The 140,655-nt window shown below is 58.1% G+C and overlaps 2 protein-coding genes, 1 long non-coding RNA gene and 1 pseudogene across 3 annotated transcripts; 2 read left to right on the top strand and 2 right to left on the bottom strand.

The window, feature by feature from the left end:
* The first annotated feature begins 22,138 nt into the window (after positions 1-22,138).
* LOC129133545 (Fc receptor-like protein 6) lies at positions 22,139-23,893 on the top strand. Its single transcript, XM_077191937.1, has 4 exons — positions 22,139-22,385; positions 22,475-22,753; positions 23,433-23,717; positions 23,799-23,893. The coding sequence occupies exons 1-4, from the start codon at positions 22,142-22,144 to the stop codon at positions 23,891-23,893; spliced, it is 903 nt and encodes a 300-aa protein (XP_077048052.1). The 5' UTR covers positions 22,139-22,141.
* A 12,896-nt stretch (positions 23,894-36,789) lies between these two features.
* Positions 36,790-39,465, top strand: LOC143696259 (uncharacterized). The gene is made up of 3 exons (XR_013185697.1): positions 36,790-37,036; positions 38,518-38,753; positions 39,195-39,465. It is a non-coding gene; the product is annotated as an uncharacterized LOC143696259 (long non-coding RNA).
* Positions 39,466-39,875: 410 nt separating this feature from the next.
* Positions 39,876-59,875, bottom strand: LOC129133544 (Fc receptor-like protein 3). The gene is made up of 10 exons (XM_077191936.1): positions 59,845-59,875; positions 59,138-59,158; positions 58,819-59,049; positions 58,348-58,602; positions 41,276-41,545; positions 40,884-41,186; positions 40,723-40,803; positions 40,146-40,167; positions 39,987-40,100; positions 39,876-39,888 (listed from the first exon to the last, which is right to left on the bottom strand). The coding sequence occupies exons 1-10, from the start codon at positions 59,873-59,875 to the stop codon at positions 39,876-39,878; spliced, it is 1,341 nt and encodes a 446-aa protein (XP_077048051.1).
* Positions 59,876-63,094: 3,219 nt separating this feature from the next.
* On the bottom strand, positions 63,095-84,190 carry LOC129133541 (Fc receptor-like protein 4; annotated as a pseudogene).
* Positions 84,191-140,655: the final 56,465 nt, after the last annotated feature.

Genomic DNA, 140,655 nt, shown 5'->3' with positions numbered 1-140,655 from the left:
GCGGCTGTGGTGGATGCGGGGCATCCGGGCACTGTCCATGCATGGCAAGGCAGGGAGGAGGAGGAGGGTCCAGGTCAGGTTGTTGAGCAGCTTGGTGTGGGATTGGCAGTAGAGTTCTGGGGCTCTCTCAATCCCTTGGGAAAAGGGACAAAATGATCAGTTGCTGCATTTCCAGGCTGGTTCCCCCTCTCAGCTGCCCCTGAAGGGGGAGTTTCCAGCCAACCCTGCTCTGAAAACCATCAAAGGCCCTCCCAGAGCCCGTACTTGGGCTCCCTTTGGGCTTTGTGCTTCTTGCAGGGCTGAGCAAACCACAGGCAGGGCCTTTTTCCACCCACAGAATTCTCACCTTTGCAGCAGCTCAAAAGCTGCCAGAATCAAAGCCAAGGGGGCAGGGGGGACCCACCTGGGGCTGGGCAGAGCAGGGCTGGGCAATGGCCATCCCTGTGCAGTGGGGCTGGGCCATGGCTGGGCCCCAGCCTTGCATTGACAGGGGTCCCCAGGATGTGCCACCCCTGGGACAGGCACCCGGCCAGGAATGTGCAGGGACATTTCCGGAACTGCCACCCCCTGGGACAGGACCCCCATGCCAGGATGTGTCACCCCCTGGGACAGGATCCCCCCCAGGACAGGATGTGCCACCCCAGGACAGAACCCCCCCTTTCGCATCTGAAACTGAGCGCAAACGGCCTCTTCCTTCTTGTCCAGGAAAAGGAAAGTGAAAGTGTTGAGGGTGCACAGCCCAACACCTCCATCTCCCACAACCTCCCAACCCTTTCCTGCACCCCCATACCCCCTATTTCCCCTGCCCTGTGAGCCCCCAGCGCATTCCCTGCTCAGGTACACAATTGGATTGCTGAGTCAGGAACTGGGGGTGAGGGGAGAGGGCACAAAAGTGAGGAAAATAAGGAAATAAATAAAGAGAGGAAAAAGTCAAGGGCAGGGGATGGCACAGAGGCAGAGCTACCAAGGACCCCCATGTGAAACCTGCCCAGGAAATGAGCACCCCAGGGGGGAAGTGCTGGGCCCTGGGTCACACCAAATCTGAAGCACCCAGGGAAGCAGCTTTGACCCCTGTGCCCACCCAGCCATTGCCCATCCCTGGCACCCCCATTCCCCTGGAAACCCAACCATGGGACCCCCATTGCCTTGGTCTCTCCTCCCTGGGGACCCCCATCCCAGAACTGCCATTGCCCAGCACCACCACTGCCATGGGCTGCTTCTTCCCCCAGAACCCCTATTCCCAAGGGTCCCCTTCTCCCCGCTGCACTCCCAATGCTGGCACCCTCTGCCGTGACCCCAAATCCCTGGGGACCATGATCCCACAGCACCCCCATCCCTGAATCCCCCCAGGCATGGAGACCCCACTTCCCCTGGACATCCATCCTTGGTTCCCCACACCCCTGAGCCTCCCACTCCTGGCAACGCCATCCCCCACCATGTCCCCAGACTATCCCATCATGTCCACAGCCTGTGCCCAGCTTGTGGCCACCATGCCCCCACCAAGGGCCACCTACACGTGGGGACAGATGTGACCTCGCTTCCTTCCCCTTCATCCAAAGAGCCGCCAGCCAGGGGAGCGGTGGCCACAGCAGCGAGTGACAGCCAGTGCACACGGCTGGGGACACCAGGATGGCCGGGAAGGTGGCGCTGCTCCTGTGGGGTGAGTGCCCCAGGCACCAGCCTGACACCCCAGGGATGGGGAGGAGAGGGGTCATGGGGGGGGCTGCGGGGTCCCCTGAGGTCCCAATGCCAGCAGTGCCAGTCCATGTTACCCACAGTGGACCTTGGTGTGACTGGGGATGTAGGGTGGCTTTGGGGAAAGGAACAGCAGACAGGAATTTGGGGATGGGGGGACAGGAATGTGGGGACTGGCACCTTTGGGCTCAGGTAGCTCTGGGGATAGGGACAAGGGAACTGGGATGCAGGGACAGATAGGGACAAGAATGGTGAGGACGTGGCCATGGGGATGGGATCATGAGCTGGTGGGGGTGAGCTGGGCCAGCATGGGCTGTGTCTGTGGTGTCCTCATGCCAAGGTGTCCATGGTGTCCCCATGTTCTGCCTCAGCCCAGGGTGGCCTCGGTGTCCCTGTTCCCTGATGTTGTTCTATTTCTAGAGTCCCATACTGTTGTTATCAGATTTCTAAAGTCCCATACCTCCTCAGTGCGTTCTTATGGCTGCAGATCTTTACAGCACAGACTCCTTCTTCTGCATGTTGATCTTTCTCAGTTCTGGGCTCCTTCAAGGCTCTCCCTGAATGGCTAACCCGCCCCCTTTTATCCCAGTTATCTTCATTAGTCACAGCTGCAGCCCATCAAGGACAACTGGGACCTCCCGGGGCAAAGCCTATATACAGATATTCAAGTACAATACTTCTATTTTGCTAGGACTCAAAGGCTACCTCTACTATAGTTCCCAAGGTGTCTGTGCCACATGGATATGGTGCACGGGTGGCTGTGACACAGACATGTTCTCCTGCCTAGCCAAAACTTTTGGGGACCACCATCACACACGTTTTCACAAGAACTGCTGTCCCCACAGGGACCGTTTGGGGACAGCCCCCACACTGCCTGTAGTCCAGGTGTTGCTGTCCCTGCAGTGCCACCCCCACCCAGCCCTGTCCCTTCTCCCTTCCAGCCCAGACCCTTGGCCTCGCTGGTGAGTCCTTGGGGGATGCCATGGCCCCACCCCACTGTCCCCAGCCCTGCAGTGTCCCTGGCAGGCTGGTGTCCCATGGCACCTACATGTGTGACGGACCCGGCACGGGGCTCAGCCTCCCCATGAGAGTCTTAAATGGTGAGGGAGGTTTGGGTGTCTCCAGCCTGGTACTGTGGGGACCCCAAGGGCTCTTGGTGCACTCTGCTCCATGGGTCACCTCCTCTGTGACCAGAGCCTGTCCCCTGCTCTGGGGATATCCCAGAGCATCCCAGAGTGGGATAAACCATGCTGGAATTGGGGATCCCTGGTGCGCTGTGTGTGACCCAATGGGGGAATCTCCATCATATGGGGATATTATGGTTTGACAGGACCCTTCTCTCCTGCAGCCTGGTTGGTGCTGGAGGTGCCGGCGTGGGCACTGCTGGATGGGGACATGGTGACACTGCGCTGCCAGCGCTGGTGGGACATGTCAGTCACCAAGGTGCAATTCTACCATGGGGACAAGGAGGTGGGGAGGTCCCTCAGTGGGACCGAGCCATCCCTGTCCCCTCTGCCGCTGCACCACAGCAGCTGCTACTGCTGTGAGGGCTGGGGGGGCTCTGAAGTGTCATCGTGGGTGCTCTCGGCACCAGTGACAGTGCAGGGTGAGCACCCCCACAGCTGGAACTCCAATCTCCTGACACCCCCAAAGCCACTTCCCAGAGGAATCAGAGTCACAGTCCTCACCTCCCCTCTCCTTCCCTGAGCTCTTCTCGGTGCCAATGCTGGAGGGTCCCCCCGAACCCACCCTGGGGTCCCCCCTGACTCTCAGCTGCCTCAGCACCCCCAGCCCCCTGTGGCCCCAAGCCCCCCTCCTGCACATGTTCTACCGGGATGGGCAGATGGTGAGGGACATGCAGGGGTCCCCGCAGGTGGGGGGGGTGTGTGGGGGTCTCCCGCTTGGAGAATTACAGCTGTCGGGTGCGCTCTGAGGTGGGGGGGGCTGTGCAGACGAGCAGCACCCGGTTCTGCGTCATGGTGTGCAGTGAGTGCGGGGATGGGCATGGGGAGCCCCTACAGCCTCCTCGGGTGCCCTGCCTGGGAACCTCCATGTCCTCCTGAAACCTTTTTTGTGTCCCTTTGCCTCTCGCCTGTGTCCCCTCACTCCTCCGTGGTGTGACCCCATCCCCAAAATCCCCCATCACATCCATCCACCTCATCCTTGTCCCCCCACACCGGCTGCCAGCCCCTCCCTGTGGCCTCAGTCCTGTCTGTGTCCCCACAGTGCCCGTGGCCAATGCCACCATCACCCTCAGACCCCTGTCACACCAGGTCTGTGCAGGTGACCCCGTGACCCTGCGCTGCTCCGTGCAAGTGGGCTTAGCCCCTGTCACCTTCACCTGGCTGCACAATGGGCAGGAGGTGGCCCGGGGTCCCCTCCTGGAGCTTGGGAACATCAATATGGGACATTCGAGCACCTACCAGTGCGTGGCCACCAACCAACTTTGGACAGGACGGGCACCGTGTGTTCCGGGCACTCAGCCCTGAGGTGGTCCTGGTAGTGACACCTTGGTCACCCTGGGTCACAGGTGGAGTCACAGGGGGCCACCGGGCTGTTCAGGACCCCCAGGGTTCAGGGTGACCTCAGTGTGTCCCCTCTGTCCCCAGAAGTGGTTGTGAATGTCGGCAGGACCCTCCTGTTCCTGCTCCTGCTCCTGGCTGTCATTGGGGGCTGTCACTGGTGGCACCGCCGGGGTGGGTGACAATGGGGGTGGATGAGGTCCTACAGGAACGGGGGCCAAGCCCCACAGACTGGGGAGCCATTAGGACATCACCCAAAGCTCCATATGGGGGGGGAACCTGAGCCCCCCTTGACCTTTGCTTTGGGTGCTCACAGGTTTGGGGACATTTTGGAGGGTCCTGGGCTGTCCCAGGAAGGGCCTTGAGGAATATTGGGGTGACACTGGGATTTCCTGGGGGCTTTTAGGGAGGTGTTGGAGAGTTGTGCAGGGATGTTTAGAGCTCTTCAGGGATCCTGAAGCAGTTTGGAGGCTTCCCTGCATTCCATTCTTGTGGTTCTTTGTGGTGTTTTGACAGGAAATGTGTTTTCTGGGATGCTCTGGTCAGGCCAATGGATGTTCAGATTTTAATATTGGCATCTAATCTGGCCATTAGGACATTGGATCCGCCTCTGAGAACACGGAGTTGAAAGTAGAGCTCTCGCCTGGGAGGCTCTCTTGGGTTCCGGTGAGGAAAGAGTTTGGGTCTCTCCCCTGTCCAGCTGCTCCTACTGGGCAGGGAACGGGAAGCCATGTGGCCGGGTGAGGTAGGCCGAGGCTTGGACCAAGAGGGGAGGTGAAGAGGCCCTGAGGATGGAAGGGTGGGAGAAGCACCAGGAGGCATCGGGAAACAACCCCCAGGGGAGAGAGAGAGTACAGCCTGTGCTTGGGACTGTGCTACCTTGAAACTTGATAACATGTGCCGGCAGCACGGCTGAGAAGGAGAAGCGGAGCGGGGGGGAGGATGCAGCAAGAAGGTGTCCGGCCGCTGTGGGAGTTCCTGAGAAGGCAGAGCCCGAGTTTTTGAGTTTTTAACCCTTTTCGGACAATGAAAACTTTACAGAACATTGACCTTTCCTAGAAGAGAGATAGAGTGGAAGATGAGGAAGGAAATGGGCAAGTGTGAGAGAGGTCTGGGCGAGTGAGAGATAGTGGAAGAATAGAGAAGAATCTTAGTGGGAAGAGATGATGGAGTGGCTTTTGCTGGACTCTTTTTGTACAGCCATGGACAGAACCATGTTCCTTGTGATACAGAGACTGCATCTAGGGGGAGGCAATGCCTCAGAACCAAGAGGGTTCAGTGTTGGTACCCCTTGGCCCCAGGGGGTGAAAATATATGAGGGGGACAGGTGTCCCAAAGGAGAGACTGTGCTCTTTTTGGAACGGGACAAAGCATCCTTAAAAGGACGACCCTAGAAGCAGCCCTGGTCCATGTTCAGTGGTGAGAGCACTGGACATGAAAGGAAGAGATCACGATGGCAGATGTACTCTGGGCGGTGCTGCGAGTGACACGGAAACACACGAGGCTTCGACTGTGTTTCCAGGGGAAGCCCATGGTACAAGAAGGACTCCTCTCCTCTTCATGAACTGAGGATTGATTGTCTGAAGGGTGGTTCTGGACCAAGAGTTGGTGATTTGGGGAATAGATGTATTGTATTGGAAATTTGGTGGGGGGAGGAGGAAATGTATTTGTAAGGTTTTCATTTTTCCTGTGTGTGTTCCTTTTTATATATAGTTGTAGTGTAGTTAATAAAGTTTTGTTCTCCTTATTTCTAAGTAGGAGCCTGCTTTGCTTATTCCTGGTCACATCTCACAGCAGAAACCAGGGAGAAGGTATCCTCATGGGGGCACTGGAGGCTTAAGGGGTGCTCAGGGACTGTGTGAAGAATCAGGGTCCCAAGGCAGTTCAGGGGTCCTGGGAAGGGGGTCAGAATATCTGGATGGCTCAGGTGTTCTGGGGCTCCTCAGGGGTGATTTTCGGTGCAGGGGCATGGGAGTCCAGTAGAAATCAGTATCTGGTGGGGGCTCAGGGGTCCAGTGGGCATTTAAAGGTCCCAGGTGGGGTTGGGGCCCAGGGGACCCCATGATCACCCCATCCTCTTTTTCTTGCAGCTGCCAGGAAATCCCAGGACAGGTCGGTGGGGAGCTCCAGCCATGGCTCTCCTTGACCCCCTCCCCAGACCCCTCAGACCCCCCCCTTATCCCCACAGGGCCCCCCCAGAACCCCCTTATCTCCTGGAGGAGGGGGAGGGGCTGGACACCAAGGGGGCAGGGGGTGAGTATGGAGGATGGGTGGGGACACAGACATGTCACCCATGGGTGTCACCCCCAGCCAGGTGTCCCTTACTATCCCCCCCAAGGACCCCCAGGTGATCCACGCAGAGCTGCCAGGACCACATGGGCAACTGCAGGACACCAGTGACATCCATGGGAACGTGCTGTGACACTGGGGGACACTGGGAGTCCCCATCCCATGGCTCCTGTGGTGGCCCATCCTGCCTGGGGTGATGATCACGAGTCAGGGGGGGCTGCACAGGGCCCCAGGTGCTCCCCTTCCCCCTCCCAGTGCTCCCAGTCCACCCATGGCTCCGCAGGCTCCTCCCAGTGCCAGGGGGCACAGGAGCCATTTCCTTCTTATTTGGTCCAAAATGCAGCTTTTTGCTTAAACTGGCAGAGATGGTGTTTGTTCCGCTTTGTCAGGCTTTAGGAATGGGATTCTCCAGTTCTGGGCTGTCACTAAAAACCAGGGGCTGCTGCCCTTCACCCTCTCGGGTGGAGGCACAAAGATCCCAAAGAGCTGAGAGAAAAACAATTTCCTGAAACAGCAATGAGAGCATAAAACCAACAGCAACAGCAACACGGTTCAAAGTCCAAACTGTCACACAAGGAACGATTTCCAGGGAAAGCCCCCAGTAAGGAATGAACCCCAGACATTTCCCCCAGCACGTGTCCTTCACCAGAGGAACCTGGCAGGGCCCTGGACCTTCCTTGCTCTGATGGCCAAAGCAGCCTTCAGGAGGCTCTGGATTCTCTTGTCCCCTGTCCCAAACCCCTCCTCTGCTGTGTTCCTTACACGAGGATGTCACAAAGGCCCTGTGGGGGTTCCAGAGCCTCCCCATTTTCAGGGCAGTCAGGATCAGGTCATGGCACAGGGTGGGGTAATCCCGACTCCCTGCTGGGCTAATTTGCCCCCGAGCAGGCAGCACACGCCAGATAGCTCAATCCTTCCCGGGGACAGAGTGCCTGAGTACCCAGGCCACTCTCAGCCATTGGCTACTTTAGCAAGCTTATTGGATATCAGCTTTTTAGTGATTATCAGCTCTTTTGTGATTCCAGCTCTTTGCTTGCTAAGGTGCCTTGCAGGCTAGTCAGGAAGCTGACACTTTTGAGAGAGGGGAAGAAAACATCCTGGGGTTCCAAAGCGATGGTTTTATTGCGGGGTCTGTGAAGGGTTCCAGAGACGGCTCTTCTAACCAGAATGGGCAAAACCAGCCCCTTTCATAGGGTATAAGGGGATCCAAACTTGTCCAATAGTAGGGGTTAGGGGAAAGTGACCTATGGGGGTACAGAGATAAGCTGGGGTCCGAAAGGCGGAAGACAGGAGCTTCTTTTGCTATTTCATCATGACTTAGCACTGCTTATGGTTGAGCCTCGGCCCTCCATGGGGCCCTAGCCAGACAGGAAAAGTTTGATGTCTGGAGACATTTTGGAAGACCTGTGTGTGGCAGGGGTAGGTCAGGCCTTGCTTTTGGTGAGACAGGCCCCATCTGTCCGTCATTGTGTCAGCCATGGTACATTGGGGACCGTGTGTCACTCTGCCAAAGCAGCTCCTGAATGGATGGTGACAAGAAGTGCCACCTGGGAAGAAGGACCCTTGGTGGTCGAACTGGCTTAAAAGGCAGAGTATGAGGTGGCCAAGTCCCTGACCCTGTCTTCTGTTGGGGTGTCTGTCCCATCCACACTGGAACCCAAGGAGTTGGTGTCTCATCTAAATGAGAAATATCTGCCAAGGAAAGTTGGAACATTCCTGGAATGGAAAGTAGACCTATGCCAAAAACGTTTTTTTAATTTCAAAAATGATGGGGCTTCCAGGCAGAAGTGTAGGAAAAGGAATAACAGCTTTTTAGTGGGAAATTTTTAAACCAGAACAGAAGAAACAACACAAACCCAGAGCTTTCCCTCCCGCTCAGCGCTGTTGGTTTTTGTGGCAGTTATAACCGCGGCCAGCAGGGGCCGCTGCAGGGAGCACTCCCGGCCAGCAGGGGCGCCCCGCTCCAGCTCCATCCCCTCAGGGGCCATGGCGGCCTCGGGCGGGAGGCAGGAGGGCAAATCGCTCCTTTTGCAAACTCACGGCCCCCAGTGGGTCCCGGCACCACCGCCGGCAGCGGGCAGAAGCCGCCAAGGCAGCAGGTTGGATCCCAGCGCCCACTGGCAGCGTAGCAGTGTCCCGGGGCCAGGCACACGCCCTGCACAACACCCGTGATCACTCTCCATGATCCCAAATTGAAGGAAGGCAGCGCCTGACCCCAGGCAGATCTTGGGTCCACAGCAGCACCTCTGGTGGCTTTACACCACAATTCCTGCAAACCCTCAGCCTTTCACTCAGGTGAGGAGGGCAGGGATGGAGCAGCTTTGGGGACACCTGGAATCCAGACAGGGTCACTCCCCACAGCCCCACCACAGCTGTGGGCAGAGCCACTGCTCGGTATTTCCATACTTTTCTCTCTTATCTACCTGGTGGCCACAGCCTGAACCCAAACATTCTTTCCCTGAGGTTCCAGAAGGCTGTAGGTTTTATTCAAGAAGGAGCATCCCAGGCAGGTTGTTGAGCAGAGTGTTGTTGTCTTGGCAGTAGTTCTGGGGCTCTCTCAGTCCCTTACCAATAGGAACAAATGATCAATTGCTGCATTTCTGGACTGGCTCCCTCGCAGCTGCCCCTGCAAGGGTGGCTTCCAGCCAGCCCTGCCCTGAAAACCACCAAAGGCCCTCCCAGAGCCACTGCTTGGGCTCTCATCAGGGTTTGTGCTTCTTGCAGGGCTGAGCAAACCACAGGCAGGCCTATTCCCCCCACAGAATTCTCACCTCTGCAGCAGCTCCACAAACCCAGAGCCCCTCAGAATCTTTCTGGGTTGACACCGAGGCTGCCAGCACCTTGTGGGGGCTGTGCTGGCTCTGGGTCACCCCAAAATCTGAGGCACCCAGGGAAGGAGCTGAGCCCCACTGGCCCACCCAGTCACTGCCCCTCCCTGAGATCTCCATTCTCCTGGAAATCAAATCATGGGACCCCCATTCCTTATGTCCCCTGCTCTGTGGTACTCCTATCCCAACACTGACATTCCCCAGGATCTCCATGGCCTAGGACCCCATTCCCAAGGAACCCTGTCTTGTTCATTTCATTCCCTGCAATCCGCCTTCCCCAGGACCTTGATTCTCCCAGGACCCACATTCCCATGGGAGCCCCCATTCCCCCAGCATCCCCATCCCATGACCCCAAATCCCTGGAGCCCACATTCCCCCAGAACTTCCATCCTTGAGTCTCCTCAGCCCTGGGCACCCACATTCCCATGGCACACCCATACCCAGTGACATCCCCTCTTCAGGACCCCCATTCCCAAGGGACCCCCATTCCCCTGAACCCCCCTCCCTGTGTCCCCAAACCCCCTGAGCCCCCACTACTCCTGGGAACCCCATGTCCCACTGTGTCCCACCCAGGCTTGTCCCCATCCTGTCCCCACCCTGCCCACAGCCTGTCCCCAGCTTGTGGCCACCCTGCCCCACCAGGTGCCACCTACACATGAGGGAGAGACCTGACCTTGCTTCCTTCCCCTTTGGCCAAAGAGCCACCACCTAGGGGAGAGCCACCCCCGTCAGCGAGTGACAGCCAGCGCACATGGCTGGGGACATTGGGATGGCCAGGAAGGTGGCGCTGCTCCTGTGGGGTGAGTGCTCCAGGAATGGGCCTGACACCCCTGGGATGGGGAGGGGAAGGGGCACAGGGGGGGTGTGGGGTCCCCTGAGGTCCCCAGTTCAAGGAGAGCCACTCCATGTTATCCACAGTGGACACTGGTGGGACTGGGGATGTAGGGTGGCTTTGGGGAAAGGAACAGGGGGCAGGAATGGGGGGCAGGAATTTGGGGATGGGGATGTGGGGACAGGAATGTGGGGACTGGCACCTTTGGGCTCAGGTAGCTCCGGGGACAGGGACAAGGGAACTGGGATGCAGGGACAAGAATGGTGAGAATGTGGCCATGGGAACTGGGATCAGAGAGATGGGATCATGAGCTGGTGGAGGTGAGCTGGGCCAGCATGGGCTGTGTCTGTGGTGTTCTTGTGCCTGGGGTGTCCATGGTGTCCCCATGTTCTGCCTCAGCCCGGGGTGGCCTTGGTGTCCCTCTTCCCAAGGTGTCTGTGCCACACGAATGTGGTGAACAGGTGGCTGTGACACAGACATATTCCTCTGCCTCACCAAATCTTTTGGGGACCACTCGCACACACTTTCCCACAAGAACTGCTGTCCCCATAGGGACAGTTTTTGGGGACAGCCACAACACCCTGTACTGTGGTGGCGCCATCCCTGCAATGCCACGCCCACCCAGCCCTGTCCCTTCTCCCTTCCAGCCCAGACCCTCGGCCTCGCTGGTGACTCCTCAGGGGATGCCATGGCCCCAGCCCTACACTGGCCCTGGCAGGCTGGTGTCCCCTGTCACCCGCAGGTGCCCAGCCCACCCAGCTCCTGGTAGAGCGCCCCTGGAGGCCGGCGGTCCTGTGGGACCGGGTGACACTGACCTGCCAGGGCTCGGGGACTGTCGGTGCCACCACCTGGTACAAGGACGGGCAGCGCTGGGGGCAGGAGGGACACCACTGCCTCCCTGTCACCGAGAGAGGCTCCTACACGTGTGACAGACCCGGAACCGGGCGCAGCCCCCTGTGACAGTCTTAGATGGTGAGGGGGGATCTTAAATAATCAGGGTGGCCCCTGAGAAATCAGGCATCCACTCCATGGGTGGCCTCACCCCTCGTGTGGCAAGATCCTATGCCCTGCACACAGGGACGTCCCAGTGCGTCCCAGTGCACCCCAGTGCTATGGGCACCCACCTCAGAATGGTCTCATCAGTGAAAATCTCCTGTCCCACAGACCCACTGGTGCTGCAGGTGCCAGCATGGGCACTGCTGGAGGGGGACACAGTGACACTGTGCTGCCGGTGCCGGCAGGAAAACCATCTCAGCAGGGTGCGATTTTACGGGAGGAGAAGGATCTTGGGGGGGTCCCTCAGGGGAACTGATCTGTCCCTGTCCCCCCTGCAGCTGCACCACAGCGGCCGCTACTGATATGAGGGCTTGGTGGGTTCCTGGCAGTCACGGTCAGCACCAGTGACAGTGACAGTGCACAGTGAGCAACCCCATGGCTGGAACTCCAATATCTTGACAACCCCAAAGCCACTTTTTAGTGCAGTCAGAGCGACAGTCCTCACTTCCTCTCTACTTCCTTGAGCTCTTCTCAGTGCCGGTGCTGGAGGGTCCCCCACGCCCACCAAGGTGTCCCCCCTGACTCTCAGCTGCCTCAGCACCCCCAGCCCCCTGCAGCCCCGATCCCCTCTCCTGCACGTGTTCTACCGGGAGGGGCAGGTGGGGGGGGGCCCACAGGTGTTCCCACAGCTGCTGGTGCCTGCCGTGGGGGTCTCCCACTCGGGGAATTTTGGCTGTGAGGTGCAATTCGAGGGGGGGGCCGTGCGGAAGAGCAGCGCCCGGCTCCGCGTCACGGTGCACAGTGAGTGCGGGGATGGGCACGGGGAGCCCCCACAGCCTCCTTGGGTACCCCACACTGCCTGGCATCGCCCAGCCCTCCTTGACGCCTGCTTTGGGGTACCCAACCTTTCCCAGATCCCTCCCTGGCTCCCACCATCCTTTCTTGAGTCCCTCTACGGGACCCCCATCCCTTCATGGATACCCCCATCCTTCCCTGACACCTTTTCCATGTCCTGCCATCGCTGCCCCTTGTCCCTCCCAAGGTCCCCTATTCCTGGCTTGTGTTTCCCTCCATCCCACATCGGGTCCCCTCACCCATCCCTGGGTCCCTTCACCCCTCTCTGAGGTCTGCACACATTGCCCAGGTCACAGGATTCCCTCCTTGGGTCTCCATACCCTTCCTGGTATTGCCCACCTCCTACTCAAGGTGTTCCCTCCCTGTTCCCCCCATCATCCCTCGAGGTTCATTTTCAAGCCCCCCCACCCCAATCTCTGCGACCCCTCTCCCTCACTGGAGTTCCCCTGCCCCTCCCTGAACCCCATGGGTACCTCACTCTTCCCTGGTGTCCCTGTCTCCCGCAGGGGTCCAACCCTTGGGAGTGTCCCTGTCAGTGCAGCCTCCTGGGGCAAAGGTGGCACTCGGGGACCGTCTGGTGCTGAGCTGCGAAGTGGCCATGGGGACAGGTCCCCTGTCCTTCTCCTGGCACCGGGACGGCTCGGGGGCACCGCTGGGCACCGGCCCCCGCCTGGAGTTGCGCCACGTTGGGGACAATTACAGCGGCCAGTACCAGTGCCGGGTCAGAGATGGGGACAGCGTGGCCGAGAGTGACCCCATGAATGTCACCGTCCTGGGTGAGCGGGACCCTCAGGCTGGGGGTGACCCCAACCACAGCACCCCCATCCCACCTCGCCCAGTGCCAGCCCCATCTCTGTCTCCGCAGTGCCCGTTGCCAATGCCACCACCACCCCCGGTTCCCTGTCACACCAGGTGCACCCAGGTTACAACGTGAACTTGCGCTGCTCAGTGCAGGTGGGCTCAGCCCCTGTCACCTTCACCTGGCTGCACAACAGGCAGGAAGTGGGTCAGGGTCCCCTCCTGGACCTTGGGGATGTTGAAGTGGAACATTTGGGAACATACAAGTGTGTGGCCACCAACCATCTTGATAGGCACCGCATGTTCCGGGCACCCAGCCCAGAGCTGGCACTTGAGGTGACACCTGGCTCACCCTGGGTCACAGGTGGGGTCACACAGGTGGGGTCACCAGGGAGTGCAGGACCCCTGGGGTGATGGGTGACCCTGATGTGTCCCCCTCTCTTTTTTGCAGTGGCCGCAGGGGTTGGTGGGGCCCTTTCCTTCCTGGTCCTCCTCATGGCTGTCATTGTGACCTGGCACTGGTGGCACCGTGTGTGTGGGTGATAGTGGGGGCATGGGTAGTCCCAGGGAACTCTAGAGGCACCCAGAATTGGAGAAACCATAGGGAACAACCCACAGCCCTGGGGGTCCTGTAGGGTTTGGGCAGTTGCTGGAGGGTCCTGCAGGGATGTTGGGAGTTCTTTATGGGGCCCTTGGGGTGTTTGGGGGATCTCTGTCCCTGCTGGGCTTTGGGTTCTTGAGGGTGAGTTGGTTGGGGCCACTGGAGAGGTTCATTGATTCTGGGGGGCATCAGGGATACTTGGAGGTCCTGAGTAGGTTCAGGAATCCTGAGAGGGTTCAGCGCCCTGGGACCCCACAGTCATCCCTCCCATCTTTCCTTTGCAGCTGCTGGGAAGAACCAGGAAAGGTGAGTGGGAGGCTCAAACCACACTCTCCCATTTTACCCCAACCCCCAAGACCTCCCATTCCCTCCCCCACATCCCCTTTATTCCCTCAGGCCCCCCCCGGATCCCCCGGCCCCCCCAGAGGAGGGGGAGGTGCTGTACACCCACGTCGTGGTCACCAAGAGGGCAGGGGGTGAGTACGGGGGGGACACACGCAGAGGGACACGTCACCCACGAGTCTCACCCCACCCACATCCCAAAGCCCATGTCTCTCGCAGCATCCTCCCGAGCCACCACCCTCCAGGATCCCCAGGTGACCTACGCGGAGCTGCGGGGACCCCAGGGGTGACCGCGGGAACCCGGTGACATCTACGGGAATGTGCTGTGACACTGGGGGGAACTGGGGGCACTGGGGGTCCCCACCCATGGGCACCCACTCGTGTCTGTGCTGCCACTAAAAACTGCCCAAATCCCTCCCTGTGGGGGCACAAAGATCCCAAAGGGCTGAGAGAAGAACAATTTCCTGAAACAGCAATGAGAGAGAATAAAAACCAAGAGCAACAGCAACAAGGTTCAGAGTCCAAATTGCCACAAAAGGAATGATTTCAAGGGAAAACCACCGAAAAGGAACAAACACCAGACACTGTCCCCAGAACATTTCTTCCACCAGAGGAATTTGGCAGGGCCCTGGAGCTTCCTTGCTCTGATGGCCAAAGCGGCCTTTAGGAGGCTGTGGATTCTCTTGTCCCTTGTCCTACACCCATCCTCTGCCATATTCCCCACACAAGGATATCACAAAGGCCCTGTGGGAGCCTCCTCCTCTTCCAGGGCATTTGGGATCATGCCATGGCACAGGGCAGGGTGTCAGAGACAGGAAAAGTTTGATGTCTGGAGACATTTTGGAACAGCTGTGTGTGGTAGGGGTGGGTCAGGCCATGCTTTTGGTAAGACAGTCTGTCAGCCATGGCACACTGGGGCAATGTGATGCTCTGCCAAAGCCAGTTCCTGAGTGGCCGGTTGACCAGAAGTGCCACCTGGGGAGAGGGCCCTTGGTGGCTCATCCAGCTTCGAAGGCAGGGCATGCGGTCACCAAGTCCCTGACTGTGTCTCCTCTTGGCATGTATGTCCAATCCACACTGGAACCCAGGATTGGGACACTCATTTAAATGAGAAATATCTACGAAGTGGAACGTTCCTGGAATAGAAAGAAGACACATGTCTAAAACGTTTTTTAATTTCAAAAATTATGGGGCTTCCAGGCCAAATTGATGAACAGGAGTAATAGCTCTTTACTGGGAAATTTATAAAGCAGAACAGAAGAAACAACACAAACCCAGAGCTTTCCCTCCCGCTCAGCGCTGTTGGTTTTTGTGGCAGTTATAACCGCGGCCAGCAGGGGCCGCTGCAGGGAGCACTCCCGGCCAGCAGGGGGCGCCCCGCTCCAGCTCCATCCCCTCAGGGGCCATGGCGGCCTCGGGCGGGAGGGAGGAGGGGAAATCGCTCCTTTTGCAAACTCACGGCCGCCAATCGGTCCCGGCACCACCACCGGCAGCGGACAGAAGCCGCCAAGGCAGCAGGTTGGATCCCAGTGCCCACTGGCAGCGTAGCAGTGTCCCGGGGCCAGGCACATGCCCTGCGCAACACCTGCAATCGCTCTGCATGATCCCGAATGGAAGGAAGGCAGCGCCTGGCCCCAGGCAGGTCTCAGGTCCACAGCAGAACCTCTGGTGGCTTTACACCACAATTCTTGCAAAGCCTCAGGCTTCCACTCCCTTTTCCTCTTTCTTTCAGCCCCGGCACATCAGCTGTGGTGTAATAATCTGTGTGTCTCGGGCTGCTGTTTGAGTCCATTCCAGCTAGCTATGGACCCTGGCCCACACGGACTTACATGGACAAAGCAAAAGACGAGAAACGCTCTTCCCCATGTGGGGATGTGTGGCATTGTGTGTTTTACATGGGTTTTGTTGTAAAGTTGGTTATTTTTTATAAGTTAAAATTTTGGTTTGACCCTCGGTTCCCCCCATGTTCTCCCTCTTAATGGTTTGTTCCTCCCACCTGTTACCTGTCAATCATTGTAACCGTCCCCTCTCATGTCGAGACTCTTTTATGTCAATCATCCCTCACCTAGCATATGATTTGTCCCCTGAGCCTTTTCCCTCCCCTGGGCCCTTCCTATTGGTTCAGTTGTGTCCTTTACTCCTCCCCTGGGTTTTGTTCATTGGTCCCTTGTGTCTCCTCTTGTCGCGCCCTTCCCCTTTATAAGTGCCTCCCTAACGGTTTTTCCCTGACACCGTCACTGGTCCTGCCTGGGTAAAATAAAGCACCTTGGCATCCACACGTGTGTCTACTCCTTCATTCCTTTACCTCAGTTCTTTGCAGTCCTGCTCTCGTCTGCGTCATCATGCCGCAGATGGAGCCACTACTCAGAGTTCTCGTAGAGAACCTGGAAGCGGCGGGACCCGTAGTCTCCACCAGTCACTCCGAGAGCAGCTAGCCGGCCTGTCAGCTCCAGTGGCCACAGAAGCAAAACTGCAGGGATGAGTGTTCTGTTTATTGGCTTGGGAAGAGACACTTCAGGCTCTGGAGACCTCCCAGGTGGAAAATGAGCACGTGACATTCTTGCAGGGGACCTTTATAGCCGAGGGGGATGGGGGTGGGGGAAGATAACATTAGCCAATAGGATACCATTGAGGAGGGGCGAGGGGAGGGGTAACTAGGGGCCACACCACCAGGGGTGATAGCAGAGGGGTGCATGAGGGAAAAACCATATGATGGGAGAAGAGAAATAGCAATCTACGTGACATAACATACTCAGTACAAATTTCCAATCACCCAGTGCAAAACAACTAAATAAACTATTTAGTGCAATACAACACTCTGGAAATGTTGAATTGCCCTGGGATTTTGAGGAAAGCTGGTGCTCGGTGCTGACTCTGCCTGGGCTCCTCAGGGGGCTCCAGAGCATGTTTGGAGTTCCTGCTCTTCCAGGGCCACTGCTGGTCCTGACACAGCAGCCGCAGTGGGGGGAGGAGGAGGAGGAGAGCAGAGCCACAGCTCCGAGGGCTCTGCAGCTGCAGCTGGAGCACAGGGACAGCCCGGACCGGGAGCAGTGCCTTGGGAGGGCAAAATAAGCCAAAACTGGAGTTGGTTGGGCCAATGCCCCTGTTCTGCTCTGGGAGCTGCAGACACTTAAGGAGGTGTTGTATTTAGGGTCGGGGTTCCTCAAGTTCAGTCGTGCTCCTAAAGCATCCCTGTGCACAAACACATGACACCACTGCCTCTCCCAGGGATTTTGGGCTACACAAGGCAGCATTGGATACCACTTGGGGGTCAGATGCCCTCACCTCTGCCCACAAGGAGCTTTCTTTACTGCGAGGAAGGTTTTTGCTGGTGCTGGGGATGATTCAGTGCCTGTGCCTCGTGGCTGCTGCTTCCCGCTGACCAGCCAGGAAGGCCAAGCTGGGGCAGCGGCTGAGGTGGGAGCAGCTGGAGCAGGGGGCCCACGGGAACAGCACCTGGCCATGCAGGTGGAGCAGGAGCACTGGGAATTCCACAGGGTTCTCAGGTGAGGCCCTTGTGGCCGGGCCATGGTGGGGCACTGCCTGCCATTCCTGCTTCCCCCAGATTTTGGGACAGAGCAGTGACACCCATCGGGCTCCCAAACCCCTCAGGCCTCAGGCACAGCCTCACAGGAGGTCCCAGGGATGATTCGGGTGCTCCCGGGCTCGTTCCCGACAAAGGGCAGCACTCCGGGAGAGGTCGGCACATCCCGAAGGAGCAGCCCGGGGCTGCTGGAGCCCGAGTGCTGCGGGCAAGGATGGCGTGAGGGAGCCGGGCCTCGCTCAGCCAGCGCTGCCCCAGGGACGTCTCATCCTGCAGGAGCTCGGCAGCCTCTGCCGGTGCCGGCCCCGGGGCTGTCGGGGGGCGCGGCCGGAGGGGCCGGGGGGCAGCGGGTGGGAGGGGCCGGGATGGAGGGACCGGGACCACCCTGGGGAGCCCCGAGCGTGGAGGGAGCGAAACGGCGGAGGGGAGACCCCGGGACAGGGGGGAGCAGAGACCCTGCGGTGGGGTCTGAGGAAAGGAGGGACCGCAATGGTGGTCCCGGAGCACCGGGAAGGGGCCCAGCTGCCATCGCGCTGCGAGTGCCGGGACGGTCACGGGGTGTCCGAACCGACTGTGGCAGCGTGTCCGAAGCCACTGTCGCGATGTGTCGGGACCGAGCGTTGCCAGGGTAAGGCCCCCACAGCTCCGGGAAGTGGAGGGGGACCCTGGAAGGGGCGGGGCAGGGGCGGGGCAGAGCCCTGTCTATTCCCTGTGCCCTGTGCAGGTGAGGAGGGCAGGGATGGAGCAGCTCTGGGAACACCTGGAATCCAGACAGGGTCACTCCCCACAGCCCCACCATGGCAGCAGGGCACAGCCACTGCTTGATATTTCCATCCTTTTCTCTCTTGTCTCACAAGTGAGCCTGAACCCAAAAATACTTTCTGGGATGTTCTAAATGGCTGCAGGTTTGAGACAGGAAAACGGAGGAGGGTCCTGGTCAGATTTTTTGAGCAGATTGTTTTTGTCTTTGCAGGATTTTTGGGTCTCTCCCAGTCTCTTGCCTAGAAGGACAAAATGCTCAATTGCTGCATTTCTGGACTGGTTTTCCCAAAGCTGCCCTTGTAGGGGGAGTTTTTCAGTCAGCCCTGCTGTGAAAACCATCAAAGGCCCTCTCAGTGCCACTACTTGGGCTCCCTTTCAGTTTTGTGCTTCTTGCAGGGCTGAGAAAACCACAGCCAGGCCTTTTTCCCCTACAGAATTCTCATCTTTGCAGCATGTGAAAAACACATTCACTCTCCTGTGAAAATTTTAAAAGTTTAATAAAGGACAATAGGAGACAAGGACCATAGAGCAGAGGTTGTTATGGGTGGGAGCATCTTGGCACTCAGCCAAGAGCACACTTCTCTTCGGGGATACCTCTTAGATACCTTTTCCCTTACATCAGCCTGTTGCATATTCATAGACTCTTATGCATAGTAAACTTTTTCCCCAAATTAATTTGCGTTCCAAGAATTGTTTAGCATGGCTCCTCCTTAGATCTGCCTTTTTAAAGCATTATTCCTTGGTTGTGCTTTTAGTCCTTTCTTATCATCATCTTCATTTCTGGGCCTTGGTCCACACTGTCTTCAGAGGATGGGTGCTGATAGTTGGCATATCTGTAGCAGGTGTCCTCGTCCTGTGTTATCAGATGTTATCCTATCCAAGCAGGCATTTTAACACAAGCATACTTATATCAGCTATTTCACGAGGCTTAATTAACAACAGAAATAAAAACTATATCTTTGTAACAAAGTTACTTTAACATTACATATAAAAATTCCATTTTAATATATGTGAAAATCCAGTAATATAATATGTATCTATAACACGTGGTGAGAGGGACAAAGTGATCAATTGCTGCATTTCTGGACTGGTTCCATCTCAACTGCCTCTGCAGGGGCGGTTTCCAGCCAGCCCTGCTCTGAAAACCATCAAAGGCCCTCCCAGAGCCACTGCTTGGGGTTTTGTGCTTCTTGCAGGGCTGAGCAAACCACAGCCAGGCCTTTTCCCACGCACAGAATTCTCACCTCTGCAGCAGCTCTAAAGCTGCCAGAATCAAAGCCAAGGGGGCAGGGGAGACCAACCTGCGGCTGGGCCGAGCAGGGCTGGGCAATGGCCATCCCTGTGCAGTGGGGCTGGGCCATGGCTGGGCCCCACCCTTGGATGGCCACTGGATTCAAGGAGGAGTTTGGGAGTTCCTTCCTGCCCTGGGCTCCATTCCCCAGCTGCTCTTGCTGGCTCAGATCCTGTAGGGGACAAGCAAGAATGGAGAAGTCTGGACCCCCTCCAGGAGCTGCCATGCTCCAGGACAGGAGCCCCTTGTCCAGTATGTGTCCTCCCTGGGACAGGATCCCCCCAGGACAGAAGCCCCCTGGATGTGCCCCCCCAGGACAGAACCCACCCCCCGTGTGTGACACAGCACAAACGGCCTCTTCCTTCTGCTACAGGAGAGAGAAAGTTAAAGTGTTGGGGGGCACTGTCAGACACCCCCATCCCTCACAGCCTCCCCAGCCCTCCCTGCAGTCCCCTCACCCCTGCTGCCCCCACTCTGGGCTTCCCCCAAGCTGTTCCCTGCTCAGGAGCTCCCCAGGATCATCAAGGCATGAACTGGGAGGTTGGGAATTTGAGGTATCAAAGGGAGGAAATGGAAATGAAGAACGGAAAATGCCCCTGGGGGTTGGAGGGCACAGATTCAGAGCACATCTGAATCCCCTCTTGCTGCCCCCCAAATCACAGGCAACCCAGCAGGCAGGGCTAACCCTTGGGTCACACCAAAATCTGAGGCACCCAGGGAAGGAGCTGTGACCCACATGCACATCCCATCACTGTCCATCCCTGGCAAACTCATTCCCCTGGGTAGCTGACCATGGGACCCCTATTCCTTCTGTCTCCCCTTCCCTGGGACCCCGATCCCAGGGCCGCCATTGCCCAGGATCTCCATGGCCCACGACCCCATTCCCAATGAACCCTCTCCCATTCATTCCATCCCCTGAAATTCCCCTTTCCCCCGGGACCTTAATTCTTCCAGGTCCCCCCATTCCCCCTGCACCCCATCCCTGGCACACCCATCCTCTGATGAGGGATTTATTACTATTACAATTTATTACAATTAATAAATTTTTCAATATACCCTTTTAAAGTTTTACATCTACTTTACCTTTCTCCTAGTCTCATGTCAAAACAAAAAAGAAATAAATACATTCTGATAAATCCACTAATAATTAACCAACACTAAACCCACTACACTATTTAATGCATTAACTGAAATATCTCAAATTAGCAAACCAAAACCATAATACCAAATCCCTGGAGCCCACATTGTTCAGAGACTCCCATCCCTGAGTCCCCCCAGCCCTGGGGACCCCCATTCACATGGCACCTCCATCCCCTGTGACTCCCCCTCCTCATGACCCCCATTCCCCAGGGACCCCATTCCTGGAACCCCCCATTCCCCTGGACACCCTTCCCTGGCTCCCCAAACCCCCTGAGCCCCCCTGATCCTGGGAAGCCCATATCCCACTGACCCAGAGACAGCCTTGTCCCCAGCATGTTCCCACCCTGCCCACAGCCTGCCCCCTGCTTGTGGCCACCCTGCCCCCACCAGGTGCCACCAACACATGGGGACGAGACGTGACCTCGCTTCCTTCCCTTTCATCCAAAGAGCTGCCAGCCAGGGGAGCGGTGGACACAGCAGCGAGTTACAGCCAGTGCACATGGCTGGGGACACCGGGATGGCCGGGAAGGTGGCGCTGCTCCTGTGGGGTGAGTGTCCCGGGCACGGGCCTGACACCCCAGCAGTGGGGAGGGGGCACAGGGGGGCTGTGGGGACCCTGAGGTCCCCAATGCGAGCAGTGCCAGAGCATGAGGTGATCGGGGCCAGGGGGTGGCCGTGGGGATAGGAGAGGGCGCTTGGGGCTGGAGGGATAGGAATGTGCGGAGAGGCATCCTGGGGCTGGGGCAGCTGTGGGGACAGGGACACAGGGATGCAGGGATGCAGGGATGCAGGGATGCAGGGACAGGGAGAAGAGGACAAGCACAATGTGGATGGCTCATGGGGACAGAGGCCGTGGGGCTGGTGGGGCAGACCTGTGCTAGCACAGTGTCCCCCTCGAGACATCTGTGCCACACCAATGTCCCCATGGGGACAGTTCAGGGACAGCCCCCATGACCCATTCCCCCATGCACCACTGTCCCCACAGTGCCACACTCACTGAGTCTGTCCCTTCTCCCTTCCAGCCCAGACCCTCGGCCTCGCTGGTGAGTCCTCGGGGGATGCCATGGCCCCACCCCGCTGTCCCCAGCACCACGCTGGCCCTGGCAGGCTGGTGTCCCCTGTCACCTGCAGGTGCCCAGACCACCCAGCTCCTGGTGGAGCCCCCCTGGAGGCCGGCGGTGCTGTGGGACCGGGTGACACTGACCTGCCAGGGCTCAGGGACTGCCGGTGCCACCACCTGGTACAAGGACGGGCAGCGCTGGCAGCAGGAGGGGCAGGACCGCCTCACTGTCACTGAGAGAGGCACCTATACGTGTGACAGACCCGGCACCGGGCACAGCCCCCCCGTGAGAGTCTTAGATGGTGAGGGAGGTTTGGGTATCCCCAGTCTGGCACCTGCAGTGACCCCGAGGGCTCTGGGTGGACTCCGCTCCATGGGTCACCTCCTGTGTGACCAGAGCCCGTCCCCTGCTCTGGGGACATTCCAGAGCATCCCAGTGCTGGCAGACCCTGTTTGTGGAACTGGCGATCCCTGGTGTGCTGTTTGTGAGCCAATATGGGGGTCGTGGTGGCATTGGGACCCGCCAGGTCCCCTTGGTGTAACAGGACCCCCGTGTCCCGCAGCCCCATTGGTGCTGCAGGTGCCGATGCGGGCACTGCTGGAGGGGGACACGGTGACACTGCGCTGCCGGCGCTGGCGGGACAACCCGATCAGCTCAGTGTCCTTCTACCACGAGGAGAAGAAACTGCAGGAGCTCCGCGATAGGACCGAGCTGTCCCTGTCCCCTTTGCACCTGCAACACAGTGGCCGCTACAGTTGCGGGGGCTGGGTGAAATCCACGGTATCACGGGGATGGGAGAAGTCGGCAGCAGTGACAGTGACAGTGCACGGTGAGCACCCCACAGCCCCGACCTCGACACCCTCACAGCCCCTCCCTAGTGACTCGGGCTCACAAATCCCCCCACCTTCTCCTTTCCAGAGCTCTTCTCTGTGCCGGTGCTGGAGGGTCCCCCCGAGCCCACCCTGGGGTCCCCCCTGACTCTCAGCTGCCTCAGCACCCGCAGCCCCCTGCGGCCCCGAGCCCCCCTCCTGCACGTGTTCTACCGGGACGGGCAGGTGGTAGGGGGCCCGCAGGGGTCCCCGCAGCTGCTGGTGCCCACCGTGGGGGTCTCCCACTCGGGGAATTACAGCTGCCAGGTGCACTCTGAGAGGGGGGCCGTGAGGAAGAGCAGCGCCTGGCTCCGCGTCACGGTGCGCAGTGAGTGCGGGGATGGGCACGGGGAGCCCCCACAGCCACCTCGGGTCCCCTGCCTTGGTACCTCCATTACTGCCCAGGTCCCCCCATCCCTCCCTGGGTCCCTTCACCCATCTCTGAGTTAACTCCCTCCCCTCTCTGCTGTTTCCCCACTGTCCCCAAGTCCCACCATACCCTCTCTGGGTCTCCATACCTGCACTGGGATCCTCCCATCTCCCTCTCCATGTGTCCCCTTACTAAACCCCCCATCCTTCCTTGGGGTACCTATCCAAGCCCCCCCCAGCTCTGCACCTCCTCTCCCTCACTGGGCTCTCCCTGCCCCTCTCTGACCTCCCCCAAAGTCCCTTAATATCCCCTGGTGTCACCCCCTCCCGCAGGGGTTCCACTCTCAGGGGTGTCCCTGTCAGCGCAGCCTTGTGCTGAGCTGCACGGCGGCCACAGGCACAGGTCACCTGTCCATTTCCTGGTACCTGGGAGGGCTCAGGGGCACCGCTTGACACTGGCCCCGCCTGGAGCTGCACTACACTGGGGACAAGGGCAACGGCCACTACCAGTGCGGGGACAGCGTGTCCCTCTGAATGTTACTGTCCTCTGGGAGTGGGCCTCTCAGACTGGGGGTGACCCCACCTATGGCACCCCCATCCCACCTCATCAGGTGCCAGCCCTGTCTGTGTCCCTGCAGTGCCCGTGGCCAATGCCACCATCACCCTCAGTCTCCTGTCATATCAAGTGCGTGCAGGTGACCCCGTGACCCTGCACTGCTCGGTGAAAGTGGGCTCAGCCCCTGTCACCTTCACTTGGCTGCACAATGGGCAGGAGGTGGCCCAAGGTCCCCTCCTGGAGCTTGTGGCTGTCGATGTGCGACATTCGGGCACCTACCAGTGCATGGTCACCAACCAGCTGGAGAGGTACCAGGCACTCAGCCCAGAGCTGGCCCTGGAAGTGACAACACAGGAACAGGGCACAGGTAGGGTCACACAGAGTCACATGGGGGGTGCAGAACCCCCGGGGTTCTGGGTCACCCTGATGTGTCCCCCTCTGTCCCCAGCAATGGCTGCATTGGTCTTTGGGTCCCTCCTGTTCCTACTTCTGCTCCTGGCTGTCATCGGAGGCTGGCGCTGGTGGCACCACCTGGGTGGGTGACAATGAGGAGGAATGGGGATCCCAGGGATTGGGGTGAAGCCCCCCTCAGAGTTCAGGGTCCAGAGGGTGGCACCAACAGCTCCTGACTTGGGCGAAGCTGAATCCCCAGAGATCTCAGCTGGGGGTTTTGGGGGATTTGGGGAGGTCCTGCAGGGTTGTGCAGGGATGTTGGGAGTTCCGTCAGGGGTTTGGAGGAGTTTGAGGTCTCAGTGGATTCACGGGGCGATTCAAAGATCTTTAGGGGCTTCAGGGATGCACCAGGCTCCCAGGGGCAGTCAGAGGTCTCAAGGGTGTTCAGGGGCCCTGAGGACTCCACCATCACCCCTCCCCCCTTTCCTTTGCAGCCCTCAGGAAACAGCAGGAAAGGTGAGTGGGAGGCTCCAGGCCTGAACCCCCATTTTATCTTCATTACAACCCCCCACATCCCCACAGACACCCCCTTATCCTTGCAGGGGCCCCCCAGGGCCCTCGGCCCCTCCAGAGGCAGGGGAGGTGCTGTACAGCCAGGTCGTGCGAACCAAGAAGGCAGGGGGTAAGTACAGGTGGGGGGACAGAGACATGTCACCATAGGCGTGTCACCTCCCATCCAGGTTCCCCCAACCAGTGTCTCTTGCAGTGCCCCCCTGTGCCACATCCCCCCACGTGACCAGTGCAGAGCTGCCAGGACCCCATGGGCAACAGCAGGACTCCAGTGACATCTACGAGAACATGCTGTGACACTCTGGGCACTGGGGGCACTGGAGGTCCCTGCCTGAGGGCACCTCCCACTGTGTGTCCTCCCCCCAGTTCCCGTGGATGCCCACCGTGCCATGAGGGGGTGGCCACGAGTGTGGGGTCCCATATGGGGCTGCCCAGAGCTCCCCGTTCCAGTGCTCCCAGTGCTCCCAGTATCCCCAGGAGCTCCCCATTCCATCCCCCAGTGCCAGGAGGCACAGCATCCCTGTCCCTCTTATTGGACCCAAAATGCAGCTTTTTGATTAAACCAGGAGAAATGGTTTTTGTTTTCAGCTCTGCCCTGTTTGGCTCAGGAAGGAGGGACCCAGTCTGGTTGTTGCACAGATCAGTGTGGGATTTGCAGGATTTTTGGGGCTCTGTCTTGGCTTGAAAAGGCAGGTGTCTGTTAAGGAAGGCAGGAACTTCTCTGGAAATGGAAAATATAAACCCCTTCCCTCTGAATTATTAAATTTTTGGAATCAAGGGGCTCTCAGGTAAAGATATGGGAGTAGGAATAACAGTCCTTTAATAGGGAAATGTAAAAATAAAAATAAAAATTGTTATAGATGAATAATGAGATGATTGGGTCTAACAATTAAGGAATGAATATTGTGTGAATATTAAGAGAAGCTTTATTGATGTATAGTTATGTAATTGTGGTTTATTGTTTAGATGTCCTCTGTTCTCCTCACAGTCCCCTTTCCCCATCCTCTGCGTTGTCGCCACTGGACAGCCTGGGTTATTTAGGACAGGTAAAAGGAAGGCATGTACGTGTGCCCCTCCTACAGGGCAGTTGAGAATGAAAAAGCTCGTTGCTACTGGAGGGCACAGCATGACAACACCTGACCCACCAACCAAGTTGCAGAAAAGCAATCTCCACCAATAAACAGCCAAGAAGAGTTGACTGACAGACTTTGGGAGGGGCCAGAGTTGGCTGATGCAATCCCCAGATGTATAAAAGGCGAAGCGCCCATCTCAAAGATGAGTCCCGTGGTAAGCAGCCATGAAGGAGGCTCCCAGGTTTTTCCATATTTAATCCTTTTGTTGTATTTTTGTTAAGATTTAATAAAACTGTTAAAATTTTTTAAGTGAGCAGTTGTTAAAAATAAAAAAATAAAAATTAAAAAGAAATAAAAATTAATAAAAATAAAAATAAAAATAAAAATAAAGCATAGTTATATAAAAGAACACTGACAGAGCTAGAATATGACCCAACACCCTGTGGGTCAGGGTGTTGGCAGCAGTCCCATTCAACGGTGGCTGCAGTCTTCCTGCAGTGACAGGTGTGGTTCTGTTGGAGCAGTGATCCGGTAGAAGGGTGGAGTTTTCCTCTGAAGGTCCAGTGGTGGTGTAGATGGGCCTGGTCTTCCTCTGGGAAGCCAGTGGAGAAGAAAGCTGCTCCTCAAGGAATCCAATGGGAAAACGCTGGCTGTGGTGTTACAAATGTCAGATTATATCCAGGTAGGAATGCTTGGCTCCTCCCCCCAGGGCGGAGCATCTCACAATGGGCTGATATCATTCTATTAGTCCTGCGGTGGGTCCATTAAACAGAAATGGCTCCTGGAGGGAGTTATCTCTGAGTCAGGTGGCAAGGCATTGATGGGCCCATTACAGGAGATAAGGAAAAAAATTATGCCCCTCCTGGTTTCGGCAGCTCTTGAGGATGGGAATAGAATACATCTTTATATTGTAACCTAGGACATAATCCACCCCTTATTCTATTACCATCTATACCCAAACCAATATCCACTTACATATATATGTATATATATATATATATAAAATACAGAATGAAGCTTTACACACAGTTCTCGCTTAAAATTAGGTCTCCTTGTGGTACACAACAGGTTTCTCCATCCTTCTGCATTACCCACCAAGTGTAACCAGGTCCTTGAGCAAGAACAATCCCACGGATGGGTTTGCTTCTGCCTGCGGTGGGATTAATCCAGTCTTTCCTAAAATACCTTCATGTGTATCACAGGGACTTTGTCTCCATCTACTGTGTGCAGGGGTTCAGACTGGGCAGGACCAGCTCGATTGCTGGACCCTCGGGTCTTGAGCATCCAGGTGGCTTTTCCTAAGTTCAATTCCCAGTTTCTTAAAGTTCCCCTGCCAAGTGCCTTCAGGGTAGTCTTAAGTAGTCCATTGCACCATTCAACTTTCCTGGCAGCTGGTGCATGATAAGGAATATGATATATCCATTCAATACCATGTTCCCTGGCCCAGGTTTTTATAAGGCCGTTCTTGAAATGGGTTCTGTTGTCCGACTCAATTCTCTCAGGGGTGCCATGTCTCCACAGGACTTGCTTTTCTAAGCCTAAGATGGTGTTCCAGGCAGTAGCATGAAGCATGGGGTAGGTTTCCAACCATCCTGTGGTGGCTTCTACCATGGTCAGCACGTAGTGCTTGACTTGGCAGGTTTGGGGAAGCGTGATGTAGTCAGTTTACCAGGCTTCCCCATACCTGTACTTCAACCATCACCCACCATGCCACAGAGGCTTCACCTGCTTGGCCTGTTTGATTGCAGTGCAGGTCTCGCAGTTGTGGATGACCTATGAGATGTTGTCCATAGTAAGGTCCACCTGTTGGTCACAAGCCCATCAGTATGTTGCATCTCTTCCCTGATGACCAGATGCATCATGGGCCCAATGAGCTAGGAATGATTCTCTCATGTGCTGCCAGTCTAGATCCACCTGTGATACTTTCACCTTGGCAGCTTGGTCTGCCTGCTCATTGTTGTGATGCTCTTCATTAGCCTGATTCTTGGGTGCGTGGGCATCCACGTGTCGAATCTTCATGGACAGCCTCTCTACTCAGGTGGCAATGTCTTGCCAAATCTCGGTGGCCCAGATGGGTTTCCCTCTGTGCTGCCAGTTGGCCTTTTTCCAGCAATCCAGCCATCCCCACAGAGCATTAGCTACCATCCATGGGGCAGTGGATAGAGCCTCAGCCACTTCTCTCCTTCGGCAATATCCAAAGCCAGATTGATCGCTTTAAGCTCTGCAACCCAACTTGATCCACCTTGTCCCTTGGTAGCTTGTGCAACTTGTCATGTGAGGCTCCATACTGCAGCTTTTCATTTCCGGTTAGTGACTAGAATTCAGCAGGAACCATTAGTGAAGAGGGCATATTATCTGTCAGTCTCTGGTGGCTCATTATATGGTGGGGCTTCTTTGGCACGTGCCACTTGCACCTCTTCTTCTTCAGAAGATAATCCAAAAGTCTCCCCTTCAGACTAGTTTGTTATAATTTCCAGAATCCCAGGATGATTCAGATTTCCAATACGGGCATGCTGAGTGATGAGAGCAATCAATTTGCTCCATGTGGTGTCGGTGGCGTGATGTGTGGAAGGAACCTTTCCTTTAAACATCCACCCCAGCACTGGTAGCCAGGGTGCCAGAAGCAGCTGCGTTTTGGTGCCAATTACTTCTGAGGCAGTTTGAACTCCTTCATAGGCAGCCAAGATTTCCTTTTCTGTGGGACTGTAGTTCGCTTCAGAGCCTTTGTAGCTCTGGCTTCAGAATCCCAGCAGTCAACCTTGAGTCTCACCAGGCACCTTCTGCCAAAGGCTCCAGGACAAACCATGGTTGCCACCCACAGAGTAGAGCACATTCTTCACTTCTGGTCCCATCCTGACTGGGCCAAGGGCTACTGCATGAGCGATCTCCTGCTTGATCTGAATGAAGGCTTGTTGCTGTTTAGGACCCCAGTGGAAATCCATCTTCTTGTGGGTGACCAGGTAGAGAGGGCTCACAATCTGACTGTACGCAGGAATACACTGATCTCTATCACCCCCTGAAGCATCTAAGACTCTCACAGGGAGGCTGAGCCAACTTCCAGGTCTGTCACACATGTAGGTGCCATTCTCAGTGACAGTGAAGTGGTCGCATTCCTCCTGCCCCCAGTGCTGTCCGTCCTTGTACCAGGTGGTGACACAGGAGGTCCCCAAGCCTTGGCAGGTCAGTGTCACCCGGTCCCACAGCGCCGCCGGCCTCCAGGGGGGTTCCACGAGGATCTGGGTGGTCTGGGTGCCTGCTGGTGACAGGGGACACCAGCCTGCCCGGGCCAGCGTGGGGCTGGGGACAGCGGGGTGGGTCCATGGCATCCCCTGAGGACTCACCAGCAAGGCTGAGCAGGAAGGGAGAAGGGACAGGGCTCAGTGAAGGTGGCACTGCAAGGACAGCAGCACCTGGGTGCAGGCTGTGTGGGCTGTCTCCAAACTGTCCCCATGGGGACAGCATTTCTTGTGAGAAAGTGTGTGGGGATGGTCCCCAAAAGATTTGACGAGGTAGATTTGGCACCCCCACGGCTGGAACTCCAATCTCCTGACACGCCCAAAGCCATTTCCCAGTGCATTTAGAGTCACAGTCCTCACCTCCCCTCTCCTTCCCTGAGCTTTTCTCAGTGCTGGTGCTGCAGGGTCCCCCCAAGCCCACCAAGGGATCCCCCCTGACTCTCAGCTGCCTCAGCACCCGCAGCTCCCTGTGGCCCCGAGCCCCCCTCCTGCAAGTGTTCTACCGGGATGGGCAGGTGGTGAGGGGCCCGCAGGGGTCCCCGCAGCTGCTGGTGCCTGCCGTGGGGGTCTCCCATTCAGATAATTACAGCTGCCAGGTGCGCTCCGAGGGCGGGGCCGTGCAGAGGAGCAGTGCCCGTCACGGTGTGCAGTGAGTGCGGGGATGGACATGGGGAGCCCCCACAAACTCCTTGGCTCCCCAGCCCTGCCTGGGGACCCCCAGCCCTCCCTGACACCTGCTCTGGGGTACCCAGCCTTTCCCAGATATCTCCCTGGCTCCGCCCCCTCCTTTCTCAGGTCCCTCCCTGGGTCCCCGAGCCCTACATGGGTACCCCCATCCTTCCCTGGCACCTTTTCGGTGTCCTGCCATCACTGGCCCGGGTCGCTCCCCAGGTCCCTCCATTCCTGGCTCCTGTCCCCCCATTCCTCACTGGGGCCCCTGACCCCTCCCTGCATCCCCCCACCCCTCTGTGAGGTCCCCGCACATTCCCCAGCTCCCACCATCCCCTCCCTGGGTCCCCATACCCTCCCTGGTGTTGCCCACCTCCCTCTCCAGGTGTTCCCTCCCTGACCCCCCCCCCCCCATCCCCCCTGATTCCAAGCCCCCTCTATCTCTGTGCCCCGTCTCCCTCCCTGGGGTCCCGCTGCCCATCCCCAAACCCCCGGGTCCCTCACTGTTCCCTGCTGTCCCCCACTCTTGCAGGGGTCCCTCCCTCAGGGGTGTCTCTGTCAGCAAAGCTCCCCGGGCACAGGTGCCACTTGGGGACCCCATAGTGCTGAGCTGTGTGTTTGCCATGGGGACAGGTCCCCTGTCCTTCTCCTGGCATCAGGAGGGCTCGGGGTCACCGCTGTGCACCAACTCCCACCTGGAGCTGAGCCAGGCTGGGGACAATGACAGCGGCCAGTACCGGTGCCGGGTCAGAGATGGGGACAGTGTGGCTGAGAGTGACCCCCTGAATGTCACCGTCCTGGGTGAGCGGGACCCTCAGGCTGGGGGTGACCCCACCCATGGCACCCCCATCCCACCTCGCCCAGTGCCAGCCCTGTCTCTGTCCCTGCAGTGCCCATTGCCAATGCCACCATCACCCCCAGTCCCCTGTCACACCAGGTGCGTGCAGGTGACCTCGTGACCCTGCACTGCTTGGTGCAGGTAGGCTCAGCCCCTGTCACCTTCACCTGGCTGTGTGACCACCAGGAGGTGGCCCAAGGTCCCCTCCTGGAGCTCGGGGCTGTCGATGTGGGACATTGGGGCACCTACCAGTGCGTGGCCACCAACCAGCTGGGACAGGACGGGCACCACGTGTTCTGAGCACTCAGCGCAGAGGTGGCCCTGGAGGTGACACCTTGGTCACCCTGTGTCACAGGTGGGGTCACACGGGGTCACCAGAGAGCACAGGGCCCCGGGCGTGAAGGGTGACCCTGATGTGTACCCCTCTGTTTCTTGAAGTGGCCGCAGGGGTCAGTGGGACCCTTTTGTTCCTGTTCCTGCTTGTGGGTGTGATTGTGGCCTGGCACCAGTGGCACCGTGTGGGTGGGTGACAATGGGGGACAGGGGGTCCCATGGAGCTGTAGAGGCCCCCAGAGTTGGGGAGCGATAGGGCAGCACCCACAACCCCAGAAATGTGAAATTGGCAGGGGGTCCTGTAGGGTTTGGGTAGTTGCTGGAGGGTCCTGCAGGGATGTTGGTGGTTCATCCAGGGGCCCTGGGGGTGTTTGGGGGGGTCTCTGTCCAGCTGGATTTGGGTTCTTGAGGCTGACTTGGTTGGGGCCACTGGAGAGGTTCACAGATTCTGGGGGGCTTCAGGGATGCTTGGACATGCCATGGGGATTCACCAATCCTGTGATGGGTCAGGGCCCTGGGGACTGCACAGTCACACAGTCACTCCTCCCCTCTTTCCATTGTAGCTGCCAGGAAGCACCAGGAAAGGTGAGTGGGGAGCGAGCTCGAACCACACTCTCCCCTTTTAGCCCAAACCCCCAAGACCTCCCCTTCCCGCCCCCCCCCCCCCCCCATCCCCTTTATTCCCTCAGGGCCCCCCTGGATCCCCCGGCCCCCCCCAGAGGAGGGGGAGGTGCTGTACACCCACGTTGTGGTCACCAAGAGGGCAGGGGGTGAGTACGGGGGGGACACACACAGAGGGACACGTCACCCACGAGTCTCACCCCACCCACATCCCACAGCCCGTGTCTCTCGCAGCGTCCCCCTGTGCCACCACCCTCCAGGATCCCCAGGTGACCTACGCGGAGCTGCGAGGACCCCAGGGGCGACCGCGGGAACCCGGTGACATCTACGGGAATGTGCTGTGACACTGGGGGGAACTGGGGGCACTGGGGGTCCCCACCCATGGGCACCCACTCGTGTGTGTGCTGCCACTAAAAACTGCCCCAATCCCTCCCTGCAGGGGCACAAAGATGCCAAAGAGCTGAGAGAACAATTTCCTGAAACAGCAATGAGAGTGAATAAAACCAAGAGCAACAGCAACTAGGTTCAGAGTCCAAAGGCCTTCCAGGGAAAACCCCCATAAAGAACAAAGCCCAGACATTTCCCCCAGCCCATTCCCTCCACCAGAGGAACCTGGCAGGGCCCTGGACCTTCCTTGCTCTGATAGCCAATGTGGCCTTCAGGAGGCTCTGGATTCTCTTGTCCCCTGTCCTACACCCCTCCTCTGCCCTGTTCCCCACACAAGGATGTCACAAAGGCCCTGTGGGGATTCCAGAGCCTCCCCCTTTGCCAGAGCAGTTGGGATCAGGCCATGGAAGAGGGTGGGGTGACAGAGACAGGAAAAGTTTGATGTCTGGCGACATTTAGGACTACTTGAGTGTGGCAGTGGTGGGTCAGGCCTTAGTTTTGCTAGAGACAGGTAAGGTATGTCTGTCCATCAGTCTGTCAGCCATGGCACACAGCAACAGTGTGACGCTCTGTCAAAGCCAGCTCCTGAGTGGCCGAGTAACCAGAAGTGCCACCTGGGGAGAGGGGCCTTCGTGGCCCAGCTAGCTTAAAAGGCAGAGCATGAGGTGGCCGAGTCCATAAACCTGTCATCTCTTTTGTTTTCTGGCCCATCCATGCTGGAACCCAGGAGTTTCCAACCCATTTAAATGAGAAATATCTGCCAAGGAATGTGGGAACGTTCCTGGAATGGAAAGAAGACCCATCTCTAAGATTTTTTTTAATTTCAAAAATGATGGAGTTTCCAGGCAGAAGTGTAGGAAAAGGAATAAGAGCTCTTTACTAGGAAATTTATAAACCAGAACAGAACAAACAACACAAACCCAGAACTTTCCCTCCCGCTCAGCGCTGTTGGTTTTTGTGGCAGTTATAACCGCGGCCAGCAGGGGCCGCTGCAGGGAGCACTCCCGGCCAGCAGGGGGCGCCCCGCTCCAGCTCCATCCCCTCAGGGGCCATGGCGGCCTCGGGCGGGAGGGAGGAGGGCAAATCGCTCCTTTTGCAAACTCACGGCCGCCAATCGGTCCCGGCACCACCGCCGGCAGCGGGCAGAAGCCGCCAAGGCAGCAGGTTGGATCCCAGTGCCCAGCGGCAGTGTAGCAGTGTCCCGGGGCCAGGCACACGCCCTGCACAACACCCGCAACTGCTCTCCATGATCCCGAATGGAAGGAAGGCAGCGCCTGACCCCAGGCAGGTCTCAGGCCCACAGCAGCACCTCTGGTGGCTTTAAACCACAATTCCTGCAAACCCTCAGCCTTTCACTCCAGTGTGGAGGACAGGGATGGAGCGGCTTTGGGGACACCTGGAATCCATACAGGGTCACTCCCCAGAGTTCCACCATGGCCGTGCAGCAGCGCCCCTGCTTGGTATTACCACACTTTTCCTTCTTATCTGGTGGCCAGATCCTGAACCCAAACGTTCTTTCCTTGATGTCCCAGAAGGCTGCAGGTTTTGTCCAAGAAGCAGGGTGCAGGTCAGGTTGTTGAGCTGAGTGTTGTGGGTTGTGCAGTAGTTTTGTGGTTCTCTCAGTCCCACACCATGCAGAACAAATGATCAATTGCTGCACTTTGGACTGGTTCTCCCACAGCTGCCCCTGCAGGGGCAGTTTCCAGCCAGCCCTGCTCTGAAAACCATCAAAGGCCCTCGCAGACCCACTGCTTGGGCTCCCTTTGGGTTTTGTGCTTCTTGCAGGGCTGAGCAAACCACAGCCAGGCCCTTTCCCCCACAGAATTCTCACCTCTGAAGCAACTCCACAGACCCAGAGCCCCTTGGAATCTGTCTGGAGTGACCCCCAGGCCACTGGCACCTTGTGGGGGCTGTGCTGGTCCCTTGGTCACCTCAAAATCTGAAGCACCCAGGGAAGGAGCTGAGACCTATGGGTCCATCCAGCCACTGCCCTTCCCTTGGACCCACATTTCCCTGGAAATCAAACCATGAGAGCTCCATTCCTTAGGTCCCGCCTTGCCTGGGACTCCCATCCCAGTACTGCCATTCCCCAGGATCTCCACAGCGCAGGACCCCAAGGAACCCTCTCCTGTTCATTTCATCCCCTGAAATTCTCCTTCCCCAAGAAACTTGATTCTCCCAGGACCCAAATTCCTACAGGAACTCCCATTCCCCCAGTATCTTCATCCCATGACTCCAAATTCCTGGAGCCCATGTTCCCCTGGGACTCCCATACCTGAGTTCCCTGTGCGCCGGGCACCCCCATTAGCATGGCACCCCCATCCCCAGTGACTCCCCCTCCTCAGGACCCCCATTCCCACAGATCCCATCCCTGGGATCCCCCATTCCCCAGACACCCTTTGCTGGCTCCCCAAACCCCCTGAGCCCCCCACTCCTGGTAACCCCAGGTCCCACCATGTCCCACCCAGCCTTGTCCGCATCCTGTCCCCACCCTGCTCACAGCCTGACCCCAGCTTGTGGCCACCCTGCCCCCACGAGGTGCCACCTACGCATGCAGATGAGACCTGACCTCGCTTCCTTCCCCTGTGGCCAAAGAGCCACCACCCAGGGGACAGCCACCCCAAGCAGTGAGTGACAGCCAGTGCACATGGCTGGGGACATTGGGATGGCCGGGAAGGTGGCGCTGCTCCTGTGGGGTGAGTGCCCCGGGCACGGGCCTGACACCCCGGGGATGTGGAGAGGAGAGGGCACAGGAGGAATGCAGGGTCCCCTGAGGTCCCCAATGCCAGCAGTTCCAGTCCATGTTACCCACAGTGGACCTTGGTGTGACTGTGACTGATGTAGGGTGGCTTTGGGGACAGGAACAGGAGACAGGAATTTGGGGGGGAGGGGGATGTGGGGACGGGAATGCGGGGACTGGAACCTTTGGGCTCAGGTAGCTCTGAGGATAGGGACACGGGAACTGGGATGCAGGGACTGAAGGAGACAAGAACCGTGAGGATGTGGCCATGGGGATGGGATCATGGGGATGGGATCATGAGCCGGTGGGGGCGACCTGAGCCAGCATGGGCTGTGTCCGTGGTGTCCTCATGCCCAGGGTGTCCACAGTGTCCCTGTTCCCAAGGTGTCTGTGCCACACGAATGTGGTGCATAGGTGGCTGTCACACAGACATGTCCCCTGCCTCTCCAGATCTTTTGGGGACCACCCCCACACACTTTCCCACAAGAACTACTGTCCCCATGGGGACAGTTTAGGAACAGTCCCCACACCCTGTACCCCTGTGCTGCTATTCCTGTGGTGCCACCCCCATCCAGCCCTGTCCCTCTCCCTTCCAGCCCAGACCCTTGGCCTTGCTGGTGAGTCCTCAGGGGATGCCATGGCCCCACCCTGCTGTCCCCAGCCCCACGCTGGCCCTGGCAGGCTGGTGTCCCCTGTCACCCACAGGTGTCCAGTCCACCCAGCTCCTGGTGGAGCCCCCCTGGCGGCCGGTAGTGCTGTGGGACCGGGTGACCCTGACTTGCCAGGGCTTGGGGACCGATGGTGCCACTACCTGGTACAAGGACGGGCAGCGCTGGGGGCAGGAGCAATGCGACAACGTCAGTGTCACCGGGAGTGTCACCTACATGTGTGAGAGACCCGACACCAGGTGCAGCCCCCCCATGACAATCTTAAATGGTGAGGGGGTTTTGAGTGTCCCCACGCTGGTACCTGCGGGGACCCTGATGGCTCTGGTTGGGCTCTGCTCAATGGATCACCTTCTGGTGTGACCAGAGCCCGTCCTCTGCTCTGGGGACATCCCAGAGCATCTCACAGCGGGGAAAATTCTCCCTCACAATGGGTGGCTCCTGGTGCCTCCCAGTGCCACCATGACCCTTCTCATGGCCCTGGTGTGAAAGGTCCCCTCTTCCCTCAGACTGGCTGGTGCTGCAGGAGCCAGCGCAGGCATTGCTGGTGGGGAACACGGTGACACTGCACTGCTGGAGGAGGCAGAACAAAGTGCTCAAGGCTGTGTACTTCTACCGTGAAGAGATGTATCTGAGGGGGCCCCAGGACTGGACCAAGCTGTCCCTGAAGCTGCACCACAGCGGCCGCTACCTCTGCGGGGGCCAGGTGGTGTCACAGTGGAGAGAGTCAGAGCAGGTGACAGTGACAGTGCACAGTGAGTGCAAGGATGGGGACAGGGAAACCCGACATCCTCAGAGGGTTTCCCCAGCACTGCCTGAGTCCTTCATCCCTCCCTTTACTCCTCCCTGAGTCACACAAAATTTCCCAAGTCCCTCTTGGTTTCCCCCATGACTGCCCAGTTCCCCCTGCACATCCCTCATCCCTCTCTTTGTCCTCCCCATTCCTCCCAGGATTCCTCACCCCTTCCAAGGTCCCTGCTCCACCCTCTAGTCTCCCTTCCTTCCCTGGGTCCTCCTGCCCATATTCAAACCCCAAATAGTTCCCTGAGTCTCCTCAGTCTCCCTCATGGTTCCCCATCCCTGCCTGGGTCTCTCCACCTTTCCACGGGCTCTTGCCATTGTCCCCAGGTCCCAACATGCCTCCCAGGGTCCCCTTCTGCTCACTGGGATCTTCTCTGCTCCCCTGCAAACACCTTCTTTCCCCTCCCTTGGCCCCCACCCCTCCTGGGTCCCCAATCCCTCCTGTGTCCCCTGCAGGGGTCCCGCTCTCGGGGTGTCCCTGTGAGTGCATCCCCCTGGGGGACAGGTGGCACTTGGGGACCGCCTGGTGCTGAGCTGTGCTGTGGCCATGAGGACAGGTCCCCTGTCCTTCTCCTGACACCGGGAGGGCTCGGGGGCACTGCTGGGCACCAGCCCCCGCCTGGAATTGCACCACGTTGGGGACAATGACAGCAGCCAGTACCAGTGACGGGTCAGTGACGGGGACAGAGTGGCCGAGAGTGACCCCCTGAATGTCACCGTCCTGGGTGAGCAGAAACTTTGGGCTGGGGGGGACCCCACCCACAGCACCCCCATCCCACCTTGACCAGTGCCAGCCCTGTCTGTGTGGCAATATTATATCTGAGAACTGTTTATTGATAAAGGAGGGTAAGTGTTCTTACTGAAGGGGTAGAGAAGGGAGTAGAAAGGGAAAAGGATAGAGAGAGAAACAGAAGACAGGGACAGCATTAACCCAAGAAGCCCGGGCGCTCTGTGGGCATCAGCTCGGCAGATGGAGTGTGTGTGCTGCAAGCCAGGGTGAGCCCACATGGCATTTGTGAGTGGCTGGGCGTGATTTCCAAGGACGGCCCCTGCGTGTCTCTGGCATTGCGAGCGATGGCTGCAGGGGCTGCTGCGGGCTGGCTGCGGGCTGGTGCTGGGCACTGGTGGCTCTGGGCTGGATGCTGCGGGCTGGGGCTGCCGTGGGCAGGTGCAGCAGGCTCGGGGCTGTGGGCAGCGTGGGAAACGCGGCAGAGGCGGCGGGTGGGTGCAGGCAGCATCCGCTCCATCGGGGAAGCAATGAAGGAACGTCCAGGAGGAGCAGGAATGAGCTGTCTCGGGGAAGCAGCGAAGCAGGGAAGAACGGCCGCGGTCAGGGAAGAAGGATCACTGGGAGGAAAAGGTGAGGGGGGGGGGGGGGAGTATCAGTGATACTTTTGCCCAACGTCCGGGAGGAATGATCCATCTGAGTCTATCTTTTCAGAAGGCTAATTAAGTACTTTATTATACTATATTCTTCTATATCATATTACATCTAAACTGAATCTGCCAAGCACTCAACTGCACTCCACTGCACACAATCTCATGACTGTCAGCTGACAGTCCTGACACACGCACATCTGGATTCAATTGGTCAGTGAATCAAAACACTCACACCAGAATCCAATTACCAATTCCCTTCAGGTAAACAATCTTCCACAATGCATTCCACTTGTGAAAAACACAGGAGCAGAAAATGAGATAAAAATTGTTTGGATGATTCTTTGCTTCTCTCCCTGCTTCTCCCAGGTTCAGAGAATGTGAATCCCACAGGGGAGGAGGGCCAAACTGACCCCTCCAAGCAAGCCCCTGATCCCTCCAAGAAACCCAAAGCAAAACGCTCCTTGTGTCACAGTTTGCTGCTTTGATTTGCAAAGGCTCCTCCCACAGCCCGATTTCTCAGGCATTTTTTCATAGACATTTTTCCCGGGCATCTGTCCCACCAGCCAGTGTGGGTCACTCACAGCCAGATCACTGAAGCTTTCTCTCCCCTGATTCTCTGTTGCCTGAAGCCTCACCATGGACAGGGTTCCCAGCACATGTACATCCACAGAGTCATTTTTCACCTCATGTATAGCATATGTTGAGACATAAATCAAAATCAGATTTGTTCCTCTTAACCCCAGAGTGCTTAGTGGCTCTGCAATCCCCCTCCCAGTGCTCCCACTAAGGTGGCTTACTGGTGCCTGTCCCAGTTCCAAGGGGGCACAGGACCTGGTTCCCTGTTCCTGGGACAAAAATGCCACTCTTTGGTTACATGGGCAGAAATGGTGTTTCTTTGTTCAGCTCTGTCAAGGAAACTGAACAAGGTGGGAACCTCCCTTGGAATGGAAAATACTACCCCCTTCTCTCTGACCTATTATAACTTTGAAATTATGGTGCTTTTCGGAAAAGGTGTGGGAAGAGGAATACAATTCTTTACTGGTATGTGTTGTGGGAAACAAGTAAATGGAAGCTGACTTTCACTGGATATTATATGCGTTGATATTACATTATTGATTATATTGTTGATTAAATATTGTGATGTTGTTGGGACAGTGATGTGTATTGTGGAGTGGCTGATGTTGTTGGGGTGCCCATCCAAGGGTGGGGCCCAGCCATGGCCCAGCCCCACTGCACAGGGATGGCCATTGCCCAGCCCTGCTCTGCCCAGCCCCAGGTGGCAGCCAGCACCTGAGGGTCCCCCCTGCCCCCTTGGCTTTGATTCTGGCAGCTTTAGAGCTGCTGCAGAGGTGAGAATTCTGTGGGGGAAAAGGCCTGGCTGGAAACTCCCCTGTGCAGGGGCAGCTGAGAGGGAACCAGTCCGGAAATGCAGCAATTGATCATTTTGTCCCTGTCCCCAAGGGTCTGGGAGAGCCCCAGAACTCCTACAAATCCCACAACACTCAGCTCAACAACCTGACCTGGACCCTCCTCCTCCTCCTCCCTGCCTTTCCATGGATGGACAGTGGCCGGATACCCTGCACCCACCACAGCCGCTCTCTCACTGCCCTCTGCACTTGGATGGGGAGAAAAAACAGCAAAAGTTTTCTGGCTTGAGACAAGGATCAGAAGTGATCACTCATCAAATCCTGTTGCAGGTAAAACTGCCTCGGAATTAGAGATATGAATTGAATTTATTGCTGACAAAATCAGAGCAGGATAAGGAGAAAAATAAATCCTTCAATACACCTTCCTCCTGTTATGAATAACTGTGTAGTCATTGGCTTTCTCTATTATATTGGTATTCCCCAATTGTTTTGATATAATACAGTTTGTAATCTATTTTTAACTGCTTCTTGATATACTACTATTTGTCAGCTTATTACTCTAATCTCTGTGTACAATATATATTTTAGTGTGATAAATATATTATTGTTTAGGCTCTCACAAAAGATCAAGATAGAGACAATGTGCTGTGCATTATAACATTAACTATGGCAGAAGTAGCTAATGCCTTTATTTGTGTGACTAAGTGACAATGGTGAGAATAACTCAGATAATTTTGTGAAATAGCTAATGTTGATTTAATGTTCTGGCAGAGAATCTCATCTGTATGAGAAGAACACATTGAAAAGTAGCAAGTGAATAAACATCAAAAGAGAGAATGCAAAGAGGAATTTACCACTGACCCTTTGATTATCAAGAACTGTCAAACCACAGAACAGGGGGGCCTTGTAAGGACATAAAATATTTAAATTTAATCTGCAGTATGGCATGGACTTTATGAAAATGAATCAAGGGTCAAACCGAGCAAAAGAGAAACTTTTGCTGTTTTTTCTGGGAACATGTGAACTGGAAAGAATGTTTGAATATGTGTAACTGTCCTGGGTATGTATTTAACCAACACAATGAAAAGGTATGTAAGAAGAATTGCTGTAGTTAACCCTGTGCCTCTGGCAGTTGCCAAGCACCCAGCCTGCTGTTTACTCTCCCTTTTATTTCTTATTAAGCATTTACAAATTTTAAAGTGTGAGCTTTGCTTCTCACACAGTTTAAGCAAAAGCGTCATTTTGTGTACAATACAAGGGAAAAATGTCGTGTACTCCCCCAACACTGGGAGGGGGAAGGAGGAGCCCCGTGGGGTGCAGTGAAGAGGAAGAAGGGACCCCAGAGAGAAATCAATGCCCCCAGTGCCCCCCAGTTCCCCCCATGGCACAGCACATTCTCGTAGTCACGGGGGTCCCGCTGTCCCTCGTAGGGTCCCGACAGGTCCACGTTGGTCACTTGTGGATCCTGGTGTGGGGCAGGACAGGGGGACACCCATGGGTGCCCTGTGAGTGACAGTAGTTGTGGGGACCTGGGTGGGGGTGACACCCGTGGGTGACATGTACCAGTGTAAACTACTGTACTTGCCCTCTGCCCACTTGGTGCCCCTGGCATGGGTATTGAGCATAGTCCCCTCCTCTGGCAGGGGTCCTGTGGGGATGAAGGGGTCTGGGGGGTGTCTGGAGAGGGGGAAAGGGGAGTCCCAGCCCGAGCCCCCCACTCACCTGTCCTGGAGTTTCCTGGTCTCTGCAAGGGAAAGGGTAGGGGGTGACTGAGGGGACACCAGGACGCCTGAACCTTCCTGGGACCTCGGCATCTCCAACCACCCACGGGACCCCCAAATACCCCCCAGTGTAGCCCTGATTCCCACTGGATCCCTAAATCCCCCCGGACACTCTGAGCATTCCTAAACCCCCCCAGAACTTCTGCACCACCATAGGGCCCCCAACCCCCCTGGTGCCCCCAACCCGCTGAGCCCCTTGAACCCCAAGCCTGGCAGGGAGGGACATCCCAAAACTACCCAGGACGCAAAAAGGTCCTCCAACATCTCTGCACAGCCCTCCAGGAGCTCCCCAAACCTTCCAGGAGCTCCCAATATTCCTCAAAGCCCACCAAGGGATGCCCCTGGAGCCCAACCAAGATCCTCCAAGTTCCCCCCAAATCCCCCAGGACCCCCAGCCGAGGTCACTGTGGGCTCAGTTTCCCCAGCTCAGGGGCCCTGGGTGCTGCCAATCTCTGTCCCCACCCTGGGGGCTTCCCCTCACTCCAGGACCCCCACCCCCACCCCCCATTGTCACCCACCCCAGCGGTGCCACCAGTGACAGCCCCCAATGACAGCCAGGAGCAGGAACAGGAGGGTCCTGCTGATATTCACAGCCACTGCTGGGGACAGAGGGGGACACGCTGGGGTCACCCTGAACCCCAGGGATCCTGAAGACCCTGGTGACCCCATGTGACTTCACCTGTGATCCAGGATGAGCCAGGTGTCACCTCCAGGTCCAGCTCTGGGCTGAGTGCCCGGAACATGTGGTGCCCGTCCTGTCCCAGCTGGTTGGTGGCCATGCACTGGTAGGTGCCTGAATGTCCCACGTTGATGTTCCTGAGCTCCAGGAGGGGACCCCAGGCCACCTCCTGCCCATTGTGCAGCCAGGTGAAGGTGACAGGGGCTGAGCCCACCTGCACTGAGCAGCTCAGGGTCACGTTGTCACCTGCGGGCACCTGGTGTGACAGGGGTCTGAGGGTGATGGTGGCATTGGCCACGGGCACTGTGGGGACACAGACAGGGCTGGCACCTGGTGAGGCAGGATGGGGGTGCTGTGGGTGGGGTCACCCCCAGCCTGAGGGTCCCGCTCACCCAGGACAGTGACATTCAGGGGGACACTCTTGGCCACGCTGTCCCCATCGCTGACCCGGCACCGGTACTGGCCGCTGTCATTGTCCCCAACGTGGTGCAGCTCCAGGTGGGGGTCGGTGCCCAGCGGTGCCTCCGAGCCGTCCCGGTGCCAGGAGAAGGACAGGGGACCTGTCCCCATGGCCACTGCGCAGTTCAGCACCAGGCGGTCCCCGAGTGCCACCTGTGCCCTGGAGGGCTGCACTGACAGGGACACCCCCGAGGGAGGGATCTCTGCAGGGGAGAGGGGGACACCAGGGGACGGTGAGGGACCCAGGAGGTTCATGAAGGGGCAGGGGAACTCCAGTGATGGAGAGGAGGTGCAGAGATTGGGGGAGGGGGGCTTAGAAAGGAACTCCAAGGGTTGATGGGGGGGTTAGGGAGGGAACACCTGGAGAGGGAGGTGGGCAACACCAGGAAGAGTATGGGGACCCAGGGAGGGGATGCTGTGACCTGGAGAATGTGCGAGGACCTCACAGAGGGTTGTAGGGACCCAGGGAGGGGTGTGGGGACCCAATGTGGGATGGAGGGAAATACGAGCCAGGAATGGGGGACCTAGGGAGGGACCCGGGCCAGCGATGGCAGGACACCGAAAAGGTGCCAGGGAAGGATGGGGGTACCCATGGAGGGCTCGGGGACCCAGGGAGGGACCTGAGAAAGGAGGGTGGGATCCAGGGAGGTATCCAGGAAAGGTTGGGTACCCCAGAGCAGGTGTCAGGGAGGGCTGGGGGATGCCAGGCAGTGTGGGGTAGCCAAGGAGTTTGTGGGGGCTCCCCATGCCCATCCATGCACTTACTGAGCACTGTGACGCGGAGCCGGGCGCTGCTCTTCTGCACGGCCCCACCCTCGGAGCGCACCTGGCAGCTGTAATTATCTGAATGGGAGACCCCCACGGCAGGCACCAGCAGCTGCGGGGACCCCTGCAGGCCCCCCACCACCTGCCCATCCCGGTAGAACACGTGCAGGAGGGGGGCTCGGGGCCACAGGGGGCTGCGGGTGCTGAGGCAGCTGAGAGTCAGGGGGGATCCCTTGGTGGGCTTGGGGGGACCCTGCAGCACCAGCACTGAGAAAAGCTCAGGGAAGGAGAGGGGAGGTGAGGACTGTGACTCTGAGTGCACTGGGAAGGGGCTTTGGGGTTGTCAAGATATTGGAGTTCCAGCCGTGAGGTTGCTCACCGTGCACTGTCACTGTCACTGCTGCTGACCGTGGCTGCCAGGACCCCACCAAGCCCTCACATCGGTAGGGGCGCTGTGGTGCAGCTGCAGGGGCGACAGGGACAGCTCGGTCCTCCTGAGGGACCCCCTGAGATCCTTCTCTTCCCAGTAAAATCGCACCCTGCTGAGATGGTTTTCCTGCCGGCCCCGGCAGCGCAGTGTCACTGTGTCCCCCTCCAGCAGTGCCCGTGCTGGCACCTGCAGCACCGGTGGGTCTGTGGGACAGGAAGGTCACATTTTACTGATGAGACCATTCTGAGGTGGGTGCCCATAGCACCGGGGACATTCTGGGTGCTCTGGAGTGCACTGGGCTGCACTGGGATATCCCTGTGTGCAGGACACGGGCTCTTGTCACACGAGGGGTGTGAGGCAACCTACGGAGTGGAGCCCACCCTGACCTCTCAGGGGCCACCCTGATCATTTAGGATCCCCCATCACCATCTGAGAGAGACTGTCACAGGGGGCTGCACCCGGTTCCAGGTCTGTCGCACGTGTAGGAGCATCTCTCAGTGACAGGGAGGCGGTCCTGTCCCTCCTGCCCCCGCGCTGCCCGTCCTTGTACCAGGTGGTGGCACCGGCGGTTCCCGAGCCCTGGCAGGTCAGGATCACCCGGTCCCACAGCACCGCCGGCCTCCAGGGGGGCTCCACCAGGAGCTGGGTGGTCTGGGCACCTGCAGGTGACAGGGGACACCAGCCTGCCAGGGCCAGCGTGGGGCTGGGGACAGCAGGGTGGGGCCATGACATCCCCTGAGGACTCACCAGCGAGGCCAAGGGTCTGGGCTGGAAGGGAGAAGGCACAGGGCTGGGTGGGCGTGGCACCACAGGGACGGCAGCACCAGGGCAGGGTGTGGTGGCTATCCCCAAACTGTCCCTATGGGGACAGCAGTTCTTGTGGGAAAATGTGTGGGGGTGGTCCCAAAAAGATTTGGAGAGGCAGAGGGATATGTCTGTGTCACAGCCACCTGTTCACTACATTCGTGTGGCACAGACACCTTGGGAACAGGGACACCAAGGCCACCCTGAGCTTGGCAGAATATGGGGACACTGGGGACACCCCAGGCACAAGGACTCCACAGACACAGCCCATGCTGGCCCAGCTAACCTCCACCAGCTCATGATCCCATCCCCCTGATCCCATTCCCATGGCCACATCCTCACCATTCTTGTCCCTGCATCCCAATTCCCTTGTCCTTGTCCCCGGAGCTATCTGAGCCCAAAGGTGCCAGTCCCCATATTCCTGTCCCCACATCCCCATCCCCAAATTCCTGCCCCCTGTTCCTGTCCCCAAAGCCACCCTACATCCCCAGTCCCACCCAGGTTCACTGTGTGTAACATGGACTGGCTCTGCTGGCACTGGGGACCTCAGGGGATGCCACAGCCCCCCTGTGTCCCCTCCCCTCCCTATCCCTGGGGTGTCAGGCCCGTGCCCACGGCAATCGCCCCACAGGAGCAGCGCCACCTTCCTGGCCATCCCGGTGTCCCCAGCCATGTGCACTGGCTGTCACTCGCTGCTGTGGCCGCAGCTCCCGTGTCTGGTGGCTCTTTGGATGAAGAGGAAGGAAGCGAGGTCACCTCATGCGTACGTGGCCCTTGGTGGGGGCAGGGTGGGGACAGGCTGGGGACACGGGTGGGTGGGACAAAGTGGGACATGGGGTTCCCGGGAGTGCGGGGCTCGGTGGGTTTGGGGAGGCAGGAATGGGGTCACTTGGGAATTGGGGCGCTGAGTAGGGGGAATAACCAGCAATGGGGGTGCCATGGGAATGAACATCCCCATAGCTGGGGGGACTCCCTGATGGGAATCCTTAGGGAATGTGGCCTCCAGCAATTTGAGTTCATGGGATGGGGGAATGGTGGGTTCCAGGACGATTTCAGGGGGTGGAATAAACAGGAGAGGGTTCCTTGGGTATAGGCTCCTGAGCCATGGAGATACTGGGGAATGTGAGTACTGGGATGGGCGTTGCAGAGAGGGCGGGACATAAGGAATGAGGGTCCTACGATTTGATTTCCAGGAGAATGGAAGTCCCAGGGAAGGGCAGTGGCTGGGCAGGGCCTTGGGTCTCAGCTCCTTGCCTAGGTTGGCTCAGATTTTGGGGTGACCCAGAGCCAGCACAGCCCCCTCAAGGTGCTGGCAGCCTGGGGGCCGCTCCAGACAGATTCTGAGCTGCTCTGGGTCTGTGACCCCCAGCCCTCAGTGACTTTTCCCTCTCTTCATTGCATTTTTCATCATTTCATCCCTCAGTTTCACAAGCCCCCAGTTCATGCCTTGATGGTCCTGGGGGGCACCTGAGCAGGGAACAGCTTGGGGGAAGCCCAGGGTGGGGGAATCAGGGGTGAGGGGTCTGCAGGGAGGGCTGGGGAGGCTGTGGAGGATAGGGGAGTGAAGCTTCTCCCCCCCCCAACACTTTCTCTCTCCTGCAGCTGAAGGAAGAGGCTGTTTGACACATTTGTCACATGGAGGGCGGGTTCTGGCTTTAGGGGGCACATCCAGGGGGCTCCTGTCCTGTGAGGATCCTGTCCCAGAGGGGACACATGATGGACAAGGGGCTCCTGTCCTGTGGCATGGCAGCTCTGGGGGATCCAGACCTCTCCATTCTTGCTCGTCCCCTGCAGGATCTGAGCTGGCAAGAGCAGCTGGGGAATGGAGTCCCAGGCAGGTGGGAGCTCCCAAACTCCTGTTCCTTGAAGCCAGTGGCCATCCAAGGGTGGGGCCCAGCCATGGCCCAGCCCCACTGCACAGGGATGGCCATTGCCCAGCCCTGCTCTGCCCAGCCCCAGGTGGCAGCCAGCACCTGAGGGTCCCTCCCTCCCCCTTGGCTTTGATTCTGGCAGCTTTAGAGCTGCTGCAGAGGTGAGAATTCTGTGGGGGAAAAAGGCCCTGTCTGTGGTTTGCTCAGCCCTGCAAGAAGCACAAACCCCAAAGAGAGGCCAAGCATTAGCTCTGCAAGGGCCTTTGATGGTTTTCAGAGCAGGGCTGGCTGGAAACCCCCTCTGCAGGGGCCACTGTGGGAGAACCAGTCCAGCAATTGATCATTTTTTCCTATGGGTAAGGGACTGAGAGAGCCCCAGAACTACTGCAAAGACAACAACACTGTGCTCAACAACCTGACCTGGACCATCCTTCTTGAACAAAACCTGCAGCCTTGAGGAACCTCATGGAAAGAATGTTTGGGTTCTGGATGTGTCCACCAGATAAGAGGGGAAAGTGTGGAAATACGTGTTGCAGTGTGATGCCATTTGCTGTTTCACCTATCCTAACCCCCCAGGTGTGCCAACTTCTCCTTTCCCCTCCTGCTTTGCCCTCCTGCTGAGAGCTGTCCATCAATCTTAACATTCCAGCAGGGTCGTGGTGTGGTTGGCAGAAGTTCAAAAGATGCCCCTCAGGTCCGGGCTCATTGGCCTGTCCAAGTGTCTTTATCCCTTGAGCCTTCCCCTCCTCCCACCTGGTTGGTGCCTCACCTGTCCCTTCCCCTCCCCCTGTCCCCAGGCTTAAAATAAGACGGGACCATGTGGTCTGGATTCTCTTGGGGGCTGTTACAAGATTCAGAGGTCTGTCATCCTGGAATAAAACTCTGGATTAAAAGTCTATGGCAGAATCCTCTCCTTTTTCTCTTCACCGTCGCCTGAACCTTTTCCACCAGAGGTAAACTGAGTTTCTACTATGCCTGGATTTCTTCTGAGTGCCTAGCTGCAGCATCCAGATGGCCAAAGGTATCTCTGAGGTGAAACATCACAGCTGCTGCCTTTGGCCTAGCAGTAAAGGTCAGACGAGGCTAGGCACATCCCACCCAGAAATATTTGGAATAATATTCCTTAAATATGGAGCAGAGGCTCTGCCCCATGGCCATGGTGGGGCTCTGGGGAGTGACCCTGTATGGATTCCAGGTGTCCCCAAAGCTGCTCCATCCCTGTCCTCATCACCTGATTAAAAGGCTGAGGGTTTGCATGAACTGTGGTGTAAAGCCACCAGAGGTGCTGCTGTGGACCCAAGACCTGCCTGGGGTCAGGCGCTTCATTCCACTCGGGATCATGGAGAATGGTTGCAGGTGGTGTGCAGGGCGTGTGCCTGGCCTCAGGACACTGCTACGCTGCCACTGGGCACTGGGATCCAACCTGCTGCCTTGGCGGCTTCTGCCCGCTGCCGGTGGTGGTGCCGGGACCGATTGGTGGCCGTGAGTTTGCAAAAGGAGCGATTTCCCCTCCTGCCTCCCGGCCGAGGCCGCCATGGCCCCTGAGGGGATGGAGCTGGAGCGGGGCGCCCCCTGCTGGCCGGGAGTGCTCCCTGCAGCGGCCCCTGCTGGCCGTGGTTATAACTGACACAAAAACCCAACAGCGCTGAGCGGGAGGGAAAGTTCTGGGTTTGTGTTGGTTGTTCTGTCTTGCTTTATTAATTTCTCGGTAAAGAGGAGTTATTCCTTTTCCTACACTTTTGCCTGGAAGCCTCATCATTTCTGAAATTAAAAAATGTTTTAGAGATGGGTCTTCTTTCCATTCTAGAAACATTCCCAATTTCCTTGGTAGATATTTCTCATTTAAATGAGTTGCCAACTCTTGGGTTCCAGCCTTGATGGGACAGGCAACCCAAGAGGAGACATGGTCAGGGACTTGGCTACCTTATGCTCTGCCCTTTAAGCCAGTTGGGCCACCAAGGGCCCTCTCCCCAGGTGCAACTTCTGGTCACCCAGCCATTCAGGAGCTGGCTTTGGCAGAGCATCACACTGTCTCCAGTGTGCCACGGCTGACAGACTGATTGACAGACAGGGCTCTGCCTCACCAAAAGCAAGGCCTGACCCACCCCTGCCACAAACAGCTGTTCCAAAATGTCTCCAGACATCAAACTTTTCCTGTATCTGACACCCCACCCTGTGCCATGGCGTGATCAAGACTGCTCTGGAAAAGGTGGAGGCTCCAGAACCCCCACAGGGCTTTTGTGACATCCTCGTGTGGGGAACACGGCAGGGGAGGGGTTTGGGACAGGGGACAAGAGAATCCAGAGCCTCCTGAAGGCTGCTTTGGCCATCAGAGCAAGGAAGGTCGAGGCCCTGGCAGGTTCCTCTGGTGCAGGAAACGTGCAGGGGGAAATGTCTGGGGTTTATTCCTTTTCGGTGGCTTTCCAAGGAAATTGTTCCTTTTTTGACCATTTGAACTCTGCACCTTGTTGCCGTTGCTGTTGGTTTTATTATCTCTCATTGCTGTTGCAGGAAATTGTTCTTCTCTCAGCCCTTTGGGATCTTTGTGCCCCCATGGGGAGGGATTGGGGCAGTTTTTAGTGGCAGCACACATACGAGTGGGTGCCCATGGGTGGGGACCCCCAGTGCCCCCAATTCCCCCCAGTGTCACAGCACATTCCCGTAGATGTCACCAGGTTCCTGCGGTCACCCTGGGGTCCCCGCAGCTCCGCGTAGGTCACCTGGGGATCCTGGAGGGTGGTGGCACGGGGGGACGCTGCGAGAGACACGGGCTGTGGGATGTGGGTGGGGTGAGACTCGTGGGTGACGTGTCCCTCTGTGTGTGTCCCCCCCGTACTCACCCCCTGCCCTCTTGGTGACCACGACGTGGGTGTACAGCACCTCCCCCTCCTCTGGGGGGGCCGGGGGATCCGGGGGGGCCTGAGGGAATAAAGGGGATGTGGGGGGGGAGTGGGAGGTCTTGGGGGTTTGGGCTAAAAGGGGAGAGTGTGGTTTGAGCCCCCTACTCACCTTTCCTGCTGCTTCCTGGCAGCTGCAAAGGAAAGAGCAGAGGGGTGATTGAGGAGTCCCCAGGGCCCTGAACCCTCTTAGGAATCCTGTACCTCCACGGGACCCTCAATTCCCCTCAGGACCCCCAAGCATCCCTGAAGCCCCTCTGTCGCAGACATCTTTCATGAAAAATCCTTTCTTAGGATTTTTCCTTGTGAGAAGCTGCAGTTTCAGCAACCAAAAGTAAACAATGGTTATCTGCTGCTGTGGAATGCAACAGGCAGACCCGTGATTGGTCTCCTGTGGATGTTTGGATTTCCTGACCACTCGTGGCAGAGCTGGCTCTTGCTCTCTGTCTGAGACACAGATCTTTGTTATTCATTCTTGTCTATTCTTAGCTTAGCTAGCTTCTGAAGAAACCTTTTCCTTTCTATTTCTTTTTAGTATAGTCTTAATGTAACATATATAATAAAATAATAAATCAAGCCTTCTGATCATGGAGTCAACATTCTCGTCTCTTCTTCATCTTGAAAACCCTTGTGACCACGGTCACACCCCCAGAATTCATGAACCTCCCCAGTGGCCTCAAACAAATCACCCTGAAGAACCCAAAGCACAGCAGGGACAGAGATGCCCAAACACCCCCAGGGCCCCTGAAAGAACCCCCAGCAACCCTTCAGGACCCTCCACCACCTCCCCGAACCCTACAGGACCCTCAGCCAAAGTCACAATTGTGGGTATGTGGGTCGTTCCCTATGGTTCCCCAATTCTGTGGGCCTCTACAGCTCCCTGGGACCCCCCATCCACCCATTGTCACCCACACACACGGTGCCACCAGTGCCAGGTCACAATGACAGCCATGAGAAGGACCAGGAAGGAAAGGGCCCCACCAACCCCTGCAACCCCTGCAAGAAACAGAGGGGGACACATCAGGGTCACCCATCACCCCAGGGGTCCTGCACTCCCTGGTGACCCCACCTGTGTGAACCTACCTGTGACCCAGGGTGAGCCAGGTGTCACCTCCAGGGCCAGCTCAGGGCTGAGTGCCTGGAACATGCGGTGCCCGTCCTGTCCCAGCTCGTTGGTGGCCACCCACTGGTAGGTGCCTGAATCTCCCACTTCAATGTCACTGAGCTCCAGGAGGGGACCCTGGGCCACCTCCTGCCCATTGTGCAGCCAGGTGAAGGTGACAGGGGCTGAGCCCACCTGCACTGAGCAGCTCAGGGTCATGGGGTCACCTGCGGGCACCTGGTGTGACAGGGGTCTGAGGGTGATGGTGGCATTGGCCACGGGCACTGTGGGGACACAGACAGGGCTGGCACCTGGCAAGGTGGGATGGGAGTGCTCTGGGTTGGGTCATCCCCAGCCTGAGAGTCCTGCTCACCCAGGACGGTGACATTCAGGGGGTCACTCTCAGCCACGCTGTCCCCGTCACTGACCCGGCACCGGTACTGGCCGCTGTCATTGTCCCCAATGTGGCGCAGCTCCAGGTGGGGGCTGGTGCCAGGCAGTGCCCCAGAGCCCTCCCGGTGCCAGGAGAACAGGGGACCTGTCCCCATGGCCACTGCGCAGTTCAGCACCAGGCGGTCCCCGAGTGCCACCTGTGCCCTGGGGGGCTGAACTGACAGGGACACCCCCGAGGGCAGGACACCTGCAGGAGAGGGGGACACCAGGGAACAGTGAGGGACCCAGGAGGTTCATGAAGGGGCAGGGGAACTCCAGTGATGGAGAGAGGGCACAGAGATGTGGAGGCGGGGGGGGTGCTTGGAAAGGAACCTCGAGGGATGCTGGGGGGGTCAGCGAGGGAACACCTGGAGAGGGAGGTGGGCAACACCAGGGCAGGTACGGGGACTCAGGGAGGGGATGGTGTGACTTGGGGGGTGTGCGGAGAACTCATAGAGGGGTGATGGGACCCATGGAGGGGTGAGGGGACCCAATGTGGGATGGAGGGAAACACGAGCCAGGAATGGGGGGACCTGGGGAGGGACCCGGGGCAGCAATGGCAGGACACGGAAACGGTGCCAGGGAAGGATGGGGGTACCCATGTAGGGGCTGGGGGACCTGGTGAGGGACCCGAGAAAAGATGGTGGGAGCCAGGGAGGGATCCGGGAAAGGTTGGGTACTCCAGATCATGCATCAAGGAGGGCTGGGGGATGCCAGGCAGTGTGGGGTAGCCAAGGAGTTTGTGGGGGCTCCCCATGCCCATCCATGCACTTACTGTGCACCATGACGCGGAGCCGGGCGCTGCTCTTCTGCACGCCCCACCCTGGGAGTACACATCACAGCCATAATTCCCTGAGTGGGAGACCCCCACGGCAGGCACCAGCAGCTGCAGGGACCCCTGTGGGCCCCCCACCACCTGCCCATCCTGGTAGAACACGTGCAGGAGGGGGGCTCGGGGCTGCAGGGGCTGGGGCTGCTGAGGCAGCTGAGAGTCAGAGGGGACCCCTCGGTGGGTGTGGGGGGAGCCTCCAGCACCGGCACCATGAAGAGCTCTGGGAAGGAGAGAGGAGGTGAGGACTATGGCTCTGAATCTGCTGGGAAGTGACTTTGGGTTGTCAGGAGATTGGAGTTCCAGCTGTGGGGTTTCTCACCGTGCACTGTCACTGTCACTGTCACTGCTGCTGACCGTGACTGCCAGGACCCTACCAAGCCCTCGCATTGGTAGCGGCCGCTGTGGTGCAGCTGCAGGGGCGACAGGGACAGCTCGGTTCCCCTGAGTTCCTTCTCCTACCGGTAAAATCGTACCCTGCTGAGATGATTTTCCTGCCGGCCCTGGCAGCGCAGTGTCACTGTGTCCCCCTCCAGCAGTGCCCGCGCTGACACCTGCAGCACCGGTTGGTCTGTGGGACAGGAAGGTCACATTTTACTGATGAGACCATTCTGAGGTGGGTGCCCATAGCACCAGGGACATCTGGGTGCTCTGGAGTGCACTGGGCTGCACTGGGATGTCCCTGTGTGCAGTGCACAGGCTCTTGCCACACAAGGGGTGTGAGGCCACCCATGGAGTGGAGCCCACCCTGACCTCTCAGGGGCCACCCTGATCATTAAAGATCCACCCTCACCATCTAAGACTGTCACAGGGGGCTGCGCCCAGTTGTGGGACTGTCACATGTGTAGGTGCCTTTCTTGGTGACACTGTGGCGGTCCTGTCCCTCCATCCCCCGGCACTGCCCATCCTTGTACCAGGTGGTGGCACCATCGGTCCCCCAGCCCTGGCAGGTCAGTGTCACCCGGTCCCACAGCACCGCCGGCCTCCAGGGGGGCTCCACCAGGAGCTGGGTGGTCTGGGCACCTGCAGGTGACAGGGGACACCAGCCTGCCAGGGCCAGTGTGGGGCTGGGGACAGTGGGGTGGGGCCATGGCATCCCCTGAGGACTCACCAGCGAGGCCGAGGGTCTGGGCTGGAAGGGAAAAGAGATAGGGCGGGTGACAGTGGCACTGCAGGGAAGGAGACACCAGGGACAGGGTGTGGTGGCTGTCCCCAAAAACTCTCCCTGTGGGGACAGCAGTTCTTGTGGGAAAGTGTGTGCGGGTGGTCTCAAAAAGATTTGGAGTGGCAGGGGGACATGTCTGTGTCGCAGCCACCTGTGCACCACATCCCTGTGGCACAGACACCTGGGGATCTGGGACACCTAGGCCACCCTTGACTGAGGCAGAACATGGGGACACTGTGGACACCCTGGGCATAAGGACACCACAGACACAGCCCATGCTGGCCCAGGTCACCCCACCAGCTCATGGTCCCATCCCTGTGATCCCATCCCCATGGCCACATCCTCATGGTTCTTGTCACTTTCTGTCCCTGCATCCCAATTCCCTTGTCCTTATCTCCAGAGCTACCTGAGCCCAAAGGTGCCAGTCCCCACATTCCTGTTCCCACATTTCCATCCCCAGATTCCTGCCCCCCTATTCCTGTCCCCAAAGCCACCCTACATCCCCAGTCCCATCAAGGTGCACTGTGGGTAACATGGACTGGCACTGCTGGCATTGGGGACCTCAGGGAACCCACAACCGCCCTGTGCCCCCTCTCCATCCCTGGGGTGTCAGGCCCGTATCTGGGGCACTCACCCCACAGAAGCAGTGCCACTTTCCCGGCCATCCCAGTGTCCCCAGCCATGTGCACTGGCTGTCACTCTCTGCTGTGGCCACCACTCCCCTGGCTGGCGGGTCTTTGGATGAAGGGGAAGGAAGTGAGGTCACATCTTGCCCTCATGCATAGGTGGCCTTTGATAGGGGAAGGATAGGGACAGGCTGGGGACACAGGTGGGTGGGACAAAGTAGGACATGGGGTACCCAGGAGTGGGGGGCTTGGTGGGTTTGGGGAGGCAGGAATGGGGTCACTGGGAAATGGGGGTGCCGTTGGAATGAGCGTCCCCATAGCTGGGGGTGAAGCTGGTTGGCCAATGGAGAACGTCCCGGGTAGCTAGCCAGCCTGCTTGCAGCCGTGGGGGCACTCTCCCAACTCACGTATTGGGCACAGCACCTAAGGCTAGTGCTTCACGCTGCAGTGACAGCACTTCCTTCAGACATGGCCGTAGACGAGCTTCAATCCGAGAGAAAAGAAGAGGAGACTCTTCAGTTGGTGGCAAGTTCCGGTTTATTAGAGCCCCAAGGAGGCCAAGAACCTAAGAGCCACGAGGGTGGGGATACATCACGTTATAAAGGGAGTGGGCGGTAGGGGTGGTAACAGTTTGGGAACAAATGGGAGTCCAGGGAGGGGGTAACACACAAAAGATTGGCACGAGGGGAGAACCAACAGTGGGGAATCAAGGGAGGGGCCCCGGCCCCTTAGCCAATCACCTGACACCCTTGTTAGAAGGTTCTAGAGAAGGAGGCAGGAGTGCCACGTGACTGATAGGCAGCCGGGGGTGGGGTTTGAAGGGGATACAATAGTAACCGGGGTAACAAGGGAGGAGCTGGGTGATTGACATATAACTGAAGAGGGGAGGAGAACCTGGGCAGAACCATTACAGCTCAACAGTGGGGGAACTGAACATACTAACATAACAAACCACAACATGGGGGGACTGAGGGATGGGAGTCCCAGGGGAATGTGGGCTCCATGGATTTGAGTTCATGGGATGGGGCAATGGTGGGTCCTAGGAGGATTTCATGGGATGGAATGAACAGCGGAGGGTTCCTTGGGAATGGGGTCCTGGGCCATGGAGATACTGGGGAATGTCAGTACTGGGAATGGGGCTGCAGAGAGGGTGGAACATGAGGAATGGGGGTCCCATGTTTTGGTTCCCGGGGAATGAGGGTGCCAGGGATAGGAAGTGGCTGGGTGAGCCCATGGGTTGCAGCTCCTTCCCTGGGTGCTTCAGATTTTTGGGTGACCCAGAGCCAGCACAGCCCCCACAAGGTGCCAGTGGCCTGGGGGTCACCCCAGACAGATTTCAAGGGGCTCTGGGTCTGTGCTCCCCCAGCCCGCAGTGACTTTTCCCTCTCTTTATTTCCAGTTTCACCATTTTACCCCTCAATTTCACAACCCCAAGTTCATGCCTTGATGGTCCTCAGGGGCACCTGAGCAGGGAATGGGCTGGGGAAGGCCAGGGTGGGGGAAGCAGGGGTGAGGGGTCTGCAGGGAGGTCTGGGGAGGCTGTGGGGGATGGGGAGGCCGAGCTTTTACCCCCTCCCCAACTTTCACTTTTTCTCTCCTGCAAAAGAAGGAGGAGGCCGTTTGACACCTTTCTCACACGGGGGTGGGTTCTCTTCTGGGGGGTACATCCAGGGGGCTCCTGTCCTGTGGGGATCCTTTCCCAGAGGGGACACGGGCTGTACAAGGGTGTCCTGACCTGGGGCATGGCAGCTCCGGGGGACTCCAGACTTCTCCATTCTTGCTCGTCCCCTGCAGGATCTGAGCCAGCAAGAGCAGCTGGGGAATGGAGCCCCAGGCAGGAAGGAGACCCAAACTCCTTCTCCTTGAAGCCAGTGGCCATCCAAGGGTGGGGCCCAGCCATGGCCCAGCCCCACTGCACAGGGATGGCCATTGCCCAGCCCTGCTCTGCCCAGCCCCAGGGGGCAGCCAGCACCTGAGTGTCCCCCCTGCCCCCTTGGCTATAATTCTGGCAGCTTTAGAGCTGCTGCGGAGGTGAGAATTCTGTGGGTGGAAAAAGACCTGTCTGTGGTTTGCTCAGCCCTGCAAGAAGCACAAAACCCCAAGGGAGCCCAAGCAGTGGCTCTGAGAGTGTGGAAGGATAGAATGTAAGAAAATAAAGATAGTGCAGAAAGTAGCCTCACACCTGAAGAGTTGCAGCTCTACTAATCACCAAAGATTAAGAACAAGCCTGCCCTTAACAGGCCACAGCTGTGTCCAATGAGAAGACGAGTGCTACAAAAGAGTGAGTTAGCTGGATAAAGAGAGTTGGTGTTTTTTAGCTATGCTGTGAAGATGAAAGATTTAGTGCTGCTAGGAATTGCCCATAAGAAATCACCAAGAAGGTATGGGAACCTTTGCAATAAGATGACAACATGAGAGGGCTTTTGATGGTTTTTCAGATTAGGGCTAGCTGGAAACCCTCCCCTGCAGGGGCTGCTCTGAGGGAGCCAGTCCATGAGATAATCATTTGTTCATCTTGGTAAGGAAATGAGAGACCCAAGAACTACTGCAAAGACAACAATAATCCGCTCAACAACCTAAGCTTGACCGATCTTCTTGAACAAAACCAGCAACCTTCAGGAACCTCATGGAAATAATGCTTGGATTTGGATTCTGGCCGCCAGATAAGAGAAAAACGTGTGGATATATCAGTCAGTGGCTCTGCCCGTGGCCATGGTGGGTTTCTGGGGAGTGTCCCTTGTCTGGATTCCAGGTGTCCCCAAAGCTGCTCCATCCCTGCCCTCCTCATCTGAGTGAAAGGCTGAGGTTTGCAGGAATTGGGGCACAAAACCACCAGAAGTGCTGCTGTGGATTCAAGACCTGCCTGGGGTCAGGTGCAGCTTTCCTTCCATTTGGGATCATAGAGAGTGGTTGAAGGTGTTGTGCAGGGCATGTGCCAGGCCCCAGGACACTGCTACGCTGCCACTGGGCACTGGGATCCAACCTGCTGCCTTGGCGGCTTCTGCCTGCTGCCGGTGGTGGTGCTGGGACCGATTGGTGGCCGTGAGTTTGCAAAAGGAGCGATTTCCCCTCCTCCCTCCCGCCCGAGGCCACCAGGGGCCCTGAGGGGATGGAGCTGGAGCTGGGCGCCCCTGCTGGCCGGGAGTGCTCCCTGCAGCGGCCCCTGCTGGCCGCGGTTATAACTGCCACAAAAACCAACAGCGCTGAGCAGGAGGGAAAGTTCTGGGTTTGTGTTGTTGGTTCTGTTCTGGATTATAAATTTTCTGGTTTATAAATTCTGTTCTGATTTATTAATTTCTCAGTAAAGAGCTGTTATTCATTTCCTACACTTTTGCCCGGAAGCCTTATCTTTTTTGCAACTAAAAAATGTTTTAGATATGGGTCTTCTTTCCATTCCAGGAATGTTCCTACTTTCCTTGGCAGATATTTCTTATTTAAATGAATTGCCAACTCCTGGGTTCCAGTGTGGATGGGACAGACACCCCAATAGGCGACAGGGTCAGGGACTTGGCTACCTCATGTTCTGCATTTTAAGCCAGTTGGGCCACCAAGGGCCCACTTCTAGTCATGTGGACACTCAGGAGCTGGCTTTGGCAGAGTGGCATGCTGTCACCAATATGCCATGGTTAACAGACTGATGGACAGACGGGGCTCTGTCTCACCAAAAGCAAAGCGTGACCCACCCCTGCCACATGCAGGTGTTCCAAAATGTCTCCAGACATCAAACTTTTCCTGCCTCTGACACCCCACCCTGTGCCATGGCCTGATCCCGACTGCCCTGGAAAAGGGGGAGGCTCCAGCACCCCCACGGGGCTTTTGTGACATCCTTGTGTGGGGAACACGGCAGAGGAGGGATTTGGGACAGGGGACAAGAGAATGCAGAGCCCCCTGAAGGCCACTTTGGGCATCAGAGCAAGGAAGGTTGAGGCCCTGCCAGGTTCCTCTGGTGGAGGAAAGGTTTTGGGGGAAATGTCTGGGGTTTATTCCTTTTTGGGGGTTTTCCCTGGAAATCGTTCCTTGTGTGACCGTTTGGACTCTGAACGCTGTTGTTGTTGCTGTTGGTTTTATTCTCTCTCTGCTGTTTCAGGAAATTGTTCTTCTCTCAGCTCTTTGGCATCTTTGTGCCCCCACAGGGAAGGATTGGGACAGTTTTTAGTGGCAGCACACACACGAGTGGGTGCCCATAGGTGGGGACCCCCAGTGCCCCCAGTTCCCCCCAGTGTCACAGCACATTCCCGTAGATGTCACCGGGTTCCCGCGGTCGCCCCTGGGGTCCCCGCAGCTCCGCGTTGGTCACCTGGGGATCCTGGAGGGTGGTGGCACGGGGGGACGCTGCGAGAGACACGGGCTGTGGGATGTGGGTGGGGTGACACTGGTGGGTGACGTGTCCCTCTGTGTGTGTCCCCCCCGTACTCACCCCCTGCCTTCTTGGTGACCACGACGTGGGTGTACAGCACCTCCCCCTCCTCTGGGGGGGCCGGGGGATCCGGGGGGGCCCTGAGGGAACAAAGGGGATGTGGGGGAGGGAATGGGAGGTCTCTGGGGGTTGGGGTAAAAGGAGAGCAGTTGGTTTGAGCCTCCCACTCACCTTTCCTGGTTCTTTCTAGCCGCTGCAATGGAAGCAGGGGAGGAGTAACTGTGGGGTCCCTGGGCCCTGAAGCCTGTCAGGATTCCTGAACTCCCATAAGGACCCAAAGTATCCCTGAAGCCCCCCAGAACTTATGCACCTCATCAGTGCCCCCAACCAACTCAGCCTCAAAAACCCAAAGCCTGCCAAGGAGAGACAGTCCTCAAACACCCCCAGGGCTCCTTAAAGAACCCCCAACATCCCTGCACAACCCTCCAGCACCTCCCCAAACTCTACAGGACCTGCAGACAAGGTCACAATTCTGAGGCTTGGATGCTTCCCTATCACTTCCCAACTCTGAGGGCCTCTACAGCTCCGTGGGACGCCTGTCTCCCCATTGTCACCCACCCATACGATGCCAGCGGTGCCAGGCCACAATGACAGCCACGAGCAGGAGGAGGAACAAAAGGGCCCCACTGACCCCTGCGGCTACTGCAAGAAACAGAAGGGCACACATCGGGGTCACCCATCACCCCAGGGGTCCTGCACCCCACAGTTACCCCGTGTGACCCCCACCTGTGTCCCTCTGTGTCCCTTTGTTCTGTGGTATCACCTCCAGGGCCAGCTCAGGGCTGAGTGCCTGGAACACGCGGTGCCTGTCCTGTCCCAGCTGGTTGGTGGCCATGCACTGGTAGGTGCCCACATGTCCCACATCGACGGTCCTGAGCTCCAGGAGGGGACCCTGGGCCACCTCCTGCCCATTGTGCAGCCAGGTGAAGGTGACAGGGGCTGAGCCCACCTGCACTGAGCAGTGCAGGGTCACGGGGTCACCTGCACGCACCTGGTGTGACAGGGGACCAGGGGTGATGGTGGCATTGGCCACAGGCACTGTGGGGACAGAGACAGGGCTGAGAGCACTGGGAGGGGCTGGCAGCCGGTGTGGGGGGATAGGGACAGTGGGGGATGGGTGTGGTGGGGGATGTCGGGGATGAGGTCAACCCATGGGGGTGTGACAAGGGGACAAGGGGAGTGATGGAAGGACCTGGGAATGGTGTCTGGGGGACATGGAGATGCCCAACCAGGGGACCCGAGCAGACCATGGGGGCTCCCCATGCCCATCCCCGCACTCACTGCACACTGTGACGGGGAGCCGGGTGCTGCTCTTCTGCACGGTCCCCCTTGCAATATACCTCACAGCCATAATTCCCCAAATGGGAGATCCCCATGATGGACAACAGAAGCTGTGGGGACACCTGCACACCCCCCCCGCCTCCCCCCACCTGCCCATCCCAGTAGAACACGTGCAGGAGGGGGGCTCAGGGCCACAGGGGACTGGGGGTGCTGAGGCAGCTGAGAGTCAGGAGGGACCCCTCGGTGGGCACGGGGGGACCCTCAAGCAGCAGCACCGAGAAGAGCTCAGGGCAGGAAAGGGGAGGAGAGGACTGTGACTCTGAGTCCACTAGGAAGGGGCTTTGGGGGTGTCAGGAGATTGGAGTTCAAGCCGTGCAGGTTCTCACCGTGCACTGTCACTGTCACTGCTGCTGACTGTGACATAAAAGACCTCACCAAGCCCCCACAGCTGTAGCGGCCACTGTGGTGCAGCTGCAGGGGGGACAGGGACAGCTCAGTCCCATTGATGAACCCCCTCAGATCCTTCTTGTCCCGGTAAAATCGCACCCCGGCGACAGGGTTGTTCTGCCAGCCCCGGCAGCGCAGTGTCACCGTGTCCCCCTCCAGCAGCGCCTGTGCTGGCACCTGCAGCACCAGATGATCTATGGGACAGGAGGGTCCCATCTCACTGAGGGGCTCAAGAAAAGTGAGGTGGATGCCCATGGCACTGAGGACATGTGGCTGGACTGGGGTGCAGTGGGACGTCCAGGTGTCCTGGAGAGAGGCTCTCACCACACAATGGGTGTGAGGCCACCCAGGGAGTGGAGCCCACCCAGCCCTGTTGGGGGCCACCCTGATCATTAAAGATCCCCCCTCACCATCTGAGACTGTCACAGGGGGGCTGAGCCCGGTGCCGGGTCTGTCACATGTGTAGGTGCCTCTCTCAGTGACAGAGACGTGGCTGGGTCCCTGCTGCCTCCAGCGCTGCCCGTCCTTGTACCAGGTGGTGGCACCGGCAGTCCCTGAGCCCTGGCAGGTCAGTGTCACCCGGTCCCACAGCACCGCCGGCCTCCAGGGGGGCTCCACCAGGAGCTGGGTGGTCTGGGCGCCTGAGGGTGACAGGGGACACCAACCTGCCAGGGCCAGTGTGGGGCTGGGGACAGTGGGGTGGGGCCATAGCATCCCCCGAGGACTCACCAGTGAGGCCGAGGGTCTGGGCTGGAAGGGAGAAGGGACAGGGCTGGGTGAGGGTGGCACTGCAGGGACAGCACCATCTGGGGTGCAGGGTGTGGGGGCTGTTCCCAAACTGTCCCCATGGGAACAGCAGTTCTTGTGAGAAAGTGTATGGGGGTGGTCCCCAAATGATTTGGCAAGGCAGGGGGACATGTCTGTGTCACAGCCACCCATGTACCACATCCCTGTGGCACAGACACCTTGGGAATAGGGACACTGTGACCACCCTGGGCTGGGGCAGAGCATGGGGACACTGTGGACACCCCAGGCCTAAGGACACCATAGACACAGCCCATGCTCGCCCAGGTCGCCCCCACCAGCTCATGATCCCCTCCCCATGATCCCATCCCCATGGCCACATCCTCACCGTTCTTGTCCCCTTCTGTCCCTGTATCCCAGTTCCCTTGTCCCTATGCCCAGAGCTACCTGAGCCCAAAGGTGCCAGTCCCCACATTCCTGTTCCCACATCCCCATCCCCAAATTCCTGCCCCCCATTCCTGCCCCCTGTTCCTGTTCCCAAAGCACCCTACATCCCCAGTCCCACCAAGGTCCACTGTGGGTAACATGGACTGGCACTGCTGGCATTGGGGACCTCAGGGAACCCCACAGCCCCCCTGTGCCCCCTCTCCTCCCTATCCCTGGGGTGTCAGGCCCGTGCCTGGGGCACTCACCCCACAGGAGCAGCGCCACCTTCCCGGCCATCCCGGTGTCCCCAGCCATGTGCGCTGGCTGTCACTCGCTGCTGTGGCCACCGCTCCCCTGACTGGCGGCTCTTTGGATGAAGGGGAAGGAAGCGAGGTCACATCTCACCCTCATGTGTAGGTGGCCCTTGGTGGCGGCAGGGTGGGGACAGGCTGGGGACACGGGTGGGTGGGACAAAGTGGGACATGGGGTTCCCAGGAGTGGGGGGCTCGGTGGGTTTGGGGAGACAGGAATGGGGTCACTGGGAAATGGGGGTGGTGAGGAGGGGGAATATCTGGCAATGGGGGTGCCATGGGAATGAACATCCCCAGAGCTAAGGGGACTCAGGGATGGGAGTCCCAGGGGAATGTGGGCTCCATGGATTTGAGTTCATGGGATGGGGCAATGGTGGGTCCTAGGAGGATTTCAGGGGATGGAATGAATGGGACAGGGTTCCTTGGGAATGGGGTCCTGGGCCATGTAGATACTGGGAATGTCAGTACTGGGAATGGGGCCACAGAGAGGGTGGGACATAAGGAATGGGGGTCCCATGTTTGGGTCCCCAGGGGAATGAAGGTGCCAGGGATGGGCAGTGGCTGGGTGAGCCCATGAGCTGCAGCTCCTTCCCTGGGTGCTTCAGATTTTTGGGTGACCCAGAGCCAGCACAGCCCCCACAAGGTGCCAGTGGCCTGGGGTCACCCCAGAATGATTTCAAGGGGCTCTGGGTCTGTGCCCCCCCAGCCCGCAGTGACTTTTCCCTCTCTTTATTTCCATTTCCATCATTTTACCCCTCAATTTCACAAGCCCCCAGTTTGTGCCTTGATGGTCCTTGGGGGCCCTGAGGAGGAAATGGATTGGGGGAAGGCCAGGGTGGGGGAAGCAGGGGTGAGGGGTCTGCAGGGAGGGCTGGGGAAGCTCTGGGGGATGGGGGTGTCCGGCTGTGCCCCCACCAACACTTTCACTTTCTCTCTCCTGCAGAAGAAGGAACAGGCCATTTGACACCTTTGTCACACTAGAGGCCGGTTCTGTCCTGGGGGGGTACATCAAGGGGCGCTCCTGTCCTGTGGGGATCCTTTCCCGGGGGGGCACATGCTGGACAAGGGTCTCCTGTCTGGCCGATGGAAGCTCTGGGGGATTCCAGACTTTCCATTCTTGCTCGTCCCCTGCAGGATCTGAGCCAGCAAGAGCAGCTGGGGAATGGAGCCCCAGGCAGGAAGGAGCTCCCAAACTCCTGCTCCTTGAAGCCAGTGGCCAACCAAGGGTGGGGCCCAGCCATGGCCCAGCCCCACTGCACAGGGATGGCCATTGCCCGGCCCTGCTCTGCCCAGCCCCAGGGGGCAGCCAGCACCTAAGTGTCCCCCCTGCCCCCTTGGCTTTGATTCTGGCAGCTTTAGAGCTGCTGCAGAGGTGAGAATTCTGTGGGGGGAAAAGGCCCTGCCTGTGGTTTGCTCAGCCCTGCAAGAAGCACAAAACCAAAAGGAGCCCAAGCAGTGGCTCTGTGAGGGACTTTAATGGTTTTCAGAGAAGGACTAGCTGGAAACGCCAACCGCAGGGACCGCTATGGGGGAACCAGTTCAGCAATTGATCATTTGTTCCTCCTTGTAAGGGACTAACAGAGCCCCAGAACTACTGCAAAGAGAACAGCAATCTGCTCAACAACCTGTCTTGGACCCTCCTTCTTGAACAAAACCAGTGGCCTTCAGGAACCTCATGGAAAGAATGCTTGAATTTGGATTGTGGCCACCAGATAAGTCAGAAATGTGTGGAAATATCGTTCAATGGTTCTGCCCGTGGCCATGGTGGGGCTTTGGGGAGTGTCCCTGTCTGGATTCCAGGTGTCCCCAAAGCTGCTCCATCCCTGCATTTCTCACCTGAGTGAAAGGCTGAGGGTTTGCAGGAATTGTGGTGTAAAGCCACCAGAGGTGCTGCTGTGGACCTGAGACCTGCCTGGGGTCAGGTGCTGCCTTCCTTCCATTCGGGATCATGGAGAGCGGTCGCGGGTGTTGCGCAGGGCGTGTGCCTGGCCTCAGGACACTGCTACGCTGCCACTGGGCACTGGGATCCAACCTGCTGCCTTGGCGGCTTCTGCCCGCTGCCGGTGGTGGTGCCGGGACCGATTGGTGGCCGTGAGTTTGCAAAAGGAGCGATTTCCCCTCCTCCCTCCCGCCCGAGGCCGCCATGGCCCCTGAGGGGATGGAGCTGGAGCGGGGCGCCCCCTGCTGGCCGGGAGTGCTCCCTGCAGCGCCCCCTGCTGGCCGCGGTTATAACTGCCACAAAAACCAACAGCGCTGAGCGGGAGGGAAAGTTCTGGGTTTGTGTTGTTTGTTCTGTTCTGCTTTATAAATTTTATTGTAACATGCTGCTACTCTTTTTCCGACATTTTTACCTGGAAGCCCCATTATTGTTGAAATTAAAGAAAGTTTTAGACATGGGTCTTCTTTCAATTCCAAGAACGTTCCCACTTTCTTTGGTAGATATTTCCCATTTAAATGAGTTGCCAACTCCTGGCTTCCAGCATCGATGGGACAGACACCACAAGAGGAGCCCGGGTCATGGAATTGGCCACCTCATGCTCTACCTTTTAAGCCAGTTGGGCCAGCAAGGGTCCTCTCCCCATGTTGCACTTCTGGAAACCCAGCCACTCAGGAGCTGGCTTTGGCAGAGTATCACACTGTCCCCAGTGTGCCAAGGCTGGAAGACAGTCGGACAGATGGGGCCCTGTCTCATGAAAAGTAAGGACTAACCCACCCCTGCTGCACACAGGTGTTCCAAAATGTCTCCAGACATGAAACTTTTCCTGTCTCTGACACACCACCCTGTGCCATGGCATGATCAAGACTGCTCTGGAAAAGGGGGAGGCTCCAGAACCCCCACAGGGCATTTGTGACAACATCGTGTGGGGAACACAGCAGAGAAGGAGTTAGGGACAGAGGACCAGAGAATCCAGAGCCTCCTGAAGGCTGCTTTTGCCATCAGGTCAAGGAAGGTCCACGGCCCTGCCAGTCTGGGGGAAATGTCTTAGGTCTGTTCCTTTTCAGGCCTTTCCCTGGAAATTGCTCCTTTTGTGACCATTTGGACTCTGCACCTTGTTGCTGTTGCTGTTGGTTTTATTGTCTCTCATTGCAGTTTCAGGAAATTCTTCTTCTCTCAGCCCTTTGGGATCTTTGTGCCCCCATGGGGAGGGATTGGGGCAGTTTTTAGTGGCAGCACACACACGAGTGCCCCCAGTTCCCCCCAGTGTCACAGCACATTCCCGTAGATGTCACCGGGTTCCCGGGGTCGCCCCTGGGGTCCCCGCAGCTCCGCGTAGGTCACCTGGGGATCCTGGAGGGTGGTGGCACGGGGGACGCTGCGAGAGACACGGGCTGTGGGATGTGGGTGGGGTGACACTCGTGGGTGACGTGTCCCTCTGTGTGTGTCCCCCCCTTACTCACCCCCTGCCCTCTTAGTGACCACGACGTGGGTGTACAGCACCTCCCCCTCCTCTGGGGGCCGGGGGATCCGGGGGGGCCCTGAGGGAACAAAGGGGATGTGGGGGAGGGAATGGGAGGTCTCTGGGGGTTGGGGTAAAAGGAGAGCGGTTGGTTTGAGCCCCCCACTCACCTTTCCTGCTGCTTCCTGGCAGCAGCAAAGGAAAGAGGGGAGGGGAGACTGTGCGGTCCCTGGGCCATGACCTCTCTCAGGATTCCTGAAGGTCCACCAGACCCTCAATTCTCCTCAAGATTCCCAAGTACCCCTGGAGTCCCCCAGAATTCATGAACCTCTCCAGTGCCCCCGACCACCTCAGCCTCAAAAACCCAAAGCCAGGCAGGCACAGAGATCCCCCTAAGACCCCCAGGTCCGCCGAATATACCTGCAACATCCCTACAGGACCCTCTAGCACCTCTCCAATCCCTACAGGACCCCGAACCAAGGTCACAATTCTGAAGCTGTGGGTGCCACCCTATGGTTCCCCAACTCTGGGGGCCTCTCCAGCTCCCTGGGGCCTGCATCCCCCCATTGTCACCCACCCACACAGTGCCACCAGTGCCAGGCCACAATGACACCCACGAGCAGGAGCAGGAGCAAAAAGGCCCCACCAACTCCTGTGGCCACTGCAAGAAACAGTGGGGGACACATCAGGGTCACCATCCCCCCCGGGGGTCACACCACAGAGGGGTGCAGGGACAAGGGGAGTGATGAAAGGACCCAAGAAAGGTGTCAGGGGGACATGGACATATCCAGGCAGGGCACCTGAGGAGGCTTTGGGGGCTCCCCATGCCCATCCCTGCACTCACTGTGCACTGTGCCGCGGAGCCGGGCGCTGCTCTTCCGCACGCCCCCCCCCCCCCCCCCCCCCCCTTGGAGTGCAGCTGGCAGCTGTAATTCCCCGAGTGGGAGACCCCCATGGCGGGCACCAGCAGCTGCGGGGACCCCTGTGGGCCCCCACCACCTGCCCATCCCAGTAGAACACGTGCAGGAGGGGGGCTCGGGGCCGCAGGGGCCTGGGGGTGCTGAGGCAGCTGAGAGTCAGGGAGGACCCCTCGGTGGGCTCGGGGGGAACCTCCAGCACTGGCACCAACAAGAGCTCTGGGAAGGAGAGGGAAGGTGAGGACTGTGACTCTAAGTATAGTGGGAAGTGGCTTTGGAGGTGTCAGGAGATTGGAGTTCCAGCCGTGCGGGTGCTCACCGTGCACTGTCACTGTCACTGCTGCTGACCATTGCATAAAGGACTCCACCAAGCCCCCGCAGCTGTAGCAGCCACTGTGGTGCAGCTGCAGGGGGGACAGGGACGGATCAGTCCCAATGACAGACCCCCTCAGATCCTTCTCACCCTTGTAAAATCACACCCTGGTGACCATGTTGTCCTGCTGGCCCCAGCAGTGCAGTGTCACCGTGTCCCACTCCATCAGCGCCCATGCTGGCACCTGCAGCAGCAGCTTGTCTGTGGGACAGGAGGTCCCATCTCACTGAGGGGCTCGAGACAGGTCCGAGGTGTTTCCCCATGGCCCCGGGGACATCTGGGTGCACTGGGATGTCCCTCTGGGCAGGGCACAGGCTCTCGCCACATGAGAGGTGTGAGGCCACCCAGGGAGTGGAGCCCACTCTGACCTCTCAGGGGCCACCCTGATCATTTAAGATTCCCCCCTCAGCATCTAAGACTGCCACAGCGGGGGCTGAGACCGGTTCCGGGTCTGTCACACATGTAGGTGCCTCTCCCAGTGACATTGAGGTTGTCACATCCCTCCTACCCCCATTGATGCACAGCCTTGAATCAGGTGGTGGCACTGGTGGTCCCCGAGCCCTGGCAGGTCAGTGTCACCCGGTCCCACAGCACCGCCGGCCTCCAGGGGGGCTCCACCAGGAGCTGGGTGGTCTGGGCACCTGTGGGTGACAGGGGACACCAGCCTGCCAGGGCCAGTGTGGGGCTGGGGACAGTGGGGTGGGGCCATGGCATCCCCTGAGGACTCACCAGTGAGGCCGAGGGTCTGGGCTGGAAGGGAGAAGGGACAGGGCTGGGTGAGTGTGGCACTGCAGGGAAGGTACCCGGGGTACAGGATGTGGTGGCTGTCCCCAAACTTTCCCCGTGGGGAGAGCAGTTCTTGTGAGAAAGTGTGTCTGGATGGTCCCCAAAAGATTTGGAGAGGCAGGGGGACATGTCTGTGTCACAGCCACCCATGAACCACATCCATTTGGCATGGACACCTTGGTGTTAAGGAAGGATGAAAGTTTGACAAGAAAGTCTCACAGATATGTGTGCTTAGCAGAAAGATTTTTACATGTAGAGTCTGATGAAGGAATAGAGATAGAAGCAAGTTTTTATATAGAAGAAAAGAATTGCTGAGCCAGTCTTACTGGATAACCAGGAAAGCAAAGGGTATGTTTGTTAGAAGGAGTTTTTACGACTTAGAGCAAAGGATAAACCCACCTCAGACAAGAAGATGTTTTTACCAATCAGGAAGAGAGCACAGGCAGAGAAGTCAGCAAAGCTGCAAGTAGAAAGAAGGTCTCAGAATTTTCCACTGTAAGAAAACTGAAAAGCAACTTCTAGCTTAAACTGTAATGTACTAACTTTTAGTGATTGGAGAATAGTAATGTGAATATGGTAATTAGAGTAGTTATGATATGCTGTAGATAATAGTTAAGGTATTGATTGGTTCTACTGTATTAAGATGCTAAGCAAAGAAAAGTATATAATGCATTGTAACCAAAACCAAAGGGTCTCCAGGCCTGCCTGCAGCTGGAGCTGACAGCTGTAGGCACAGGCTTTGTTGCTCATGACCCTGCACTGCTGTAACATCTGGGATGGAATAAACTGCATTTTGAAGAGCTGCCTGGAGTCCTGAGAAAAAGTGGAAATTTTCCAGGGTAGAAATCCATTTTGATTTAGGTGAAATGTACATTTTTGAGTTGAGTCTGTGGTTAGAAACCATAGCTATTTAGCCTGACTGCAGAACCTAGGCTCCATGAAGTTGCTCAGTTAAGGACAGAGATAAGGGGGAGAGACGGAGGATGATAGAGAGAGACAGAGACTGCTGTGAGAGCAAGTCAACATGACCTAGGAATTCTTCCTGATAAAGAAGAACTAGTGGCAAATGTCACTGGAAATTCCTAAAAATGAATATGGATGAACCTATTGTGAAACTGTATGCATATGTATATGAGAGGGGGATAAAAAGGGACCTGAAGTTCCCAGAGGTACCCATGCCTTTTAGGGAGAGTAATCTCCGCATGCGTCCAGCGCTGTAATAATAAACATACCGGCTTTACAACTTTCACAAAGTTGTGGAGTTTTTGGCTCTCTCCGCAAAACATTTAGGCTCTTACAACAAACATCAGAGGTTTATATCCAAAAAGGAGACAGAGGAGTCCTTTTACTTTATTGGAATAAAGGGAGAGGCCATGGGGCATTCCCCTGGGATGTCTCACATTTTTGGAGGGCAAAGCCTCCTTTTTATCTTCATTTCCCTTCTCTCTTTCCCCATTGGCTGAGGTACTTGGGAGGTACAGATACCAAAGATTCCCCTCTACTGGATAACCCTCTCTTTTAATTTTTAATTCTTATGGAATTTAGGGGTTTTCCCCATTGTTTCTTTCATCTTTCAATATCCAATTTCATGTATCAGCAAACCTACAGTTTGTAAAGGCAAATATCTTTTTCCATTCATCAATCAGTGGAATCCTCCCCATTGTTTCTTTCATCTCCCAGTGCTAGTTTTATCTACCAGCAGACCCAGAGTTTGTTTGTAAAGACAAATCCATCATTCCTCTCAAGACAGTGAGTGCTGAGAGTTGGCATATCTCTAGCAGGTGTCCTCATCCTATCTTCATTGGATGTTATCCCATCCAAGCAGGCATTTTAACACAAGCATACTTAAATCAGCTATTTCACTACTATGTCCAAGCTTAATTAACAACAGAAATAAAAACTATTTCTTTATAACTGTTATAGATACATATTATAATACTGGATTTTCACAAATATTAAAATGGATTTTATATGTCTGGTGTTAAAATAACTTTGCTCTAAAGATATAGTTTTTATTTCTGTTGTTAATTAAGCTTGGACATAGTAGTGAAATACTTGGAAATAGCTGATATAAGGATGCTTGTGTTAAAATGCCTGCTTGGATGGGATAATATCCGATGAACACAGGATGAGGACACCTGTACAGATCTGCCAACTATCAGCACTCATCCTCTGAAGACAGTGTGGACCAAGACACAAAACTGAAGGCGATGATAAAAAAGGATTAAAACCACAACCAAGGAATATGCATGCTCTAAAAAAGCAGACCCAAGGAGGAGCCACACTAATCAGTTCTTGCAATATGTTAACTAGTTTAGGAAAATAGTTTACTATACATAAGTGTCTATGAATATGCAACAGGCTGATGTAATGGAAAAGGTATTTAAGGGGTATCTCGAAAAGAACAGTGTGGTCTTGGCTGAGTGTCAAGATGCACCCAGCTGTAATAACCTTTGCTCCATAGTCCTTGTTTCCTATTGTCCTTTGTTAAACTTTTTAAATTTTCACAGGAGAGTGAACATGTTTTTCACAAATAGGATTTCCCAAACCATTACCACACAGTCTCCTTTTGAAAATCAATTTGGTACCACCCAGTTTAGATGTAATAGTCCATTCCTCAGGTTCCTTCACAAGTCCTTTGATTCTGCTGGCATGAATCCACACTCTTTCCCTGGTTCTGATTGCTGCCTCAGTAGTACCTGAAAAGGACTTCTTACCAGAACAGAGACAGTGACGAAAGGAAGACAATACTACATCAGCATTTGCCATCAGCATGCCCCAAAACTTTCTGGGTTTAGCAAAAAGCTTTTTTCCACAGCCTCCTCTTCTTCTTGTGTCCAGCTGTGCTAACAGCTGCAGAAGAAAGGCCAGGCCGATTTTAACATGAGAAGAATCACATCTGTTGCTTTTACCCTCTGGGCAATATTTAACTGTTTTAGCATCACAGATGCATTCCTCAGAACAAAAGCCCTCCCTCCTAACAGCAAGAAAAAAGAAAAGAAACAAATAGAAAGAAAAAAGAAATTTTGTTTTAAAAATAAAGAACTCTGCGAGGTTTGGAGAGCCAGCGAGAGATTAATCTCTGCCTTGATCTTATGTCTTGCAGTGGCCCATCTCTCTCTTTTCACAGCAGCGCTTTCAACGCTGTCCCTCGCCCTTCACGGCACCGCAGCGGCCCCGGCAAGGGCGGACCCTGCCCAGGGGGCTCGGTCTAGGACCGGGGCGGGGGGGACTCCCTGACAGCCACAGCCAGGACCTGAGGGTCCCCCCTGCCCCCTTGGCTTTGATTCTGGCAGCTTTAGAGCTGCTGCAGAGGTGAGAATTCTGTGGGTGGAAAAAAGCCCTGCCTGTGGTTTGCTCAGCCCTGCAAGAAGCACAAACCCCAATGGGAGCCCAAGCAGTGGCTCTGGGAGGGCCTTTGATGGTTTTCAGAGCAGGGCTGGCTGGAAACCCCCACTGCCGGGGCAGCTGTGAGGGAACCAGTCCGGAAATGCAGCAATTGATCATTTTGTCCCTCTCAGCAAGGGACTGAGAGAGCCCCAGAACTACTGCAAATGTCACGGCAATCTGCTCAGCAACCTGACTGGGTCCCTCTTTCTTCAACAACACCTGCAGCCTTCTGGAAGCTCCTGGAAAAAATGTTTGGGTTCTGGCTGCGGCTGCCAGATAAGAGGGAAAAGGCTGGCCAATGGCCATCCCTGTGCAGTGGGGCTGGGCCATGGCTGGGCCCCAGCCTTGGATGGCCACTGGCTTCAAGGAGCAGGAGTCTGGGAGCTCCTTCCTGCCTGGGGCTCCATTCCCCAGCTGCTCTTGCCGGCTCAGATCCTGCAGGGGACGAGCATGAATGGAGAAGTCTGGATCCCCCGGAGCTGCCATGCCAGGACAGGAGCCCCTTGTCCAGCATGTGTCCCCCCTGGGACAGGATCTCCCCAGGATAGGAGCCCCCTGGATGTGCCCCCACAGGGCAGAACCGGCCCCTAGTGTGACAAAGGTGTCAAACGGCCTCTTCCTTCTTCTGCAGGAGAGAGAGAGCGAAAGTGTTGGGGGGCACAGCCGGGCACCCCCATCTCCCACAGCCTCCGCAGCCCCCCCTGCAGACCCCTCACCGCTGCTTCCCCCACCCTGGGCTTCCCCCAGCCCACTCCCTGCTCAGGAGCTCCCCAGGATCATCAAGGCTTGAATTGGGGGGTTGTGAAATCTGGGATGAAAGAAAGGAAATGGAAAAGAAGAGAGGAAAATTCCCCTGGAGTTTGGGGGAGCACAGACCCAGAGCACCTCAGAATCCGCTTTTGTTGCTCCCCCAAATCATGGGCCACCCAGAAGGCAGCACTAAGCCCTGGGTCACCCCAAAATCTGAGGCACCCAGGGAAGGAGCTGTGACCCAGGGGACCACCCAGCCACTGCCCATTCCTGACACTGTTATGACCCTGGGAACCTAAGCACGGCACCCCCATTCCTTCTGTCCCCCCTTCCCTGGGACCCCCATCCTGGGGCTTCCATTGCCCAGGATCTCCATGGCCCATCACCCCCATTCCCAAGGAAATCTCTCCCATTCATTCCATCCCCCGAAATCTCCCTTCCCCCTGGACCTTGATTCTCCCAGGACCCCCCCTTCCCCTGGCACCCCATCCCTGGCCCACCACCCCTGATGAGGGATTTATTACTGTTATAATTACTATAACTATTACTATTTATTGCTATTAATAAATTTTTCTTTTTACCCTTTTGAAGTTTTAAAGCCACTTTACCTTTTCCCTAATTCCATCTCAAAACAACAAATAAATAACACATTCTAATAAATTGGTAAATAGTTAGCCAACACTATACTCACCACATAAATTATTCCATTAATCAAAAAAATCTCGAATTAGCAAACCAAAACCACTACACCCAAAATCCCTGGAGCCCATGCTGGCATGGGACTCCAATCTATGAGTCCCCCCAGCCCTGGGAACCCCATTCACATGGCACCCCACCCCTGGTGACTTCTCCTCAGGACCCCAAATCCCCCGAAACCCCATCCCTGAGGCCTCCCCATTGCCCTGGACACCCGTCTCTGGCTCTCCAAATCTCATGAGTCCCCAACTCCTGCCAACATCATCCCCCACCATGTCCCCAGACAATCCCATAATGTCCTCAGCCTGTGCCCTACTGTATCTCCACCTTTCCTCCACCCTGCCCCCACCAAGGGCCTCCACGTGGGGACGGGACGTGACCTCGCTTCCTTCCCCTTCATCCAAAGAGCCGCCAGCCAGGGGAGCAGTGGCCACAGCAGTGAGTGACAGCCAGTGCACATGGCTGGGGACACCGGGATGGCCGGGAAGGTGGCGCTGCTCCTGTGGGGTGAGTGCCCCGGGCACGGGCCTGACACCCAGGGGATGGGGAGGGGAGGGGGCACAGGGGGGCTGTGGGTCCCCTGAGGTCCCCAATGCCAGCAGTGCCAGTCCATGGTACCCACAGTGGACCTTGGTGTGACTGGGGATCTAGGGTGGCTTTGGGGACAGGAACAGGGGCAGGAATTTGGGAATGTGGGGACAGGAATGTGGGGACTGGCACCTTTGGGCTCAGGTAGCTCTGGGGATAGGGACAAGGGAACTGGGATGCAGGGACCGAAGGGGACAAGAACAGTGAGGATGTGGCCATGGGGATGGGAACATGAGCTGGTGGGGGTCACCTGGGCCAGCATGGGCCTTGTCTGTGGTGTTCTTGTGCCTGGGGTGTCCACAGTGTCCCCATGTTCTGCCCCAGCCCAGGGTGGCCTCAGTGTCCCTCTCCCGAAGGTGTCTGTGCCACAGGGATGTGGTGCACGGATGGCTGTGACACAGACATGTCCCCCTGCCTTGCCAAATCTTTTGGGGACCACCCCCACACAATTTCCCACAAGAACTGCTGTCCCCACTGGGACAGTTTTGGGAAAGACCTCATGCCTTGTGCCCCAGGTGCCTCTGTCCCCATGGTGCCAGCCCCACCCAGCCCTGTCCCTTCTCCCTTCAGCCCAGACCCTTGGCCTCGCTGGTGAGTCCTCAGGGGATGCCATGGCCCCAGCCCACTGTCCCCAGCCCCACGCTGGCCCTGGCAGGCTGGTGTCCCCTGTCACCCTCAGGTGCCCAGACCACCAAGCCCCTCGGAGGACCAGCGGTGCCACCACCTGGTACAAGGACGTGCAGCACTTGTGGGGCAGGAGGGACCTGACCACTTCACTGTCACCGCGAGTGGCACCTTCTGGTGTGATAGACCCGGCACTGGGCACAGCCCACCCATGAGAGTCTTAAATGGTGAGGGGGGATCTTTTACGATCAGTGTGGCCCTGGACAGGTCTGGGTAGGCTCCATTCCATGGGTGGCCTCACACCTCTCACCCTTCTCTCTCAGGGGAGAGAGAGCCTCTCCCCTGAACACAGGGACATCCCAGTGCACCCAGATGTCCCCGGGGCCATGGGCATCCACCTTGGAACAGTCTTGAACCCCTCAGTGAGATGGGACCCTCCTGTCCCACAGATGAGCTGGTGCTGCAGGTGCCAGCACGAGCGCTGCTGGAGGGGGACACGGTGACACTGCACTGCCAGCTCTGGCAAAAAAACATTGTCACCAGGGTGCGATTTTACAAGGATGAGAAGGATCTGGGGCAGTCCCTCAGGGGAACCAAGGTGTCCCTGTCCCCTCTGCAGCTGCACCACAGCGGCCGCTACCACTGCCGGGACTTTCTGGGGTCCTGGCTGTCACAGTCAGCAGCAGTGACAGTGACAGTGGACGGTGAGTACCCCCATGGCTCGAACTCCAATCTTCTGATACCTCCAAAGGCACTTCCCAACAGACTCAGAGTCACAGTCCTCTCCTCCCCTTTCCTGCCCTGAGCTCTACCTGGTGCTGGTGCCGGTGCTGGAGGGTTCCCCTGAGCCCACCCTGGGGTCCCCCCTGACTCTCAGCTGCCTCAGCACCCCCAGCCCCCTGCGGCCCCGAGCCCCCTCCTGCACGTGTTCTACTGGGATGGGCAGGTGGGGGGGGGGCCCGCAGGGGTCCCTGCAGCTGCTGGTGCCCGCCCTGGGGGTCTCCGACTCAGGAAATTATGGCTGTGAGGTGCACTCCCAGGGTGGGGCTGTGTGGAAGAGCAGCGCCCAGCTCCGCGTCACGGTGCGCAATGAGTGTGGGGATGGTTATGGGGAGCACCCACAGATGCCGCAGGTCCCCCACACTGCCAGGCATCCCCCAGCCCTCCCTGAGACCTGCTCCGGGCTACCCAGCCTTTCACAGATCCCTCCCTGGCTCCCACCATTCTTTCTCAGGTCCTTCCCTGGGACCCCCAGCCCCTACATGGGTTCCCCCATCCATCCCTGACACTGTTTCCGTGTCCTGCCATTGCTGCTTCTTGTCCTTCCCAAGGTTTCCCCATTCCTGGCTTGTGTTTCCCTCCAACCCTCATTGGGTCCCCTCGCCCCTCCCTGGGTCCCATCACCCCTCTCTGAGGTCTCTGCACACCCCCCAGGTCACACTATCTCCTCCCTGGGTCCCCATACTCTTCCTGGTGTTGCCCACCTCCCTCTCCAGGTGTTCCCTCGCTGACCCCCCCAGCATCCCTCGAGGTTCCTTTCTAAGCCCCCTTCCCCCAATATCTGCACCCCCTCTCCCTCACTGGAGTTCCCCTGCCCCTCCCCAAACCCCTGGGTCCCTCACCGTCTCCTGGTGTCCCCCTCTCCTTCAGGGGTCCCACCCTTGGGGGTGTCCCTGTCAGTGCAGCCCCCCGGGGCACAGGTGGCACTCGGGGACCCCCTGGTGCTGAGCTGCGCGGTGGCTGTGGGGACAGGTCCCTGTTCTTCTCCTGGAGGATTTGGGGTAATTTGGAGGGTCTTGGTTGGGCTCCAGGTTTATCCCTGGGTGGGCTTTGAAGAGGGGTGGGGCTGGGAGCTCCTGGAGGGTTTGGAGAGTTCTTGGAAGGCCATGCAGGGATGTTGGAGCATCTTTTTGGGGAAGTTTGGGAGGTGCCCCTCCCTTGCAGCCTTGGGATTCTCAGGGCTCAGAGGGTCTAGGATGCTGGGGATGTTTGGTGCCCTGCAGTGGTGCAAAAGTTCTGGGGGGTTCAGGCATACTTGGGGAATCCTGGGGGAATCAGGATTCCGGTGGGAATCGGGGCTGCAGTGGGGATTTGGGGGTCCCGTGGATGGTTGGAGCTGCTGAGGTCCCAGGAAGGTTCAGGGGTCCTGGCGTCCCCAAGGTCACCCTCTCCCCTTTCCCTTGCAGCCACCAGGAATCCCCAGAACAGGTGAGTGGGGGGGCTTAGGCTGGGAATCCCCTTTCCCCATGCCCAGACACCACCCAGACCCCTCCTTATCCCCCCAGGATGGTCCTGGAGGAGAGGGTGGTGCTGGACCCCCTTATCGTAGGCACCGAGTGGGCAGGGGTTGAGTACAGGGGGTGACAGGGGCATGTCACCCCCGCGTCTTTCAGAGAGCCCCTCTGTGCCACAGCCCCCCAGGTGACCAACGTGGAACGGTCGGGACCCCGTGGATGACAGCGGGACCCCTGTGACATCTATGAGAACGTGCTGTGATGCTGGGGGCACTGGGGGTCCCTGCCCAAGGGCACTCCCCGTGTGAGTGCCCCCGCCCCCAGCTCCCATGGGTGCCCACCGTGCCCAGGTGTTTTCTGCACCAAAACTGTACTCAGGTCATTTTGACTTACCAAAATCGGACCTATATTACTTGGAATGCCTTTCAGAGTGATCTTGGAAATCTTATCCAGGAATGGTTCTCCAAGCCCTCACTGTAAAATAAGGTTTGCCAGTACCTGCAGACCCTGGGGATGGTACAGTATTTAGGGAATTGATAATGCATTCTTTTAAATCAACCTTCTATCTCTCATATACTACTACTTGTACATACTTTCTGATTTATTTCTGCTTAGTGTAAGTTTCTTGTTTTGCCACATACTTGGTTTTTTATGTTGCCTTCATGTTCATAATGAGACACACATGTTGTTAAAAAAAAAGAGACAGGGGAGTATGGCTCCTCAAGAGTGTTTACACTAATATTTACACAAAAAATTTTGAAAGCAAATCAAATCAATTTGATCACTTGCAGAGCAATACTGCTTTGAAGATTTGCATGTGCAGAGACAATCTAAAAGTTTCTATGTTAATATCTTTAATTGAGTGTACAGTGATAAGGCCTAACTCATTTACTAACCTAGGGAGAAGGTAGGCATGTGTTTTATCACCAACAGATCCAAAGCAGTTACCTGTTTGTCTGGACAAATGTCAATTGCCTGCAAGAGAATGAGCCCAGAGAAAAGAAAAATTCCCTAATTGCCACACAGCCCTCGGGAGCAAGACAAGAACAGAAGTAGGACTGCCAGGACATGGCTGTGAAACTTTGAAGGTTTATGCTGCATGAATCTGTCGGACCACTCTCAATCTATCCACGCTAGCATACAAGCCCTTCAACAGAGTGTAACTAAATTGCAAATTAGCGATTTTGTCTTGGACAAATAAATACTTGAGGGATGGGGGCTTACTGGCTGGCTTAAAAATTTAGTTAAAATAGAAACTTATGTTTTAGCTGTATTATTGCTTATGGTAATTTGTTTGCCACGTTTTGCAACGTGTTCAAAGACTAATTGATAAATCCACAAAAAAGATTTTACTGGTGGAAAAGAAAGGGGGAGATATGGGAATACAGCCAGAAAGCAGGACTGAAGGTACTGCTCAGCTTGTAACTGACATGGACGTTTTAGCCCTTGTAGGCTGCAGGTCTTGACAACAGAAAGAAGAAGCTTGAAGGAGGAAGCAAAAGATAACGGTGTACTTGATATGCTTCGTTTGAGAGAAATCATGCAAGACTGTAAGTGCCTGTGCGAATCTGTGCAAAGCCATGATTAAGAGATGTTACCAAGAAATGTAAACATTGTGATTGCTGCTAATTGTAGCTATAACTGAAAAGGTATATGAACAGAGCTTTCCAAATCAATAAATTGGCTTCATGCATGCAAACTACGGGGTGCCGTCTCTATCAATGCTGACACCAGCCCTCACAGTGCGATGGCAGCCGCGACCTGTGACAGACAGTGACACAAGGCCAGGACTTGGCTCCTGCAGTGCCCGGGGCTCCTCCTCAGAGTCCCCAGTCCACTCCACCCTCCTGGCACCTCCCGGCGCCCCCAGCTGTCCAATGGCCAGGCCAGGCTGAGGCTCTGCAGCAGCTCCAGGGATCAGACAACACTCAGGGAGCACCGGGTGTGGGGCTTTGGGCACTGGCGTGCAGGGCTGGAGCTGGGGCAGGCATTAGGGTGGCATCTGGGGAGATCCCCGGCCTCCCCAAGCTTCAGCCCAGGGCTCTCATGGCTCTCAGGGCACTCCTGCTGCTGCTGCTGGGCTCCACCTCGGCCTGAGGGGCTCAGCAGCTGCGGGGTCAGTACCAGTGGTGATGGGGCGGCACCACAGGACATCCCTGAGCACGTGGCCGGTGTCACCGAGACGGGACAAAAGGAGCGGCAGCTCCTTCCCCTCTGCAGAGCAGCTGCAAGGGAACCAGTTTGGAAATGCAGCAATTCATTATTCTGTCCCTGTCCCCAAGGAACTGAGGGAGCCCCAAAAATCCTGCAAATCCCAGAACAATCTGCTCAACAACCTGACCAGAACCCTCCTCCTTCCGGAGCTGGCCAGGCAGAGCTGAACAAACAAAAACCATTTCTCCCAGTTTAATCAAAGAGCTGCATTTTGGATCCAATAAGATGGACAAGGGTCCTGTGCCCCCTGGCAGTGGGGGAGGGAATGGGGAGCCCCTGGGGGTACTGGGAGCACTGGAATGGGGAGCCCTGGGCAGCCCCACATGGGACCCCCCACTTGTGGCCACCCCACAGGCATGGTGGGCACCCACAGGAGTGGGGGGAATAGATGGCGGGTGCCCTAGGGCAGGGACCCCCAGTGCCCCCATTGTCACAGCACGATCTCGTAGATGCCACTGGGGTCCCGCTGTCACCCTTGGGGTCCCAACAGCTCTGTGTTGGTCACCTGGGGGGATGTGGTGCAGGGGGGCCCTGTGAAAGGCACCGGTTGTGGGGACCTGGGTGGGGGGTGACACCCGTGGGTGACGTGTCCCTGTCACCCCCCTACACACCCCCCACCCATTTGATTACCATGATTTGGGATCCAGCACTGCCCCCCCATCCAGGGGGCCCTGTAGGGATAAGGCGGGTCTGGGGAGTGTCTGAAGAGGGAGAAAGAGGAGTCCCAGCCTGAGCCCCCCCACTCACCTGTTCTGGGGATTCCTGGTGGCTGCAAGGGAAAGGGGAGAGGGTGACCTTGGGGACGCCAGGACCCCTGAACCTTCCTGGGACCTCAGCAGCTCCAACCATCCACAGGACCCCACTGCAGCCCCGATTCCCACCGGAATCCTGATTCCCCCAGGATTCCCCAAGTATGCCTGAACCCCCCAGAACTTTTGCACCACTGCAGGGCACCAAACATCCCCAGCATCCTAGACCCTCTGAGCCCTGAGAATCCCAAGGCTGCAAGGGAGGGGCACCTCCCAAACTCCCCCAAAAAGATGCTCCAACATCCCTGCATGGCCTTCCAAGAACTCTCCAAACCCTCCAGGAGCTCCCAGCCCCACTACCATTGCAATGTTTTTCAAAGCCCACCCAGGGATAAACCCGAAGCCCTGACCAAGACCCTCCACATTACCCCAAATCCACCAGGACTCCAAGCCGAGGTCACTGCAGGCTCAGTGTCCCCCAGCTCTGGGGCCCTGGGTTCTGCTGATCTCTGCCCCCACTCTGGGGGCTTCCTCTCCCTCCAGGACCCCCATCCCCCGCCCGTTGTCACCCACCCTGCGGTGCCGCCAGTGACAGTCCCTGATGACAGCCAGGAGCTGGAACAGGAACAGGAGGGTCCTGCAGATATTCACAGCCACTGCTGGGGACAGAGGGGGACAGACTGAGGTGACCCTGAACCTCGGGGGTCATGAACATCCTGGTGACCCCGTGTGACCCCACCTGTGACCCAGGATGAGCCAGGTGTCACCTCCAGGGCCAGCTCTGAGCTGAGCGCCTGGAACACGCGGTGCCCGTCCTGTCCCAGCTGGTTGGTGGCCATGCACTGGTAGATGCCTGAATGTCCCAATTCAACGTCACTGAGTTCCAGGAGGGGACCCTGGGCCTCTTCCTGCCCGTTGTGCAGCCAAGTGAAGGTGACAGGAGCTGAGCCTACCTGCACTGAGCAGCTCAGGGTCACGGGGTCACCTGCATGCACCTGGTGTGACAGGCAACCGGGGTGATGGTGGCATTGGCCACGGGCACTGCGGGGATGCAGACAGGGCTGGCACCTGGCGAGGAGGGATGGGGGTGCCATGGGTGGGGTCACCCCCAGCCCGAGGGTCCCACTCACCTAGGAGACATTGACATACATTCATGGGGTCACTCTTGGCCACACTGTCCCCATCACTGACCTGGCACCGGTACTGGCCGCTGTCATTTTCCCCAACATGGTGCAGCTCCAGGCGGGGTTCAGTGCCCAGCGGTGCCTCCGAGCCCTCCCGATACAAGGAGAAGGACAGGGGACCTGTCCCTGCGGCCACCATGCAGCTCAGCACCAGGCTGTCCCTGAGTGCCACCTGTCCCCTGGGGGGCTGCACTGACAGGGACACCCCCGAGGGTGGGACCCCTGCAGAAGCGGGGGACAGCAGGGGACAGTGAGGGACCCGGGGGGGCTGGGGAGGGGCAGGAGGATCCCTGTGAGGGAGAGGAGTTGCAGAGATGGGGGAGGCTTGGAAACAGGGGGATGGGGGATTCAGGGAGGTGACACCTGGAGACAGAGGTAGCAACACGAGGGAGGGTACAGGGACCCAGGGAGGGGATGGTGGGACCTGAGGAACGTGCGGGGACCTCAGAGAGGGGTGGGGGGACGCAAGAAGAAGTGAAGGGACCCAGTGAGGGATGGAGAGACATGGGCCAAGAATGGGGGACCTGGGGAAGGACCCGGGGCAGAGATGGCAGGACATGGAAAAGATGTTGGGGAAGGATGGGGGTACCCATGTAGGGCTGGGAAAGACCCGAGGAAGGAGGAGAGGAGCCAGGGATGGATCTGGGAAAGGTTGGGGCCACAGGGCAAGTGTCAGGGAAGGCTGGGGGTCCCTAGGCAGTGCTGGGGGAGCCAAGAAAGCTGTGGGGGTTCTCCGTGCCCATCCCTGCACTCACTGTGTACTGTGACACAGAGCTGGGCACTGCTCTTCCGCACGGCCCTCCCTCAGAGCACACCTGGCAGCTGTAATTCCCCGAGTGAGAGACCCCCACGGCAGGCACCAGCAGCTGCAGGGACCCCCACCACCTGCCCGTCCTGGTAGAACATGTGCAGGAGGTGGGCACGGGGCCACAGGGGGCTGGGGGTGCTGAGGCAGCTGAGAGTCAGGGGGGACCCTTCGGTGAGCTCGGGGGGACCCTCCCGCATTGCTACCAAGAAGAGCTCAGGGAAGGAGAGGGGAGGTGAGGACTGTGACTCTGAGTGCACTGGAAAGTGGCTTTTGGGGTGTCAGGAGATTGGAGTTCCAGTTGTGGGGGTGCTCACCATGCACTGTCACTGTCACTGGTGCCGAGTGTGCCCATGGAAAATTTTCGGTGTCCACCCAGCTCCTGCAGCTGTTGTGGCCACTGTGGTGCAGCGGCAGAGGGGGCAGGGATAGCTCGGCCCCATAGGGGGACCTCCCCACCTCCTTGTCCCCATGGTGGAATCACACTCCAGTGACCGGGTTGTCCCACCAGCCTCAGCAGTGCAGTGTCACCATGTCCCCCTCCAGCAGCTCCCACGCCAACACCTGCAACTCTAACTGGGCTGTGGCACACAGGGGTCCTGTTACACCGGGGGTGTGGTAGGTAAGGGACAGGCATTCGGAAGATTTCGGGCTGTGACGGAAAATTACAGGAATCCTTCTACCCCTCTCCCCATAGATAAGGATCACCCTTGGAATGTAGCCAAACGTGTAGCCCCCCTAACCTATGGATGCCAGTAACTTTCCACTCCATACTAACCCTAGAAAGTATAGCCAAACCCCTTTCTGACGTAGAGAAACCCCTTAGTCCATAAATACTCTTGAGACCCCTCAATAAAGGCCTTTAACCGTCCACCACATTGGTGTTAGCGTCCGTTATTGGCCACGAGGGATCCCAAGGAGGAGATTGCAGTGCTGGACTCTGAAACCAGGTCGCCGCGGCCTTCACAAGAAGGCAACATAGTGGTGCCGAAACCCAAGAACGACGACGAGTCCGGGCGACGGGAGTACTCCTGGCCAGGGGACAGCACTCACAGAGCTGGAACGACTGTAGCGAAGCAGGGGGACACCCCGGGACCTGCGATTCGTATGGAAGCGATAGCGAAGGTCGTAAGTTTGATACATATGCAATGGGGAATCAAATGTGAACTCAGGAACTTTAATCTCGCTTTGACGAGACTCCTCGAGCTTGGGGTCATTGATCGACCCATAGATATATTGCACTCTGAGGCGTGGCAGAAATGCACTGTCGCATTAGCAGAGGACACAAAAGCCACAGGCAGCAGCAAAAGCCTGAAAGCGTGGGGGAAGGCAGACGCAGCCCTACGCAAAGCATTAGAAGAACGGGAGACGTGGAACGCTGCGCGTTCCTGTCTGTTAATCACGCCACAGCTGGGGGAGGGAGCGATAACGCGAACCCCTCCTGGTGGCAACCCGATTGAAAGCGGGGAGACGCGGGGGCCAGGCGCATCCCATCCCTCCCTGAGCCCAGAGCCCCCGGAGCCCCCGGGGGACCCCCTGACCCCTTCGGGGGACCCACCGGGACCCAGACCACCTCCGGAGCCCCCCGGGGTGCCCGCGGGCCCCTCGCCTATCCCTTCCCCGCCCATAGCCAACTTAGCGCAAGAAGTGGAGGGACACGCGCAGTCCTTTTGGGAGGGATTGGCGGCAGAAGCCCGAAATATCGAGAAGGCAAGCGCGCACGCGGGTGGCGGAGGGGATCCACCGCCCTACCCGTTTGAATATGGTGCGGGTGGCCGGGAAGAGGGGTGGAGCCCGTCGGCCCGCGGCGGGAAGAACCCGGAAACGCAGCCAGCCGCGGACACGCATGCGCGGGAAACCAGCGCTGAGCCCATGCCCAGCCGAGAGCTGCGGATCCCAGCAGACACACATGCGTGGGGGTGCGACAGAGGGCGGGCACTCGCTCGGGAGCCGCGCCCACTGCTGCCACCATATATGGGAGAGATCCCTCCCTGCGGGAGGCAGGGCGAGCCCAGGGAGCGGGAGCGGGAGCGGGAGCGGCACTGCCCCCGAGGGGAGGAGCGGGGCCGAAGCCGAACAAAACGGCAGCAGAAACCGGAAGTATATTGGCAGTTGACTTCCGACTCTGAAGGGAGCCACAGCTCCCCAGATCGCCCTGCGGAGCCCACCGAGTCCAGCAGCGACTCGGAAGCAGAGAAAACAGAATCAATGCAGTTTCGGACGAAACCAGATAAAACTTTTAACACAGTCGGGAACCAGACCCAATACGAACTCACCGAGTGGGGTAAAATCAAAATCGAATGCGCGGGATGGGCACCCGCAGCATTGGTGCATGCCTTCCCGGTGAGAATTACAGGACCCCAGGGGAACCAGCAAAGAAAGTATACTCCCGTTAATTCCAAAGACATTCAGACAATAGTAAAAGCTATTTCAGAAAAAGGAATTAACTCAGGGGTGGTTTCCACTCTCGTGGACGGTCTTTTTAGCAATGATGATTTACTCCCTTTTGATATAGTGCAAATAAACCGTATGCTTTCTGAGAGGGAGGGGACGTGCGAGATTCAGCCCCCTCCCGCTATAGATGCGAGACGGCCCATCTATGCCAACCCATTGTGGAGCAGGGGATTTTCATACCCTATGCTCCCACAGATAAAAGCACACAGAAAGGGAGAAACATGACCTACCCCAAAACCCTGCCCACAAGGGTCACCGACATCCCGACTGGCGATGAGGAAGCCTTCCAGATAGGCCACTCAGCCAGGTCAGACTCGGACCCAATCCTTCGCAAGTTAGAAGCTACCTTTCTATCCCTGAATGAATCTAACCCTAACCTAACCGACTCCTGCTGGCTTTGCTACGATATTAAACCCCCCTTTTACGAAGGAGTCGCTTTAGACACCCCCTTCAGCTATTCCACAGCCGATGCCCCTCGCCAGTGCAGATGGGACACACCCCGCAAAGGAATTACCCTGAGTCAAGTCACAGGTCAGGGCAGATGCTTTGGCAATGCAACCCTAGCTAAGCGGAAAGGCGACGTCTGCACCGAAGTAGTTGAGCCCGACAGGAATAATAAGTGGGTAGTCCCATCCGCATCTGGGATGTGGGTTTGCCAGAGATCTGGAGTGAGTCCCTGTGTGTCTCTTGCCAAATTCGATAACTCTAACGACTTTTGTGTTCAAGTTCTGATCGTCCCTAGGATCCTGTACCACTCAGACGAAGAAGTGTACCACCTTTTCGAAGAAAACAGCCGACTCCACAAGAGAGAAATATTAACAGGTATAACTATCGCAATGCTGCTCGGCCTAGGAGCGGCTGGAACGGCAACAGGTGTCTCAGCCCTAGCAACTCAACACCAAGGACTGTCCCAGCTGCAGATGACCATCGATGAGGACCTGCAGAGGATCGAGAAATCCATTTCCTTTCTAGAAAAGTCAGTCTCCTTGCTCTCAGAAGTAGTCCTGCAGAACAGGCGAGGACTGGATCTCCTGTTCATGCAGCAAGGAGGCCTGTGTGCTGCCTTGAAAGAGGAATGTTGTTTCTACGCGGACCACACAGGAGTCGTTAGAGACTCCATGGCAGAACTCCGAAACAGACTGGCTCAGAGACAGAAAGACAGGGAAGCCCAACAGGGCTGGTTCGAATCCTGGTTCAATCAATCACCATGGCTAACCACCCTAATTTCTACCCTAATAGGTCCATTGGCAATGCTGCTTTTAGCTATTACCTTCGGGCCATGCCTGCTGAACAAGCTAGTCTCATTCGTTCAGGCCCGCCTAGAACAGGCTAGCATCCTGTTCGTGGGACAGCAACAATTACTGTGAATTCAACAGGGAACACTGCCAGTCACGAGAGACTTGCCTGGCAGAAACTTACTCAGGTTTCCCAAGACCCTTTTCCCTAGTCAGATCTCAACTTCCTACCTCATTTCAGTGCCTATGTATAAGATTACCTCGTTCATTTGTGAAAGAGGGGGGGGAAGTGTGGTAGGTAAGGGACAGACGTTCGGAAGATTTCAGGCTGTGATGGAAAATTACAGGAATCCTTCTACCCCTCTCCCCATAGATAAGGATCACGCTAGGAATGTAGCCAAACGTGTAGCCCCCCTAACCTATGGATGCCAGTAACTTTCCACTCCATACTAACCCTAGAAAGTATAGCCAAACCCCTTTCTGACGTAGAGAAACCCCTTAGTCCATAAATACTCTTGAGACCCCTCAATAAACGCCTTTAACTGTCCACCACATTGGTGTTAGCGTCCGTTATTGGCCACGAGGGATCCCAAGGAGGAGATTGCAGTGCTGGACTCTGAAACCAGGTCGCCGCGGCCTTCACAAGAAGGCAACACGGGGGTCCTATTTTCATGGGCACCCCCACATTGGGTCACACCCAGCGCACCAGGGGTGCCCAATTCCAAGATAGGGTTCTCCACTCTGGGATGCTCTGGGATGTCCCCAGAGCTGGCAATGGGCTCTGGTTACACAGGAGGTGACCCATGGAGCGGAGCCCAATCAGAGCCCTCGGGGTCCCTATGGGTGCCACCCTGGGGACACCCAAACCCCCCTCACCTTCTGAGACTGTCATGCGGGGCTGTGCCCAGTGCCGGGTCTGTCACACCAGTAGGTGCCACTTGCGGTGACAGTGAAGTGGTCGAGTCCCCCCTGCCACCAGCGCTGCCCATCCTTGTATCAGGTGGTGGCACCGGTGGTCCCCGAGCCCTGGCAGGTCAGTGTCACCCGGTCCCACAGCACCGCCGGCCTCCAGGGGGGCTCCACCAGGAGCTGGGTGGTCTGGGCACCTGTGGGTGACAGGGGATACCAGCCTGCCCGGGCCAGCGTGGGGCTGGGGACAGTGGGGTGGTGCCATGGCATCCCCCGAGGACACACCAGTGAGGCCAAGGGTCTGGGCTGAAGGGAGAAGGGACAGGGCTGGGTGAGGGTGGCACCATGGGGACAGAGGCACCTGGGGCACAAGGCATGAGGTCTTTCCCAAAACTGTCCCAGTGGGGACAGCAGTTCTTGTGGGAAATTGTGTGGGGGTGGTCCCCAAAAGATTTGGCAAGGCAGGGGGACATGTCTGTGTCACAGCCACCCATGTACCACATCCCTGTGGCACAGACACCTTGGGGACAGGGACACTGAGGCCACCCTGGGCTGGGGCAGAGCATGGGGACACTGTGGACACCCTGGGCATGAGGACACCAGAGACACAGCCCATGCTGGCCCAGGTGACCCCCACCAGCTCATGATCCCATCCCCGTGGCCACATCCTCACCGTTCTTGTCCCCTTCTGTCCCTGCATCCCAGTTCCCCTGTCCCTATCCCCAGAGCTACCTGAGCCCAAAGGTGCCAGTCCTCACATTCCTGTTCCCACATCCCCATGCCCAAATTCCTGCCCCCTGTTCCTGTCCCCAAAGCCACCCTACATCCCCAGTCCCACCAAGGTCCATGTGGGTAACGTGGACTGGCACTGCTGGCATTGGGGACCTCAGGGGACCCCACAGGCCCCCTGTGCCCCCTCCCCTCCCCATCCCTGGGGTGTCAGGCCCCTGCCCGGGGCAGTGACCCCACAGGAGCAGCGCCACCTTCCCGGCCATCCCGGTGTCCCCAGCCATGTGCACTGGCTGTCACTCGCTGCTGTGGCCACCACTCCCTTGGCTGGAGGTTCTTTGGATGAAGGGGAAGGAAGTGAGGTCACGTCCATCCTCATGTGTAGGTGGCCCTTGGTGGGGGCAGGGTGGGGACAGGCTGGGCACAGGCTGGGGACAAGGGTGGGTGGAACAAGGTGGGACATGGGGTACCCAGGAGTGGGAGGCTCAGTGGGTTTGGGGAGCCGGGAATGGGTGTCCAGGAGAATGGGAGATCCAAGGGATGGGGTCCATGGGAATGGGGGTGCCCAGGGCTGGGAGGACTCAGGGGTGGGAGTCCCAGGGGAGCGTGGGCTCTAGAGATTTGGGGTCAGGGGATGGGGATGCTGGGGGAATAGGGGTTCCTGAGACAATCATGGTTCTGTGGGAAGGAGGATTGCAGGGGATGGAATGAACAGGAGAGGATTCCTTGGCAATGGGGGCCCTGGGCTATGGAGATCCTGGGGAATGTCAATACTGGGATGCGAGGATATAAGGAACAGAGGTGCTATGATTTGATTTCTGGGGGAATGGAGGTCCCAGGGATGGGCAGTGGCTGGGCAGGCCTAGGAGTCTCAGCTGCCAGGGCCCAGCACTGCCCTCCTTGGTTGCTCATTTTCTGGGCATGGGGGTCCTTGGTAGCTCAGCCTCTGTGCCCTCCCTTGCCCCTCACTTTTTCCTCTCTTTATTTATCTTTTTTCCTTATTTTCCCCACTTTTATGCCATGTCCCCTGTCCCCTGGTTCCTGACTCAGGAATCCCGGGGAGCACCTGAGCAGGGGGGTTGGGGGGACTGAGGGGCAGGGGAAATTTGGATTAGGGGGGGTGCAGGGAATGGTGAGGAGGTTGTGGGGGATGGAGGTGTTGGGCTGTGCCCCCTCAACACTTTCACTTTCCTTTTCCTGGACAAGAAGGAAGAGGCCATTTGTGATGAGAGTCAGATGGGAAAGGGGGGGGTTCTGTCCTGGGGGGCACATCCAGAGGCTCCTGTCCTGGGGGGATCCTGTCCCAGGAGGTGACACATCCTGGCATGGGGGCTCCTGTCCTGGGTATGGCAGTTCTGGAAATGTCCCTGCACATTCCTGGCCGGGTGCCTGTCCCAGGGGTAGCACATCCTGGGGACCCCTGTCAATGCAAGGCTGGGGCCCAGCCATGGCCCAGCCCCACTGCACAGGGATGGCCATTGCCCAGCCCTGCTCTGCCCAGCCCCAGGTGGCAGCCAGCACCTGAGGGTCCCCCCTGCCCCCTTGGCTTTGATTCTGGCAGCTTTAGAACTGCTGCAGAGGTGAGAATTCTGTGGGTGGAAAAAGGCCTTGCCTGTGGTTTGCTCAGCCCTGAAAGAAGCACAAACCCAAAGGGAGCCCAAGCAGTGGCTCTGTGAGGGCCTTTGATGGTTTTCAGAGCAGGGCTGGCTGGAAACTGCCCCTGCAGGTTCAGCTGAGAGAGAACCAGTCCAGAAATGCAGCAATTGATCATTTTATCCTTCTTGGCAAGGGACTGGGAGAGCCCCAGAATTACTGCAAAGACAACAACACTCTGCTCAACAACCTGACCTGGACCCTCCTTCTTGAGCAAAACTTCCTGCCCTTTGGAACCTCCCAGAAGAATGTTTGGGTTCTGAATGTGCACACCAGAAGAGAGGGGAAAGTGTGGAAATATTGAGCAGGGGCTGCACACGAAGGGCTGGGGAACAGGGGTGTCACAACAGGAGCAGGGAGTGCCCAGGCAGGGGAATTCAGGGCAGGCTGGAGTGGATTTACCAGGGAATCAGACCCTGAGGCACACAGGGGCATTTCCACAGATTCCTGTGCACTGTCCCAAGGATGGACAGAGCTTCTCCCCTTCCTCCATGGGAAGTCAATCCAGTTTCAGGGTGGGAATGAGAAACATGGGGAGAGTTCCTAAATATGGGCCAAGAAAAGGCTTCCTTAGGGGCTGGGTTGCTGCCCAGCAGGCAGGGAACAATCCCATGGAGCTGTTGGACACTCAGGGAGATTCCACCCTCTGTGTTATCCACAAGCAAACGCTGCTGTGGGATGCAGCAGGGGGCTGCTAAAGCGAACCAAAAAGTCTCATTTCATTGTGATTTGTGGTTTTATTGTGTTTTTATTTCCACTTATTTGTGTTTTTATTGTGTTTTGATTTCCTCCTGTTGGGAAAGCAATGATTTAAAGGATTCTATAAACCAAAGCATTTTATACCTTGTCACTTTGATTTTTGAGGAGTTTGTTTTTCATTGGGGAAATAATGGTGTAGGAAAAGATTTATGCCTTTTTTCTATGGATGTATAATTTTGTCACAGTCAATTGGGCATCAAGTGTTTCCTGAGATTGCTAAGACAGGAAATTTGGGTGACAGGGAAAAGCCCAGGGATTTGTGGGGCAGAGACCCAGAGCCTCCCAGGACAAGCCTGGGGTGCCCCAGGGTGGGGTCTGTGCTGGGCTCTGAGTCATCTCAAAATCTGAGACCAAAATATGACCCCAAAATTGTCCAAAGCAATTGGGCATCAGGGAATTCAACCAGCTTGATCCTGGGATTTACCATCATCAGGGCAAGGTCATAAAAGATGCCTCCTTAAGTTTGGGCACCCCAGAGGTCACAGGGCCCCACTGGGGACAGCGGGAATGCTCAAGGCCCAGCCAGGACAGAGGACCCCAGGATGTGCCACCTCTGGGAAAGGAATCCCCAAGGATGTGGCACCCCCAGAACGAGGAGGAGCTCCCAGGGACAAGAGGCTGGGACAAGACCCGGGTGTCAGCACAGCAGAGCTGCCCTTTTCCCTAAAGGCTGAACCCCTCTGGATGTGCCCTCTGGACAGAATTCATGTCCTTGCCTCAGCACAAACCGCTGCAGGAAAGAGAAAGAGTTGGGGGGTCACAGACAGGGAGCCCCATCCGCCACAGCCCTGAAACCACTGCCTGCACCCCCCAACCCCTTTTTTCCCTTCCTGGGATTCTCCCAGCTGTTCCCTGGGATGGTTCAGCCAGGAAATGTGGGGAGACAGGAAAAAGCCCAGGGGTGAGTGGGGCAGAGACACAGAACCTCCCAGAAGAGCCATGCGTTGCCCCAGGGTGGGGACTGTGCTAGACTCTGAGTCACCCCTAAAATCTGAGGCACCCCATGAAGGAGCTGTGACCCCCGTGCCCACCCAGCCACTGCCCATCCCTGGCACCCCCATTCCCCTGGGAACCCAACCATGGGACCCCCATTGCCTTGGTCTCTCCTCCCTGGGGACCCCCATGCCAGGACTGACATTGCCCAGCCCCACCATTGCCTTGATCCCATCCCATGGGCTGCTTCTTCCCCCAGAACCCCTATTCCCGAGGGTCCCCTTTTTCCCCCTGCACCCCCAGCCCTGGCACCCACTTGCCATGACCCCAAATCCCTGGGGACCATGTTCCCACAGCACCCCCATCCCTGAATCCCCCCAGGCATGGAAACCCCAATTGCAGTGGACTCCCATTCTCCTGGACACCCATCCTTGGTTCCCCACATCCCTTGAGCCCCCCCACTCCTGGCAACACCATCCCCCACCATGTCCCCAGGCTGTCCCCACCCTGCCCACAGCCTGTGCCCAGCTTGTGGCCACCCTGCCCCCACCAAAGGCCACCTACACATGGGGACGGACGTGACCTCGCTTCCTTCCCCTTCATCCAAAGAGCCGCCAGCAAGGGGAGCGGTGGCCACAGCAGCGAGTGACAGCCAGTGCACATGGCTGGGGACACCGGGATGGCCGGGAAGGTGGCGCTGCTCCTGTGGGGTGAGTGCCCCGGGCTTGGGCCTGACACCCTGGGAATGGGGAGGGGAGGGGGCACAGGGGGGCTGTGAGGTCTCCTGGGGTCCTCAAGGCCAGCAGGACATGGAGCCCAGTGTGACCAGAGTTGTGGGGTGGCCATGGGGACAGGAACACGGGACACACACAGGGGAACTGGGATGTGGGGACAGGGACAGGAGGATGGAGTTGTGGGGACAAGGATGCTACAGAAGGAAACTTGGGGCTTGGGCAGCTGTGGGTACAGAGACGGGGGAAGAGGGACACAGGGATGCAGGGACAGGAACAAGGGGACAAGCACCATGTGCTTGAGCCATGGGGACAGGTGCCACCAAAATGGGACCCTGGGCACAGGGTCATGGGAATGTGGCTATGGGTCTGGCAGGGATGACCTGTGCCAGCACAGGGGTCCCCATGCCTGACCATGGGTTGGCTGCTGTGTCCCTGTCCTCGAGACATCTGTGCCACACCAATGCCCCCACTGAGACCTTTTTCAGGGCAGCCCCCTCCCACCCTACCTCTGTGCCTCTGTCCCCACGGTGCCACCCCCACCCAGCCCTGTCCCTTCTCCCTTCCAGCCCAGACCCTCGGCCTCGCTGGTGAGTCCTCAGGGGATGCCATGGCCCCACCCCGCTGTCCCCAGCCCCACACTGGCCCTGGCAGGCTGGTGTCCCCTGTCACCCACAGGTGCCCAGACCACCCAGCTCCTAGTGGAGCCCCCCTGGAGGCCGGCGGTGCTGTGGGACCGGGTGACACTGGCCTGCCAGGGCTCGGGGACTGCCGTTGCCACCACCTGGTACAGAAACGGGCAGCGCTGGGGGCAGCAGGGACGCACCAATGTCACTGTCACCATGAAAGGCATTTACCGCTGTGACAGACCTGGCACTGGGCTCAGCCCCCCTGTGATTGTCTCAGAAGGTGAGGGGGGTTTCGGTGTCCCCAGCCTGGCACCCACAGGCACCCCAAGGACTCTGGGTGGGCTCCGCTCCATGGGTCACCTCCTGTGTGACCAGAGCCCATCCCCTGCCCTGGGGACATCCAGAGCACCCCAGAGCGAGAGGACCCTGTTTGTGGAATTGATGACCTCTGGTGCACTGGGTGTGACTCAGTGAGGGTCCCGATGTCAGGGGGACCCTTGACATCCCTGTGATGTGATGAATCCCCTCTGTCCCCCAGATGATCTGGTGCTGCAGGTGCCGGCGCGGGCGCTGCTGGAGGGGGACACGGTGACACTGCGCTGCCGGGGCTGGCGGAAAAGAACGGTCACCTCGGTGTCCTTCTACCAGGAGGGGAAGGAACTGGGGGTGTTCCCCAATGTCACTGAGCTGTCCCTTTCCCCTCTGCAGCTGAGCCACAGTGGCCACTACAGCTGCAGGGGCAAGGTGGGATCCTGGGGGTGGAGGGAGTCACCACCAGTGACAGTGACAGTGCACGGTGAGCACCACAAAGTCCCCACCCCAACACCCCCACAGCCCCTCCCCAGGGACTCGGGGACAAAATTCCCTCTCCCCTCTCCTTCCCAGAGCTCTTCTCAGTGCCGGTGCTGGAGGGTCCCCCCGAGCCCATCCTGGGGGCCCCCCTGACTCTCAGCTGCCTCAGCACCCCCAGCCCCCTGCGGCCCCGAGCCCCCCTCCTGCACGTGTTCTACCAGGATGGGAAGATGGTGGGAGACCCGCAGGGGTCCCCACAGCTGCTGGTGCCTGCCGTGGGGGTCTCCCACTCGGGGAATTACAGCTGCCAGCTGCAACCTGAGGTGGGGGGATGTGGGGAAAAGCAGCACCAGGCTCCATGTCATGGTGCACAGGGAGTGCGGGATGGGCACAGGGAGCCCCCACAGACACCTCGGGTCCCCTGTTTGGGCATCTCCAAGTCCCCAACAAAAATTTCCTTGCTCCTTCTATTACTTCCCTTGTGCCCACACCCTTCTGTGTTATGACCCCATTCCTGACATCCCCCATCACACCAGTCCCCCATCCCTGTCCCCCCACACCGGCTGCCAGCCCCACCCTGTGCCCTCAGCCCTGTCTCTGTCCCCGCAGTGCCCGTGGCCAATGCCACCATCACCCCCGGTGTCCTGGACGTGACACAGCAGGACACAGGGACACACAGGGACACAGGTGGGGTCCCACAGCGTCACCAGGGAGTGCAGAACCCCTGGGGTGATGGGTGACCCTGATGTGTCCCCCTCTTTTTCTTGCAGTGGCCGCAGGGGTTGGTGGGGCCCTTTTGTTCCTGCTCCTGCTCGTGGGTGTCATTGTGGCCTGGCACTGGTGGCACCGTGTGGGTGGGTGACAATGGGGGGACCGGGGTCCCAGGCAACTGTAGAGGCCCCCATAATTGGGAAACAAGAGAGTGGCATTCACAATCCCAGTGTTGTGACATTGGCTGGGGGTGCTGTAGAGCTTGGGGAGGTGCTGGAGGGTTGTTCAGGGATGTTGAGGGTTCTTTCAGGGGCCTTGGGGGTGTTTGGGGGGTCTCTGTCCCTCTTGGGCTTTGGGTACTTAAGCCTGAGTTGATTTGGGGTACGGAGGATGTTCATGAATTCTGGGGGGCTCCAGGAATGCATGGGGGTCCTGTTGAAGATTGAGGGTCCCATGGGAGTTCAGGAATCCTGAGAGCAGTCAGGGCCCTGGGGACCCCACAGTCACCCCTCCCCTCTTTCCTCTGCAGCTGCCAGGAAGAACCAGGAAAGGTGAGTGGGGAGCTCAAACCACGCGCTCCCTATTTTCCTGAACCCCCAAGACCTCCCATTCCCTCCCTCAAAACCCCTTTGTTCCCTCAGGGCCCCCCCGGATCCCCCGGCCCCCCCAGAGGAGGGGGAGGTGCTGTACACCCACGTCGTGGTCACCAAGAGGGCAGGGGGTGAGTACGGGGGGGACACACGCAGAGGGACACGTCACCCACGAGCGTCACCCCACCCAGATCCCACAGCCCATGTCTCTCGCAGCGTCCCCCCGTGCCACCACCCTCCAGGATCCCCAGGTGACCAACGCGGAGCTGCGGGAACCCCAGGGGCTACCGCGGGAACCCGGTGACATCTACGGGAATGTGCTGTGACACTGGGGGGAACTGGGGGCACTGGGGGTCCCCACCCATGGGCACCCACTCGTGTCTGTGCTGCCACTAAAAAACTGCCCCAATCCCTCCCTGTGGGGGCACAAAGATGCCAAAGGGCTGAGAGAAGAACAATTTCCTGCAACAGCAATGAGAGAGAATAAAACCAACAGCAACAGCAATAAGGTTCAGTGTCCAAATTGTCACAAAAGGAACAATTTCCAGGGAAAGCCCCCAAAAAGGAACAAATGCCAGACAGTTCCCGCCAGCACGTTTCTCCACCAGAGGAACTGGTAGGGCCCTGGACCTTGCTTGCTCTGGTGGCCAAAGTGGCCTTCAGGAGGCTCTGGATTCTCTTGTTCCCTGTCCAAAACCGTCCTCTGCCCTGTTCCCCACACGAGGATGTCACCAAGGCCCTGTGGGAATTCCAGAACCACCTCCTTTCCCAGGGCAGTCGGGATCAGGCAATGGCACAGGGCGGGGTGTCAGAGACAGGAAAAGTTTGATGTCTGGAGATATTTTGGAACAACTGTGTGTAGCAGGGGTGGGTCAGGCCTTGCTTTTGGTGAGACAGGGCCCCGTCTGTCCATCAGTCTGTCAGCCATGTCACACTGGGGACAGTGGGATGCTCTGCCAAAGCCAGCTCCTGAGTGGCCGTGTGACCAGGAGTGCCAGCTATGGAGAGGGCCCTTGGTGGCCCAGCTGCCTTAAAGGACAAAGCATGAGGTGGCCAAGTCCCTGACCGTGTCTTCTCTTGGGGTGTCTGTCCCAACCACACTGGAACCCAGCAGCTGGCAACTCATTTAAATGAGAAATATCTACCAAGGAAAGTGAGGATGTTCCTGGAATGGTAAGAAGACCCATGTCTAAAAATCTTTTTAATTTGAAAAATGATGGGTCTTCCAGGCAAAAGTGTAGGAAAAGGAATAACAGCTCTTTACTGGGAAATTTATAAACCAGAAGAGAACAAACAACACAAACCCAGAACTTTCCCTCCCGCTCAGCGCGGTTGGTTTTTGTGGCAGTTATAACCGCGGCCAGCAGGGGGCGCTGCAGGGAGCACTCCCGGCCAGCAGGGGGCGCCCCGCTCCAGCGCCATCCCCTCAGGGCCCGTGGCGGCCTCGGGCGGGAGGGAGGAGGGCAAATCGCTCCTTTTGCAAACTCACGGCCACCAATCGGTCCCGGCACTACCACCGGCAGCGGGCAGAAGCCACCAAGGCAGCAGGTTGGATCCCAGTGCCCACTGGCAGCGTAGCAGTGTCCCGGGGCCAGGCACATGCCGTGCACAACACCCGCGACCGCTCTCCGTGATCCCAAATGGAAGGAAAGCAGCACCTGACCCCAGGCAGGTCTCAGGCCTACAGCAGCACTTCTGGTGGCTTTACACCACAATTCCTGCAAACCTTCAGCCTTTCACTCAGGTGAGGAGGGCAGGGATGGAGCAGCTTTGGGGACACCTGGAATCCAGGCAAGGGACACTCCCCACAACCTTTCCATGACCACAGGCAGATCCACTGACTGATATTTCCATACATTTCTCTCTTATCTGCCCACTACAATCCAAATCCAAGCATTCTTTCCATGCGGATCCTGAGGGCTGCAGGTTTGGTTCAAGGACAATGGTCAAGCTCCAGTTCTTGAGCAGATTGTTGTAGGATTTGCAGTTGTTCTGGGCCTCTGTCAGTCCCTTCCCAAGAGGAAGAAATGATCAATTGCTGGACTGGTTCCCTCTCAGCTGCCCCTGCAGGGGCGGTTTCTAGCCAGCCCTTCTATGAAAAATATCAAAGGCCCTAGCAGAGCCACTGCTTGTACTCTCTTTGGGTTCTGTGCTTCTTGCAGGGCTGAACAAACCACAGGCAGGGCCTTTTTCCACCCACAGAATTCTCACCTCTGTAGCAGCTCTAAAGCTGCCAGAATCAAAGCCAAGGGGGCAGGGGGGACCCTCAGGTGCTGGCTGCCACCTGGGGCTGGGCAGAGCAGGGCTGGGCAATGGCCATCCCTGTGCAGTGGGGCTGGGCCATGGTTGGGCCCCACCCTTGGGTGGCCTCTGGCTTCAAGGAGCAGGAGTCTGGGAGTTCCTTCCTGCCCAGGGGCTCCATTCCCCAGCTGCTTTTGCTGGTTCAGATCCTGCAGGGGACGAGCAAGAATGGAGAAGTCTGGACCCCTCCGAATCTGCCATGCTCCAGGACAGGAGCCCCTTGTCCAGCATGTGTCCCCCTGGGACAGGATCCCCCCAGGACAGGAGCCCCCTGGATGTGCCCCCCCCAGGACAGAACCCCCCCTCCATGTGACAAACGTGTCAAACGGCCTCTTCCTTCTGCCGCAGTACAGAGAAAGTGAAAGCGTTGGGGCGGTAAAAGCTGCACTCCCCCATCTCCCACAGCCTCCCCAGCCCATTCCCTGCTCAGGTGCCCCCCAGGATCATCAAGGCACAAACTGGGGGTTTCTGAAATTGAGGGGTAAAATGGTGAAAATGGAATAAAGAGAGGGAAAAGTCACTGGGGTCTGGAGGGGCACAGACCCAGAGCCCCTCGGGATCTGTCTGTGGTAATCCCCACGCCGCCGGCACCTTGTGGGGGCTATGTTAAGCTCTGGATCACCCCAAAATCTGAAGCACCCAGGGAAGGAGCTGCAACCCATGGGCTCACCCAGCCGCTGCCTATCCCTGGCACCCCCATTCTCTGGGAACCGAAACATGGGACCCCCATTCCTTATGTTCCACCTTCTCTGCAACCCCCATCCCAATACTGACATTCCCCAGGATCTCCATGGCCCGGGACCCCATTTCCAAGGAAACCCCTCCCATTCATTCCATCCCCTGAAATCCTCCTAGGACCCACTATTCCCCCATCCCATGAACTCAATTCCCTGGAGCCCATATTCTCCTGGGACTCCCATCCCTGAGTCCCCCCAGCTATGTGGACGCTCATTCCCATGGCAGACCCATCGCCGGACATTCCCCCTCCTCACCACCCCCATTTCCCAGTGACCCCATTCCTACCTCCCTAAACCCACCGAGCCCCCCACTCCTGGGAACCCCATGTCCTACTTTGTCCCACCCACCCGTGTCCCCAGCCTGTCCCCACTCTCCCCACCCCTCCAGGTGCCACCTACGCATGAGGGCGAGACCTGACCTCGCTTCCTTCCCCTTCATCCGAAGAGCCGCCAGCCAGGGGAGCGGTGGCCACAGCAGCGAGTGACAGCCAGTGCACATGGCTGGGGACACCGGGATGGCCGGGAAAGTGGCGCTGTTCCTGTGGGGTGAGTGCCCCGGACATGGGCCTGACACCCCGGGGATGGGAAGGGAAGGGGGCACAGGGGGGCTGCAGGGTACTCTGGGGTCCCCAATGGCAGCAGTGCCAGTCCATGTTACCCACAGTGGACCTTGGTGGGACTGGGGATGTAGGGTGGCTTTGGGGACAGGAATAGGGGGGCAGGAATTTGGGGATGGGGATGTGGGCACAGGAATGAGGGGACTGGCACCTTTGGGTTTGGGTAGCTCTGGGGATAGGGACAAGGGAACTGGGATGCCGGGACAGAAAGCGACAAGCACCGCGAGGATGTGGCCATGGGGATGGGATCATGAGCTGGTGGGGGTGACCTGAGCCAGCATGGGCTGTTTCTGTGGTGTCCTCGTGCCAGGGGTGTCCACAGTGTCCCCATGTTCTGCCTCAGCCCAGGGTGGCCTCAGTGTCCCTGTTCCCAAGGTGTCTGTGCCACAGGGATGTGGTGCACAGGTGGCTGTGACACAGACATGTCCCCCTGCCTCTCCAAATATTTTTGAGACCACCCACACACACTTTCCCACAAGAAATGCTGTCCCAACAGGGACAGTTTTTGGGGACAGCCACCACACCCTGTACCCTGGTGCTTCCTTCCCTGCAGTGCCACCCCCACCCAGCCCTGTCCCTTCTCCCTTCCAGCCCAGACCCTCGGCCTCGCTGGTGAGTCCTCAGGGGATGCCATGGCCCCACCCCACTGTCCCCAGCCCCACGCTGGCCCTGGCAGGCTGGTGTCCCCTGTCACCCACAGGTGCCCAGACCACCCAGCTCCTGGTGGAGCCCCCCTGGAGGCCGGTGGTGCTGTGGGACCGGGTGACCCTGACCTGCCAGGGCTCGGGAAGCGCCGGTGCCACCACCTGGTACAAGGATGGGCACCGCTGGGGGCAGGAGGGACGTGACCGCCTCAGTGTTACCGAGAGTGGCATCTACACATGTGACAGACCCAGCATCAGGTGCAGCCCCCCCGTGACAGTCTTAGAGGGTGAGGGTGGATCTTTAATGATCAGGGTGGCCCCTGAGAGGTCAGAGTGGGCTCCACTCCATGGGTGGCCTCACACCCCTCATGTGGCGAGAGCCTGTGCCCTGCACACAGGGACATCCCAGTGCAGCCCAGTGCACTCCAGAGCACCCAGATGTCCCTGGTGCTATGGGCACCCACCTCAGAATGGCCTCATCAGAGAGATGTGACCTTCCTGTACCACAGACCCACTGGTGCTGCAGGTGCCAGCACGGGCACTGCTGGAGGGGGACACAGTGACACTGTGCTGCCGGGGCCGGCAGGAAAACCATCTCAGCAGGGTGCGATTTTACCGGGAGGAGAAGGATCTCGGGGGGTCCCTCAGGGGAACCGAGCTCTCCCTGTCCCCCCTGCAGCTGCACCACAGCGGCCGCTACCGATGTGAGGGCTTGGTGGGGTCCTGGCAGTCACGGTCAGCAGCAGTGACAGTGACAGTGCATGGTGAGCAACCCCATGGCTGGAACTCCAATATCTTGACAACCCCAAAGCCACTTCCCAGTGGATTCAGAGCCACAGTCCTCACCTCCCCTCTTCTTCCCAGAGCTCTTCTCGGTGCCGGTGCTGCAGGGTTCCCCCAAGCCCACCCAGGGGTCCCCTCTGACTCTCAGCTGCCTCAGCACCCCCAGCCCCCTGCGGCCCCAAGCCCCCCTCCTGCACGTGTTCTACCGGGACGGGCAGGTGGTGGGGGACCCGCAGGGGTCCCCGCAGCTGCTGGTGCCCGCCCTGGGGGTCTCCCACTCGGGGAATTATGGCTGTGAGGTGCACTCCCAGGGTGGGGCTGTGTGGAAGAGCAGCACCCGGCTCCGCGTCACGGTGCGCAGTGAGTGCGGGGATGGGCACGGGGAGCCCCCACAGCCTCCTTGGGTCCCCCACACTGCCTGGCAACGCCCAGCCCTCCCTGATGCCTGCTCTGGGCTACCCAACCTTTCCCGGATCCCTCCCTGGCTCCCACCATCCTTTCCTGGGTCCCTCACCAGGTTCACTGCACGTACATGGGTACCCCCATCCTTCCCTGGCACCGGTTCTGTGTCCTGCCATTGCTGCCCCGGGTCCTTCCCCCAATCCCCCCATTCCTGGCTCGTGTTTCCCTCCATCCCACATTGGGTCCCTTCACCCCTCCCTGGGTCCCATCACCCCTCTCTGAGTTCTCCGCACATTCCCCAGATCACACCCTCCCCTCCCAGGGTCCCCATACCTGCCCTGGTGTTGCCCACCTCCCTCTCCTGGTGTTCCCTCCCGGACCCCCCCCATCACTCAGGGTTCCTTTCTAAGCACTGCCCTCCCCCCCCCCCCCCCCCGGCCCCCCCATGTCTGCGCCCACTCTCCATCACTAGAGTTCCCCTGCCCCTCCCTGAACCCCCTGGGTCCCTCACTGTTCCCTGGTGTCCCCCTCTCCTGCAGGGGTCCCGCTCTCGGGGGTGTCCCTGTCAGTGCAGCCCCCTGGGGCACAGGTGGCACTCGGGGACAGCCTGGTGCTGAACTGCTCAGTGACCATGGGGACAGGTGCCCTGTCCTTCTCCTGGCACCGGGAGGGCTCGGGGGCACTGCCTGGCACCAGCCCCCACCTGGAGCTGCACCACATTGGGGACAATGACAGCGGCCAGTACCGGTGCCGGGTCAGCGACGGGGACAGCACGGCTGAGAGTGACCCCCTGAATGTCACCGTCCTGGGTGAGCGGGACCCTCGGGCTGGGGATGACCGCACCCAGAGCACTCCCATCCCACCCTGCCATTTGTCAGCCCTGTCTCTGTCCCCACAGTGCCAGTGGCCAATGCCACCATCACCCCCAGTCCCCTGTCACACCAGGTGCATGCAGGTAACATGCCACCAGCACTGCTCGGTGCAGGTGGGCTCAGCCCCTGTCACCTTCACCTGGCTGCACAATGGGCAGGAGGTGGCCCAGGGTCCCCTCCTGGAGCTCAGGGACATCAATGTGGGACATTGGGGCACCTACCAGTGCGTGGCCACCAACCAGCTGGGACAGGACAGGCACTGTGTGTTCCGGGCACTCAGCCCTGAGCTGGCCCTGGAGGTGAAACCGCGGGACAAAGAGACACACAGGGACATAGGTGGGTTTACACGGGGTCACTGTAGGGTGCAGGACCCCTGGGGTCATGGGTGACCCTCATGGGTCCCCCTCTGTTTCTTGCAGTGGCCGCAGGGGTCGGTGGGGCCCTTTTGTTCCTGCTCTGCTCGTGGGTGTCATTGTGTGGCACCGTGTGGGTGGGTGACAGTGGGTGGATGGGGGTCCCAGGGAGCTCCTGAGGCCCCCAGAGTTGGGGAACAATAGGGAAGCACCCCAGCCCCAAAATTGTGACCTTGTCTGGGGGACCTGTGGAGTATGGTGAGGTGTCGTAACGGCGGGAGAGATGCGACACACCATATGCGATGAATAGCAAATCCCATCATCGTAGCCGAGGAACGCCCTAAAAGCAGAGCTCCCATAGGTAATCCATCAATAATGAGTGGTCCTTTTACCCCAGTTGGAACCTTCTCCGGGTGGGTAGTCATCAACGTCACGGCTGCTGCTGCTTCAAGGTCTAGTCCAAGGCTCCCGGCAGTTGCGGGCTGGGGACAGGTTGAGTCGAAGTTGTGACAGCTGCTATTTGTGTCTGGGCGCGGCGGCTGGCGGGCGCGCTGGCTCTGCCGTTTCCCGAGCGGCGTCTGCAGACTCCGGTATTGTGGGTGTCCAGGCGGCAACGGCTACACCAAACACTGACGGCGGGACAGTCCCGTCGCGTATGTCCCGTTCCTCCACATCGGTAGCACCTGCATCGGCTAGTGGATGGAGCTCGTGGAGCATTTATTGCAGCTGCTTGGAGCGGGGCGAGGGCCGCCAGTACTTGATTTTGAGAGGACTCTGCCTGCCTCTGCAACCCGACCCCTAGCTCTTTAATAGCATCTACTAACATTGCCTGTGATCCCAGCGGGACATTAGCTAATCGCTCTAAAGCTTCCTCTATAGACCAATTAGCCCCCAGGGTATTTATCACATTCTTGGTAAGCTGATTGCCGTTTTGAAGTGCGCATTGTTTAAGCATGGACCCTTTCATGAATTCAGGGACTCCTGCTCGTTCAATAGCGCTGGCTACCCTGTCTATAAAAGCTCCGAAAGACTCTTCCGTGCCCTGCTTCATTCCCATGTAAGAAGGAATTCCTCCCGGATCCTTAATTCTATCGATAGCTAAACGTGCTAAGCGCATAGCCTCCCTGCACTTTTCGGGCCCAATCAATGCTTGTGCCTCCATTCTAAGAAACGGCCCGAACCCCATTAACTCCTCCAGGGTCACCCCATACAACGGGTCTCCTGGTTGCCGTACCACTGCGACATATTGCTGACAAATCGCCTGCCAATGGGCATTAAATAAAAGCTGTTGGTGTTGAGTAAAAATGAGCCGCGTTACCGTCCTGCAATCTGCCGGCAGCAAAACCTGCGTACCCCAGATGTAATCCAGCATTTGTTTTGTGGGCTCACTAGTTACTCCAAATTGACTGACTGTGGATCGTAACTGCGACAACAGTTTCCAGTCCAGGGCAGTTATCGTGGCCTGAAACCCTCCGCCCGGCTGGGGAGAATAGATCACCGGGCAGGCCATTTCCATAGCAGCCGATCTTGCCTCCTCATCCCCCGTGTCCATAAATTCTTTAGCTACCGCCGCCCATGCCTCCCTTCGCTGCTGAGCAACGGCCCTTGCAAGGTCACCGTCCGACCCGGGGACGGTCGAACCGCTAAGCGGAGGAGGTGTAGGGCTTAACACCGGGACAGGCGGCGCGGACGGCACGGCTGGAGGACACGCGGGGGGGGGCTGCTGCCTGAAAGAGGAACTGGTAGCGGCGGGGAGCCGTTGTCTGGAGCGGGGGCTGGGGTTGGCGGGGAGCCGCCGCTTATTGCAGATGCCGGTGCTGGCGGCAGACCGCCACCTGAGGCAGGAACCGAAATCGATGAGGGGGTGCCCGTCAAAACAGGCGCCGAAGCTGGTGGGGCCGTGCTGCTTAAAGGAGGCACCGATGGGGGTGGGGAACTGCCGTTTAAGGTAGAAGGCGATGCCGGCGGCAGATTGACTGTGGACGTAACAGGAGGCAGCGGGGAACCAAACCAGTCCCCATAACTCCTGTTCCTTTCATGAGCTGCACTGGCCTGCCGGGCAGCTCTTTCCTCTGCCTGGTATTTTAGCAATTCATCATGAACGACTCGCCATAACTTCCCCCACTTTTTCGCGGTCTTATCGTCATCTATGACTGCGTGCCACAGCTTATCCCCGAATATACGCCACTCTGACAATTCATGCACTGTATGTGGATTACGAAAAAGTCCCTGTGCACACCCATAAGCTAACAACCCAGGAAGTTCTTTCTGTAAATCTATCCCTCTAATCTGACGCCCTCGTAAAAAGTCAGTAAATAAATCATATGCTGCTTGCCTGTCTTTATCCATTTCAACGACGATTGCGCGCTTCTTGCGGCTCTATTCAGGTCCGGCAGCACGTAGCAGCCGGGCTCTCCTCTGAGGTCACCCGGGGCCTGAACACCTTCCTTTTTTCAGCGGTGTTTTTTGCCGTCCCCAGCCGCGAAAGGACCTGCACTTGACTTTTACGCCTCCGACCGTGGCTAGTCCCGAAGGAACACGTCCGGGGTCACCATTTGTCGTAACGGCGGGAGAGATGCGACACACCATATGCGATGAATAGCAAATCTCGAAGTTTATTGAAAGCTTACACATTTTTATATTAGTGTTAATGAAGCTTATGCATATTGCAAAATCTGAGCTCATTATTGGTTAAAGCACACTATAATCAAACACACCTACTTCTATCTCTTAACAATTATTTTGCTTCTATGTGTACATTCTTCTAATTTCTCTACCTTGGGATAACTACATTTTCTGGCAAGCAATTTTCTCCCCCGTCTTCCCGTTTTAGAGAAGGTCACTGTGACCTTCGTCAGTAATTGGGCACCGGTTGCTCAGTTCCCAGCTTGTTTCTCTTACCCTTATCCATCGGTATCACATCGGAATGTCCTTTCTCAGCTAACCAATTCTCCAAAAAGCTCTCTACAGTGAGGTGCTGGAAGGTCCTGCATGGATGTTGGGGTTTCTTTCAGGGGCCCTGGAGGTGATGGGTTTTTCTATCCCTGGCAGGCTTTGGGTTCTTGAGGCTGACTTGGTCAGGGGGTTGGGAGAGTTTAATGATTTCTGGGGGGCTTCGGGGATGCTTGGGGGTACCTTGGGAGTTTAGGAATCCTGATAATATTCAGGGCCCTGGGACCCAACCGTCACCCATCCCCTCCTTCCTTTGAAGCTGGCAGGAAGCAGCAGGAAAGGTGAGTGGGAGGCTCAAACCAACCCCTCTCCTTTTTCCCCAACCCCCAAGACCTCCCATTCCCTCCCCCACATCCCCTTTATTCCCTCAGGGCCCCCCCCAGCCCCCCCAGAGGAGGGGGAGGTGCTGTACACCCACGTCGTGGTCACCAAGAGGGCAGGGGTTGAGTACGGGGGGGACACACGCAGAGGGACACGTCACCCACCAGTGTCACCCCACCCAGATCCCACAGCCCGTGTCTCTCGCAGTGTCCCCCCGTGCCACCACCCTCCAGGATCCCCAGGTGACCAACGCAGAGCTGCGGGGACCCCAGGGGCGACCCCGGGAACCCGGTGACATCTACGGGAATGTGTTGTGACACTGGGGGGAACTGGGGGCACTGGGGGTCCCCACCCATGGGCACCCACTTGTGTCTGTGCTGCCACTAAAAACTGCCCCAATCCCTCCCCGTGGGGTCACAAAGATGCCAAAGGGCTGAGAGAAGAACAATTTCCTGCAACAGCAACGAGAGAGAATGAAACCAACAGCCATCGCAACAAGGTTGAGAGTCCAAATGGTCACGCAAGGACCAATTTCCAGGGAAAGCCACAACGAGGAACAAACCCCAGATGTTTCCCTCAGCATGTTTCTCCACCAGAGTAAAACTGGCAGGGCCCTGGACCTTCCTTGCTCTGGTGGCCCATGCGGCCTTCAGGAGGCTCTGGATTCTCTTGTTTCCTGTCCCAAAGCCCTCCTTTGCCCTGTTCCCTATACCAGGATGTCACAAAGGCCTTGTGTGTGTTCTGGAGCCTTCCCCTTTTCCAGGGCAGTCGGGATCAGGCCATGGCACAGGGCGGGGTGTCAGAGACAGGAAAAGTTTGATGTCTGGAGACATTTTGGAACACCTCCATGTGGCAGGGGTGGGTCAGGCCTTGCTTTTGGTGAGACAGGGCCCCGTCTGTCCCTCAGTCTGTCAGCCATGGCACACTGGGGACTGTTTGACGCTCTGCCAAAGCCAGCTCCTGAGTGGCTGGGTGACCAGGAGTGCCAGCTTGGGAGAGGGTCCTTGGTGGCCCAAGTGGCTTAAAAGGCAGAGCATGAGGTGACCAAGTCCCTGACTGTGTCTCCTCTTGAGAGTGTCTGCCCCATCCAGTCTGGAACTCAGTTTTCGGCAACTCATTTAAATGAGAAATATCTGCCATGGAAAGTGGGAACATTCCTGGAATGGAAAGAAGACCCACATCTAAAACTCTTTTTTTATTTCAAAATGATTTGGCTTTCAGACCAAAAGGTAGGAAAAGGAATAGCAGCTCTTTACTGGGAAATTTATAAAGCAAAACAGAACAAACAACACAAACCCAGAACTTTCCCTCCCGCTCAGCGCTGTTGGTTTTTGTGGCAGTTATAACCGCGGCCAGCAGGGGGCGCTGCAGGGAGCACTCTCGGCCAGCAGGGGGCGCCCCGCTCCAGCTCCATTCCCTCAGGGGCCATGGCGGCTTCGGGTGGGAGGGAGGAGGGGAAATCGCTCCTTTTGCAAACTCACGGCCACCAATCGGTCCTGGCACCACCACCGGCAGCGGGCAGAAGCCGCCAAGGCAGCAGGTTGGATCCCAGTGCCCAGTGGCAGCGTAGCAGTGTCCCGGGGCCAGGCACACGCCCTGCACAACACCTGCAACCGCTCTATGATCCCGAATGGAAGGAAAGCAGCACCTGACCCTTGACAGGTTTTGGGTCCACAGCAGCACCTCTGGTGGCTTTGTGCCACAATTCCTGCAAATCCTCAGCCTTTCTCTCCCTTTTCCTCTTTCAGCCCTGTCACAGCCAATCTGCAAATGTTGAATTGCTCTGGAATGTTGAGGAAAGCTGATGTTCAGTCCTGGCTCTGCCTGGGCTCCTCTGGGGGCTCCAGAGCACATTTGGAGTTCCTGCTCTTCCTGGGCCACTGCTGGTCCCCACACAACATCTGCAGGGAAAGGAAGAGCAGATGGAGAGCAGAGCCACAATTCCAAGGCCTCTGCAGCTGCCGCTGGAGCACAGGGACAGCCCTGGGCGGGAGCAGTGCCTTGAGAGGGAAAAATGGGGAGAAATTGGATCTAGTTGGGCTAATGCCCCTGTTCTGCTCAGGGACCAGCAGACCCTTAAGGAGGTGTTATAATTAGTTCTGGAGTTCCTAAAGTTCAGCCATGCTCCTAAAACATCCCTGTGCACAAACACAGGGTTCTGGTGCCTCTCCTGGGGATTTTGGGATCCTGCGGCTGAGGCAGCAGCAGCTGGAGCAAGTGGGCCACTGGAACAGCACCTGGCCATGGAGAGGAGCAGGAGTGCCGGGAATTCTGCAGGATGCTCAGACGAGGGCCACAGGGCACCGCTTGCCATTCCTGCTCCCCCCAGATTTTGGGAGGGAGCAGTGACACCCATGGGGCCCCCAAACCCCTCAGGGCTCAGGCACAGCCTCACAGGAGGTCCCAGCCCAGGCCTCGGGGATGATTTGGGCACTCTCGGGCTCGTTCCCGACAAAGGGCAGCGCTCCGGGAGCGGTCGGCACATCCCGAAGGAGCAGCCCGGGGCTGCTGGAGCCCGAGTGCTGCGGGCAAGGACGGAGTGAGGGAGCCGGGCCCCGCTCAGCCGGCGCTGCCCCAGGAACGTCTCATCCTGCAGGAGCTCGGCAGCCTCTGCCGGTGCCGGCCCCGGGGCTGTCGGGGGGCGCGGCCGGAGGGGCCGGGGGGCAGCGGGTGGGAGGGGCCGGGATGGAGGGACCGGGACCCCCCTGGGGAGCCCCGAGCGTGGAGGGAGCGAAACGGCGGAGGGGAGACCCCGGGACAGGGGGGAGCAGAGACCCTGCGGTGGGGTCTGTGGAAAGGAGGGACCGCAATGGTGGTCCCGGAGCACCGGGAAGGGGCCCAGCTGCCATCGCGCTGCGAGTGCCGGGACGGTCCCGGGGTGTCCGAACCGACTGTGGCAGCGTGTCCGAAGCCACTGTCGCGATGTGTCGGGACCAAGCGTTGCCAGGGTAAGGCCCCACAGCTCCGGGAAGTGGAGGGGGACCCTGGAAGGGGCGGAGCAGGGGCGGGGCAGAGCCCTGTCTATTCCCTGTGCCCTGTGCAGGTGAGGAGGGCAGGGATGGAGCAGCTCTGGGAACACCTGGAATCCAGACAGGGTCACTCCCCACAGCCCCACCACGGCCGCAGGCAGAGCCACTGCTCTGTATTCCCTCACTTTTCCCTCTTGTCTGGCAGCCAAGCAAGAACCCAAATATTCTTCCCAGGACATTCCAAAGGGCTGCAGGTTTGAGACAGGAAGGAGGAGGGACCCAGTCAGGTTGTTGTGCAAAACATTATTGTGTTTGCAGATGTTAGGGAGCTATCTCAGACCCTTGCTGCTAGGGACAAAGTGATCAATTGCTGCATTTCCGGACTGCTTCCTCCAGACCTGCCCTTGCAGGGGTGATTTCCAGCCAGCCCTGCTCTGAAAACCACCAAAGGCCCTGACAGAGCCACTGCTTGGGCTCCCATTGGGTTTTGTGCTTCTTGCAGGGCTGAGCAAACCACAGGCAGGCCTTTTTCCCCCACAGAATTCTCACCTCTGCGGCACCTCCATAGACTCAGAGCCCCTCAGAATCTCTCTGGGGCGACGCCCAGGCCTCCAGCACCTTGTGGGGACTGTGCTGGGCTTGGGTCACCCCAAAATCTGAGGCACCCAGGGAAGGCGCTTTGACCCACAGGCCCACCCAGCAATTGCCCATCCCTGGGACCTCCATTCCCATGGGAACCAACCATGGGACCCCCTTTCCTTGTGTCCCCCCCCTCCCTGGGACCCCCATCCTAATACTGACATTCCCCAAGGTCTCCATGGCCCAGGACCCCATTCCCAAGGAACCCTCTCCTGTTCATTTCATCTCCTGCAATCCTCCTTCCTCCAGGACCTTGATTCTACCAGGACCCCCACTCCCATGGGACCCCCCTTTCCCCCAGCATCCCCATCCCATGACCCCAAATCTCTGGAGCCCATGTTCCCCTGGGACTCCCATCCCTGAGTCCCCCCAGCCCTGGGCAACACCATTCCCATGGCACCCCCATTCCCAGTGACTCTCCCTCCTCAGCACCCCCATTCCCAGGGACCCCATCCCTGGGACCTCCCATTCCCCAGGACACCCATTCCCCATTTCCAAATCCCCTGAGCCCCCCACTCCTGGGAGCCCCATGTCCCACCTTGTCCCACCCAGCCTTGTCCCCATCCTGTCCCCACCCTGCCCACAGCCTGTCCCCAGCTTGTGGCCACCCTGCACCCACCAGGTGCCACCTACACATGGGGATGAGACCTGACCTCGCTTCCTTCCCCTCTGGCCAAAGAGCCACCAGCCAGGGGACAGCCACCCCTGGCAGCGAGTGACAGCCAGTGCACATGGCTGGGGACACCGGGATGGCCGGGAAGGTGGCGCTGCTCCTGTGGGGTGAGTGCCCCTGGGCAGGTGTCTGACGCCCTGGGGATGGGCTCTGGTGAGGGAGAGATGAGTGGGTAGGGGGCACAGGGGGCTGCGCAGTTCCTTGAGAACCCCAGGGCCACCAGGGCATGGAGCCCAGTGTGACCAGAGCTGTGGGATGGCCGTGGGGACAGGAAAAGGGGGACAGGAACAGGGGAACTGGGATGAGTGCACAGGAGCATGGAATTGGAGATGTTGGGACAATGATGTGGCAGAAGGAACCTTGGGGCTGGGGCAGCTGTGGGGACAGGGACACAGACATGCAGGGACAGGGACAAGGGGACAAGCACCCTGTGTTTGGGCCATGGGGACAGGTGCCACCAAAATGGGATCATGGGCACAGGGCCGTGGGGATGTGTCTGTGGGGCTGGCAGGGGTGAGCTGTGCCAGCACAGGGTCCCCATGCCTAAGCAGGGGTTGGCTGCTGTGTCCCTGTCCTCGAGACCTCTGTACCACACAAGTGCCCCCACTGAGACCTTCTGGGGACAGCCCCCACCCCCAGTGCCATCGTGCCTCTGTCCCCATGTTGCCACCCCCACCCAGCCCTGTCCCTTCTCCCTTCCAGCCCAGACCCTCGGCCTCGCTGGTGAGTCCTCAGGGGATGCCATGGCCCCACCCCGCTGTCCCCAGCCCCACGCTGGCCCTGGCAGGCTGGTGTCCCCTGTCACCCACAGGTGCCCAGACCACCCAGCTCCTGGTGGAGCCCCCCTGGAGGCGGCGGTGCTGTGGGACCGGGTGACACTGACCTGCCAGGGCTTGGGGACCGCCGGTGCCACCACCTGGTACAAGGATGGGCGGCACTAGAGGCAGGAGGGATGCGACCCCTTTAAGGTCACTGAGAGTGACACCTACATGTGTGACAGACCCAGAACTGGGCTCAGCCCCCCTGGGACAGTCTTAAATGGTGAGGAGTTTTGGGAGTCCTGTGAGAGTCAGTCCGAATTTTCCCTCATCTGCCTCACGGTCGTCATTGGGGAACTACTGAAGAGAAGACCCCTCCTGCCTAAAATCTCTGGCTCTGAAGGAGAAAGTCACATGCCAACAAGGCCCTGAGACCTGAGAGCATTGCTATGTTTTTGTTTTCACAGGTGTTGTTTGCTGTATGCTACACCAAGCCCAATGAGAAGAAGAAGGGGGCACCGTGCACTTTTTGCAACAATAGCCTTGGAAGCTGTCCCACCTCTCGGCCTGGCTGGACTTTTCCTGAGTTCTGGGTGGTCCCCTGCAGAAGACCCTTCTCACTCATTTGCAACCACTGTGACAGACAGACTGAGATGTAAGAAGCCTTTCCATCAAAGACCGAGACATGAAACCCCTTTGTGAGAAGGCCCCCTCTCCTCCTTCCAAGGACTGGGACTGAAACCCCCAACCCGGCAGAGATGTGCAGGGGGAGGCAAGCTGACCAAAGCAAGATGGATGTTGCAGGTGTGAGCATTGGGCCATGAACACAATGGCTCTCGCCTACTGCTGAGAACAGGGACTGTGTGTACCCTTTGCAAATACCATTCCCCCTTCCCCCATTGAAAGAGAGTAGAATTGGAGTCCAGATGAACTGCACCTCTGAGATCTCCCCGATGTAACAGGCAGATCCTCAGCTGGACTGCACCAAAGGTCTTCGTCTCTATGTTTGGTAGCTATATTCCCCCTCTTTCTCTCTCTTTGTTCTCTCTCTTTCTCTTTTTCTCTCCCTTAATCTCTCTATCGCATTTTGCTATGGTCATTCAATAAAGGTGCATTTGTTTTGATTATTACTGCAAATCCCCTGTGCTGTGTCAGTTTTTTTTTTCCACTCTGAGATCAATCCATGAACCATCTCGAAACTCGTTCATAAGGACGGATCGTGACACCCCAGCCATGTGCACTGGCTGTCACTCGCTGCTGTGGCCATCGCTCCCCTGGCTGGTGGCTCTTTGGATGAAGGGAAAGGAGCGAGGTCATGTCTGTCCCCATGTGTAGTTGGGCCTTGGTGGGAGGAGGGTGGGGACAGGATGGGGGCAGGGTGGGGACCTGATGGGACATGGGGGTGATGGTGGCACATGTTTGTGATGGTGGGACATGGTGGGGACATGGTGTTGCCAGAATTTTGAGGCTGAGGCGGTATAGGGGGCCAGGGATGGGTGTTCAGGGTAATGGGAGGCCCGGGGATGGCGTCTGTGGGGAATGGGGGACCCAAGGATTTGGTGGACTCAGGCTTGGGGTGAGGGTCCCAGGACAATGTGGCCTCCAGGGATTTGTGATCATGGGATGGGGCCGAGGGATTGGCATGCCATGGGAATGAGATTCCTGGTGGAACCAAGGCCCCCAGTGGAAGGGGGATCCCAGAGGCCAGAATTACCAAGCTGGGGTTCCTTGGGAATTAAGATCCTGGGGACTGCCAGCCCTGGGATGGTGGCCAGGGGAAGTTGGGATGGAAGGAGTGGGGATCATATGGTTGGGGTGCCAGGGGAAGGGGGTGCCAGGGATGGACAGTTGCTTGGGTGGGCTGGTGGGATACAGCTCCTTCCCTGGGTGCCTCAGACTTTGGGGTGAATCAGGGCCTAGTGCTGCTCCCCTGGGGTGTTGATTTCCTGGGCATAGGGGTCCTGGGTAGCTCTGCTTCTGTGCCCTTGACTTTTTTGAGTCTATATTTATCTTTTTTCTTATTTTCCTCACTTTTCTGCCAGGTCCCATCATGCCCCGTTCCCAGCTCAGCAATCCTGGAGAGCACCTGAGCAGGGAATGAGTTGGGATGACACAGAGGAGGGGGGAAATGGGGAAGTGGGGGGTGCAGGGAAGGGTGGGGAGGCTGTGGGGGATGGGAGTGTTGAGCTGTGCCCCCCAACACTTTCTCTCTCCTGCAGAAGAAGGAAGAGGCCGTTTGTGCTGAGTATAATGGGGGTGGAGGGTTCTGTCCTGAGCAGCAAATCCAGGGGGGGTCCTCTCATGAGAGGATCCTGTCCCAGGGGGTGACACAGCCTAGCATGGGGGGTCCTGTCCTGGGTATGGCAGTTCCGGAAATGTCCCTGCACATTCCTGGCCGGGTGCCTGTCCCAGGGGTGGCACATCCTGGGGACCCCTGTCAATGCAAGGGTGGGGCCCAGCCATGGCCCAGCCCCACTGCACAGGGATGGCCATTGCCCAGACCTGCTCTGCCCAGCCCCAGGTGGCAGCCAGCACCTGAGGGTCCCCCCTGCCCCCTTGGCTTTGATTCTGGCAGCTTTAGAGCTGCTGCAGAGGTGAGAATTCCGTGGGTGGAAAAAGGCCCTGCCTGTGGTTTGCTCAGCCCTGCAAGAAGCACAGAACCCAAAGGGAGCCCAAGCAGTGGCTCTGTGAGGGCCTTTGATGGTTTTCAGAGCAGGGGTGGCTGGAAACTGCCCCGTGCAGAGGCAGCTAAGAGGCAAGCAGTCTGGAAATGCACCAACTGATCATTAGGTCCCTTGCAGCAAGGATCTGAGAGAGCCCCAGAAACCTGCAAAGACAACAATCTGCTCAAAAACCTGACCTGGACCCACGTCCTTCCTGTCTCAAACCTGCAGCGCTTTGGAAAGGCCTGGGAAGAATAAATGGGTTCTGATTCGGCTCCTAGACAACAGGGAAATGTGTGGGAATACTGAGTAGGGGCTCTAACCCACAGCCATGGTGGGGCAGTGGGGAGTGACCCTGTCTGGATTCCAGGTGTCCCCAAAACTGCTCCATCCCTGTCTTCCTCACCTGAGTGAAAGGCTGAGGGTTTGCAGGAATTGTGGCACAAAGCCACCAGAGGTGCTGCTGTGGACCCAAAACCTGTCAAGGGTCAGGTGCTGCTTTCCTTCCATTCGGGATCATAGAGCGGTTGCAGGTGTTGTGCAGGGCGTGTGCCTGGCCCCGGGACACTGCTACGCTGCCAGTGGGCACTGGGATCCAACCTGCTGCCTTGGCGGCTTCTGCCCGCTGACGGTGGTGGTGCCGGGACCGATTGGTGGCCGTGAGTTTGCAAAAGGAGCGATTTGCCCTCCTGCCTCCCGCCCGAAGCCGCCATGGCCCCTGAGGGGATGGAGCTGGAGCGGGGCGCCCCCTGCTGGCCGGGAGTGCTCCCTGCAGCGCCCCCTGCTGGCCGCGGTTATAACTGCCACAAAAACCAACAGCGCTGAGCGGGAGGGAAAGTTCTGGGTTTGTGTTGTTTGTTCTGTTCTGCTTTATAAATTTCCCAGTAAAGAGCTGCTATTCCTTTTCCAACACTTTTGCCTGGAAGCCCCATCATTTTTGAAATTAAAGAAAAGATTACACACGTGTCTTCTTTCCATTCCAGGAAGGTTCCCACTTTCCTTGGCAGATATTTCTCATTTAAACGAGATGCTAACTCTTTGGTTGGGGACAGACACCCCAAAAGGAGACAGGATCAAGGACTTGGTCACCTCATGCTCTGCCTTTTAAGCCACTTGGGCCACCAAGGGCTATGTCCCCAGCTGGCACTCCTGGTCACCCAGCCGCTCAAGAGCTGGCTTTGGCAGAGCATCACACTGTCCCCAATGTGCTACGTCTGACAAACTGATGGACAGACGGGGCCCTGTCTCACCAAAAGCAAGGCATGACCCACCCCTGCCACACACAGGTGTTCCAAAATGTCTCCAGACATCAAACTTTTCCTGTCTCTGACACCCCACCCTGTGCCATGGCCTCATCCCAACTGCCCTGGAAAAGGGGGAGGCTCCGGAACCCCCACGGGGCCTTTGTGACATCCTCGTGTGGGGAACACGGCAGAGGAGGGTTTGGGACAAGGGAGAAGAGAATCCAGAGCCTCCTGAAGGCCACTTTCGCCATCAGAGCAAGGAAGATCCAGGGCCCTGCAAGATTCCTGTGGTGGAGGAAACCTGCTGGGGGAAATGTCTGGGGTTTGTTCCTTATTGGGGGCTTTCCCTGGAAATTGTTCCTTGTGTGACAATTTGGACACTGAACCTTGTTGCTGTTTCTGTTGGTTTTACTCTCTCTCATTGCTGTTTCATGAAATTGTTCTTCTCTCAGCCCTTTGGCATCTTTGTGCCTCAATGGGGTGCAGGAGAGGCAGTTTTTAGGGGCAGCACAGACACGAGTGGGTGCCCATGGGTGGGGACCCCCAGTGCCCCCAGTTCTCCCCAGTGTCACAGCACATTCCCGTAGATGTCACCGGGTTCCCGCAGTCGCCCCTGGGGTCCCCGCAGCTCCGCGTTGGTCACCTGGGGATGCTGGAGGGTGGTGGCACAGGGGGACGCTGCGAGAGACACGGGCTGTGGGATCTGGGTGGGGTGACACTGGTGGGTGACGTGTCCCTCTGCGTGTGTCCCCCCTGTACTCACCCCCTGCCCTCTTGGTGACCACGACGTGGGTGTACAGCACCTCCCCCTCCTCTGGGGGAGCCGGGGGATCCGGGGGGGGCCTGAGGGAATAAAGGGGATGTGGGGGAGAGAATGGAGAGCTGTGAGGTGGGGGTAAAAGGGGACTCATGCTGGGAGCCCTTCACCAACCTTTCCTCGTGTTTCCTGGCAGCTGCAGAGGAAAGAGGGGAGATGTGACTGTGGGATCACAGGGCCCTGAACCCTCCCAGGATTCCTGACCCCCACGGGACCCTCAATTTACAACAGAACCCGCAAGCATCCCTGAAGCCTCCCAGAATTCAGGAACATCCCCAGTGTCCCCAGCCAACTCAGCCTCAGGAACCCAAAGCCCAGCAGGGACAGAGACCTCCTAACTGCCCCAAGGGCCCCTGAGAGAACCCGCAGCATCCCTGCAGGACCCTTCAGCACCTCCCCAAACCCTAAAGCACAGACAATGCCACAGTTTTGCGGATGTGGGTGCTGCCCAATCATTGTCCAACACTGGATGCCTCTAAAGCTCCCTGGGACGCCTGTACCCCCATTGTCACCCACCCACATGGTGCCACCGGTGCCAGGCCACAATGACACCCACGAGCAGGAGCAGGAAAGAAAGGGCCCCACTGACCCCTGTGGCCACTGCAAGAAACAGAGGGGGACACATCAGAGTCACCCATCACCCCAGGGGTCCTGCACTCCCTGGTGGCCCTGTGTGACCCCACCTTTGTTGCAGTGTCCCCGTGGTATCAACTCCAGGGCCAGCTCAGGGCTGAGTGCCTGGAACACGCGGTGCCCGTCCTGTCCCAGCTGGTTGGTGGCCACTCACTGGTAGGTGCCTGAATGTCCCACATTGATGTCTCCAAGCTCCAGGAGGGCACCCTGGGGCACCTCCAGCCTGTTGTGCAGCCAGGTGAAGGTGACAGGGGCTGAGCCCACCTGCACTGAGCAGTGCAGGGTCACGGGGTCACCTGCAAGCACCTGGTGTGCCAGGGTACCGGGGGTGATGGTGGCATTGGCCACGGGCAGTGTGGCGACAAAGACAGGGCTGACACCTGGTGAAGTGGGATGGGAGTGCCATGGGTCGGCTCATCCCCAGCCAGAGGGTCCCGCTCATCCAGGACAGTGACATTCAGGGGGTCACTCTCGGCCACGCTGTCCCCGTCACTGACCCGGCACCGGTACTGGCCGCTGTCATTGTCCCCAGTGTGGCACAGCTCCAGGTAGCAGCTGGTGCCCAGCAGTACCCCCGAGCCGTCTCAGTGCCAGGAGAAGGACGGGGGACCTGTCCCCATGGCCACCGTACAGCTCAGCACCAGGCTGTCCCTGAGTGCCACCTGCCCCCCGGGGGGCTGCACTGACAGGGACACCCCGGAGGGCAGGACCCCTGCAGGAGGGGAGGATAGCAAGGGACAGTGAGGGACCCGGGGGGGTGGTAGGGGAAGGGCAGGGAGACCCCAGTGAGGGAGAGGGGGTGCAGAGATTGGTGGGGCTTGGAAAGGAACCCCAAGGGACCCCTGGAGAGGGGGGCGGATGACACCAGGGTGGGTATGGGGACTCAGGGAGGGAATGATGTGACCTGGGGAATGTGTGGTGACCTCAGAGAGGGGTGGGAGGGATGCTGGGAGGGGTGAGGGGACTCAGACAGGGATGGGGAGACACAAGCCAGGAATGGGGGGACCTGGGGAGGCACCCGGGGCAGGGATGGCAGGACACGGAAAATGTGTAGGGGTGGGATGGGGGTAGCCCTCTAGGGGTGGGGGACGCTGAGAGGGACATGAGAAGGGAGCAGGGGAGCAAGGGTAGGATATGGGAAAGGTTGGGGCCACAGGGCAGGTGTCTGGAAGGACTGGGCACCCCCTGAAGGCCTGGGAGAGCTGAGGAGGCTCTGGGGGCTCCCCATGCCCTTCCCCGTGCCATCATGGAGCCCGCCCAGGCTCTGGGAAGGAGACGGGAGGGGAATTTGTGAGCCCGAGTCCCTGGGGAGGGGCTGTGGGGGTGTCAGGGTGGCAGCTGTGGGGTGCTCACCGTGCCCTGTCACTGTCACCGGTGCTGAATTTCATGACCTCCCTGACCACCAGGATTTCACCAGACCCTGCAGCTGTAGCGACCGCTGTGGTGCAGCTGCAGAGGGGACAGGGACAGCTCGGTGCCATCATGGAGCCCGCCCGGACGCTTCTCCTGGCGGTAGAAGGACACCGAGGTGACCGTGCAGTTCCACCAGCCCTGGCAGTGCAGTGTCACCGTGTCCCCCTCCAGCAGCGCCTGTGCCGGCACCTGCAGCACCAGCGACCCTGGGGTACAGAGGGGTCCTGTTACACCCGATGGCACCAGGACCCCATCTGGGTTACACCCAATGCACCAGGGGTCCCCAATTCCCACATGGTTTCCCCAACACTAGGGTGCTCTGGGATGTCCCCATAGCAGGGCACAGGCTCTGATTACACCAGGAGGTGACCCATGGAGTGGAGCCCACTGAGAGCCCTCGGGGTCCCCTGGGTGCCAGGCTGGGGACACCCAAACCCCTCTCAATGTCTGAGACACTCACAGGGGGACTGAGACTGATGCCAGGTCTGTCACACGTGTAGGTGCCACTCTTGGTGACAGTGAGGTGTTCAGGTCCCTCCTGCCCCCAGTGCTGCCCATCCTTGTACCAGGTGGTGACACCGGCGGTCCCCGAGCCCTGGCAGGTCAGTGTCACCCAGTCCCACAGCACCGCCGGCCTCCAGGGGGGACTCCACCAGGAGCTGGGTGGTCTGGGCACCTGTGGGTGACAGGGGACACCAGCCTGCCAGGGCCAGTGTGGGGCTGGAGACAGCGGGGTGGGGCCATGGCATCCCCTGAGGACTCACCAGCGAGGCCGAGGGTCTGGGCTGGAAGGGAGAAGGGACAGGGCTGGATGAGGGTCATGTGGACAATGTGGACACCCCATGTTTGCACACGTCAGTTCCACCGGCCCTACAGCACCTGTCCCTACAGCCATAATCCATGGCCCTGTGCCCATCATCCCATTCCAATGGCACCTGTTCTCCCGGCCCATCCCCATGCATCATGGCCCTTGTCCCTGTCCCTGCATCCCTGTTCCCCTGTCCCTGTCCCCACAGCTACCCAAGCCCCAAGGCTCCTTCTGCCACATCCTTGTTCCCACATCTCTATCCCCCTGTTCCTGTCCCCACATCCCAGTTCCCCTGTTCCTGTCCCCAAAGCCATCCAACAACTCTGGTCACCCTGGGCTCTATGCCCTGCTCTGGCTCTGCTGGCCTTGGGGACCTCAGGGGATCCCGCAGCCCCCTGTGCCCCCTTCCCTCCCCATCCCTGGGGTGTCAGGCCTGTGCCCGGGGCACTCACCCCACAGGAGCAGCACCACCTTCCCGGCCATCCCGGTGTCCCCAGCCATGTGCACTGGCTGTCACTCGCTGCTGTGGCCACCGCTCCCCGCTGGTGGCTCTTTGGATGAAGGGGAAGGAAGCGAGGTCACGTCCGTCCCCATGCGTAGGTGGCCCTTGGTGGGGGCAGGGTGGGGACGCTGTGGGACATGGGTGTGATGGTGGGACATGGTGGGGACATGGTGTTGCCAGAATCTGGGGTCTAAGGCTGTGTAGGGAGTCAGGGATGGGTGTCCAGGGGAATGGGGTGCCCAGGGATGGGGTCCCAGGGAAATGGGGGTCCCAAGGGTTGGGTGGACTCAGACTTGGGAATGAGGGTCCCAGAACAACGTGGCCTCCTGGGATTTGTGATCATGGGATGGGGGCCATGGCATGGGGGTGCCAGGGGAAAGGGGGTCCCTGTGAGAATGGGGGCACAGGGGAAATCAATGTCCCCAAGGGAAGGGGTGTCCCAGGGACTGGAATTACTGGGATGGGGTTCCTTGGGGTTGGCGATCCTGGGGAAGTGCAGTCCAGGGATGGGGGTCTCAGGGAAGGGGGGACAGAAGGAAATTGGGTCCCAAGGTTGGGGTCCCAGGGGAATGGGGGTGCCAGGGATGGGCGGTGGCTAAGGGGGTCCTGGGGGTCACAGCTCCTTGCCTGGATGCCTCAGATTTTGGAGTGACCCAGGGCCCTGCAAAATCACCCCTGGGGTGCTCATTTCCTGGTCAGACATTGCATGGGGGTCCTGGGTAGCTCAGCCTCTGGGTCCTCCCCTGCCCCTGACTTTTTTCTCTCTTTATTTCTCTTTTTTGCTTATTCTCCTTACTTTTTGCCATGTCCCCTCACCCCTGGTTCCTGGCTCAGCAATCCTGGGAAGCACCTGAGCAGTGAATGGGTTGGGGGGACCCAGGGGAGGGGGAAATGGGGAGAAGGAGGTGCAGGGAATGGTGGGGAGGCTGTGGGGGATGGAGGTGTTGGGCTGTGCGCCCTCAACACTTTCTTTTTCCTGGACAAGAAGGAAGAGGCCGTTTGTGCTGAGAGTCAGATGGGAAAGGGGGGGTTCTGTCCTGGGGGGCACATCCAGAGGCTCCGGTCCTGGGGGGATCCTGTCCCAGGGGGTGACACATCCTGGCATGGGGGGTCCTGTCCCAGGTGTGGCAGTTCCAGAAATGTCCCTGCACATTCCTGGCCGGGTGCCTGTCCCAGGGGTGGCACATCCTGGGGACCCCTGTCAATGCAAGGGTGGGGCCCAGCCATGGCCCAGCCCCACTGCACAGGGATGGCCATTGCCCAGCCCTGCTCTGCCCAGCCCCAGGTGGCAGCCAGCACCTGAGGGCCCCCCCCTGCCCCCATGGCTTTGATTCTGGCAGCTTTAGAGCTGCTGCAGAGGTGAGAATTCTGTGGGGAAAAAGGCCCTGCCTGTGGTTTGCTCAGCCCTGCAAGAAGCACAAAGCCCAAAGGGAGCCCAAGCAGTGGCTCTGGGAGGGCCTTTGATAGTTTTCAGAGCAGGGCTGGCTGGAAACCCCCCCTACAGGGGCAGCTGTGAGGGAACCAGTCTGGAAATGCAGGAATTGATCATTTTGTCACTCTCAACAAAGGACTGAGAGAGCCCCAGAACTGCTGCAAATCCCACACCGATTTTCTCAACAACCTGACCTGCACCCTCCTTCTTGAACAAAACCTGCAGCCCCTTGGAACTTCTGGAAAGAATGTTTGTCTTCTGGATGTGCACACCTGAAGAGAGGGAAAAGTGTGGAAATATTGAGCAGGGGCTGCACACGAGGGGCTGGTGAACAGGGGTGTCACAGCAGGAGCAGGGAGTGCCCAGGCAGGGGAATTCAGGGCAGGCTGGAGTGGATTTACCAGGGAATCAGACCCTGAGGAACACAGGGGCATTTCCACTGATTCCTGTGCACTGTCCCAAGCATGGACAGAGCTTCTCCCCTTCCTCCAAGGGAAGTCAATCATGTTTCAGGGTGGGAACGAGCAAAATGGAGAGAGTTCCTTAATATGGGCCAAGAAAAGGCTTCCTTAGGAGCTGGGTTGCTGCCCAGCAGGCAGGGAACAATCCCATGGAACTGTTGGACACTCAGGGAGATTCCACCCTCTGTGTTATCCACAAGCAAACGCTGCTGTGGGATGCAGCAGGGGGCTGCTAAAGGGAACCAAAAAGTCTCATTTCACTGTGATTTGTTTGTGGTTTTATTGTGGTTTTATTTCCACTTATTTGTGTTTTTATTGTGTTTTGATTTCCTCTTGTTGGGAAAGCAATGATTAAAAGGATTCTATAAACCAGAGCATTTTATACCTTGTCAGTTTCATTTTTGAGGAGTTTGTTTTTTATTGGGAAAATAATGGTATAGGAAAAGATTTATGCCTTTTTTCTATGGCTGTATAATTTTGTCACACTCAGTTGGGCATCAAGTGTTTCCTGAGATTGCTAAGACAGGAAATTTGGGTGACAGGAAAAAGCCCAGGGATTTGTGGGGCAGAGACCCAGAGCCTCCCAGGACAAGCCTGGGGTGCCCCAGGATGGGGTCTGTGCTGGGCTCTGAGTCATCTCAAAATCTGAGACCAAAATATGACCCCAAAATTGTCCAAAGCAATTGGGCATCAGGGAATTCAACCAGCTTGATCCTGGGATTTACCATCATCAGGGCAAGGTCATAAAAGATGCCTCCTTAAGTTTGGGCACCCCAGAGGTCACAGGGCCCCACTGGGGACAGCGGGAATGCTCAAGGCCCACCCAGGACAGAGGACCCCAGGATGTGCCACCTCTGGGAAAGGAATCCCCAAGGATGTGGCACCCCCAGAATGAGGAGGAGCTCCCAGGGACAAGAGGCTGGGACAAGACCTGGGTGTCAGCACAGCAGAGCTGCCCTTTTCCCTAAAGGCTGGACCCCTCTGGATGTGCCCCCTGGACAGAATTCATGTCCTTGCCTCAGCACAAACCGCTGCAGGAAAGAGAAATAGTTGGGGGGTCACAGACAGGGAGCCCCATCCCCCACAGCCCCGAAACCACTGCCTGCACCCCCCAACCCCTTTTTTCCATTCCTGGGATTCTCCCAGCTGTTCCCTGGGATGGTTCAGCCAGGAAATGCGGGGAGACAGGAAAAAGCCCAGGGGTGAGTGGGGCAGAGACACAGAACCTCCTAGGAGAGCCATGGGGTACCCAAGGGTGGGGACTGTGCTGGGCTCTGAGTCACCCCAAAATCTGAGGCACCCCATGAAGGAGCTGTGACCTCTGTGCCCACCCAGCCACTGCCCATCCCTGGCACCCCCATTCCCCTGGGAACCCAACCATGGGCCCCCCATTGCCTTGGTCTCTCCTCCCTGGGGACCCCCATCCCAGGACTGACATTGCCCAGCCCCACCATTGCCTTGATCCCATCCCATGGGCTGCTTCTTCCCCCGGAACCCCTATTCCCGAGGGTCCCCTTTTTCCCCCTGCACCCCCAGCCCTGGCACCCACACACCATGACCCCAAATCCCTGGGGACCATGTTCCCACAGCACCCCCATCCCTGAATGCCCCCAGGCATGGAAACCCCAATTCCAGTGGACCCTCATTCTCCTGGACACCCATCCTTGGTTCCCCACATCCCCTGAGCCCCCCACTCCTGGCAACACCATCCCCCACCATGTCCCCATCCTGTCTCCACCCTGCCCACAGCCTGTGCCCTGCTTGTGGCCACCCTGCCCCCACCAAGGGCCACCTACACATGGGGACGGACGTGACCTCGCTTCCTTCCCCTTCATCCGAAGAGCCGCCAGCCAGGGGAGCAGTGGCCACAGCAGCGAGTGACAGCCAGTGCACATGGCTGGGGACACCGGGATGGCCGGGAAGGTGGTGCTGCTCCTGTGGGGTGAGTGCCCTGGGCACGGGCCTGACACCCTGGGAATGGGGAGGGGAGGGGGCACAGGGGGGCTGTGAGGTCTCCTGGGGTCCTCAAGGCCAGCAGGACATGGAGCCCAGTGTGACCAGAGTTGTGGGGTGGCCATGGGGACAGGAACACGGGATACACACAGCGGAACTGGGATGTGGGGACAGGGACAGGAGGATGGAGTTGTGGGGACAAGGATGCTACAGAAGGAAACATGGGGCTGGGGCAGCTGTGGGTACAGAGACGGGGGAAGAGGGACACAGGGATGCAGGGACAGGAACAAGGGGACAAGCACCATGTGCTTGAGCCATGGGGACAGGTGCCACCAAAATGGGACCATGGGCACAGGGTCATGGGAATGTGGCTATGGGTCTGGCAGGGATGACCTGTGCCAGCACAGGGGTCCCCATGCCTGACCATGAGTTGGCTGCTGTGTCCCTGTCCTCGAGACATCTGTGCCACACCAATCCCCCCACTGAGACCTTTTTCAGGGAAAGCCCCCACTCCCCCTGCCCCCATGCCTCTGTCTCCATGGTGCCACCCCCACCCAGCCCTGTCCCTTCTCCCTTCCAGCCCAGACCCTCGGCCTCGCTGGTGAGTCCTCGGGGGATTCCATGGCCCCACCCCACTGTCCCCAGCCCCTCGCTGGCCCTGGCAGGCTGGTGTCCCCTGTCACCCACAGGTGCCCAGACCACCCAGCTCCTGGTGGAGCCCCCCTGGAGGCCGGCGGTGCTGTGGGACCGGGTGACCCTGACCTGCCAGGGCTCGGGGACTGCCGGTGCCACCACCTGGTACAGAAACGGGCAGCGCTGGGGGCAGCAGGGACGCACTAATGTCACTGTCACTATGAAAGGCATTTACCGCTGTGACAGACCTGGCACTGGGCTCAGCCCCCCTGTGATTGTCTCAGAAGGTGAGGGGGGTTTGAGTGTCCCCAGCCTTGCACCCACAGGCACCCCAAGGGTCTGGGTGGGCTCTGCTCCATGGGTCACCTCCTGTGTGACCAGAGCCCATCCCCTGCTCTGGGGACATCCAGAGCACCCCAGAGCAAGAGGACCCTGTTTGTGGAATTGATGACCTCTGGTGCACTGGGTGTGACTCCGTGAGGGTCCCGATGTCAGGGGGACCCTTGACATCCCTGTGATGTGATGAATCCCCTCTGTCCCCCAGATGATCTGGTGCTGCAGGTGCCGGCGCGGGAGCTGCTGGAGGGGGACACGGTGACACTGCGCTGCCGGGGCTGGTGGAACAGCACGGTCACCTCGGTGTCCTTCTACCAGGAGGGGAAGGAACTGGGGGTGTTCCCCGATGTCACTGAGATGTCCCTGTCCCCTCTGCAGCTGAGCCACAGTGGCCAGTACAGCTGCAGGGGCAAGATGGGATCCTGGGGGTGGAGGGAGTCACCACCAGTGACAGTGACAGTGCACGGTGAGCACCACAAAGTCCCCACCCCGACACCCCCAAAGCCCCTCCTCGGGGACTCGGGGCCAAAATTCCCTCTCCCCTCTCCGACCCTGTGCTTTTCTTGGTGCCGGTGCTGGAGGGTCCCCCCAGCCCACCCAGGGGTCCCCCCTGACTCTCAGCTTCCTCAGCACCCCCAGCCCCCTGCGGCCCCGAGCCCCCCTCCTGCACATGTTCTACTGGGATGGGAAGATGGTGGGAGACCCGCAGGGGTCCCCACAGCTGCTGGTGCCCACCCTGGGGGTCTCCCACTCGGGGAATTACAGCTGCCAGCTGCACCCTGAGCGGGGGGGTGTGGGGAAAAGCAGCACCTGGCTCCATGTCATGGTGCACAGGGAGTGCGGGATGGGCACAAGGAGCCCCACAGACACCTCGGGTCCCCTGATTGGGCATCTCCAAGTCCCCAACAAAAATTTCCTTGGTCCTTCTATTACTCCCCTTGTGCCCACACCCTTCTGTGTTATGACCCCATTCCTGACATCCCCCATCACACCCATCCCCCATCCCTGTCCCCCCACACCGGCTGCCAGCCCCTCCCTGTGCCCTCAGCCCTGTCTCTGTCCCCGCAGTGCCCGTGGCCAATGCCACCATCACCCCCAGTGCCCTGGACGTGACACCGCAGGACACAGGGACACACAGGGACACAGGTGGGGTCCCACAGGGTAACCAGGGAGTGCAGGACCCCTGGGGTCATGGGTGACCTTGAATGATTTCCCTCTGTTTCTTGCAGTGACCGCAGGGGTTGTTGGGGTCCTTTTGTTCCTGCTCCTGCTCGTGGGTGTCATTGTGGCCTGGAGATGGTGGCACCTTGTGGGTGGGTGACAATGGGGGGAGAGGGGTCCCAGGGGACTACAGAGGCCCCCATAATTGGGGAACGATAGTGTGGCATTCACAATCCCAGAGTTGTGACATTGGCTGGGGGTGCTGTAGAGCTTGGGGAGGTGCAGGAGGGTTGTTCAGGGATGTTGAGGGTTCGTTCAGGGGCCCTGGGGGTGTTTGGGGGGGTCTCTGTCCCTCCTGGGATTTGGGTACTTAAGGCTGAGTTGATTCAGGGCACTGAGGATGTTCATGAATTCTGGGGGGCTCCAGGGATGCATGAGGGTCCTCTTGAAGATTGAGGGTTCCATGGGAGTTCAGGAATCCTGAGAGCAGTCAGGGCCCTTGGGACCCCACAGTCACCCCTCCCCTCTTTCCTCTGCAGCTGCCAGGAAGAACCAGGAAAGGTGAGTGGGGAGCTCAAACCACACGCTCCCTATTTTCCCCAACCCCCAAGATCTCCCATTCCCTCCCCCACATCCCCTTTGTTCCCTCAGGGCCCCTCCGGATCCCCCAGCCCCCCCAGAGGAGGGGGAGGTGCTGTACACCCACGTCGTGGTCACCAAGAGGGCAGGGGGTGAGCACGGGGGGACACACGCAGAGGGACACGTCACCCACCAGTGTCACCCCACCCAGATCCCACAGCCCGTGTCTCTCGCAGCGTCCCCCCGTGCCACCACCCTCCAGCATCCCCAGGTGACCTACGCGGAGCTGCGGGGACCCCAGGGGCTACCGCGGGAACCCGGTGACATCTACGGGAATGTGCTGTGACACTGGGGTGACCTGGGGGCACTGGGGGTCCCCACCCATGGGCACCCACTCGTGTCTGTGCTGACACTAAAACTGCCCCAATCCCTCCCCGTGGGGTCACAAAGACGCCAAAGGGCTGAGAGAAGAATAATTTCCTGAAACAGCAATGAGAGAGAATAAAACCAACAGCAAGAAGGTTCAGTGTCCAAATTGTCACACAAAGAACAATTTCCTTGGAAAGCCCCCAAAAAGGAACAAACCCCAGACAGTTCCCCCCAGCAGGCTTCCTCCACCAGAGGAACCTGGCAGGGCTCTGGAGCTTCCTTGCTCTGATGGCCAAAGTGACCTTCAGGAGGCTCTGGATTTTCTTGTTCCCTGTCCCAAACACCTCCTCAGCCCTTTTCCCCACACGAGGATGTCACAAAGGCCCTGTGGGGATTCCGGAGCCGCCTCCTTTCCCACGGCAGTCGGGATCAGGCCATGGCACAGGGCAGGTGTCAGAGACAGGAAAAGTTTGATGTCTGGAGACATTTTGGAACAGCTCTGTGTAGCAGGGGTGGGTCAGGCCTCGCTTTTGGTGAGACAGGGCCCCATCTGTCCATCAGTCTGTCAGCTGTGGCACATTGGGGACAGTGTGACACTCTGCCAAAGCCAGCTCCTGAGTGGCCGGGTGACCAGGGGTGCCAGCTATGGAGAGGGCCCTTGGTGGCCTAAGTGGCTTAAAGGAACAAAGCATGAGGTGGCCAAGTCCCTGACCGTGTCTTCTTGTGGAGTGTCTGTCCCATCCACACTGGAACCCAGCAGCTGGCAACTCATTTAAATGAGAAATATCTACCAAGGAAAGTGAGAATGTTCCTGGAATGGTAGGAAGACACATGTCTAAAAATCTTTTTAATTTCAAAACTAATGGGGCTTCCAGGCAAAAGTGTAGGAAAAGCAATAACAGCTCTTTACTGAGAAATTAATAAATCAGAACAGAACAAACAACACAAACCGAGAACTTTCCCTCCCGCTCAGCGCTGTTGGTTTTTGTGGCAGTTATAACCGCGGCCAGCAGGGGGCGCTGCAGGGAGCACTCCCGGCCAGCAGGGGGCGCCCCGCTCCACCTCCATCCCCTCAGGGGCCATGGCGGCCTCGGGCGAGAGGCAGGAGGGCAAATCGCTCCTTTTGCAAACTCACGGCCACCAATCGGTCCCGGCACCACCACCGGCAGCAGCGGGCAGAAGCCGCCAAGGCAGCAGGTTGGATCCCAGTGCCCACTGGCAGCGTAGCAGTGTCCCGGGGCCAGGCACACGCCCTGCACAACACCCGTGACCACTCTCCATGGTCCCGAATGGAAGGAAGGCAGCGCCTGACCCCAGGCAGTTCTCGGGTCCACAGCAGCACCTCTGGTGGCTTTACACCACAATTCCTCAAACCCTCAGCCTTTCACTCAGGTGAGGAAGGCAGGGATGGAGCAGCTTTGGGGCCACCTGGAATCCAGACAGGGTCACTCCCCACAATGGCCAGAGCTCCTGATTGATATTTCCACACTTTTCTCTCTTATCTGATGACCACAGCCTGAGGCCAAACATTCTTTCCATGAGGTTTCAGAAGGCCGCAGGTTTTGTTCAAGAATGAAGGCCTATGACAGCTTGTTGAGCAGAGTGTTGTTGTCTTTGCAGTAGTTCTGGGGCTCTCTCAGTCCCTTGCCAAGAGGAACAAAATGATCAATTGCTGCATTTCCGGACTCGTTCCCTCACAGCTGCCCCTGCAGGGGCAGTTTCCAGCCAGGCCTGCTCTGAAAACCATCAAAGGCCCTCACAGAGCCACTGCTTGGGCTCTCTTTGGGCTTTGTGCTTCTTGCAGGGCTGAGCAAACCACAGGCAGGGCCTTTTTCACCCATAGAATTCTCACCTCTGCAGCAGCTCTAAAGCTGCCAGAATCAAAGCCAAGGGGGCAGGCGGGACCCTCAGGCGCTGGCTGCCAGCTGGGGCTGGGCAGAGCAGGGCTGGGCAATGGCCATCCCTGTGCAGTGGGGCTGGGCCATGGCTGGGCCCCAGCCTTGCATTGACAGGGGTCCCCAGGATGTGCCACCCCTGGGACAGGCACCCAGCCAGGAATGTGCAGGGACATTTCCAGAACTGCCACACCTGGGACAGGACCCCCCATGCCAGGATGTGTCACCCCCTGGGACAGGATCCCCCCAGGAAAGGAGCCTCTGGATGTGCCCCCCCAGGACACAACTGCCCCCCTTTCCCATCTGACTCTCAGCACAAACGGCCTCTTCCTTCTTGTCCAGGAAAAATAAAGTGAAAGTGTTGAGGGGGCACAGCCCAACACCTCCATCCCCCCCAGCCTCCCCACCCTTCCCTGCACCTCCAACTCCCCATTTTCCCCCTCCCCTGAGTCCCCCCAACTCCTTCCTTGCTCAGGTGCTGCCTTGAATTGCTGAGTTAGGAACAGGGTGTGAGGGAACATGGCACAAAAGTGACGAAAATAAGGAAACAAGAGAAATAAAGAGCGGAAAAATCAAGGGCAGGGGAGGGCACAGAGGCAGAGCTACCCAGGACCCCCATGTGATGCCTGCCCAGGAAATGAGCACCCCAGGGGGCAGTGCTGAGCTCTGAGTCACCCCAAAATCTGAGGTACCACGTGAAGGAGCTTTGACCCCTGTGCCTACCCAGCCACTGCCCATCCCTGTGGGAACCATGGGATCCCCATTGCCTTGGTCTCTCCTCCCTGGGGACCCCCATCCCAGGACTGACATTGCCCAGCACCACCATTGCCTTGATCCCATCCCATGGGCTTCTTCTTCCCCCAGAACCCCTATTCCCAAGGGTCTCCTTTTTCCCCCTGCACCCCCAACCCTGGCACCCACACACCATGACCCCAAATCCCTGGGGACCATGTTCCCACAGCACCCCCATCCCTGAATGCCCCCAGGCATGGAAACCACAATTCCAGTGGACCCCCATTCTGCTGGACACCCATCCTTGGTTCCCCACATCCCCTGAGCCCCCCCACTTCTGTCAAGACCATCCCCCACAATGTCCCCAGACTGTCCCATCATTTCCCCAGCTTGTGGCCACCCTGCCCCAACCAAGGCCACCTACGCATGGGGACGGACATGACTTCGCTTCCTTCCCCTTCATCCAAAGAGCCGCCAGCTAGGGGAGCGGTGGCCACAGCAGCGAGTGACAGCCAGTGCACATGGCTGGGGACACTGGGATGGCCGGGAAGGTGGCGCTGCTCCTGTGGGGTGAGTGCCCCAGGCACGGGCCTGACATCCCGGGGATAGGGAGGGGAGGGGGCACAGGGGGGCTGTGGGGTCCCCTGAGGTCCCCAATGCCAGCAGTGCCAGTCCATGTTACCCACAGTGGACCTTGGTGGGACTGGAGATGTAGGGGAGTTGTTGGGACTGGAACAGGGGACAGCAATTTGGGGATGGGTATGTGGGGACAGGAATGAGGGGACTGGCACCTTTGGGCTCAGATACCTGTGGGAATAAGGACAAGGGAACCGGGATGCATGGGCATAAGGGGACAAGAACCACGAGGATGTGGCCATGGGGATGGGATCATGAGCTGGTGGGGGTGACCTGGGCCAGCATGGGCTGTGTCTGTGGTGTCCTCGTGCCCGTGTTCTCCCCAGTGTGCCCATGTTCTGCCTCAGCCCAGGGTGCCCTCAGTGTCATTGTTCCCATGGTGTCTGTGCCACAGGGATGTGATGTATGGGTGGCTGTGACACAGACATGTCTCCCTGCCTCTCCAAATCTTTTGGGGATGACCCAGACACACTTTCTAACAAGAACTGCTGTCCCGACAGGGACAGTTTGGGGACAGCCACCACGCCCTGTGCCCCATGTGCCTCAAGCCCAGCAGTGCCCTCCCCACCCAGCCCTGTCCCTTCTCCCTTCCAGCCCAAACCCTCGGCCTTGCTGGTGAGTCCTCAGGGGATGCCATGGACCCACCCTGCTCTCCCCAGCCCCGCACTGGCCCTGGCAGGCTGGGGTCCCCTGTCACCCACAGGTACCCAGACCACCCAGCTCCTGGTGGAGCCCCCCTGGAGGCCGGCGGTGCTGTGGGACTGGGTGACACTGACTTGCCAGGGCTCGGGACCGCTGGTGCCACCACCTGGTACAAGGATGGGCAATGCTGCTGGCCAGGATGCAACACCATCAGTGCCCCCCATAGTGGCATCTACTGGTGTGACAGACCTGGCACTTGGATCAGCCCACCTGTGACTGTCTCAGATTGTGGGGGGGGGGGGGTTTGGGTGTCCCCAGCTTGGAACCCACAGGGACCCCGAGAGCTCTGGTTGGGCATTGCTCCATGGGTCACCTACTGTGTGACCAGAGCCCGTCTCCTGCTCTGGGGACATCCCAGATCATCCCAGAGCGGGGGGAACTCATGTTGGAATTGGGGACCACTTGTGCGCTGGGTGTGTCCCAAGGAGGGGGTCCCAGGGCTATCAGGTGTGATTGGACCTCTCTGTCCCCTAGACTGGCTGGTGCTGCAGGTGCTGATGCGGGCGCTGCTGGAGGGGGACACGGTGACACTGCACTGCCGGGGCTGGCAGAACAGCACAGTCACCATGGTGTCCTTCTACCACATTCTCCAAGGGTTTTTGCAGCACTGCCTGAATCCTTCATCCCTCCCTTTACTCCTCCCTGGTTCACCCTAAATTTCCCAAGTCCCTCTTGGTTTTCCCCATGACTGCCCAGTTCCCCCTACACATCCCTCATTCCTCTCTTTGTCTTCCCCAGCATTTCCTGGATTCCCCACCCCTTCCAAGGTCCCTACTCCACTCTCTTGTCTCCCTTCCCTCCCTGGCTCCTCCTGCCCATCTCTAAATCCCAAATCATTCCCTGAGGCTCCTCAGTCTCTCGTCTGGTTCCCCATCCCTGCCTGGGTCAGTCCCCCTTTCCACGGGGTCTCGCCATTGTCCCCAGGTCCCAGCGTGCCTCCCAGGGTCCCCTTCTGCTCACTGGGATCCTCTCTGCTCCCCTCCAAACCCCTTCTTTCCCTTCCATGTCCCCCACCTCCCCTGGGTCCCCAATCCCATCTCTGATCCCCACTCCTGCAGGTGTCCCACTCTCAGGGGTGTCCCTGTCAGCACAGCCCCCTGGGGGACAGGTGGCACTGGGGGACCGCCTGGTGCTGAGCTGCATGGTGGCCACGGGGACAGGTGCCCTGTCCTTCTCCTGGCACCGGGAGGGCTCGGAGCCATTGCTGGGCACTGGCCCCCGCCTGGAGCTGAAACACATTGGGGACAATGACAGTGGCCAGTACTGGTGCCGGGTCAGAGACGGGGAAAGGGAGGCCGAGAGTGACCCCCTGAATGTCACCGTCCTGGGTGAGTGGGACCCTCAGGCTGGGGGTGACTCCACCCACGGCACCCCCATCCCATCTCGCCCAGTGCCAGCCCGGTCTCTGTCCCTACAGTGCCTGTGGCCAATGCCACCATCACCCCTGGTCCCCTGTCACACCAGGTGCATGCAGGTGACTCCATGAGCCTGCGCTGCTCAGTGCAGGTGGGCTCAGCCCCTGTCACCTTCACCTGGCTACACAATGGGCAGGAGGTGGCCCAGGGTCCCCTCCTGGAGCTCAGGGACATCAATGTGGGACATTCGGGCACCTACCAGTGCGTGGCCACCAACCAGCTGGGACAGGACGGGCACCGCGTGTTCCGGGCACTCAGCCCTGAGCTGGCCCTGGAGGTGACACCTGGCTCACCCTGGGTCACAGGTGGGGTCACACGGGGTCACCTGGGAGTGCAGGACCCCTGGGGTGATGGGTGACCCTGATGTGTCCCCCTCTGTTTCTTGCAGTGGCCGCAGGGGTTGGTGTGGCCATTTTGTTCCTGCTCCTGTTCCTGGGTGTCACTGTGGCCTGGCACCTGTGGCACAGTGTGGGTGGGTGACAATGGGAGAACGGGGGTCCTAAAAAGCTGTAGAGGCCCCCAGAGTTGGGCAGAGTCAGGGCAGCACCCACAGCCCCAGATATGAGACCTTGTCTGGGGGTGCTAATGGGGTTTGGGGAGGTGCTGGAGGGTCCTGTAGGGATGTTGAGAATTCCTTCAGGGGCACTGGGGGTGTTTGGAGGGTCTATGTATCTCCTGGGTTTTGGGTTCTTGATGCTAACTTGTTTGAGGCCACTGGGGAGGTTCATGAATTCTGGGGGGCTTCAGGGATGCTTGCGGGATCCTGTGGGCAATTGAGGGTCCTGTGGGGATCAGGAGTCCTGAGAGGGGTCAGTGCCCTGGGACCCGACAGTCACCCCTCTCCTCTTTCCTCTGCAGCTGCCAGGAAGCACCAGGAAAGGTGAGTGGGGGGCTCAAACCACACTCTCCCCTTTTACCCCAAACCCCAAGACCTCCCATTCCCTCCCCCACATTCCCTTTATTTCCTCAGGGCCCCCCCGGATCCCCCGGCCCCCCCAGAGGAGGGGGAGGTGCTGTACACCCACGTCGTGCTCACCAAGAGGGCAGGGGGTGAGTACAGGGGGGACACACGCAGAGGGACACGTCACCCACCAGTGTCACCCCACCCAGATCCCACAGCCCGTGTCTCTCGCAGCGTCCCCCCGTGCCACCACCCTCCAGGATCCCCAGGTGACCAACGCGGAGCTGCGGGGACCCCAGGGGCGACCGCGGGAACCCAGTGACATCTACGGGAATGTGCTGTGACACTGGGGGGAACTGGGGGTCCCCACCCACGGGCACCCACTTGTGTCTGTGCTGCCGCTAAAAGCTGCTCCAATCCCTCCCTGTGGGGCCAAAAATTCCAAAGGTTTGAGAGAAGAACAATTTCCTGATACAGCAATGAGAGAGAATAAAATCAGCAGCAACAGCAACAAGGTTCAATGTCCAAATGGTCAAAAAAGGAATGATTTCAAGAGAAAACCAGCAAAAAGGAGCAAACCCCAGATGCTGTCCCCAGCACATTTCCTCCACTAGACGAACTTGGCAGGGCCCTGGACCTTCCTTGCTCTGATGGCCAAAGTGGCCATCAGGAGGCTATGGATTCTCTTGTGCCCTGTCCCAAACCCCTTCTCTGCCGTGTTCCCCACATGAGGATGTCACAAAGGCCCTGTGGGGGTTCTGGAACTTCCCCCTTTTCCAGGGCAACCGGGATCAGTCATGGCACAGGGTGGGGTGTCAGAGACAGGCATAGTTTGATGTCTGGAGACATTTTGGAACAGCTGTGTGTGGCAGGGGTGGGCCTTTTGGTTAGACAGGGCCCCATCTGTCCATCAGTCTTTCAACCATGGCACACTAGGGGCAGAAAGATGCACCAAGTCCTGAGTGGCCGGGTGACCAGAAGTGCAAGCTGGGGAGAGGGCCCTTGGTGGCCCAACTGGCTTAAAAGGCAAAGCATGAGGTGGCCAAGTCCCTGATCGTTTCTGCTCTTGGGGTGTCTGTCCCATCCAGGCTGGAACCCAGCAGCTGGCAACTCATTTAAATGAGAAACATCTGCCAAGGAAAGTGGGAACCTTCCTGGAATTGAAAAAAAGACCCATCAATAATTTTTTTTCAATTTAAACAATGATGGGGCTTCCAGGCAAAAGTGTTGGAAAAGGAATAACAGGTCCTTACTAGGAAATTAATAAAGCAGAAGAGAACAAACAACACAAACCGAGAACTTTCCCTCCCGCTCAGCGCTGTTGGTTTTTGTGGCAGTTATAACCGCGGCCAGCAGGGGCCGCTGCAGGGAGCACTCCCGGCCAGCAGGGGGCGCCCCGCTCCAGCTCCATCCCCTCAGGGGCCATGGCGGCCTCGGGTGGGAGGGAGGAGGGGAAATCGCTCCTTTTGCAAACTCACGGCCACCAATCGGTCCCGGCACCACCACCGGCAGCGGGCAGAAGCCGCCAAGGCAGCAGGTTGGATCCCAGTGCCCAGTGGCAGCGTAGCAGTGTCCCGGGGCCAGGCACACGCCCTGCACAACACCCACGTCCGCTCTCCATGATCCGGAATGGAAGCAAGGCAGTGCCTGACCCGAGGCAGATGTCGGGTCCACAGCAGCACCTCTGGTGGCTTTAAAACACAATTCCCCTAAAGTCTCAGCCTTTCACTGAGGTGAGGAGGGCAGGGATGGAGCAGCTTTGGGGACACCTGGAATCCAGACAGGGTCACTCCCCACTGCCCCACCATGACAGTGGGCAGAGCTCCTGCTCAGTATTTCCACACTTTTATCTGGTGACCGACTGAACCCAAAGATTCTTTCCATGAGGTTTTCCAGAAGGCTGCAGGTTTTTTTCAAGACGGATTGTCCAGGTCAGGCTGTAGAGCAGATTGTTGTTGTCTTTGCAGTAGTTCTGGGGCTCTCTCAGTCCCTTGGACAAAGGGACAAAATGATCAATTCCATCTCAGCTGCCCCTGCAGAGGGTGGTTTTTCAGCCAGCCCTGCTCTGAAAACCATCAAAGGCCCTCTCAGAGCCACTGCTTGGGCTCCCTTTAGGGTTTGTGCTTCTTGCAGAGCTGAGCAAACCACAGGCAGGCCTTTTTCCCCCACAGAATTCTCAGCTCTGCAGCAGCTCCACAGGCACAGAGTTCCTTGGAATCTGTCAAGGGTGACCCCCAGGCTGCTGGCACCTTTTGGGGGGTGTGCTGGGCCCTGGGTCACCCCAAACTTTGAGGCATCCAGGGAAAGAGCTGAGACTCACTGGCCCACCCAGTCCCTTCCCCTCCCTGAGACCTGCATTCTCCTAGAAATCAAATCATGGGACCCCCATTCCTTATGTCCCCCACTCTGTGGAACTCCCATCCCAATACTGATATTCCCCAGGATCTCCACGGCCCAGCACCCCATTCCCAAGGAACCCTCTCCTGTTCATTCCATCCCCTGCAATCCTCCTTCCCCCAGGACCTTAATTCTCCCAGGACCCCCATTCCCATTGCAGCTCCCATTCCCCCAGCATCCCCATCCCATGACCCCAAATTCCTGGAGCCCACGCTCTCCTGGGACTCCCATCCCTGAGTCCCTCCAGCCCTTGGCACCCCCATTCCCACGGCAGACCCATCCCCAGTGACATCGCCTCTTCAGGACCCACATTCCCAAGGGACCCCCATTCCCCTGAACACTCCTCTCTGTGTCCCCAAATGTCGGGTCCGGCTGTCTGTCTCTGCCCCGACACGGGTAGAGTGGTTCTTGGGTGGCACGCGTTTCAAAGGACGAGTCTGGACTCTTCAACTTTTCGGTCTTCAGGTTGTTTATTATTTCTTATCTACAAAATTTTCTGTCTGCCCAACAGAGGTCTGATCTGCAAGCAGTCACAGGCACACTCTCTGACCACCCACGGGGCGGTCATGTCTTTTTATACTAAAACCTACGTATACAATATTTACCTTTATTTCCCAATGCTTTTCACCCATGTTAGCAAGTGCACCTTCACCATAAACCAATCCCCAAGTGCCAACATCATCACAGGAGATGGAGGACAAGAAGAAGAAAGAAGAAGGACAAGACACGCCCTGATCCCTCCATCTTGTCTCCATAACCCCCCTGTACCAAAAACCTTAAAGTCTGTATCTCACCCTCTAAATGTGTCTCTTTTACACCTTGTACTCTAAAGTGATTCTCTTGTCCTCAAACTCTTGTCACTTCTGTGGATGGATCAAAATCAAGCCACCAAACACTCTTGGCAACATTCCAGGATTTTCGAGACCCCCAAGGGTTCTCCTGGCATCTCTGGACATCGGGAACGATGTGCTGAGATCCCACACCCAAACACGCCTGAGCTCCCCCCAGACTCCTGGAAACCCCATGTCCCACTGTGTCACACCCATCCTTGTCCCCACCATGTCCCAACCCTGCCCACAGCCTGTCCCCAGCTTGTGGCCACCCTGCCCCCACCAGGTGCCACCTACACATGAGGGTGAGACCTGACATCGCTTCCTTTCCCTTTGGCCAAAGAGCCACCACCCAGGGGACAGCCACCCCTGGCAGCGAGTGACAGCCAGTGCACATGGCTGGGGACACCGGGATGGCCGGGAAGGTGGAGCTGCTCCTGTGGGATGAGTGCCCCAGGCACAGGCCTGACACGTGGGGGATGAGAAGGGGAGGGGGCACAGGGGGGCTGTGGGGTCCCCTGAGGTCCCCAATGCCAGCAGTGCCAGTCCATGTTACCCACAGTGGACCTTGGTGGGACTGGGGTTGTAGGGTGGCTTTGGGGACAGGAATAGGGGGGCAGGAATTTGGGGATGGGAATATGGGCACAGGAATGTGGGGACTGGCACCTTTGGGCTCAGGTAGCTCTGGGGATAGGGACAAGGGACCTGGGATGCAGGGACAGAAAGCGACAAGAACCGCGAGGATGTGGCCATGGGGATGGGATCATGGGGATGGGATCATGAGCTGGTGGGGATGACCTGGGCCAGCATGGGCTGTGTCCATGGTATCCTTTTTCCTGGGGTGTCCACAGTGTCCCCATGTTCTGCCTCAGCCCAGGCTGGCTTCAGTGTCTCTGTTCCCAAGGTGTCTGTGCCACATGGGTGTGGCGCACAGATGGCTGTGTCACAGACATGTCCCCCTGCCTCTCCAAATCTTTTTGAGACCACCCACACACACTTTCCTACAAGAACTGCTGTCCCCTATGGGGACAGTTTGGGGACAGCCACCACACCCCATGCCCTCATGCTGCTCTGCCCATGGTGCCATCCCCACCCAGCCCTGTCCCTTCTCCCTTCCAGCCCAGACCCTCGGCCTCGCTGGTGAGTCCTCGGGGGATGCCATGGCCCCACCCCACTGTCCCCAGCCCCATGCTGGCCCTGGCAGGCTGGTGTCCCCTGTCACCCACAGGTGCCCAGACCACCCAGCTCCTGGTGGAGCCCCCCTGGATGCTGGCATTGTGGTGGGACCAGGTGATGCTGACCTGCCAGGGCTTGGGGACTGCCAGTGCCACCACCTGGTACAGAAACAGGCAGCGCTTGTGGCAGGAGGGACCTGAATACCTCACTGTCATCATGAAAGGCACCTACTGGTGTGACAGATCCAGCACTGGGCTCAGCCCCCCCGTGAAAGTCACAGACGGTGAGGGGGGTTTTGATGTCCCCAGGCTGGCACCCATGGGGACCTTGAGAGCTCTGGGTGGGCTCCGCTCCATGGGTCACCTCCTGTGTGACCAGAGGCTGTCCCCTGCTCTGGGGACATCTCAGAGCATCCCAGAGTGGAGAACCCTATCTTGGAATTGGGGACCCCTGGTCTACAAGGAATTGGGGTATGATTGGACATAAAATGAGTTTCATAAAACACTGCCTAAAGTCATACTCAGGAGTATATACTCATGTAAACCTAGAGGTCACAAACCTTGACTTTTGATGTAGTGTCTAAAAGCTTGGGTGACTGCTCGATTTGGTTCAAACACTTCTCAAACTCAGATGGGCTTGGTGCTGTGCCCATTTCCCTGAGCTGTTCCGGTTCGTGTTTATTTATCAGTTGTCGTACCATGGTTTGTTTTCATGTACCCCGTGTTTTCCCCAAGTTGGTTTACCCCTAGGTTTTGCCCTCCCTCAAAGCTGTCCCTCATGCCATTCCCCACTCTTTGTTCCAGTTCCTTCCCTGCCTGTCAAGATAATCCAGCTCTTTCTTCCTGAACCTTCCCTGTCACTTTTGCCTTGGACCAATCCCTGACTGCACCACCCCTTAGGAATTCCCCGATTGCTGGAAGCCCCACTGGCCCATGTGACCCACCCTCTGCTCCATCTGTCCTAATTAGTCCCAAGCAAGGGATGTAATCCCCTCGCTCCTCCCCTGCAGATTCCTTATTGGTCAATCGTTTGTATCCACCCCGAGTTGCGCCCTGATGCAATCCCATGCACAGAAGTGCTGGTGGCTCTTTGCTGCTGGATCCTTCCCTGGGGATAACCCTTTGCCTGTGGAAGCTCACAGTCGAGGAGCCTCCTCCTTCTCTTTTGCCTGCTCCGTGCTGCAGTTAGTGGATCCTGAACCACTGAGCAGCAGCTCATCAGGTTCAGCCACAGGCAGATCCCACGCCTTGGCCGTTCCCCACTCCTGGCACAGTGCCGCAGTTTTCCCCAGAGCCGGCCCGGGCTCCGCTGGGCTGCGTCAATGGGGAACCCGTCCCAGTGCCCGACCGTGCTCTGGGTGAAAATCCTTTTCCTGCTATGGAAATGAAACTTGCCCTGACCCAGCTCCCTGCCCTTTCCTCGAGTCCTGTCACTGGTCCCAACAGTGACGAGAGCTGCAGCAGCCCCTCTGATTCCCCTCAGAAGGATGTTGAAGACCACAATGACGCCCTTGACTCTCCTCCAGGCTGAACAAAGTGGCCTCAGCTGCATCTAGGGCTTCCCCTCCAGACCACACTCCATTCTTGCAATCCTCCTTTGCATTCTGGATAATGGCTTCGTATCTTTTTTATATTGTGCCGCCCAAAACTGCACCCATCTGCTTCCAGCGCTTCTCTTGGCTGCTGCTTCAGGGTGTGGGCACCATCATCAGAGACACAGAACAGCTTCTCCTCCCAGAGTTATCCTTATCCTCCGCACTTCCACATGTCTGCCTTGATGTTCAATAGGGAACTTTCCACTTTGTGGCCACTCATTGCTGTGCTCAGCAGGGACACAGTTTTGTTTGCACATGAGCTGCCAGAGCAAGATATGCAGCAACTGAAGCCGAGAATAGCAGAGGCTGGGCAGATTTTATTTTTTCCAGAATGCGGGAAAGAGAGTGAGAAAAGCACAAGGAGATTTCAGACTGTTACTTTGCAATCTAATTGCCCTGGGAAGCTCAGCAATGGATGTGCTCTAGTGCTACTGCCAATGCCTTCCATGAGAAAAATTCATTTCAGGAAGGAGCAACATCATCTGACAGAGACCAAGTGTGCCAGCAGTTGCTCCAGGTGCTGCTGCCATCAGCCCCTGCAGGGAGGAGCACAGCCCCCAAGGCACGTGGGCTTTGGCTCCTTCTGGCACAGAAGCCCCCCGGAGGCACAGGTCTCTGGGGCAGGAGACAGGCACCAGCGCTGCCAGGGCTCGGGGGGTGGCAGCTCTGCTTAGCCGGGGACTCTGCCACAGCTGCTGATGTCAGCGCTTCCCGGGCACCAGGCCTCAGAGCAGCATTCGTGCCCGGGCCCACACATTCCTTGTGCCTGGTCACACTGGCGAGTTTAGGACGGCCACCAGCCGGGACGTGTCCCAAGGAGGCCGTGCCAGCTTCCCTGGAAGGCCCCGTGCCCTTCCCAGCATGGCTGCGTCGGCAGCCCTGGGGGCTCCTTCTGCTGCCCTGAGCCCGCAGAGCAGGGCAGCGTTTGCTGATGCTCTGAGCCCTTCCTAAAGATCCTGTAGGCCTGGCTTAGACACCTGGGGCCAGGCATTCCTTCCAACCTGGGCCACTTTGGCTGGGCTGGGGGCAGCCCCAAGGCAGGCGGCAATGTGTGCAAGGGCCTTTGGTGACACGGTGCAGCACGGTCACCGTGGAACGGAATGGAACCGGGTGTCCAAGGGCCCTTTGTGACACGTGGTGGCATAGGAGCTGGCGGTGACAAAAGCACGCCACAGTGCTCGGAGCACGCGACGGGACAGGATGGGACAGAGCGGTGCCGTGAGGAGCCCCTGCACAGCGCACTCGTTTGCGTCCCACCCGGAGCTTTTCGGAGGCGTTGTTCCTGAAGCTGACTTGAGGCCAGACCACAGTACTTGACAGGAGTCTCCTTTCCTTGTGGCCGGAGCCCTTGAGACCGAGTGCAGGACTTGCTGTCCTGTAGCCTTCGTGAGGCTTCTTTCTTGAAGGTGCCTTCACGGCACGAGTGCATGACTTGGTGACTTGGAGCTTTTCCAAGGCATCTCTCCTGCAAACAGCCACAAATCCAGTCAGAGACATGCAGCAGAGACCCCCAAGATTGCCTGAAGCTGGCCTGGGTGGAGGAGGAGGAGGAGGAAGGCCCTGGAGCTGCCCCGGCACAGCAGACTGAAGAGGTGGTGCCCTTCCAGCCACCGCAGGAGGGTGAGTGGCAAAGCTGGGCCACAGAACTGGTGCCTGCTGCCAGCTTGGCCCCATGCCATGCCATGCCATGCCATGCCATGCTATCCCCTGGGGACATGCCCACGGACAGGATGGAAGAGGGGCAGAGCAGACACCCCACAGTGGCCGTGCTCCATCCCCTGGGTCATGCCAGGGCTCTCCCTGCCTGGGGAGCGCAGGGCTGGGCTGTGTTCTCCGGCCTCTCCCGCAGCCCCTCAGCTCTGGCTATGCTCGCTCTTTGCCAGGTGCAGCCCTGGACAAGACAAAAGAGCAGGACCCCAGCCGTGGCCGCTTGCGCAAAACCCTGAAGGTACCTGCAGTTACCCCCAGCTGGGCCAGGCCTGCTGTCCCTGCTCAGCCCAGCACCGTGTGTGGAGCACTCCATGCAACATCCCCGGCTTCTTGCCCTTCTCCTACAGTTCGTTTGCAACTTCCTCAAGAGAATTGAGGAGGAAGAGAGACCATCGCCATGGGCGCAGGTCTCAGACCATACTCGCCCATCTTCCAAAGCAAGACCAGTGCTGCCCTCCTGTGTTTGCTTGTAGAGGAAGATTTTTACAATCCAAAGCAAGTAAGCAGCCTGTGGCCAGGCTGTGATCCTCCCAGCAATTGCTTGGCCTCCCAAGCCATGCATGCTGGTTGCTGTGAGCCTTTCAGGCCCCATGGCAGTGTGGTGGCAAGGGAAGCACTTCTCTGGGGAAGCTGGGAACATTGCTCCCTCTGGCAGCTTTCCAAGTCTCCCCGTGCCTTCTCCAGGTGCCTGCCATGGTCAGCTACATCCACCAGTGGCTCCTGGCCAATGATTCTGCTGAGCACAGGCTGGACAAGACCCTGCTGGATCTCACCGAAGCACAGCCAGATGACTCAGTCATGACGCTCCTGCGTCTGGCCCCATCCTGTGACAGGTATGGGGCCCACCTGCCCAGAGGGCTCAGGGCTCACCAGCCCATCACCCTGTACAGCCTGCCCCAGGTGTCTGACCAGAGTATTCCTCTGGCTGCTCCCTTTCCCAGCCCTGGCATGTCAGCCCCTGAGCCTGCTGCCATGCTCCCTTGCCGCCTCTCAGGGCTCTGTCCCCACAGGGCTGGGCTGTCTGGCTGCTGCTGGCAGGTGGGCAGTGGGCACAGGCAGAACTGGCAGCCAGCTCAGCTCCCCACGCTGCTGTGTCTGAGACCCCCCTGAGACACAGCTCTAACCCCGCAGAGCTGCCATGGCCATGTGGAAGACCATCATGGGCTCAGCCAGGATTGCGGAGCTGGCGCAGCTGATCCTCCTGGATGTGCTGGGGAGCTGGCCAGAGCACAGCGCCTGCACCTCCAATGGGGACCAAGCGGGTGTCTTTGCCCTGGCTGTGAGTTTCTGCAAGTGGCCTTTGCTGGCCCCAAGGCTGCCTCTCCAGCAGCTCTCCATGCTCCTTTCCCCACTGCATCTCCCTGCCTCAGGCGCTGGCCTGAAACCTGGCCCAGGGGCAGCTTCAGGGCCACCAGGCCCCGTGCTCCCCCTGCCAAGGTCTCTCCTGGCCTCTCCCTGCCACGCTCGGGCCCTGCCACAGGGGACACCCCGGAACTGAGTGCTGTCTCAGGGGGCTTTGTCCTTTGCAGGCAACCGTGGTGATGTGGAAGATCCTCCAGGTGCCCTGTCTGCCACGTATATTGAAGGTGTATTTCCCCCACCTCTTTGTGCATCTGCTCTTCCAAGTGTTCTTCAGCACTCTGGATATGCTGGAGGAGGTCGATGCCTTCTGCATGGGATGCCAGGAAGAGCACGGCCTTGCCACCAGCCCCAACAGGTGCTCTGTGCCAGTCCTCCTGTCCCTGCCACGTGGCCTGCCAAGGAGCCAGTGCTGCCAGTGTGACCTGGGCTTTGCTCTGCACACAGCTTTGCAGTGCGGACCCTGAAGTCCCTGCTCTGCCTTCTCCGCTGCGAGGATGTGGTGGTGGCAATGGAACGCAGGTGTGGGTGGGACACGCGGCTTTCTGTTGACACTTACCACTTTGCTGTGGCTCTGCTGGCCAGGTGAGACCCCCTTCTCCCCACTGCCTCTGACATTGGTGCTCTGCGCCCAGGTGCCCCACAAAGTGCCCGTGGTCATGGGCCAGAGGGCCTTGTCACTGAGGGACGGCCAAGCAGACTGGAAAAGGCTGGGAGAGGAAGGTGCCCATGAGCAACCAACTCCCAAATGGCCCACGTCCCCTTGCTGGAAGGGTGCTGGGGAAAGATGAGAACTGGGTGAGTCACGCCTGGGAGAGGTTTGCCCCACTGTCCGGTTCGGCTGTCTGTCTCTGCCCGGACACGGGTAGGGTGGTTCTTGGGTGGCACGCGTTTCAAAGGACAAGTCTGGACTCTTCAGCTTTTCGATCTTCAGATTGTTTATTGTTTCTTATCTACAAAATTTTCTGTCTGCCCAACAGAGGTCTGATCTGCAAGGCAGCCAAGGGCACTCTGACCACTCATGGGGCAGTCATGTCTTTTTATACTAAAATCTACGTACATGATATTTACCTTTATTTTCCAATACTTTTCACCCATGTTGGCAAGTACACCTTCACCATAAACCAATCCCCAAGTGCCAACATCACCACAGAAGATGGAAGACAAGAAGAAGAAAGAAGAAGGACGAGACACGCCCTGATCCCTCCATCTTGTCTCCATAACCCCCCTGTACCAAAAACCTTAAAGTTTATATTTCACCCTATAAATGTGTCCCTTTTACACCCTTCACTCTAAAGTGATTCCCATGTCCTCAAACTGCTGTCACTTCTGTGGATGGATCAAAATCAAGCCACCAAACACTCTTGGCAACATTCCAGGGTTTCTGAGACCCCCAAGGGTTCTCCTGGCAACTCTGGACATCGGGAGTGATGTGCTGAGTTCCCACACCCCACTGGCTCAGGGTCTTGTTTACTTTTTCCCCTCTTCAGAGAAATTTGCCACTTACCATCCAGTTTTGTTCTGTGGTTGCATTCTACCTGCTCACCCTGTTCGGCAAAGAGATGCCATACTGGGATTTCCCTGCCCTGGCATTCCTTGTGGAGGTGAGCCTCAAGGCGGGCGCTGCCTGGCTGAGCTGCCTCCCAGCTCTCTGGCCTCTCCTAGCCACGGCTGCCAGGACAGTGCCCATGTCCTGTGCTGCTGCCTGGGCCTGGCCCTGTGTGGTTCTGGGCTCCTGCTGGATGGCTCCCCTGTCACTGCCCTGTGCCTTTCAGGTCCTCGAGTGCCTGGACTTGAGGGAATGCAGTGACAGTTTTCTGGAGATCCTGGCACAGAACCTGCAGAGCGAGCACATGGCCTGGCATTACTTGGCACTCCGAGGCCTTGTAGTGCTGGGCAAGAATCCCTTGATGGTGAGGAGGGGGCAGTGGCTGAAGCCGTGCAGGCAGCGTGGGGCTGGGCAATGCAGTCGCTTGGCCTTGACTGGGCTTGGGGTGCTGGGGGCAGCTGCTTCCAGCTCTCCTGCCTCCTGCTTCAGCTGCCCCAGTGCTTCGGGACAGGCCTTTGGCCTCTGGGCCCTGCGGCAGCAGGGCGGCCTTTTGCAAAGTTGTGTTCCTCACAGGCCCAAAAAATGCGGAGCCTGATTGAAAGTCTTGTGGAGCTCCGGGAGGAAAATGATAGCGAGATGCTCAGGATGACCATACTTCTAGTCAGATATTTGCTCCTGGATAATGGTGCCCCAATAGCCACCCCCATGGCCCTGCAGCTGGCTGAGGCACTCCTGCCACTCTTTGACCGCGTAAGGCTCTGTGCCCACAGCCACGGCTGCTGCCCGGACACTTGGTGCCCTGTGCAGATGCAGGCCTGTGCCCCGGGGGGCCTGAAGCAGCTGATGCTCAGGTCTTTTGCCCTTCCTCTCATACAGGATGATATCCAGGTGCAGCTGAGCTCCATGTCTGTCTTTCAAGAGATGCTGGACTTATTAACAGAAGAGGGAAGAAAGGCCCTGCAGTCCCACGTGCGCCAGAGCCTGCTCCCACTCTACTTCCACTGCCGTGATGAGAATCAGATTGTTGCTGAGGTGAGCACTTGTGGCCAGCTGCTGTCCCCCTGGCAGCGGTTTGGGCTGCCTCCTGCCCTGGCACCTTGCGGGCTGCAGCCTCCTCCAGCCTGTGGCACTGGGATGCTCCTGTGCCCTGGCCTGTGGGGCCATCTGTGCATCTCTGCTGCTCTCCAGGCCTCCTGGGAAACACTGCATTCTTCAGCCTGATTCCTGAAGAGGAGGGATATTGAACAAATGCTACACGTGGATCAGAGCTTTGGCGAGTGCCTGGTAAGAGCAGCCGAGAACCCCGCCAGGCTGAGGCTGTGCCTGAGCCCTGAAGGGTTTGGGAGCTCGATGGGTGTCACTGCTCTGTCCCAAAACCTGGGGGGAGCAGGAATGGCAAGCGGTGCCCTGTGGCCCTCGTCTGAGCACCCTGCAGAATTCCCGGCACTCCTGCTCCTCTCCATGGCCAGGTGCTGTTCCAGTGGCCCACTTGCTCCAGCTGCTCCAACCTCAGCAACAGGATCCCAAAATCCCCAGGAGAGGCACCAGAACCCTGTGTTTGTGCACAGGGATGTTTTAGGAGCATGGCTGAACTTTAGGAACTCCAGAACAAATTATAACATCTCCTTAAGTGTCTGCTGGTCCCTGAGCAGAACAGGGACATTGGCCCAACCAGATCCAATTTCTCCCCATTTTTCCCTCTCAAGGCACTGCTCCTGGCCAGGGCTGTCCCTGTGCTCCAGCTGCAGCTGCAGAGCCCTTGGAGCTGTGGCTCTGTTCTCCATCTCCTCTTCCTTTCCCTGCAGATGCTGTGTTGGGCCCGGCAGTGGCCCAGGAAGAGCAGGAACTCCAAATGTGCTCTGGAGACCCCATGAGGAGCCCAGGCAGAGTCAGTACTGAACACCAGCTTTCCTCAACATCCCAGGGAAATTCAACATTCCCAGAGCTGCTGTGCCGGGTCTGAAGGAGGAAAAGGGAATGAAGGGCTGTACAGCCACCAGAAGGGCTATGGTGGACCCATCACCTGTTGGGGTCAGGCACTGCCTTCCTTCCATTCGGGATCATGGAGAGCGGACGTGGGTGTTGTGCAGGGCGTGTGCCTGGCCCCGGGACACTGCTACGGTGCCAGTGGGCACTGGGATCCAACCTGCTGCCTTGGCGGCTTCTGCCTGCTGCCGGTGGTGGTGCCGGGACCGATTGGTGGCCGTGAGTTTGCAAAAGGAGCGATTTGCCCTCCTCCCTCCCGGCCGAGGCCGCCATGGCCCCTGAGGGGATGGAGCTGGAGCGGGGCGCCCCCTGCTGGCCGGGAGTGCTCCCTGCAGCGCCCCCTGCTGGCCGCGGTTATAACTGCCACAAAAACCAACAGCAGGAGGGAAAGTTCTGGGCTTGTGTTGTTTGTTCTGCTCTGCTTTATAAATTTCTTGGTAAAGAGCTGTTCTTTCTTTTCCTACGCTTTTGCCTGAAAGCCAAAACTTTTTTGAAATTAAAAAGGGTTTTAGACATGGGTCTTCTTTCCATTCCAGGAATGCTCCCACTTTCCTTGGCAGATAATGCTTATTTAAATGACTTGCTGAATCCTGCGTTCGTGAATGGGACAGACACCCAGCGTGAATGGGATAGACACCCCATGAAAGGCAGGGTCAAGGACTTGACCACCTCATGCTCTGCCTTTTAAGCCAGTTGGGCCACCAAAGGTCCTCTCCATAGCTTGCACTCCTGGTCACCCGGCCACTCAGGAGCTGGATTTGGCAGAGCGTCACACTGTCCCAGTGTGCCATGGCTGACAGACTGATGGACAGATGGGGCCCTGTCTCACCAAAAGCTAGGACTAAAACACCCTTGCCACACGCAGGCGTTCCAAAATGTCTCCAGACATCAAATTTTCCTGTCTCTGACACCCGGCCCTGTGCCATAGCCTGATACCGACTGCCCTGGCAAAAGCGGAGGCTCAGGAACCCCCACAGCGCCTTTGTGAGATCCTCGTGTGGGGAACATGGCAGAGGATGGGTTTGG

This window comes from Agelaius phoeniceus, chromosome 31, assembly GCF_051311805.1.
Source record: "Agelaius phoeniceus isolate bAgePho1 chromosome 31, bAgePho1.hap1, whole genome shotgun sequence".
Taxonomy (NCBI): domain Eukaryota; kingdom Metazoa; phylum Chordata; class Aves; order Passeriformes; family Icteridae; genus Agelaius; species Agelaius phoeniceus.
The sequence above is the reverse complement of the archived record's forward strand: the minus strand, read 5'-3'. Positions and strand labels throughout refer to the sequence as shown.

Excerpts from the sequence above, each read along its gene's own strand:
- LOC129133544 (XM_077191936.1), bottom strand. The coding sequence starts at position 59,875 with ATGGCCGGGAAGGTGGCGCTGCTCCTGTGGG. Across the intron at positions 59,050-59,137 it reads CCAGACCCTCGGCCTCACTG|GCGCCCAGACCACCCAGCTC; the intron begins GTGAGTCCTCGG and ends TGTCACCCTCAG. Across the intron at positions 40,804-40,883 it reads TGGCTCATCCTGGATCACAG|CAGTGGCTGTGAATATCAGC; the intron begins GTGAAGTCACAT and ends CTCTGTCCCCAG.
- LOC129133545 (XM_077191937.1), top strand. The coding sequence starts at position 22,142 with ATGCGGGCACTGCTGGAGGGGGACACGGTGACACTGCGCTGCCGGCGC. Across the intron at positions 22,386-22,474 it reads AGTGACAGTGACAGTGCACG|AGCTCTTCTCTGTGCCGGTG; the intron begins GTGAGCACCCCA and ends TCTCCTTTCCAG. Across the intron at positions 23,718-23,798 it reads AACACAGGAACAGGGCACAG|CAATGGCTGCATTGGTCTTT; the intron begins GTAGGGTCACAC and ends CTCTGTCCCCAG.